This window comes from Leucopleurus acutus (genome assembly GCF_964270905.1).
Source record: "Leucopleurus acutus genome assembly, chromosome: 2".
NCBI classification, from domain to species: Eukaryota; Metazoa; Chordata; class Mammalia; order Artiodactyla; family Delphinidae; genus Leucopleurus; species Leucopleurus acutus.
This window is the reverse complement of record NC_139143.1, coordinates 134,715,851-134,858,841: the sequence shown is the minus strand read 5'-3', so window position 1 is coordinate 134,858,841 and position 142,991 is coordinate 134,715,851. Positions and strand designations below refer to the sequence as shown.

The 142,991-nt window shown below is 42.2% G+C and overlaps 1 protein-coding gene across 1 annotated transcript; it reads right to left on the bottom strand.

Annotated features, from left to right (window-relative positions):
* Positions 1-29,144: 29,144 nt before the first annotated feature.
* WLS (Wnt ligand secretion mediator) lies at positions 29,145-135,723 on the bottom strand. The gene is made up of 12 exons (XM_082864776.1): positions 135,422-135,723; positions 98,517-98,789; positions 70,109-70,233; positions 65,114-65,275; positions 63,018-63,154; positions 59,901-60,069; positions 57,678-57,775; positions 57,262-57,325; positions 55,404-55,547; positions 54,086-54,169; positions 47,358-47,511; positions 29,145-29,929 (listed from the first exon to the last, which is right to left on the bottom strand). Exons 1-12 carry the CDS (start codon positions 135,525-135,527, stop codon positions 29,820-29,822), a joined length of 1,626 nt encoding a protein of 541 aa, XP_082720902.1. The 5' UTR covers positions 135,528-135,723; the 3' UTR covers positions 29,145-29,819.
* Between the last annotated feature and the right edge of the window lie 7,268 nt (positions 135,724-142,991).

Genomic DNA, 142,991 nt, shown 5'->3' with positions numbered 1-142,991 from the left:
TCTTCATCCAAGAACGGGCTGCAGAAGGCGGCAGAATTATGAGGGCCTAAAGCCCACACTGCTGCCCACACGCCTGTGGACGTGGTCTTCTCGGCTTTCCCTCATCAGAGAGCTAACCTCGGAAATGCCTCACCTGGACCTTACCTTCAAGGGCAACTTGCCCACGAGTTGGCAGGTGGCAGATGGGTGCTGAAAGAGGAAAACAGTCCCGCTTCTAACACTCCATAGGTCTGGGGGACCCAGAAACATTTTCAGCTAGGAGGTGTGCACTATTCTGTTTGGGGTCCTAGAAAAGTTAAGCAGGAGTGATGACTGGAGACATCAAGTAACCTATTCAGGGTCATTTAGCTGCTTCTCCATTTCAATGGTTTGCCAGCATGATGCAGCAAATTAGAAGCAGGGTTTAGACTTTCCAAGAACTCATGAAATCTAAGAGGAGAGCAGAAACATATGTTATGGTGGCCGTACTGTGGACCATCTGATCCAACTCTCACTTACAGAGGCCCAAACAGAGAAGAAGAGGAAGAACCCACTCTCCCACAGGACCTACTGTGCGCCTGGAACCCTGCAGAAAGCTTCCCACATATTAACTCATTTCATCCTCACAACATCACTACAAGATAAGTACTATCATCTCCATTTTGCAGATTAAAAAAAACAGGCACAGAGTGGACAAGTGACTTCAGAGAGGGCGAGTAACTTACCTAAAGTCGTACATCTAATAAGTGACGGAGCCAGGATTCAAATCCATGCAGTCTGGCTCTAGAGTCTATGCTTGCAGCCGCTGTACTACGCCAACTCTGAAGCTAGTGAGGATCTACCGGATCTGTATTTCCAGGCAGCTCGCTGAAGCCTTCAAACTCACATGCGCTGTCTTCCTGCTGCTTGTTGGACAGGGCTCCAGTTTAGCATGCACTGATTTGACATGGACCAAACATGGTCAGGCCCAGCCTCATCTCTCCCAGCTTCTCTCCATAATGCTGCCTCAGCCTCCTACATCTTGCACCCCTGCCCTCTCCACATCTGTGAACAGCTCTGTAGCAGAGTGGGGAGCATATCCTGACGAGTCAGTTCTGGGTTTGAGTTTTGGCTCTGCGGTTTATTGTCTCTAGAATAACCTTGGGCAGATATATGATAATATCTACCAACCAGGAGTATCATGAGGATTCGATGAAATAATGTAGATGAAGTGTTTCATATAGTGCCTGGCACGGGATATATACTTTAACAGCAGGAAAAAATTTATTGATGTGAAATTCCATTATTCCCAGCTTCAAACATCTCATAGATGGCTGTTCATACCCATAAATGGTTGACAAGTCCCCTGCAGACTATGCATTCTGATTTAGGGTATGGAAAATAGAGTCAGTTAAATAGAGTGAGCAGGAAAGAGCACTCACAGGGGCTGGGAATGGTCAGTGAACCCTTCCGGTGGAAGCTGCATTGAATTCAGCCTTGAAGGCGGAATTGATTCATCTAAGTAGAAATGAGTGGGGAAAGTGTGGAACAATGCTTGAAAGCAAGAAGCACACAGTACTTTGCAGTAGTGACTTTTGTTCGGTTAACATAGGCACCACTCAGGGGATCAGTGGGAGATATGTTTGAAAAGGTAGCTTGGGGAACCATTATAAGGGTCTTGAAATCCAGGCAAGAGAATATGAGATTTCACCCTCCCTCCTTCCCTTTCTCTTATAGCAACAGTAATAACAAGGGCAACAGCAAAGACAAAACCTCACAGAGGAAAACAGTCCAGATACCAATCTGTGCTCTTGGATTAATATTTAAAACCCAAATCTCAGCATCCCACGTGTAGACGAGGGAGGTTGTGGCCATACAGAAGGGTTTTGGGAAGTGTGTTCCTCTTACAATAAAGCTCTCCAAGGGCTGCATGCACTCAGGATAAATCATAGCAATTTGTAGCTTTGTGTTATTGGAAACATTTCAGTTCTATGAACCAGTCAGTGCTCAAAGAGTTCTGTCCTCATCTGGTCCAAGATTAATACAAAAGACTCACTGGGACCAGAGGAGGTGTAAGTTGGGTACAAACCAGAAAGAGCCTCATAGGCCAGGACAGAGCATGCTTGAATGCCAGCAGGGCCCAAAGTCTTGAGTCAAGGAAGAAGCCTTTTTCTAAGGTGTTTGATCTTTGTTAAACTTCCTTCTTCAAAATCTTCAGGTTACATTCTGTGTGTAGCTTTCCTTCTATGAGTTCAACTTTATTTTTTATTGGCAGTTATTAACCATAGATAATTTCTCACTTTTGTTTCATCAATGTCACTTATAAATTTTCACATCAACTACTATGTTATTATAACTGATAGTGTAAACAAATAATTCCGTAAGATTAATCTTATTAGGGCATTGCTGAATTTTTTAAAAAAATTATTGAAATGTACCTCACTAAATAAGAATGTACAAATAATAAGCATACAACTTGATCTAATCAATCACCATAACAAATAGGACCTTTTTAGCACCTCCAAAAGCCAAGCTCAGGTCCCCTTTCCAAAACTGCTTTCTCCCTATTTAGTTACTACACAGACTTCCAAAGCTACAGTTAAGTTTTGCTTGTTTTTGACCTTATATAAGTGGAGTCATACAGTATATATTCTTTTGTGTTGGATTTCTGTTCTCAAAATAATGTTCGTGAGATTTGCTCATGTTTTATGTTTCCATGGTTTTTTTCATCATAATTGCTGAAGAGTATTTCACTCAATGAGTATACCACAATTTCTATTATGAATGGGCTTTTGGGTTGCTTCCAGTTTGGGACTGTTTCAAATAATGCCGCAATGAACATTCTCGTAAATGTCTTGGTACACATATGCTTGCACTTCTGTTGGGTATATGCCTAGTAGTGGAGTTGCTGGTCACAGGGTAGGTGTGTTTCAGTTTGTATTTCCTTGATTACTAATAAGGTTGAGCACCTTTTGTAGATATATCAGCTATTTGGATATCCTCTTTTGTAAAGAAGATATATTGAATTATCTGTATTACTGATTTATAAAAAGTTTTTCACGTATTTTGGACATAAGTCCTTTGTCAATTATGTGTCACAAGTATCTTCTCCTACTATGTGGCTTACTTTTTCACTCTTTTAGTGATGTCATCTGATAAACAAAAGTTCTTAATTTAATGTAGTCCAATTTATCAATATTTCCTTTATTGTTGGTGAGTATATGTGTCATTTAATAAATACTTTTCTCTATCTTCACATCATGAAGATATTTTCTTATTTTATCTTAAAGAAATGTCACATTTAGAGCTACCATCAATTGAGAATTGATTTTTATGTATGCTGTGACATAATAATCAAGTTTCTTTTCTTTTTCCCATTCAGTTACCCAATAGACAAAACATTGATTGAACTGTCCTTTCCCCAACTTGTATGATCAAATGTCCAAATATGTGTGGACCTGTTTGAGGACTTTTTTCTTAGTCTATTTGTCTACCTTTACACAAGTACTACACGGTCTTAATTACTATAGCATTATAATAAGTATTGATATCTAGTGTGTAAGTTCTTTGACCTTACTCTTTCATAGTATCCCTTTTTATTTCCATATATATTTTAGAAGCAGCTCATAAGTTTTTTTCTTTTTTTTAATTGGAGTATAATTGCTTTACAATGCTGTGTTAGTTTCTGCTGTACAGTGAAGTGAATCAGCTATATGTATACATATATTCCCTCCCTCCTGTACCTCCCTCCCCCCATCCCACCCATCTAGATCATCACAGAGTACCGAGCTGAGCACCCTGTGATTTTTATCAGGATTATAAACCATGAAGTTTATATCTTACAGGGTTTTTCAATCCATAAACATGAGATATTTCTCTACTTATATAGGTCTTCATTAATTTCTCTCAATATTGTGTTATTATTTTGCAGAAACCTTGCCCTATTTTGTAAGATTTATTCATAGGTATTTGGTGCTATAAATGGTATCTGCTTAAAAAAATTGTATTTTCTAATTTTTGCTGCTTTAATTGATTTTGTACCTTGACCTTGTATCCACAAACTTTGCTAAACTCACTTATTATTTCTGATAATTTACTTGTAAATGAATATTTTTTGCATACAACACTATTTGTAAACAATAATAGTTTTTTTAAACAATAATAGTTTTATTTCTTACTTTACATTCATTATATCTTTTGTTTATTTTTTGTTCTCGTTGTACTTACTAGGATTTTCTGTAAAATGCTACATGGAAGTGGTGATGCTGGGCATACTTGTCTTATCCCTAGTCGCAGAGAGAAAGCTTTCAACATTGCACCATTTAGTATGATGTTGTGGTTTTTTTAGCAACCCCTTATGAAATTAAGGAAATTCTTCTCTATTTATAATTTTTAAGAAGTTTTTTTCTCATAAATAGATGTTGGATTTAATTAAATATTTCTTCATCTATTGAAATGTCCAAAAGATTTATAGCTTTCTTAATGTTAATATGCTGAATTACACTGCCTATTTTTTTTCAATGTTAAACTAGTCTTGCATTCCTAGAAAACATCCAACATGATTTTGATGAATTGCTGGATTGAGTTTGCTAATATTTCTTTAGGGTATTCGCACCTAAGTTCATGAATAATATTGGCCTATGATTTTTGATAACAAGGTTATGGTATCAAGGTTATAGGACCTCATAAAACAAATTGGAAGCTTTTCCTCTCTATCCTCTGGGATAGTTTTTGTGGAATTAGAATTATTCTTTCTTAAATGTTTGGTACAATTCACCAGTGAAGCCCAACTTTTCTTTCTGGGAAAGAAACATGGAATTAAATTTAAAAAAATATTTATAGGACTAATTCATATATTCTATATCTTCTTGGGTCAGTTTCAGTAAGTAATGACTTTTAAGGAATTTATCCATGTCATGTAAAATTTCAAGTTGACTGGCAAAAATTATTTATATTATTCTCTTGTTAATTCTGTAGCATCTGTTGAGTTTAAGCCAACTGCCCTTCTAGCACGTAGCACAGTGTCTATCAGCTGGTAGCATTCAATAAATTACTTGAGGAATGAATGAATAAATTTGAGTGAAACAGAAACACATGAAGACACAGTGACCAAATACTACTTACTGTCACATTAAGCTGGGAAGCACACAGTTGAAGAAGACCCTTGTGCCTGCCGGGAGCCTGTATATTTGAGGCCTTAGCCAATGGTTCCCAAACCTATCAGACACAACACCATCATTGTAAATATACGTTTGTAACTCCCCCCTTTGATATCTTGAAAAGAAATTCACAAATAGTCTAAATTTTTAGAAAATAATCCAATATCCTCTCGAATAGAAAATCAATAAATGAAAAGTAATTTATAATAAAAAGAGTGTGTATTTCAACCTGGAGATGTTTAGGCATGATTACACTAGAGACACGTTGGAGTTGGCAGGTGCTTGCCCCTAGTTCTAATGAGCAAATTTGGATGTACGAGAAGTAAGGCAATACTCAAATAATGTTTATTGTTGACACTTTTTCTTTATATTGAACATTTTGAGATAAAAGCTAAATGAGCATATTTGTGTATGCATATATATAAGTAGTATCAATATGAATGTGACAGCTACAAGTGTAAACTGATATGGTATATTGCATTGTTGACTCAGACACCAGAAGTGCTGTTGTTGATGATGGAATATTTCCAAGTGGTGAACAATTCTTGGTAAAGTTCCGAAACAAAGTTCAATCTTCTCTTGATTTATATGGGAGTTGCATTCCTGGAAAATTCAGTATATGTCAAAACCATGTAAAATATCCTTTTAAACATATGTAAAATGGAGTTAGGTGTTAGGCTCTGGTAACCATAGAGATTTTTACCTACATATATTTCCAATGGGGCATTTGTAATCTGTGTGGGGCTGTCTCCCTCACTGTAGGACTTTAGTGGATTTGTCCCTCACCCAGTTTATCCCAATAGCACCCCCCCAATTATTGCAATAATCAATCCCCTCCCACAATAAATTTTCCAACAACCCCTGCCCCCCGCCAGGAAGCACTGTCATCCTTGCTGAGAACCTTGACCTTGTTCCCCTGAGGTAGAGCTGCCTCCTCACCCCAACTCTCTCTCCCAAACTCTGTGAAAGCACCACACAGACACTGGAGGATACAGCAAGCCCCTTAGAAGGATTCCAAACTTGCATCATTGAATCATCTTTATATTTATTTTTATTATTATTCTTAAAATTTCTTATCATCTTCCTAAAAGGATGTTTTGGTGAGTGGCAAAGAGGTATACTCATAAACAGGCAGAAAAAATCTGGTGGGGTGAAGAATGAGAGGAAAACAGGCAGGCAGAATGAAGCTGGGGATGAACCTAGTGCCTAAAGCACACACTCCCAGGGCTTGTACATTTGCTAAATGTAAGAGGTAGCCTGGGTTGTCAAGTTAAAGAGGGGCACTGGATCAGTTACACAATTCCACTGTCCAGGAGATAAAAACAAGGTAAGAACGCGGACTCTGGAGCTGGACTGCTTCGATTCAACTTGACTCCATGCTTACCAGTTTTGGAACCTTTGGAATCTCTGTGTGCTTCAGACCCCTTGCCTATCAACAGGATACTAATAATAATACCTGGAATACCTACCATGTGCACTATTGGGAGGATTAGATAAGTTGATATTCATAAAGTGCCTAAGACAGTACACAGTAGTTATTTGTACATGTTATATAAGCATTTGCCAAACAAACAAGCTAAAACAGTTGCTCAGAGAAAACACAGCTTTTCCTAGCAGTTTCTCTCACTGAGTGATGTGAGATTGAATTACTTAGCTCGGATGCTCAGGGGAAACTCAACATTCATCAATCCCAACCTGCTTGTGCTACAGTGCAGGAAACTGTAAGCAGAGAGTGGAAATCTAGTGGCCGAACTCATGTAGCTAAGGTAGTGGAAGAGCCAGGGCACCGGCTCCAGTCTGCTGCTCTTCCCAACACTCCATGGCTGGAGCTGGCCCAGGGAGAGGATGCAGAGAATGGGCCTGTGATCTTTGCACCCAGCGCGTTTGCAGGTTCCAAAATCCCACCTTCCCTCAACTGTCCTCTTACTCTCCAAACTCCCATTTGTCCCTAAGTACAGAGAGCAATGAATGAAACAAATCAAGTGTGAGTGACCCATAAACTCAAACACTCAAGGCACAGGCACGTTCAAAGTGGATTTCCTTTGAATAAATCTCCAACTTTGGGGAGGAGGAGGAATGGATAGGTAGAGGGTAAAGGTTTTGGCAAGAATTTAAAATGAAATTTTATAAGCTGGCAAAGTTCCACCACTTTCTAGCGAGACCGCACAGAAAGTTACCTAAGGGTCTCCAAGCCTCCTTTTCCTCGTTTGTAATGTGAGGATGATAATCACTGCTCATGGGATTGCTGTGAAGATGAAATGGAATAACATAAATTGCCCAGCACCATTCCTGGCCCAGGGTCAGGAGCTGATAAATAATATCAGGCATCAGCAACCTACCAGAAGAGAGAGATTTTTCCTTCACGCTCCGAAGAAAGGAGGCCACATGTTATTCCACCCCAGAAAGATTTTATTTCGGTGTTTTCCTCCTCCACGAACCCAGTTATCTAGTGGAGGGGAATGGGGGGCGGGGCGGTGTCTGGAAAGAAAGCACCTGAAAGCCCAGTCACTCTAGGCTCATGAGAAGCAATGCAAGACAGCATGGATGTGGGGTGGAACCCAACTCAATCACTCACTGTAGTGAGTTCCTGAGCATGTCCTCTTCCCCCTCTGACCCTTAGACAAACATTTGTTCATTGCCCAGAATATAACACATGTCAGCGTTTGCCACTACTAAAGTGCTTGTTCCTAAATGAGGAACTTTGAAAAATTGTACAAGAAATCTAGAGAGGCAGTGAATTGGGGATGAATCTCCCACTGGTGACAGTTCAGAAAGACTGGCAGCAAGGGACTTTGCAAAATGCATGCTTACACACTCTCCTTCTTTTACAAGGAACGTTATGAAACTCTATAGTTCAGTCATAGTGAGAAATACTGGAAAACTAAAAAAAAATTTTATACCCTTAAAAATTCAATAACTCAGTAGCTCCACTCTACTCAAACCTGTCATTGGACAGAAATGACATGTCTTATTGCAGATTTTAATTTTCAAAGGGACTTTGACTTGTCCGTGTATGGGTGGCAGCTGCTGAGAGCTGCAGGCTCTCCATGCACACACAGGGGTGCAGGTGGCCAGACGCCTTTTGTCTGGGAAGCAAGAAGAGGCAAAGTGAGTCCACCAGGAGCCAGCTACGTGCCTCTAGTATTTCACTCAACACCCCCGGCCCTGTGTTAGGGCATCCTTTTCTCCCCTCCGGCATTCTTGTCAGTCCACAAAACAGGAATCTCTGCCCTCTTTGGGGTACTGGAGAGCTAGCGCACACCCATCTTTCTCCCCCTCCTTCATTTCTTCCCAGGGGAGGGACAGACTTCTCTTTCTGGTGAGATTGGAGAAGCGCCCTGAAACGTGGACTCTCTTTGTTAGGCTGGCTGTGTGCTGGATGAAGAGTTTTTTTTAGTGTTTCTGCTTTCCTGTAAGAAGAACAGCTGGATCCCAGTCCACAGTCAAGGGGGACATGCCTTTCTCCACAATTCATGGGTTCGAGGCAAGCTGCACACTTCGGAGTGTCTGAGCTGTAGCCCCAATTCTGCCCACGTGCAGCCAGACTCGGTCAGGGTTGTATCATTTTGAAGGTCATTTGGTTGTAGGTCCAGTTGAAGTGCTCCAATATGACCACCAATAAAGCTGCTATTTTCATCTCTATCTGACTATAAGTATGACTATGTTTTTAAATGTTCCAGAACCAGATAAGTCCTACTGCCCAGAAGAGCTAGAAGGGGGCTTGAAAGGGATATGGCTCAAGTCTCTATCGTACAGGTAAAAAGCTGCGAACTGAATGCCCTCCTGCTGGCTCGCCCTCCCAGACCCCACCAAGGCTAGCAGCATAGTGAAGTATGTTGCCCAGGACTGCTCGGTTGCCTGGCCTGGCCCTGCTGCATTAATTAAGCACTGCCTGAGCCCTGTGGCACTGCATAAGCCTGCTTTGCACCGGACCCTACTACATCTCATCATCGTTCACATAGACTCCTTGCCTCAAATTGTTCTGTGCTTGTTTTCACTCACGTGGAAGCACCTGAGTCTTCGTTCTCCTGGCCCTGCTCAGACCCCTTTGCTTTGCTGGGGCACTGTCACCAGGGTCTCAGGATGTGTTCCTGTTCTGGATCTGACCCCCGTGGACTGGAACCTGCATATAGGTCTCCTGTCCCCTTGCCCAGTGTTCTTTCTGCCCACACCAGGTGGGTACTCGCTGTGAATTATAGTTGGACTTCTCTTAACAGTGGACTCTATTAAATAGAATAATAGTTTTATCTCACTGTGCGATTCAGAAGTGGTTGCCAGGGAAACCACCAGGAATATGTTTAATGTGTAAATCCTATAATTGCCCTAAATTAGAGTAATTCATGCGCTCGCTTCAAATGCTTTTGGACTGAGCTGGCTGGGAGGCAGGTGAGGAGGAGAGAATGATCACAGGTTGGCTCCCATGGCAATCCGTTCACACTCCTTATAAAGTGTTTTTTCCATCGCTTTGCCAAAAAGGCTATGGGAATTAGAGAGGAGGCCAGAGGGAACACCATGGTGTCCTTCTACTGGACCCGAAAATCCAGAAAACCCAAGAGGGCAGTCTCTCCCTTCTTATGAATTCAGGTGGTCATAGCAGAGGCACTGAGGGCCACACCAATAGTGATGGAGAGAGGTAAAGGAACATCTGCAAAGGCTTTTTATTTTAAAATGGATTCAGAATCCTAACACTGTAATTCACAGGGGGCTGCTAACTCCAAACGGGGAGGATCAAGCTAATTGGAAAATTTTAGCACCAGCAAAAAGCAGCGTGGTCTAAATGTAAGATCATGGTGTTAGATTTGGAGGAGGGCCCAGCATCATCTCTACCAAGCCTTTCCTTTTTTTTTTTTTTTTAAAGAAGATGTTGGGGGTAGGAGTTTATTAATTAATTTATTTATTTTTGGCTGTGTTGGGTCTTCGTTTCTGTGCGAGGGCTTTCTCTAGTTGTGGCGAGCGGGGGCCACTCTTCATCGCGGTGTGCAGGCCTCTCACTGTCGCGGCCTCTCTTGTTGCGGAACACAGGCTCCAGACGCGCAGGCTCAGTAGTTGTGGCTCACAGGCCTAGTTGCTCCACAGCATGTGGGATGCTCCCAGACCAGGGCTCGAACCCGTGTCCCCTGCATTAGCAGGCAGATTCTCAACCACTGCGCCACCAGGGAAGGCCCCAAGCCTTTTCTTGATCCACGTTCATTTCCAGAGGGTCACCCACACTCTGCTCTTGCACACTTCCAATGATGAGGAACTCACTCCTCCCCAAGACAGCCAATTTTACTTTTAAACAGCCCTGATTGTTAGGAAATCTGCCTTATAGTCAAAAAATGGGATGCAGGGTGGGTGGCACTTTCCCTCATTGATGCAGTCGACTGGCTAATTTCCCACAGCCTTTTTATAAGCTGAGACATATCCTTCCTCTGTCCTATATGCTCATCATCAACAAGCCACCCTGGCTCTGGGACCCAGGACTATCCATTCAGTTGGGGACTCCTACCTTCAGATGGAGGGGAGCAGCAGTGGGGAAAAAACCAGAATGTTCCTTGATACAACGCTTGATTAAGAACAAAGAGAAGAACCACTGTCTCTAGGGCCCCGTGATGTTTATTTCATTGCGGTAGAAAACCAAAATCAAAGCACAGACCCTGTTGCCCAGCGTAAATGTCATATGAAACTCTTCTTTATACAATATCAGGATCAACAGAGGATGACTCGGTGTTTCAGAGGTCGCTAAGTCTGGGGGCGGGCGTGGGGAGTCGCTGTGCTCTCTTTTGGAAACACCATAGTTCCGTGAATGCGGCTGAAGGTCACATTAGCTCGTGGCTGCTACATCCCAGTGGTGATTCATGCTGGAGTCTGCAATCAGTGAGAACCCCCAGGCTGCTTCTCGTTTGTTGGTGCAACATTACATGGCCCCCACCCCAGCTCTACTGGGACCGTGGATGTCCAGGGCTCCTAGCTCCTTGTCTGCTTCTGTTGTCAAGTTTATGAGCTCACCTTCAGCATTGGAAAATTCAGGATCGTAGAGGTGGCAGCCTGCTCTCTCTGGCTCTTTGGCACCTCTCCTGGTCTTTAAGGTCCCAGGAGGTCACTGCCTGTGGATAATTGATCTCACTGGCATGGTCCCGTTCTCCTCAGCTCTAACTTATCCAAACCAGTATGTTTAATGAAACTAAATGTCTAATCCACCCTTTATCAATGCCTAGTCTCTCTTTCCAATTCCTTGACAGAAAAGCTGGAGGAAAGGCAGGGGCTGAGGAGTCCTTCTCCTTCTCTGGTCTACTGAATCATCATAATTAGTTTATCTGATAATATATATATCTATTATCCATGTGAGAGGTAATAGTTTAGGATTTTGGAAAAAGACTTCCAACCTGAGTGTTTATATTTTGTGTAGCCCTTTCACATTGTTTAGTATTCCTTGTTTTTGTGCTACTTAATTGTTTTAACGAAGAGTTCCCGGGTCTATAAAAATGGACACATTCCGTTCAGTCACTTTTATGCAAAATCTAGTTTTATGTGCCACAAAGCCATAACCAAGGTCTGCCTCATTGGAAAGAAAGATTCCAGGAAGAAATAAATGGTCATGAGTGACAACTTTGCAAATTTCAAGCTATGAAACGATGGCAGACTTCACTGCCCTGGGCTCTCCAGAAAGTCCAAATCCCAGACAAGAAAGGATCCTAGTTTTCTCTCTGAATTCTACTCAAAAATTACTAAGAAACTAGCTACCATGTAAAACTGGAAAATTATACTTATTAGAATGTGGAGGGTGTGGGTAACCTCAGTCTTAGAGCAAGGAGTCTGACTTAGGAAGCCGGGGTGGGAAGACAGCACTGGATTCTGCGGCTGCATCTATGGGAGACTTTTCAGTACTATACACTGAAAGAGGAACGCACAGAGACCTTCAGTAGGAAAGTGCGAAAAGGATTATTCTATAAATCGTGTGTGTGTGTGTGTGTGTGTGTGTGTGTGTGTGTGTGTGTGTGTGGCTTTACACTTCATAGCTCTGCATCTTTGGTCAACTCACTTTACTTCTCAGAGTCTCAGTTTCTTCATCTTTTAAAAGGGGGCTTAAACAGGGGGCATAATGTACCAGGATTTTCTTGAGAACCAAATGAAGTCATGGAGGATATTAGAAATGCCCACCACTGTCTCCCTGCTCCCTCTAAGGCAGTACACTCCCCTCTCCCGCCCTGCTTTGTGTTCTGTGATCTACCCCCAGCCCCCAACTCCCTTCTCTACTGGGGTTGATTAGAATGAGGTAAGCAGCTACGCCAAAGAGTGGTGAGCTGGCCTCAAAGAAATCCATCAACATGCTGAATGCAGTCACTTGGAACACCTTTCTCTTTTGAGATTTTTCACTGAGAACTGAATTTTTAATTTCATTTAATTTTGATTAATTTAAATTTAAATAGCCACATGGAGCTACTGGCTATCACACTGAACAGTGCAGGCTTATAGATTTATTCTCCGGAGAGGGTAAAACAGAAACAGAAGAGCTGCAAAAAATTGAAGAGATTTTCTTATCATGGGAAAAATTCGCACACCAAAGATGCTGCAGATTCAGAGAAAGGCCAAAGAAATACAAAGGAAACAAATGGTGTTGCCTAAAGGTGTTTGGGAGGTAGAGATGACTGTGAAGCCCAGATGATTTCTATCCTGACCATCTACACCAAAATTCCCTGTTAACAGAATCCAATAGTGAAGTGTTAAAAAGCATTTCTGGCACTATGGAGAACTACGTGCTATGAAGTCTCCACTACTATGAAATGAATACAACCTGATAAAACATACCTTTTATCTCATTCCCAGGCTTGCAAGAAGGGATGTATGACTCTTGCACACCCACACTCACCCTCTCCCAGAGATCTGAACTCACCGTGATAAGTGATAAGTATGGGAGAAAGGTAGTGCTGCCCTGCTGGCAAATGCTAATATTAAAACCAAAACTCAAAGCTAAGTAACAAGGTGAAGAGATTAAGTCTGGGATTCTATAGGGGGGCTAAAGTATAAGCTGGGTAACACTGACTCTCAGCAAATGCCAATACAATTCTGCTCTGGAGCAAAGCTTCCTCATTTAGGGTTTCTAGGATTTCTACAGATTAAGATCAACAAAATATAAGCTCTTAATAAGATTTAAGAAACCAAAACATAAGAAGTCAAACCACTTTGGGCCAGAGGCAGCAGAAACAAAGTACACCAGATTGAGATCTTCAAGGACTTTAAATATTAAAATAATCATATATAAATATGAAATAACTATGTATGAAATCCACAATCATTTTGCAAAATGATTTGGTACTGCTTAGTGAAGTTGAAAATTTGCTAACTCTATGACCTATCAATTCCATTCCTAAATACATACCTGGAGAGACTCTTCCACATGTGCACTGGGAGACCTGTAATGAGAATGTGAAAATGAATGAACTACAGCTATTTGCACCAACTCAAAAGAATCTCACAAACATAGCTTTGAATTTTAAAAAAATGTAGCTCACCTAGGGTATGATCTTTTTCTAACATTCCCAAACGAGCAAGATGAAACAATACATCGTTTAAACATTCCTAAGAATGTGATAGGGAGTTCTTTGGTGGTGCAGTGGTTAAGAATCCACCTGCCAGTGCAGGGGACACAGGTTTGAGCCCTGGTCAAGGAAGATCCCACATGCCGCGGAGCAACTAACCCCGTGCGCCACAACTACTGAGGCTGCATACCCTAGAGCCCGTGCTCCGCAACAAGAGAAGCCACCACCACGAGAAGCCCACGCACCGCAAAGAAGAGTAGCTCCCGCTCGCCACAACTAGAGAAAGCCTGCACGCAGCAACGAAGACCCAACGCAGCCAAAAATAAATTAAAATTAAAATTAAAGAAAGAAAGAATGTGATAAAATATGAAAATAAGGCAAAGGAACAGTAAACAACCAAAGCCACACATGGCCTTCTCTATCTAAGTGGTGATTTGCCATTGGGTTCACCTCCCTGAAAATAACTGGGGACACCCCCTCCTTGCTGGGGGTTGTGTCCCAGTGAGTAAACTCACTCTTCTGAGGATGCTAGCCGAGGACCTGGTGGGAGGTAGTGGCGTTGCCCACTCAGCAGCCTTTGACGGAGGCTGGGACCCTTGCCTCTATCCACATGCTGCTAGCTCAGTTCTCATTTGGGGGTGATTCAACCCTCCTTAGAGAGCCTTTGAATCATGCAGGGGAAACTTCCTGGTTGTCACAGGGACTTGGGAGCCAAAAGGCCAGCAGTGGCCCTGGTGAGACACACCGGCTCTCCCATCCTCGGAGCCCTCTGCGTCTCTCTGTTTTGTCTGTATATGTGATGTTCACTCCTGCCCAGCTGGTAACTGCTGGCCTCTGGGAAGCAAGTCTCTGCCCAGACCCCTCAGGACAGAGGGCTGCTGGTCCTAACTTCAGAATCTTTAGGGCTGCAGATGCTCTGTCCTCACTCCTTTGCTGCTTGGGAGCAGTAAGTCGTCCTCGCAGTAAGATTTGGTTAAATTCGGTTGAAGTGGACAGTTACAGAACACTTGCTCTCTGGTCTGTCTGTCCAGGAGCAGAAAACTGGCTTGCTCCAGTTCTAGCTGCATTCTCAGAACCACTCTGTGTTCTGGGCTCTGTCGTCCCCTGCAAAGCTGAGCAGCGCCCTCCCTGGGACACCCTGGGAATGCACACGACTGGCTGCTCTGAGAAAATGCCTTGCCGTGAGGAGAAAACACCCATGGCTGTGGCTTTAGAGGATCAGACCACTGCCAGCTTATGAACACTGGATGGAGGGCCCCTCTAGAAGAAGGCAGCCCCATGCCGGGGTGCATAACTTGATGAGGAGTGAGAACCTGCTCCCTTGCCCAGGTTCTCTTGTGCAGTGCACATGCTGTACCACTGTACCTAGTAGTCAAACCGTCTTGCTCCCTATCAGTCTGGTGACCCAGCCTTGGCTTCATTCAGGAGGAGCCTGCCTTTCTGTGACTGCTTCGTGACTGCCTGAACTGGACTCCAGTTCTGAAGAGATGGGTCCAGGTGTCCAGCCCCCATGGCCTGACATTCACGGCCTTCTACACTCTGCTTCCAATTTGCTTTTCTGTCCACTACACATCAGACTTTCTTCTAGGCAGGCTACTCTAGTCACCGTCTTCCAAAAAATGCTTGTGAAATTTCATCTTCACACTCTCACACTTTTCCTTTATCCTGCCCTGTTATCCACCCACTTGAAGACTAAGCTCATTTTCGCTTCTCTGAGAAGTGGTCCCGTATTGCTCCAGCTCAGAAACAACCGCAAAGCACCCACTGTACTTCCCTTCCCATTGGTCACTGACCGCACAGCTCATGTACTGAGAGCCTAGCTCCCTAAAAAAGACCATAAGTTTCTCAAAGGTAGGAAGCTTTTGAGGAGACTTATGTTCCCCAACTTAAGAAACTTGCTGGAGGGTATTATGCTTAGTGAAATAAGTCAGACAGAGAGAGACAGTACTGTATATTTTCAATTCCATGTAGAATCAAAAAAAATAAAACAAATGAACAAATATAACAAAACAGAAACAGACTCACAGTGGTTACCAGTAGGAAAAGGGATGGAAGGAGGGGTGAGATGAGAGTAGGGGATTAAGAGGCACAAACTACTATGTATAAAATAACCTACAAGGATATATTGTACAGCACAGGGAATATAGCCAATATTTTATAATAACTAAAACTGGAGTATAATCTATAAAAATACTGAATGACTCTGTTGTACATCTGAAACTAATATAATAAGTCAACAATACTTCAATAAAAATAAATAAATAAGAATCTCACTGAGCAGTTACCATGGTAACAAATAGCTTCACCTATTCCCTCAGATCAAAACAAACAAACAAACAAACCATTGAAGAGCAAGGAGTCTGGCTCCCTGCCTGGACTGGTAATGAGAACATCAGGACAAGATTGAGGCCAAATCCGTGAACCTGGTTTAATAAGTTGCCCACGAACTCGGCCTGGGCTACTTTGGTCCCTTCTCACAGAAAGTGCTTCGTTCTGGAGATACTGGTCCGCCTGTAGCTCACACCCCTGAATGCCAGAGCGGGAAGCACTTCTCTTCATGAGTGCTTGGAGGCCACATGGGCTGAAGCTCCCATAACAAGGAAAGCAACTGTGCCTCACAGGTGGAGGACCCACCTAGATGTTGGCCGAGTCAGATTTATGAGCTTAAGAAAGAGATGCTTTGGGTGGTTTTCAAACTCTTTGGTGAGTTTGCAGCAATCTCAGACCACTTAAAAACTCAAATCCACCACAACTCAGCACAGCATGTTTCAGAAAATCCCTGGAAACGGGCATCTTTGCTGAGTTTCCCTAGTAACACCATCATTCCACAGGTATGACTGAGCCCCTCTGCGATCCAGGCACAGCTCTAGGTTCTGGACATACAGCTGGGAACAAAACAGATGGAACTCTGCTCTCACGAGCTTCCACTCCAGCTCAGTGCCTAGCTCACTTTTCCCAGGATCCGAGCACTTGAGCAGGTGTTAAGGCTGTGACAGGGAGGTCACAGGAGCCCCTGGGGTAGGGAACACAGCACACACCTTTCAGAAATATCTTCTCAGACCCCACTGTTTCAAGTGTGGTCTGTGTACCAGCAGCATCCCCGCGAGCTGGTAGAAATGCGGGATCTCAGGCTTCTCCCAAGATCTTCTGAGTCGGAAACTGCACCTGACTAAGCTCCCAGGTGAACCATGTGCAGGTGAAGGTTTGGAAAGCACTGCGATAGAACATGTCCCACACAAAAAAGAGTAGATGGTCAAATAAGTTTGAGGAAGAGCCTACCTGTCCCTCCCTCACAGACTCAGAAAGCTGGCATGAGAAAGGTGCAGATGTCTTCAGAAAAGGAACTTGTCTAAAATGCCAATGTTCCTCAAACTCACTGGACAGCCCAACAATGACTCAGCGCCTGTAAACATTCGATGGAACTAGTGTCCTGTGAAACCTACCTTGGGAAAAACCGTAATGGCTCTCTGACAGTCACAGTTTTAACTTACTTAGTTTAAACAATTCCAGATGGAATGAGCCCATAGCACGATAACTGGCAGCTTTGCTGAGGCACAGATTTGAGTCATGCCTACGGCTGGGGCTCTGGGCAAAAGTCTCAGCTCTGGGGAGCTTTTGGGAGGGTTGTGGAGGGGACCCAGGGACGACTCCTTCACGTGGCTGGGTTGGTCTCTGCTTCTGACTGAGTCCGTGGCAAAGCTCATGGGGTAATGAAAACACTGCATCTCAATGAATACCACCACTGCATGAGAGAGAAGCCTTCGAGATAATTTAAATGGCTGGTTAACGTGCATTGTGAGGATGTACCTAGGAAACACTGCATTCTAGATGGAACGTGTCATTTGGAGAAACCCAGGAGCCAATATAAGCATTCCTTATTTGTCATTTAGGGAACTGGAAAAGGGTCTGGGCTACACATACTCACAGGTGTCAAGAATCCGTGGCGATGATGATGATGATAACAGCTAACATTTATGGAGGGTTTCTGGCACGCCAAGCACTGTCCTAGCTCACGTTTCCTTACAACGCAATGAGATAAACAGTGTGAATCATTTTACACACTAGGAAACTGAGGCACAGAGATGGTTCCTCACTTCCACCCCTTTTACTCTGAATGCAACTTCTGAGATCTAGGTGACAGGACCAAACCAGCCAGAGGAGGAAGTGGTCCCTGGGTCCCCTCTATCCTCCTAGCCAGGCCCCAAGAGCTGAGAGCCTTGCCCAGAGCACCAGCCTGGCAGTGGCCATGACTCAAATTTGTGCCTCAGCAAAACTTCCAGTTACCACACTCTGGTCTCCTTCCTACTGAAATAGTGTCAACCAAGAAAGTCGAATCCCCTTTGGGAGAATGTCTCTCCTGTCTGCAATTTGGGGGTGTCACTTCAGGTGTGAGGTAGCCCTAAGTGGGCAGGTGCAGACTGGAGCAGCTTCAGTAGTGGGCCAGGGCTGGGATTCTGCGTTTCCATCATGCCCCAGGTGGTGACAGTGCTGCTGGGGCAGACCTGGAAGGCAGGACAGAAGGTGGGACTAAACTTGCTTCTGTAAGGCCTGGGCTCTACCAGCTCTGGCCCCCAGGTGCTGCGGGGCCTCTGGCAGGCCTCTCTTCCCCGGGCCCTTAGTCCCTTCTCTTTAGTGTTCAGAATAATGATACCCCTCTTCCCCGTCCCCACGTGAAGCTGCTGAAAGTTTCTCACCGAGTGTGTGTGACAGTCCCTGGCACCTCCTGTTTCAACTCACTGACTGCTTCTCACGAGGTCCTGTCCGGGGCTCCCTTGGGCTTGTGGTTGCTCCAGGCTGGCAGATCCGGATCACATGAGAGCTGGCCCAATCACCCCTCTCCCACGGACATGCAGATCTGCTGCTTCCAAATCACACGAGAGAACCCCAGAGATGAGGATAAAACCCCTATTGTGTGTTCAGACAAAACCCACGGATAAGTCATCTTTGGTTCTTGGGAGGACGCTTAGCAGTCCCTGGGACCTAGAAGTCAATCGCTCAGTTTATGGTGTTTTCCTCACTTTGGGACATAGTATAGGGTAGTGGTAATGGAGTCATCCAGGCACAGCCTTGAGAGTTGGCTGTGTGACCCAGAACAAATGACTTAACCTCTCTGAGTTTTAGCTTGCTCATCTGTAAGTGACGTGAATAAAGTACCTATGGTCATGGGGCTGCTGTGAGGCGCTGGCACATCATCAGTGCTTCCTAAAGAGTAGCTCTTATAATGTTAGTTAGACATTGGTTACAAGAGGGGATTCTGGGGTATACAATAACAGAATACTTCTTAAATTTGCCTTTTAAAAACATCAAATTTCTGAAGAGATTTTTTAAAAATAAAATTTAAAAATATGTTCTCTCCCAATAAGAGAGACATTTTATATGAGGTCGGGCACACATGACAAAAAATTTAACAAGTAGAAATCTAGGGCTTACAAAATTTGAGGACTTCCTCGTTCCTCCTGTACCCCACTGCTCTGGACCCTTTCCCTCCTGGCAGCAGCCACTGGCATTTTAGTGCAGCTCTCCCTGGAGACTGGGGGAGCTCCATCTCCCAGGTCAGTAGGCGCAGCTCTCCCCTGGAGCTGACCTGAAGCCCTCTTGCTGTATGCCATCCCTTTGCCCCAGAAATCTTGCCCCAGGCCAAGCAGGAAAGAACTCTGAGTTTCATCACTAACTTCCAGGTTGCCTCCTGCCCTTAGTGCTGAACTGGAGAAGGACTCACTAGGACCTCAAGACAGAAGCCTGGAGCAGCAGGTTAGAGATTCCACCCCTCCAGCGGCTTCCTTGAGCCTCCCATCTGAGGGTCAGCTTAGGGGATGGCGGAGGACAGGGACAACACTTGGCAGGACCCTGCTGTCAGCATGCCCTCGCCCTGGGTTAATCTTCCCACAGCTGCATGGGGTAAGGGACTGGCTCGAGGGCACACAGAGACTGAGATGGATGAGTGACTGAGCCAAAGGAGCAGGTGCGTGTTTGCCTTTCCACCTCATAATGCCAGCGCCTACACAGTATTTGGGACAGGAGGAGAAGCGTATCTGCTAGAAACGCCAGTAAAGGCAGTGAATGGAGTGGTTAAGAACAGGCTCTAGAAGCAAAATGAATTAAACCTGGCTCAGTTATTTCCCAGCTGTCTGACCTCAAGGAAATCGTTTAACCTCAATGTGCAACAGTTTCTTCAGCTTTAAAACGATGGAAATAATCATACCTACCTCTTGGGACTGATTTGAGGATGGAAATGAATTGATAAATATCAAGGAATTAAAATGCTACCTGGCACATGCATAGCATGGGATCTATAAATGTTAGATATTATCATTGTTGTTATTGAATTAAATCCCATGAAGGTAGGGATATTTGTCTGTTTTGGTTACTGGTCTGCTTTGGAACAGTGCCTGGCACTTAATAGGTGCTCCGTAAATATTTTGGGGGTAAATAAATATCATCATTACAATCAGTTAGAACTCTTTTGTAATGCAGACATTATTTATTTTGACCAGCAGAGGGCAGCAAGTAGCTATGACTTACAGTCATTCTGGACAAGGGGGTTTTAAATGTTAATTTTGAAGGCTAACAGGACTGTCCCCTCCTGATCCAGCTGGTGGGTTGAAAGGTTGCTGTTGCACCTGTATGAGTGGCCCCTACCCCTCCCACTTACCTTTATGCAGTTAGGATGATTGGCAGAAATTCCAACTCACGACAAACCTTGCTTCGATATTCTCACAGGGCCAACTTATTTTCAACTTCCTTCTTCCTGTCCTTCCTCCTTCCCTCTCTCCCTCCATTCTTTCCTTCCTCCCTTCTCTTTCTCTAATTATGTTTCTCTCTCTCCCTGTCTCTCTCTGTTACACACACACACACACACACACACACACACACACACACACACAGACACACACACTCACTCCAACGCATCAAACTAGTATACTGTACACATTCCCAAATTCTATCTGTACTACTGCACCTTGTACTCCAAACCATTAAGTCTAGAGTGGATATTCTTCCCAATAAATTAGTGCTGCTAAATATAGTATAATAGAAAGAACATCTGATAGATTAAAAACTAGACCCAGAGAGGTACTGTAACTTGGCCAAAGACACACAGCAATTAGTTGCAAAGTTACAGCATAAGCCAGGACATTCTGCTCTGTCCATCCCACCAGGTCATCACTCACCTCTCCTTCTACCCACAGAGAAGACTCAAGCGGTCCCCATTTATTGATCCAATCAATGTGATCATCAGCTTCTGACCCCAGATGCTATTCCCCTGAACTCTGCAATGGAAGAGCTGACTGCTTCCCAGGGCATCCCCCTGGGAGGTCCAGGCACGGGGGACAGTCAGCAACCACTGCCTACTTGTCCCTCAGCAAACTCGGCCCCTGCCCACACCTCTCAAGTTTCCTCCATGACCCAGTGCAAGTCCATCTTCCCCAATGACAGGGCCCACGCCGGCAAAGTCAAGGTGAGGACCTGGGTAGCACCTGGGTAGCGTAGCACAGAGAGCTCTACTTCTCACAGGCAGCTTCTAGCATGCCTGGTGGCTGGAACGGTTCCCACACTTCAGCCTCATGGCTGTCCCAGAGGCTCAGCTCACGGGTGGCCCACTGCTACAGCCTCCCTAGTTTTCTTAAGATAGTGTCTTTCCCAATCATTATCCAAAAAACTTTAGAAAAAAGTATTTGAGATTCCTACTGAAAAACAAATTCCATACGAATTAATGAATTAAAGAAAGAAAACTTAGAAAGAAAATTTAGAAAACTAGAAAAAAATACGGTTGACCTGTTCTCTTATCTCGGATTAGAGAGATTTCCTTCAGCATTACAGCAAAGGTAGAAAATATAAAGGAAATGATTTACAGAATTGATTATATAAAATTAAAAAGCTCCATGCCCCCAAGAAACCTCAAAAACAAAATCAAAAGCAAGTAACAATTGGGAAAAGTTTGGCTACATGTATGAGAGACAAAGGATGAATATCCTAAACCAGAATGTCAGAGGAAAACGGATGAAGACTCTGAACTGACAACCTAAAAATATAAACTCACAGGAATATAGAACATGTTCAATCTCACTGGTCATGAAATATAAGTAAAATGCAACTTTTTTTGCACCTTAAAGTGGCAAATTGCAAAATTGCATAGTGTCAGTGAAGATGTGAAGCCACAGGCCCCCATTCTGCTGGTGGCACATTTCTGGGGGCCATGGTAAGCTTACAGTTGTCCATCATGAATGCTTTTTTCCATAGCCTTTATCACCGTCACTGTGTTTATTTATTACTTATTCCCCCTCACCGCTTCCCCCTACCAGGTCAATATGCACCTTGGTGACAGGGACATTGCTTACTTGTCTGTCCCAAGTACTTAGAACAGCCCTAGCCCATAACTAGGGTGCTCAACATACACCTAATGAATGAAGGATTGAACTTTTGCCCCAGTAATTCTACTCTTAGGAACCGATCCTAAGGCAACCATCAGAGATCTACAACAAGATTTATATCCAAGGATGTTCATTTCAGCTTATAATAGTCAAATTTTGCAAATCATTTAAATGTCCAAAATAGGGGCTTAATAAACAAACATCCTTATTAGAGACTACAATAATAAAGTCATTAAAATCATGTAGATGACATAATGATATGGAGTTTCTAGATATAGTGTATTGTGAAGGAGGCAGGTCACATAATACTGTTTTCTAGAGAATTTCTGGAGACATTCTCCAGAAATCTTTTGTATATAATACCATTGTAATATATAAAAAATACATATGTTATATATATACACACATATATGATATATTCATGCATATATAAACATAGGAAATATGACCTATGCATATAATATACACACGTGCATACATGCATATAAAAACTTGGGTAAGAACACTGACATATTTTAAGTATTTATGTCTAATACTTGGTGTGATCAAGTATTGAAAAGTTTGCCTTTTTTTCCTGACTCATGCATCTTTCCAAGGTTTTTGCAACAAGCCTGTTTTGCTTTGGGGAATCAGGTAAGAACACAACGTAGCACCCATATTACTCAAGCTGACTCTGGTTCCAGGTAGCTAACAGCTCAGGGGTGACCCTGCACCAACAGAGGGCGGGTGCTGGCTAGGCCCTGCCTCCTTGCTCAGCGGGGCTGCCACTCACCCTTCTAGGGAGCCGGAAGCCCGAAGCTCGAAGAAGCCTGAGTGAGCAGCGCAGTGGTGGCGGTCCCGAGCTTTCCCTTTTCTCAGTGTAAGTTCCACACTCCCTCTCAGTGTCTCCTCGGACCTCCTTACGAACCTGCACAGGAATCCTTGTCTCAGCAGTTGCCTTTCGGGGGACCAGGCTAAGTCACACAAACGTGATTTAACACTCCTGCCCATTCCTAGGAACAGCTCCCTTTGTGAAGCATTTCACAAAAAAAGGAAGAGTCTCTTTAAAACGGATTCTCAGTTCGCAGTGAGTCTTGACCAGCTTCTGGCCTTTTTGTGCTGGCCTGGAGTTTCCATCCGGTCAGCATGTGAGGAACGTCCGCCAAGCACGTGCGATGGAAAGATCTCATGTGTTGGCCGCTCCTGTCTTTGGCCCACTTTCAGTCTCTCAGTGTCCCTGAACTGAGAAGAGTTCATCATGGGAGTGAAGACCATCCTGACCTTGACTCATCCCCCTGGAAAGAGTTGCTGGGTAGAGCAGCCACCTGAGGGAGCTCAGAGCTTCAGAGGAGCTCAGAACAGTGAGAAGGATCGGAGGGGCTTCCGAATCAATAAATGCAGGGGATCTATTTACACTAGCACCCCCTCAGGCTTCGATGCCAGCACATCTGCCCACAGCGGATCTGGATCAAGTGCCCTGCATTGCTGTAAGATGTCATTAACACACAGCCTCCTTTACCGTTCTTAGAATCAGGGCTGGTGAGGACTTCAGAGATCATCTAGTTCACGGGGGATGGGGTGTAGGCAACTGCCCTAAGGGTCCCAGAGCAAAGTCATATGCAAAGCTATGACAAGAACTCACTAAAAAGCAATAATTATCATGGAGCAACTGCAAATTCCCCCATTCCAAGGTCTGACTTTTGTTCTAAGAATTTGCTCAGTGGTAGCTGTCATCCTCCCTTTGGCCGGAAGAGGGCAGACACTTGCCATCGATGGAAGTGGAGAGGAAGCAGATATTTTTTAGGCTGGAATAATATCTCCCAATAAGGTCATTCTGCTCTAATGAGAGTTGCAGCCCAAAAGAAAATTCTTGACTCTTCTGCTGCAAATATGCCACTGAAGAGACAGGTTCAGAGACTGAAGATCTCTTCTTAGTACCAACTTTGTCATTTCACTTCTCTGAACCTCACTCCTTTATTATGTAGTCACTATGTGACTATGAAGAGGAGATATTAAAGGAAAAATATGTAAATTATAAAGTTCCATATTACAAAACACATGCACATGAAAAAAGGAGTTTAACAGTAATGGTGTGTGTGTGTGTGTGTGTGTGTGTGTGTGTGTGTGTGAGACAGAGAGAGAGTTGGACAAAGGAGAGATCCAGGCTGAGGGAGGAAATTCTCCAGCAGTTGAAACCAACTCATTCTGCACTTACGTCTTAACTACTTTTATTTACATTTCAAACTGTGCTTATTTAAAAGTTACAGATGTGCTTACCTATTGAATCTGTGTGTGGGAAAAAGTGAAATTCACAGATACACTTGTAAAGTCCTACAATTTAGTTGAAAAATAGTGCTGAATACAAAGGCGGGTATTGGCGATACAGGCATACCTTGGAGGTACTGCGGGTTTGGCTCCGGAACACTGTGATAAAGTGAATACCACAATGAAAGGACTCACATGGATTTTTGGGTTTCCCAATGCATATAAGAGTTATGTTTACACCATACTATAGTCTATTCAGTGTGCAGTAGCATCATGTCTAAAAAACAACGGGCATACCTCAATTAAAAAACACTTCATTGCTAAAAAACGCTAAACATCATCTGACAACAGAGGGTCGCCATAAACCTTCCATTTGTAAAAATTGCAGTATCTGCAAAGTGCAATAAAACAAGGTATGCCTGTATTAATTTTAAAAACTCTTAAGTGTTTTAGTGGTCACATGTTCATGAGAAGCAAAAAGGTAAGAAGTGGATAAGTTTTCAAATCCAGTGCCATTTGCTTAGGATGTCGAGCCCTAGTAGAAGTATTTTCACACTAATCTGTGCCAGCCGGAGCAATGCTGCAGTCTGAGTATCAAATTCTAGAACAATGAGAAACTAGAAGGCACTTAATAGGCGCGCAGTCATGAGGCAAGGGTCCAGAAACCACATCTGGAGGAGGAGCTGAGGAATCAAGACGCGAGCCGGGAGGAGAGCAGTCCTGGGTGGGACAGGACCTGTGGGAGGAACTGTAGTCAGAACAAAAAGGCCAAAGTCGCAAAGGGGGTCGGGTCTCAATACTGAAGGGTCTTCTCAACCACCGAAGCTAAGTGCATGATCATAGAGACAGGAAGCTCTGGGCACTGGGGTGGATCCAGGAGTGCCCGAAGAGCCCTCTGATGTCAGGAGGAAAGAAACGCACCACTGACACTGTCTCAGAAACCAAGTCATCCCTGTACAATGAAAGTCATCCCTGTAGCCAAATGTGACGGGCAAGAGCAAGCCGCCGAAGTCAGAATGGTTCCCGTAGCACAAAAGTACGAGAGGACCTTGAAATACAGGGAGTGAGGCATAGGCTCATGGAAGTCAGGCTACACCCACACATGAAGCCTAATCAACTGCACTAACGTATCCCAATGCTGAATGGCAGTGAAAGGAGCAGGGTCTGATTGAATCAAGGGAAAAAGGGCATCCCCAGCAGTCCGAGAGAATGGGATGAGCTGAGGTGCGTTCACTGGCTCACCCACCAATGCTCCCCAGCTGGACTCCCACACTGTGCTAAGCACTCTTCAGGGAGCTGTGTGTATTTCCTTTGGAGGTACGGCTTCGTCATGGTTGAGATGTTATTTCTTTCGAGGGCTCTCATGTCTCTGTGCTTTTATCCCCTGTGCACCGAAAACCTCCCATTTCCTCTTTTAGCCTCCGTGGTTACCCAACAATAGCAAGGAAGAACACGTCCTTGATGATGGAGACACAAGGCGTGTCGAACGCTTCACTGTTGAGACTGCATGGGAATTGCCATCCATTGAGACTCCCTGATGTGACCAGGCAGCCTCTCAAAGCTGGATCAGTTTGAAAAAGTTGACAAAATAGTTTCTAGAACTGCCAAGATGAGGATGAGACCCAAGACCAACTTCCCTTCTGACACTTCTGTAGAGCTTCTCAAGGTACCTGCCAGAACCCCGAGGGGTCTGACTTCCAAAGGCTTCACCAGCTCTTAGGTATCAGAATTGAGACATCATCTCAGTTCTGAGAAATGATTAGAACTACCAAGAGGTTGTGAGAGAAACCACTTACTTCATTTTTATGGACATTTTCTACTCCTAAGGGGAAAATGAAGGACTAACACCTCGTGAACCCAATGGCTTAACCAACATAAAACTGATTGTTTTCTATGGGAAATAGCAATTGTACCTTACTTGTTTGATGAATATAATCGTAAATTCTCTTATTTTTTAAAGGCAGATTGTTGGAGAATTTTATACTTCTCCATAATATTCTTCAAAACTACTTTAAAAATTTAAGATAATTTGTAAAATGCATACATGGCCAATAATTAACTTTTGCTCTAGGTTGATAGTCCTTAATAAAGGCTTTTTCTTGCCTCTTGAAGGGTTTCTTGAAGTCTCCAACTGATTGAAAACAATTGTATTCAACCTGCATTGTTGAAACTGAGAACTTCTTCAGCAGAACTCCAAGCTCATTTCATGTTCATGGAGAAAACAGAACACACAAAGGGACAGGCTGCAACTTCTCTCCTTTTGACCTAAAGTTTCTCCTCTAACATCCATCGGTTATTTCTCTCCTGTCTCTGGATAAAAGTGACCTTTCACTCCTTCAAAGCTAACTCATCAGCTTGTGTCCTTTATCCCAAGTCTCTGACCTTCCTTGGGGCTTATGTTACTTCATCATTGTCTTGACTTCATGGCTGACTCTCACCCCCTCAGAGTTTACAAACTCAGTCCCATTCTCTCCCCCAGACTCTGGTTCCTCCTGGACCACCGTCCTACCGCTTTCCTTCCCATCATGAGCACTCTAATGTCTGTCCTTGCCATGAGGTCCCACATGTCCAAACCACCAAATCCAACAGACCTTATTCAATCTTTAAATGCTGTTGAATCTCTCAGGGTATTGAACTTTTTTCCCTTGGGTCTGGTTCTTTCTTTGGCTTCTTTGACACCTTGCGTTCCTGGGAGTCATGTACCTCAGTTTCTTCCTCTCACCTCTTGAATGGGCTGTGCCCGGTTCATCACTCACAGCTATCTGACACTTTGCTGAACTTCATTCTCAGTGATGATGGCTGCAAAGCCTCCTGCCCTGACTGGTCCGCTTCTCTTGTTTCCAACTGCTAGCTTGTCAATTCCTCCAGAAGATGGCTTTTAAAACCCAAAACTCCAAACTCCTCATCTGGCCCACTGTAATTCATCTTTTCTGATTGTGTGCCCAGCTCAGAATGGATTCTCCATTCTTTAGAAACTGATGTCAATCCACAGGGTAAGCTGCTAGCAGCCATTTGACTTGGCTTCCTGATCACAGGTGATCTGCACAGGGGCAGCCACCTGCCTGAGACTGAGCCACTCACGCACCCTCCCCTAGTTTTGAAGCGAGAGAGACAAAGACTTGGACTAGTTAATGGTAGCGTTTTAGGGGAAAGGTCCATGAATTCCTGGTGCTGAGTGCTCTCGGAAAGTTCTACTGAAGTCCCTCTTTTAGTTAAGCTTGCTAGACTTGGCTTCTAGTACTTACAGACCCTTAGGTAATAGTTTCACTGATACTTCCTCTCCAAAAATCCCTAATTCTGTCAAGGGCCCTAACGTTCCCTCACCTAGGAGGGCTTGAAATTTGACTCTGCTCTTGCTTTTCATGAGGTCCACATTCAGAATGCTCAGACCTTGCCGGTTTTATCTCCAAAATTAACCCCCTCTTCTCCATGTCCTCTACTATTGCCCTGGTTCCAGGGTTTGTGATCTTTTTGCTGGGCTTGTCCAGCCTTTCTGTTGCTCCAGCAGTAACTCTGATCATATCACTTTTCTGCCTAAAACTCTAGGCTGAGTCTGATAGCTCTTCCCATAGCATTAAGGACCCTTCTCATTCTGGCTCACAGATGCATGGGGCCCGTCTTCTGCTATATCCATGCCTGTTATGTGCCAATCAGGCCTGATGACCAGCCTTGTCCACACATTCTCTGTTCTTCACTTCCTCCATGATTTTTTACTGTTGTTCCCTTTGTCCTTCAGCCCTCGTAAAATCTTACTTCTTCTTCTTTAAGGCCTATCTCAGGCCCTTTCCGCATCTCCTTAGGAGAAGCTCTCATCCATCCTCTGGGGCAGGAGATTACTTGTCGTGTTTTAAGTTCATCTTCCCTTCCAGACTGTGAAGCATGGGCTACATTTAATTCCTGGCACCACAGTGGTCGATCAGAAGTGGATGTTGAGTGCATTGGATTAGACACCATCAAATGTTTACCAGGACAGGAAAAGGCCTGAGAGAAAAGCCAAAGCCAAAGTAATTCCTCCCATCACTGTATACCATGGTTTTAGCCAAAATCAGGGAAAAGAAAGGATGGAGAAGGAGTGCCGAGTAGGTGAATTAAATGGATGGTGCCCCAAACCTCCAGGCATCAATGTCTGAAAAACAGGACACTCACGAAATTGTCTTTAAAATCCAGAAAGAACATAGTTACACAGCTTCAGAGTTTAAAATGCATTTCCATACACATTAACTGACTTAATTTGCACTGCCACCCCGTGAAGCAGTTAAAGTTTATGAACGCCAGTTCGTAGGTGAGGGAACAGCCAGGTCAGGTGGCTTCAACAAGGTCACGCTATGTAATAAATGTTGGGTCTCTGCTAGGAAACTCTGCCTTCTAATCTCAGATCCAGTATTCTCTCTCTCTGCTGTACCATGTTGTCTCCCCAATGGCAGAGTTAAAATACAATGAAACAGGCTCTTTGGGGAAGTGGGCATAGGTAGGAGGGTCATAATTTACTTCTAAATCATGTACATTTCCCCCCCCCCACACTTTCTGTCACCCATGCCAGCCTAGGTAGGTTAACCATTCAGTGCAGAAAACGTTACCCTATTTCCAGAAATATATACCACCCCCAAACACTTTGAGTTGATGGCAAAATATTTTAATTTTTCATAGAGCTGTTTCCCTCTACCTCATAGATGCAACACGGAAAAGAATCTGCAAGCACGTGTTCTGGCTGAGCATGAGGACGAGGTGTGCATATACATGTGTGCATATACATACAGGTTTATTTAAATGATCGGATCTACACTTTCGGAGGCTGTTTGAAGCATCTTATCAAAAGAAAACACATTTTAAGCAAGAGGTTAAAAAAGCTTTTCAGACCCAGAGGCCATTTAATACAATAAATCCTACTCGGGTAGTTTAGCAAACATTTTTTAAAACCCACATCCAACAGACTGGTTAGTATTGGATATACAGATTTGGTTTCAAAGCTGAAATGCCCCTGGTGTAACAGACCTTCTCATGAAATTCAGTTATTTTATATTATGCCGTAAAAAATAAGGGCACATATCTATTGACAACTTAAATATTAACTCGATAGGCTACTTGGTGATATAAATAGGGAAAAAAAAAGTGGTCAGGGACTAAGAAGACTATGACACCAGCCCATCTCGGACAGCAAAGAATGTTAAACTCTATCCTAGAATCTAAAACAGGAAAAAAAAAGAATCAAATATTCCACTCCATATAGACCCCATCTGGCCCAAACCATCCCCCAAGGAGTGCACCCCCAACACATGAGGTTGACTAACCACCTGCTACAGCTGTTACTATGTCACTAATTAACAATGATCACAGAACATGTGTCGTACCAGAGGGTTTGTTATCGTACACAATGCATTAGTGGCCGCAGGAATCTTCCTCCAAGAGTTACCATCAGAAGGCAAGCTGACAAACGTCCACGCTGCTGGTCCAAGTAAACCACAGCTAAGAGACAGAGCATTCATTTGCACGTGGAGCTCTCTGGCACGCTCCCCACTCTAGTTAGCGGGGCTGGGGCGTGGGGGACAGTCCCAGCCGGGTGCTGCAGCCTCCTACTCCTGGGCCTCCTTGCGGGTCAACTTGTAGATCTCGGTGGGTCCGTCCACGTGGGTGATAGTGGTGGTGAGCTGGAGTTCTTCCCCACTGTGGACACCCAGATCGCCTGAAACAGGGTTTTTGGTGTTAGATGTGATCAAGGAGGAAGGAGAAAGCTGGGATTCGTCTCAGTAACAACCGCCCAACACCAGAGCTCTTTCACATTCTGAGCTTAGAGAAAAAACCAGGGCACAGACACCTAAAAGTAGGGCTGACTCCCACCCTTTGCACTCGGACTCGCCAGTAATTTCTTAGCATTTCCGTCTCCCAGAGAAGACATTTTAAGGATAGATGAGTCAGCTTACTGCCTACGTTATTCGTAATATTATTAACATTTAATAGAGCTTACTTTGTGCCTGACGCTATTCTTGATGCTTTATACGTGATGGTTGAAATTTGTCAAATGCGTCTTCTGCGTCTATTGACACGACCATGCGGTTTTTGCCGTATTTAATCCTCACGAGAGCCCTCCGAGGCAGGAACTCTGGTCTTGCCAGCTTTACAGGTGAGGAAGCTGGGAGGGGGGTCAGGAAGAGGAGCAGACACACGATGGAGCCGGGAACTAGGCCAAGGAAGGTAGGTCTGACTCCAAAATCACGTACACATTCGCTGTGAATAATTTACAAAGCAGCTACGGCCATGTGAAGGTAAAGACGACCTGCCTATATTTACCAACAGATTGGACAGGGCACTGCGTGTAATGCCTTTAGGAATAATTAGGCGTTTTCTCCTCCAGGAAAAAAACGTAAGAAATGTGCTCTGAATTTTCTGTTGCCCCCAGGATTCTATACAACACCAGTGTTCTGGAGTCATCACCAGTGGACAAAGGTATTCCTCTGCTAAAATGGAATAATGTGGCCTGTTCTCAACTAGCAGGAGAAAAATAAGTTTCTGTGTTAAACCCTTAGAGTCTGCTACCTGCCGTAAGACCATCAAGTGAATATATAGTTGGCAAAGGGAAAACGAAAAACACCAAGACCCAGTGGTTCTCAGTTGGACTGTATGTGGGGAGCACATGTACAGACATATTTGCAGAGAGGGGTGCTAGAGAACAAAAGGTTAAGGTTATGTCTGGGATTATTTTTTTACTTACATTGTACACATATGATTTCATAGTTGCTGGAACTGAAATTTTTCCTACTTCAAAGCATGGAATTAAACACACAAGCGCTGTTTTCAAACGGGATTCCATACTATTACTTAGAAGAAAGCGCTGGCCCAACTAATATCTCGTCACTAGTTTAGGAATTGCTGGGCATCCATTAATCTGATGGCCTTAGGACCCTAGGGGTCACCGTGCAGGCTGGTGCCCTTCATGTGTGCCACGGGGTATTCGTTTTTCACTGTAGACCCTCAGCAGCTGTGCAACTAAATCACTCTTATGAAATGCTGGAATTGCAATTCTCTACCCAGAAGAATCTTTAGTCCCAGAAGCAGGGTCATTAGCTGTTGCAGAAACTGTTCATAGCAATTTGGGGCTGTTCTAGCAAGTGTCCAATCCAAGGACAGGGGGCAGAGCAGGTACCAAAGGGGTATCAGCCCAGACTCCAATGGTACGGCACTTGGCATGCACCAATAGGGTGGAAAGGCTGCTTAAAGGCTTTACACAGAGCTGCCTGGGGCCACGTGGAACCATTAATCATACAATGAGCAAGTTTTCCCAGGTCACTAACTTACATTCTCACTGCTGCAACTTCTAGTCCACTCCTCAGTCAAGAACTGCTTAAGCCTCAAATTTCTTGGTCAAAGCTAGTTCTGGATTTGCATATCTGGGTGAGCCAACCAAAACTTCAAAGCCAATTTCATGATCTGCATGTCTGAGAGTCATCAAAATTTCAAAGAGAGTCCTGAGCACCCCAGTAGACCCATTAGTACCTCCAAGTGTTTACCTAAGGAATCCCTTTCACTGAAGACTTCGTAGAAATAGATACTAGATTGTAATTCTACTCAGGTTTTGAACCGAAGGCACCAATTATTTAAGCTTAAAATGTGATTCCAAATTGCAGGTCCTGGAAAATGTGTATGACCGTTACAGATCACATCACGTGAAAAAACAGCCAAAATTACTTGGGCTTTTTAATTTTAACAGGTACCTATGTTATAGTGCTTGTCCTATGTCTGACTCCATTCTAAACACTTTACAAATATTTATGCATTTAATCCTCATTACCAGCCCTTTGAGAGAGGTACCATTTCATCATTTCCATTCTTTTGAAGAAGAAACTGAGGCACAGAGAGGTCAAGTAACTTTCCCAAGACCCAAGTTGATAAATAGTGACGTGGGGGGCTTCCCTGGTGGCGCAGTGGTTGAGAGTCCACCTACCGATGCAGGGGACACAGGTTCGTGCCCCGGTCCGGGAAGATCCCTCATGCCGCGGAGCGGCTGGGCCCGTGAGCCATGGCCGCTGGGCCTGCGCGTCCGGAGCCTGTGCTCCGCAACGGGAGAGGCCACAACAGTGAGAGGCCCGCGTACCGCAACAACAACAGCAACAACAAAAAATAGTGATGTGGGGTTGAAACCGGAGCAATGAGCCTCCTCAACCTTAGGTTATGCTGACTCTATGTAAATATGCAAGTTTCCAACACCCATTGAGACTGCCGGTGAAGTACAAATCCACATACAATACGTTACTCTCATAGATATATACATATATACATACAGTAATTTGGATGAATTGTTCAGCATATTAATTTTGCATTTGCATCTGATGAAAGGAAGTTTATAGCACACAACATCAGTGCACTGATAGTAAGGAGAGCTATTATTTATGAGTATTTACCATATGCACTTTTAGGGGCTTAGCACGCCCTGTATTTCCTAATAAGATGTGAAGACACCAAGGCTCAAATAGGCAATGAATTTCTCTAATGTGACCAGGCTTGCTCCCAGCAGAGCCAGAATGAGGACCTGGATCAATGGGACTCTCGCTAGGAAAATCCATGATTCATGTGTGGTTTCACTGTACCTTGAAGACCAACATTTCCCCCTTAGGGAACAGATGGGAAAATGACAGTGACATAGCAGGAGTAGGGATCCCGCCATTTGTCTCCAAACTCCACAAACTTCCTCTTCTGCCAAGGTCTCGCTCCACCTGCTACTCTCCCTCTCTCAGCTTCTGCTGCTCGGTGCACAAACATGTTCAAAGTCTCTTCCCTTCCAAGACAACAAAACAAACCCTTCTGAAAATGTGATATGTTTCTTATTAGGGGGTAGGAGCAGAATAAATGGAAAAGAATAAATTATGAAAGGAAAAGAATTCTTCAGTTTGTAGTAAGTCTCTCTTCCTAGTTATGATGTCAGTTCATCTCAGCTAATTAACAATAAGATGAAGCCTTGGGCTTCCCTGGTGACACAGTGGTTGGGAGTCCGCCTGCCGATGCAGGGGACGCGGGTTCGTGCCCCAGTCTGGGAAGATCCCACATGCCGCGGAGCAGCTGGGCCCATGAGCCATGGCCGCTGAGCCTGCACGTCCGGAGCCTGTGCTGCGCAACGGGAGAGGCCACAACAGTGAGAGGCCCGCGTACCGCAAAAGATGAAGTCTTGTTTCTAACCATTGTGAAATGAGACCAATCTCTGCCATGGGATTTAATCTCAAAGGACTATCAATAGATCCACATCTATGGCATGACATCCACAGATATGCAGCTGCTGCTTGATTTTAACTGCTGGAATGCATACCGGGGATGCAGAAAGCTACATAAACTGCACTCTAATGATATAACGATGAGCACAGCTTCCTAAGACTGGCAGCATTTTAATGACAATTATTTGTGTAAATGTGGCTACTTTAGTCAAAGAAGGGAAACTTCTAATTTAATTCCAAGGTGGTTTCACAGAATTTGGGAGAGATCCACATTCTTCTAATATTAATAAGGGCTACCTAATTCTGTCCTCACAACCACTAAGGCAAATTAATACCTCATTACCCAGATGTGGAAGCCAGAAAGCTCTCATACTATGAGTTTATATTTATTTCTTGAGGTCATACACAGTATATATTGGAGCCAGGATTCCAAACCATCTATGTCTACCTCCAAAGTTTATGTTCTTTCTATAACACTCCTTACTTTTCTGTGGAATTTCTTCCAGTCCCACAACAAACCTCTTCCCATTTTCACCTTCAACGCTAAGCTCAAATGATAACTCTCTGTAATGATGTCTCTGGTTCATGGAAAAATGAGAAAATCAAGGAGAGTGTATTGTTTGTAAAGCTAAATTATTTCCATGCCAAGGACTGTTGTTTACAATTATATCCTTTCTACATTTTGGGTGTTAACAAAATACTGGATGGTGGGTTTTCTAAATCTTTAAAAAAAAAAAAAATTTAAAGAATGTAAATCACCAGCACAGTATCTGCTATGTAGTAAGTGATCATTAAAAACACCCACCAATACTTCCTCACATGGGCCGGTCCAGCTCCTCCCTGCTCTGCTCTACACGGTTCTATCTAGCCCAGCACCCCAGCACTGGAATTTCCCACTGGGGTTAGGGACAAACACTCAGCTAGAAAACAGGTGTGCTGGGCTTCCCTGGTGGCACAGTGGTTGAGAGTCCGCCTGCCGATGCAGGGAACACCGGTTCGTGCCCCGGTCCGGGAGGATCCCACATGCCATGGAGCGGCTGGGCCCGTGAGCCATGGCCGCTGAGCCTGCGCATCCGGAGCCTGTGCTCCGCAACGGGAGGGGCCGCAGCAGTGAGAGACCCACGTACCGCAAAAAAAAACAAAACAAAAAAACAGGTGTGCTTTGGGATGACTCAGCCTTTGTGATCCCTTCTGGGGGATAAGGCAGAGTGGCCTTGGTAGGAAAGGTTCAGGGATCTCTCAATCCCTTTCAACGATCAAGTTGGTTTATACCAGACTTGAAGTGAGCTGTTTCCCATCTACCTCCAAGGTGCCTCCAGACACTCAGTGCCAGGCACCTCTAAGGAGGGGAACAATAAATCCTAGACATTTTGCATGAAATCTTAGCATCGTAGCTTGAATTGTACCTCCCCGCCAATCCATTTGTTGAAGTCCTAATTCCCAGTACCTCAGAATGTGACTATATTTGGACACAGGGTCTTTAAAGAGGTGATTAAGTTAAAATGGAGTCATTAGGGTGAACCCTAATCCAATATAACCATAATTTCTCTTTCTGAGAAAAAAAAAGATGAGGATACAGACATGCACAGAGGGAAGACCATGTGAAGAGACAGGCTATCAAGACCCACTTCAGAATCTGAGTCGAGCCCTGGAGGGAAGACCGATTCCATCGCTGCTCACAGACATCAAGGGGAAGCCAGCCTGGCCATGGGTAGGTGCGTGTCACTTAACACACAAGCAGGGGAAAGATCACAACAAAAGGCAGCCACTGTCAAAGCCTCATGACTCAAACCAAACATTTACCGAGGCAACAAAAGCCTAAGCCACCTTTCCTGTGAAACAAGCAGCAGGAGACCTCAGAAGCCTCCAGAAGCCAAACTGACACTGAACGGCAGCTACCAAGACACAGGGCCTGGGGTTGCTGCTGTGGCTTCCAGCAGAAAGAATGTGTCAGACAGAAGACATTTAGTGGGAATAGAAATAGAAAGGAACCTGTTGGCACTTAGAGTGTCTCCTGTTCCCTCTGTCATAGTCATCTAGTCAGGAATTCCATTTCTCACTTTTTTTCTAAAACCTTCTGATAAGAATTTTATAAACGAAATAACACAAAAATGAAAGCTAGTATCAAGAATTGACTTCATAAGCAACTCCAACTTTTTTTCCCTACATGAACTGGTGACTTGAGGGGATCTGGACAGTGTGTCCTGTGTGCAGGGCATCGATGGTGTACCCCTGAGAGATGAAGCCTTTGCTCCGGGCTGAGGGTTAACATCAGCCTGTGTTGCAGTTTGTTTCTGCCTGGGAAGACATCCAGAATGATTCGCAGATTGATTATGGAAACAGGTAAAAGGAAAAGCTTTAACGAAAAGGCAGCAGGAGCACGGCAGAAAATGTGAATGGTCCTTGAAAGAGAAGGTCTAAAGTATCTTTGCTAAATTAAAGAAAAATAAGTATATGTGTATCTATATATATGTATACACATATATACATATATACACATAAGATGATTATAGGTAAACAGATACATATGTATACATTGATAGTCTCATTATATATACATATATATATATATATATATATATTTTTTTTTTTTTTTTTTTTTTTTTTTGCGGTACGCGGGCCTCTCACTGTTGCGGCCTCTCCCGTTGCGGAACACAAGCTCCGGACGCACAGGCTCAGCGGCTATGGCTCACGGGCCTAGCCGCTCCGCGGCATGTGGGATCTTCCCGGACCAGGGCACGAACCCGCGTCCCCTGCATCAGCAGGCGGACTCTCAACCACTGCGCCACCAGGGAAGCCCTCATTATATATATTTTTAACACATTAAAAACTATTTCAGTTTTATTAATTAACGTATATTAAGTACACACATAGTCTAAATAAAGCCTTTCAAAATCCACTGTATGATCCAATCAAAATACAGATTACAAGCATTCACAAACATTCCTGTTCTTCTGATACAAGAATCTGAGAATTGGGATCTCTATGGTTTACAAAACTAAGGGTAATCGTTTAGTAAACATGGACGTAAATTAATTTTACAACCATATATATATAGACTGATTTGAACGTGTTTATACCAACACTGCAGCTGTGGTGGATCCACCGACAGTTAGGACCCTGGAGTACCACACCCCTGCGGCACCAATCAGCCGCCGACAACATGAAAACATTCTGGCTTGGACACCCTGGATGGAGCTGTCCTGCCACGTCCCATGTTTCAGGAGGCAGAGGAGGAAGTCTCATCTCCTAGATCAGACTGCTAGCTCTGTGAGAACAAGCATGTGTCTTTGTCACTCATCCTCTCAAACCCAGCACAGTGCGAGGCACTGAGGCACTCGCTGGTTCATTTTTAAGGCTCATTTTCCGAGCCACACAATAAACAGAATTACGTGAGAGAAAATGTTCTTTGGAAACTGACCCTCTCTCAAACCTGCTGCCCGCTTCCTCTCTGTCCATTCCTTGACCAAAAGGGAGAAGCAAAAGTCTGTGCTCTCTGCTTTCATTTCCTTCCTATCCACTCCCCCTCCACACACACACACACACACACACACACACACACACACACACACATTTCTCAGCATCTCCCTCCATCTCCCAAACAAAACAACACTTCTCAATGGCTTTTTCTCTTTCCTTAGCCCCTCTGGCCTCTGCTGCATCAGAAACTGCTTGCCAATTTTCTGGAAATGAGCTTTCTCCAGAGCTCCACTCAGGATCCATCTCACGAAGGCAAGAAGAGCCACATACCTAGGATTCATTCTCCATAGCAAGAGATCCAAATTCTTGGCTCTGGACCTTACAAGCTAGAGTGGGGAGGGAGTCCAAGCCAGTTAAAAATAAAAACTTTCCACAAGAAAGGAAAAGGAGCATGGGAAGGCTGAGGAAGGAGGAGGAATGCCATCCAGAGAGTCGGAGAATTTAAAAATACACTGTAGGGCAGTGTGGGAAGATGAGGAGTTTGCATCTCCCCACAACTTGGGCACCGGCAGGATGCTGGTGGGGTACCTCGAAGCCCAAGGTGACAGGAGGAACCCCCAAGCGAACTGGTAGGACGTGGGGGGACTGAGGAGGTAGGAGAAGTGGAGGCCAGACAGGACCGGTGCCCTTGAGGGGTGGCTGAGAGGGGGAAGGGGTTCACCCTTGGAGGCTTGGATCAGGGAGAGCACGCCCAGCGCATCACCTGCCCAACCATCCAGAGAAGTCTGCCTGATTCTCGGGCCAGGTCCTACGCCCTCAGAGGCCCACTCCAGGCTGCGTGGGTCCTGGGGGCATAGGAGGGAGACGGGGAGGAGATCAGGAGAGGCGGGCAGGAAGGGGCCTCCAGGACCGGAGGAGCGGGAGAGGAACAGAGGGCGTTGGCCCCACCCACTTGAGCCAGGGAAACCTACTGAGCTCCCAGGTGTGGTCCCCAGTGCTCTGAGACCAGAGGTGGGAGGCACACCTGGGCCCCTTCTGTTCCGTTGAGCCTAAGCCCCACCCCCAACACCCCCAGGGCCTTTTCCAGTCCTGTGTGTCCTAAGCATAGGGCCCGCCCACTGCCCAAACCCCACCCCTGCTTAGGCCCTGCCCCCCATAGCTAAGGCCTTTTCCACCTTTTCTTCTTTTCTCCTCCTCTTTTTTATTATTATGGTTCTGTTTTGCCTTCCAGTTGTTGTTTCATCTCTACTTTTATTTTTACATTCTTTCTAACATATCTGTTAATTTCTTAGTATAATTTTATTTTTTACTTTGTTATTGTTCTCCCCCCCTTCTTTTTTGGCTGCTCCGGGCAGCTTGTGGGATCTTGGTTCATGAGCCGGGGGTCTGGCCAAAGATCCTGCAGTGGGAGCTCCGAGTCCGAACCACTGGACTAACAGAGAACCTCAGACTCCAGGGAATATTCATCGGAGTGAGGTCTCCCAGAAATCCTCATCTCAGCACCAAGACCCAGCCCTACCCAACAGCCTACAAACTCCAGTGTTGGAAGCCTCAGGCCAAACAACCAGTAAGACAGGAACACAATTCCACCCATCAAAAAAAAAAAAAAGAGATGGCAAAAAAATATGTCACAGATGAAGGAGCAAGGTAAAAACCTATAAGACCAAATAAATGAAGAAGAAATAGGCAATCTCCCTGAAAAAGAATTCAGAGTAATGATAGTAAAGATGATCCAGAATCTCAGAAATAGAATGGAGGCACAGACTGGGAAAATACAAGAAATGTTTAAGAAAGCTGTAGAAGAAGTAAAGAACAAGCAAACACAGATGAACAACACAATAACTGAAATGAAAAATACACTAGAAGGAATTAGTAACAGAATATAACTGAGGCACAGGAACAAATAAGTGAGCTGGAAGACAAAAGGGTAGAAGTACCTGCCGAGGAGCAGAATAAAGAAAAAGAATGAAAAGAATTGAAGACAATCTCAGACACCGCTGGGACAACACTAAATGCACCAACATTCAAATTATAAGGGTCCCAGAAGAAGAGAAAAAGAATGGGTCTGAGGAAATATTTGAAGAGATTATAGTGGAAAACTTCCCTAACATGGGAAAGGAAATAGTCACACAAGTCCAAGAAGCACAGAGAGTCCCATCCAGGATAAACCCCAAAAGAAACACATCAAACCACATATTTATCAAACTAACAAAAATTAAATTCAAAGAAAAAATATTAAAAGAGAAAAAAAATAACATACAAAGGAAATCCCATAAGGTTATCAGCTGACTTTTCAGCAGAAACTCTGCAGGCCATAGGGAGTGGCAGCATATACTTTAAGTGCTGAAAGAGGAAAACCTACAACCAAGATTACTCTACCCAGCAAGGATCTCATTCAGATTCAATGGAGAAATCAAAAGCTTTTCAGACAAGCCAAAGCTAAGAGAATTCAGCACCACCAAACCAGCTTTACAACAAATGCTAAAGAAACTTTTCTAGGCAGGAAACACAAGAGAAGAAAAAGACCCACAAAAACAAATCCAAAACAATTAAGAAAATGGTAATAGGAACATACATATCGATAATAACATTGAACATAAATGGACTGAATGCCCCAACCAAAAGACACAGACTGGCTAAATGGATACAAAAACAAGACCCATATATATGCCTGTCTACAAGAGACCCACTTCAGACCTATGGACACATACAGATTGGAAGTGAAGGAATGGAAAAAGATATTCCATGCAAATGGAAATCACAAGAAAGCTGGAGTAGCAATACGCATATCAGATAAAATAGACGTTAAAATAAAGACTGTCACAAGAGATAAGGAAGGACACTATGTAATGATCAAGGGATCAATCCAAGAAGAAGATATAACAATTATAAATGTTTAGGCACCTAACATAGGGTGCATAAACCCACCTCAAGACATAAGGCCAATGCTAACAACCATGAAAGGAGAAATCGACAGTAACACAATAATAGTAGGGGACTTTAACACCCCACTTAAACCAATGGACAGATCATCCAAACAAAAAATAAATAAGGAAACACAAGCTTTAGATGACACAATAGACCAGATAGATTTAATTGATATTTATAGAACATTCCACCCTAAAGTTGCAGAATACACTTCTCAAGTAGACACAGAACATTCTCCAGGATAGATCACCTCTTGGGTCACAAATCAAGCCTTGGTAAATTTAAAAAAATTGAAATCATCAAGCATCTTTTCTGACAACAATGCTATGAGACTGGAAATCAATCACAGGAAAAATACTGTAAAAACCACAAATACATGGAGGCTAAACAGTGAGCTACTAAATAACCAAGAGATCACTGAGGAAACCAAAGAAGAAATAAAAAAATACACAGAAACAAATGACAACGAAAACATCATGACCCAAAACCTATGGAACACAAAAGCAGTTCTAAGAGGGAAGTTTATAGCAATTCAATCTCACCTCAAGAAACAAGAAAAATCTCAAGTAAACAATCTAACCCTAGACCTAAAGGAATTAGAGAAAGAAGAACAAAAATACCCCAAAGTTAGCAGAAGGAAAGAAATCATAAAGATCAGATCAGAAATAAATGAAAAAGAAATGAAGGAAACGATAGCAAACATCAATAAAAATAAAAGCTGGTTCTTTGAGAAGATAAACAAAATTGATGGACCATTAGCCAGACTCATCAAGAAAAAAGGGGAGAGTATGCAAATCAATAAAATTAGTAAAGAAAAAGAAGAAATCACAACTGACACCACAGAAATACAAAGGATTATAAGACACTACTACAAACTATATGCCAATAAAATGGACAACCACGAAGAAATGGACAAATTCTTGGAAAGGTACAATTTTACAAGACTGAACCAGGAAGAATTAGAAAATATAAACAGACTTATCACAAGTAATTAAATTGAAACTGTAATTAAAACTCTCCAACAAACAAAAGTCCAGGACCAGATGGCTTCACAGGCGAATTCTATCAAACATTTAGAGAAGAGCTAAAACTGATTCTTCTCAAACTCTTCCAAAAAATTGCAGGGGAAGGAACACTCCCAAATTCATGCTACAAAGCTACCATCACCCTGATACCAAAACCAGAAAAAGATATTACAAAAAAGAAAATTATAGACCAATATCACTGATGAACATAGACACAAAAATTCTGAACAAAATACTAGCAAACAGAAGCCAACAACACATTAAAAGGGTCATACACCATGATCAGGTGGGATTTATTCCAGGGATGAAGGATTCTTCAAAATATGCGAATCAATCAATGTGATACACCATATTAACAAATTGAAGAATAAAAACCGTATGATCATCTCAATAGATGCAGAAAAAGCTTTTGACAAAATTCAACACCTCTTTATGATAAAAATCCTCCAGAAAATGGGCACAGAGGGAACCTACCTCAACATAATAAAGGCCACATATTACAAACCCACAGCAAACATCATACTCAGTGGTGAAAAACTGAAAGCATTTCTATTAAGATCCGGAACAAGACAAGGATGTCTACTCTCACCACTCTTATTCAACATAGTTTTGGAAGACCTAGCCACAGCAATCAGAGAAGAAAAAGAAATAAAAGGAATACAAATGGGAAAAGAAGAAATAAAACTGTCACTGTCTGCAGATGACATGATACTATACATAGAAAATCCTAAAGATGCCACCAAAAAACTACTAGAACTAGAACTAGAACTAGAACATACTAGAATCAATGAATTTGGTAAGGTTGCAGGATACAAAATAAATGCACAGAAATCTCTGGTATTCCTATACACTAACAACAAAAAAATCAGAAAGAGAAATTAAGGAAACAATCCCATTTACCATCGCAACAAAAAGAATAAAATACCTAGGAATAAACCTACCTAAGGAGGTGAAAGACTTGTACTCAGAAAACTATAAAACACTGATGAAATAAATCAAAGATGACACAAACAGATGGAGAAATACACCATGTTCTTGGATTGGAAGAATCAATATTGTCAAAATGACTACACTACCCAAAGCAATTTACAGAGTCAATGCAATCCCTATCAAATTACCAATGGCATTCTTCAGAGAATTAGAAAAAATTTTACAGTTTGTATGGAAACACAAAAGACCCTGAATAGCCAAAGCAAACTTGAGAAAGAAAAACGGAGCCGGAGGAATCAGGCTCCTTGACTTCAAACTATACTACAAAGCTACAGTGATCAAGATAGTATGGTACTGGCATAAAAACAAAAAATATAGATCAATGGTACAGGATAGAAAGCCTAGAGATAAACCCACACACATACGGCCACCTAATTTACGACAAGGGAGGCAAGAACATACCATGGAGAAAAGGCAGCCTCTTCAATAAGTGGTGCTGGGAAAACTGGACAGCTACATGTAAAAGAATGAAATTAGGGCTTCCCTGGTGGCGCAGTGGTTGAGAGTCCGCCTGTCGATGCAGGGGACACGGGGTCGTGCCCCGGTCCAGGAAGGTCCCACATGCCGCGGTGCAACTGGGCCCGTGAGCCATGGCCGCTGAACCTGCGCTTCTGGAGCCTGTGTTTCACAACGGGAGAGGCCACAACAGTGAGAGGCCCGTGTATCGCAAAAAAAAAAAAGAATGAAATTAGAACACTCCCTAATACCATACACAAAAATAAACTCCAAATGGATTAAAGACCTAAATGTAAGACCAGACACTATAAAACTCTTAGAGGAAAACATAGGAAAAACATTCTTTGACATAAACCACAGCAAGATCTTTTTCCACCCACCTCCTAGAGTAATGAAAATAAAAACAAAAATAAACAAACAGGAACTAATTAAACGTAAAAGCTTTTGCACAGCAAAGGAAACCATAAACAAAATGAAAAGCCAACCCTCAGAATGGGAGAAAATATTTGCAAATGAAACAATGGAAGTAGGATCAATCTCCAAAATATACAAACAGTTCATGGAGCTCAATATCAGAAAAACAAACAATCCAATTTAAAAATGCATGGAAGACCTAAATAGACATTTCACCAAAGAAGACATACAGATGGCCAAGAGGCAAATGAAAAGACGCTCAACATCACTAATTATTAGAGAAATGCAAATCCAAACTACAATGAGTTATCACCTCACACCAGTCATAATGTCCATCATCAAAAAATCTAGAAACAGTAAATGCTGGAAAGGGTGTAGTGTAAAGGGAACCCTCCTGCACTGTTGGTGGGAATGTAAGTTGATACAGCCACTACAGAGAACAGCATGGAGGTTCCTTGAAAAACTAAAAATAGAACTACCATATGACCCAGCAATCCCACTACTGGGCGTATACACTGAGAAAACCATAATTCAAAGAGAGACATGTACCACAGTGTTCACTGCAGTACTATTTACAATAGCCAGGACATGGAAGCAACCTAAATGTCTCATCGACAGATGAATGGATAAAGAAGATGTGGCACATATATACAATGGACTATTACTCAGCCATAAAAAGGAACGAAACTGAGTTATTTGTAATAAGGTGGATGGACCTAGAGTCTGTCATACGAGTGAAGTAAGTCAGAAAGAGAAAAACAAATACCATATGCTAACGCATCTATATGGAATCTAAAAAAAACAACAACAAAATGGTACTGATGAACGTAGTAGCAGGGCAGTAACAAAGACGTAGACATAGAGAATGGACTTGAGGACGCGGAGGGGAGGGGGAAGCCTTGGTGAAGTGAGAGTAGCACGGACATATATACACTACCAAATGTAAAATAGATAGCTAGTGGGAAGCAGCCACACAGCACAGGGAGAGCAGCTCGGTGCTTTGTGATGACCTAGAGGGGTGGGATAGGGAGGGAGGCTCAAGACAGAGGGGATATGGGGATGTATGTATGCACGTGGCTGATTCACTTTGTTGTGCGACAGAGGCTAGTGCAGTATTGTGAAGCAGTTATACTCCAATAAAGATATATTTAATAAAATACAGTGTATCCCTCTGAGAGTTCATTTTCTAGGTTTCCATGTAATATTCCAAATTAGTTTTTTCCAAGGAGCTTCAAAATTTTGACAAACGCTCCATAATTCCTACGATACATTGTGTGATCTGGCGGCGGATGAAGAGATGAAAAGGGACGAGAGCAGAGAAGAAAAATGATCGGAGAACCCAACTTGGAAGAGCCCTTTCCAAATGCACAGGGCACGGCACCAGCCAGGTAAGCTAAGGGCACAACAAGCTGCTAGGGGCTTACGGGCTTCTGCAAAGTCACAGTGGGTCATGTCACCACTGCAGGGCTGCTAAATCGTGCGACTAAAAATTGTGTTTATGATCAGAACAGGGTCCCAAAAGAGTCTGCCTGCTAGATTGCTTGAATGTTTTTCAACAAGGGCCCTATTGGCATTTGGGGCAGGATAACTCTTTACTATAAGGGACTGTTTTGCTCCTTGTAGGACATTTAGCATCCCTAGAATCTGGCCACTAAATGCCAGTGACACGTCCCTGTCATAAATGACAATCCAGGACAGCCATGGACATTTCCAAACACTTCTTTGCAAGGGATTCAGTGCATACGACCTCCTGTTGAGAATAGCTTTTGAGCTTTCTGTGAAATTACCGATCTGTGTGTTGTGTAGACTTCAAAAACAGCAACAAATCTGTTGGGGAACAAATCAAGTTCTATTCTCAATGGCAAGGTTCGAAGCCTAGGAGGGTGACTGCTGTGCTGAGTAAGACGTCCTCATGGGAGCTGCCTAACACTTGGCTCGCGGCTCAAGCATCTGACGCCACAGGGTGGCAGGCAGTCATCCTGCCTCTGCAGGCCTGGCCACAGCTCTGGCCTCCCATGTGCCTGAAAGTGCTGGGCTTGGACAAATTCTCACCAGTGTTTAGAAATCCCTTACATGTGACGGAATCACCCTCTGGGCTACCACTTTATGAAAGGAGGTGCTCTTCTGCCCCTTCCTTGCTAACGGGAATGAAGAGAACCATAGAATTTTATGGTCCCAAAAGATTTTAAGAGATCACGTACAGGTGGGAGAAGTGGTGCACAGAGAGGGAAGCAGTTCGCCACTAGTCCCACAGCAAAAACAACCAGAATAGTTTATGTCCATAAAGTGCTGTAGCACGCGGTCAGTACTCAATAACTGTTACCCGCTAGGATTATTATTCCAACATCCCAGGAAGTCCAGCCATTGCTTTAGGTAGTATTTCCCTGGAAGGCAGGAACTCCACCTACTAGGTTCCTGCTTAATACTCTCAAGTCAAGGACAAGTCCATATGGTTTCTGTCAAAGTCCAAGAGGATGGCCATGAAATGAAATCAAGATTCTTGTTCACAAGCCCAGAATCCCTTCCTCTGACATTATGGAGGGCCACTAAGAGACTACATGCTCCCATTACCATGCATATAGTAAAACACACAGTGCTAGCACTGGAAAGGAAGCTGAAGGCTACCTGGCTCACAAGCTTTGTAGAAGGGAAGTCAATCAAACCAAGAGTTGGGCAGGTGGGTAGGTGAGCCAAAGGTCTTTATTCTTGCCCAGGACCCATGGCCAGAGATGGACTTGATAGTGTGACAGGAAGTCATGGAGTAGAAAGGAAGAGAGTCCTGGTGTCTAGGATGCTTTTGTACAGAAGAGGCAGGTGTAATACTGGGGACAGATGGTGGCTGAGACCATTCCACGACCCTTGACCCTCAGCACAGATGCCCTCCTGTCCCTGCTCCATCCCTCATGTTCATCTCAAGATGACCTATCTCAAGATCACTGGCCTATCTGTGAAATAAGAAAGCTAATCTAGAACTCTTATTTCTAAAGCATTAATGCACTCAACATTTTCAAAGCACCCTTAAGAACCGATCCTGGCCCTTAAGGAGTTAAGTGTTGCAGCAGGAGAGAGAAGGCACAGGCAAACTCATCTACTACACCTACACGGTGAGTGTCATGTGAAAAGCGTAGTCATGTTCCTCCAGGCCTGCTCTTCAGAACACTAGCTCCAAAAGATACCATGCCTGGGAAAAGGGTTCCAGGGCCAAATGATTTAATAGTTTGGAAGTGGGACTACACTGGTGGTCCAGTGGTTAAGACTCTGTGCTCCCAATGCAGGGGGCCCGGGTTTGATCCCTGGTCAGGGAACTAGACCCCGCATGCCACAACTAAAGATCCCGTATACCACAACTACAGATCCGTGCACCGCAATTAAGACCCAGCGCAGCCAAATAAATAAATAAATAATTTTTAAAAATAATAATTTGGAAGTGCTGTTACCCCCACCCATTTTAGAAGACATAGTACAAATTAATGTGCTAAAGGCATTAAGATATCTTGCAGTAAAATCATATTAATGCTGATTAAAAACCCAATGATTCTCAAACTCATTTGACTACTAAAGCCTACCAACATCCCATGGCAACAATATTCTACTGAACGTAACTTGCCAGACTCCAACTGGGGTGATCAGGAGTGGGTTTGAAGGAGGAGGAAACATTTTGAATGGACCCAAAAGACGAGGAGGGTTTTATCAGGCCCAGATGGAGGGGGGATATGAAACCATCAACTCAGCAGACACTTGCTGAGCACTTCCTATGAGCAAGGCCAACCCTTGGTGCCACGCAGACATGCAGACCTTAAAGCCCTGATCTCTGCTTCAGGGCAGAGTGAAGGGCACTGGCTCTGATTTGACAAAAAGCATCTTTTGTTTGGGGACTAGAAGGCACGTGGCCAGGGTGAAGCAGGCATGAAAACGGGAAGAAAGAATAAGGGTGGAGCCAGACAATGTAGGCCTAAGTATGCAAAGAAAAAGGAGCTCTCAGACGTGTTGTTTACCAGGTCACCTCTTCCATGTTAACAGCACTGGCCCAGGCAGTAATGTTCATTTCCCTCTGCCATGGCTGGTAGAGAAACCCCAGGCAAGCCTCTCCCTTCTCTGGGTCTCAGTTTCCTCATGTATAAAATGACTGGACTGACTAAGTTCTCCAAGGCTCCTTGCAGCAGCACCAAAGACAGCACATACTAGCACTTAAGGGGAGGGAGGCTATGGGGACAGGAGAATAGCTACCAGTTTGGATGTGTCAACAGGTTTGCAGGAAAATGAGCAGAAGAAAAACGAAGCTAGCTCCACTTCCACTCAGGGCTCAGTCCCCATCCACCCGATATCTCAGATTGTGGTTCTCAAACTAGAAGAATAAATGTAGCACACTTTCCAACAGTCAATTTTGTTCAAAAAATTGAGGAAAGTAAATTTAATTTTTGTACTAAGACTGGGAGATATTGTAGACTAGAATGCAATATTCCCAATGTATTTTAAAGATTTTTTTAAATGAGGACTTAATAGAAATATCTGCCCTATGCTGGCATTTTGTCTTATGGCCCCAGAGTCCCTGGAGGTGTTCATTCACACCTGGAGGGAACATTCGACTGGGGAACCCAGAGCCTTTGCTATCTAAGTCTTGTAGAGACAGAAGCCTACTTATCCTGATTAAAGCTATGCCAAAGAGGCTGGAACTCACCATTAGACTGGTCTTCCCCATAGTTCTTATGGGATGGTGCATACAAGAACATCAAAGCAAAGACATACAGGTTCCACATGCCATAGATGCCTGTAAAAAAGGCACTGTTCACTTGGACCGTGACGCCGCCCCACTTCCAATGGCCTTCAGTCACCTACAGGATAAAGGAGTGACATTCAATTGGAACCAAGAAGAAACAACTCCAACATAGGAACCAACTAACACAAACACCAAGTCTCTTCCATATATCTGAAAGTGAAGGGCCATGTAAGATTCCATCTTTTAATCTGAATCATACTAGTATGAATTTAAGGTTAACTGAGGGTTTACTATGTGTCAGGCACAAAGTCAGTGGTTCTCATCTTGGCTGCATCAGCATCACCTGGGTAGTGTCTCTTCCTAAAACAGCAGCACATAATTATCCCTAATTTAATGAAACGGCATTTGAGTCTTAACGCTCATCTACAATTATAGTTCCTCCTCTGCTACCTGTCTTCCCAGCTGGATGTAAACTCGCTGCAGGCAGAGACCAGTTCTGGTTTGTTTTCTGCTGTATCTTCAGCACCTGATATACCACAGGGTTGGTTAAATAAACAAATGGGTCCTCGGAGTGAGTAGTTTTCCTGAGTGGGGCAGTATGGAGAAGCAGAAGGACACAGGCTTGAAGTCAGAGACCTGGATTCAAGTCCAGGCTCTACCACTCACTTTCTGTCTAATGTAAGAGAAGTAGGATTAAGACTCTAAACTTCAGTTTTCTGAAGTGCAAAACAAAAACTTGCAGGGTTACTAAGGAGAATTAAGTAAAAATATTTCTAGAAATTTCCTGGCATACAGCAAACACTCAAACAATCTTATTTTATAATGTCACCCTATGTAAGTCACTCACGAAGGTAATTACGAAGCTTTCATATGCTTTACAATTTGGCAAGAATGTCTTGGGGCTGGTTTTCTCTATGTTAATGACTTGGTAATTGTTTTAAGGGCTGATGACATATGGATTGCACTAAGAACTGTCAAGAAAACTGCTGAGCAGAGGAACTAATAATTTGTGCCAGCTCTGAGATCAATGAAATGATTTTGACCACTTCTGCTTGCTCCAGGAAATCTTAAATGGGAGTAAAAGAAAGAATTGGACTGATGTTCTTGTGATGAGGCTGGGTTATATAAACCATATCTAGGAGCCCCTCCTTCTAGGAGCTAAAGTGTAAGATGGCAAGCTACCTCTAAATGTTCATGACTTAAACAAGCAGGTTGATTTCACCTCCTGTTTATGAGGCAGTGGGTCTATATTCATTTGGTACCCTCTGTATAACCCATGACCCACAGGGGCCCCAGGCAGAATAAAGCTATAAGGACAGGTATTTCCTTCTGAAAGACCTAGAGTGTCAGTTAACCAGGTTAATGGATTATAGACTTGCCAGTTTTAGTTTGGCCTTGTTAATACATAATTTTCATTTTTGTGATTCATAAACAAACCACCACCACTAACTCTTATTTACTTTGGGAAATAATTCACTTTATATGACATGCTCAGGAAAGTTTTTATGGCAAAGAAGGATTTCATAACCATCGATGATTTTAGAAAAATGTACCAGCATTCAAGCTATTTAGGACTGCTTCTTAGAAACATCTCCAAATGTCACTCTTCTTACTTTTAAGTACAGAATATCCTAACTTTATAAAAATTACAATACTTAGAGCATACTTAAGATGATTTTTAATGCATATAACGGAAGGGGAGAAGTAGCCTTAAGATAGTTTTTGGAAATCCATGTACCTGCTCTCATAACAAAGGGAACTCTTCTTCATGTGATCAAGGAGGGGAAATGAGGCTGGGAGAGCTAAAGGTAATGTGGAGTAAAGCAGTTCTTACTTTCTTCTACTCTGTTAAGGCAGTGGGCCCCTCAGCTAGGGGAAGGGCCTGCAGGAGAGCCTGCTTCCCATAATATAAGCTGGGAATACTCAGTATTGACAACTTTGCTGAAATTGATTCTCGCTGGGACTGGCATAACTGATCCATCTATGGAAACACCTCCCTGCATGCCTGGTACACAATGGCGCGCTACAGACAGATATTTGTTGAATCAATACGGGCAAAAGCACAGGGATGAGTGCAAGAATGCCAGCACAAATACAGGGAGGTAGAAAGGGTGTACAGAAAGAGTCACTTTTAGGAAATATCTAAGAAATAAAAAAATATTGCAGTCCATAGTAAACCATAATAATTACACTTAAAAGTAAAAGGAGTAGTCAATGACCTAATGAGTAGTCAATAGGTCAAATCATTTAAATAGTGCTCTCTACTATATTCCTTTATTATCACTTAAAACAAATCATCAACGTAGATATTAACAAAGCTAAGACTTGTAGAAATAATAACAAGGATAATGATAGTTAACGTTTATTCAGTGCTAATGATGTGTCAGGCACTATACTAAGAACTGTACGTGGAAGATATCATTCAGTCTTAATAACAATTCTATGAGCTAGGCAGGTAATATCTCCACTCAACTGGTGGTAAACTGTGACACAGAGTATCTTGCCCAGGATTGCTCAGTCAGAAAGTTGTGGCTCTAACCCACCAGAAAGGTGGGTGTTCTTAACCATTATACAACACAAGAGTAGGAATATTATCTGAAATAGGATGAGTCTCTTAGTTAGAGAGACGAAGAGGCAACTATTAGGTCAAATTTCCTTTGAAATTCACTTAATTGAGCACAATATTTATACAGTATGTGTGTGTATATATATACACACACATATACATACACAGGTTTTTATATTCAAATCTGTAATTATATGAACTATGTATCCCAGATGTAGTAATGTTTGGTATATAACAAACTAGATATATATATGCAAAATACAGTTTTACAGTAGAAGCACTGAAATGAGATGCTTATACCATGAGGGATGCATTGGAACCAGGACTGGCTGAGGAAACAGTAGATTCAAGCCCCCATCCCATGCTTGCTTTGGGACACCTGCACTTGTTTAAAATGCAGTTGCAGAATTACCCATACTATTTGATTTGTAATCTCTAAATGCATTACTTCCTGCTGAGGGCAAGGAGTTGAATTTGCATAAACGGACTGTATACATAATGTCACTCTACTGTTTGGAGACCCCATTGTGCTTTCCCCTCTTCTCTCTCAATTACTCATGCCTGAGACATCCTGAGCTCCGAGTACATTCCCACCAATATGTACCACAATAAGCAGCCTCAACAGAGCAGGCCTTGTAAATCCAAAATCTTATTAATGGCAAGGCAAAGAGGTGACAGTCACCCCCTTTAAACTTCCAGAGAGAAAAATCAGGTAGCCCCAACCAAAAAAACAGAAAAAAAGAAAAGAATCTCCCCTCTGCCTGAAGTCTTAATTCTAAAAGTCCCCGTTTTTCCTGATTTCACATTTGAACAATTTACTTTTGTGTGAAACCACCCAATTATACCCCTGTAGCCAAGTGAAGGTCAAATCCCTTTACACCCAGTAGTCTTGACAACCAACATTCCACTTTACAACGAGATTTCCAAATCCCAGACACAGGCTCTCTTACTGGAAACATTTCCTCTGTAAGTAACAGAATGAAGTGATCACATACAAAAAAAGAACTGGGGAAGGCTCTCTGGGAGTTTGCTGCACGTGGCTCGACCTAAATGTCAGGCACCTGGAATCCCCTTAGTGAAGGTCAGTGACCATCTTTCCTGCATTGCACTTCTGTTCCCTACTGCCTGCCATCCCTAAATGGAATGCTTCTTTCTTTTCCAGAGGGAAGGGGCTAAAATACCAGACTGTGACGTGCCATCACTTGGTTGCTATGACTGAGGCCATTTAAATGGCAGGCATTAAAAGACTGCACCTCAGTACCCAACTACAAAGCCGCAAGGTCACTGCATTCCACAGCTTCCGTCGGCCTTTCATTCCTGGCCTCAGAGCTTCAATATCCTGGAGAGATCCCTTCGCATTATATTTCATGAGGCTTAAATGCAAGCTCTCCCAGCAAGCCTGAGAGTATAATGGGAGTTTTAATACATTTCTTTTACCTAAGGCTGGGATCTATTTCAGAAAGTTACCCAATAGGTTTTCTTTCAGGTGAGCTCATTGCTGAGACATTCCAAAATGACATTAAAAAATAAATCCTCTGATGATTGTATTAATACAGTACCTGGGACACTGAGAGTTATGCCTGAAAACGTCTTAGATATCTATAAATAAACCTTAAAAAAAAAATAACCCAGCAGGAGGACTGTAAAGAGCTAATGGAATCCAAAAGACCTCATCGCTACCCCCTTAGAGTTGAAATCCACTCCAGGCCAACTGTCGCAGCAAATATAAAAATGCAGCCACAGGCTGCAGCCGTGTTAGAAAATACTGGGCAGCAGAATATGAATCTTTTTCTCCGAAGAAAAGCCACAAACTCTGCGACTTGGAAGGTTGGCCTCCTTTGCTTCAGAAAGGTGTACTAATGAAACATGTACCAGATTAAATTTGGGCAACATGTAGCCAGCTTAAAGATCAGCCCCAAATCCCTCTTGCCTTCAGATGGCAGAGACGCTCTGCAGAAACAAGAGAGTACGTGGGATGGGATGGGGCCATGGGGCAATGACTTCAGCTTTCTAAAGTAGCAGAAGCATGTGTTAGGAGCAAAGGGGTCCTTTCTTTCTGCCTCCCTGAGAACGTATCTTGGTATTACCTTTTATTCCTCAGCCCATCTTCCTCGAGGTTCTGTTTCTCCAAGGAGTGTGTCCTGCTCTCGCAGCCTTGCAGAACTGGTTGTGTTAAGTGTCACAGTGCATTACTGAGGGACTTGAGGACTGAAAAGCATTTTGGGCACATGAGGGAATCAGCCAAGGGATAAGTCTGGTCTCAGACACCCTTGTTTGAGCCTCAGCTGGTTGAATAAAAAACTCATTCAGAATCTGAAATATTTTTACTGCATTTGGAGTGGAGGGTGAAGTTTCCAAGGCTTTATAAACAGTCTGATACAAACACAGCACTGTTATAGGTCAAAGCAGAGGTGGTGCACAGAACCTCTGAAGATGTGTATGTATATTTGTTGTATTTTTTTCTATTCACATCAGCCTTCAGCAGCAGCACTAACACTGCTCAGTGGGTGTAGCCAACAGGGCTCTAGGGATTAGAGGTACCCTTGGGTATCCTTGGATAGAATTCAAGGGGTCCATGAACTAGAGCGGCAAAAAATTATGTCTTTATTTTCTTTACGTCTTTATTTTTATAAAATTAAAATGGTATAAAATTTTTTATAAAAAATATTTTTTATAAAAAATTTTATAAAATTTTTATAAAATTACATCTTTTCAGTCTCTAACTGAAAGTTACCATTTCTTTCAATTATGAATGTAAGAAACAAATCCCCATAATATTAGCAATACCTGTAATTCCGTCACCAATAGAAACCATATTTTCATATCGATTACACTTATATATCTGAAATCTCTGTAATATGTATAACTGCAAATATACATCGCCTATCTATCTATCTATGTATCTGTATGATTCCCTTTGAAATCCAAAGTATTTTGTTCATTTAAAAACATTCAAAGAAGAGGCCTTTGGATGTTTGGAAGGCCATGGCCTTCACCTAAGGTCACCTAAGGGGTCCAGGACACAAAAAAGCTTAGGAGCCCCTCTCCTAAAAGGAAGCTTGCTAGCAAAATGGGGCAAGTCTTGTCCTAAGGCTCTATTTGCACTACTAACATTCTCACTTTTAATCAAATATAGGGATGACAGAGCAGCTGGCAAAGAAAATCAAAAGACTGGATTCTGGTGCCTAACTCGCTGTATGTCCTCTGGTACAGCACTCACCCTGCTGCTATTCAGAAGAGCGCAGCTACCCACGCTCACAGCTTGCCAGGCCCTCTGCAAATCACTCTGCAAGCATTACTTCATATGATCCTTACAGCCGCCTTCTTCAGGTGGTTCTATTATTATATCCATTTTATGGATAAGAAGTGTTCAGTAATCCATCCATAGTCCCACCCAGTTGGAAAACAGCATAAATGAGAAATGTCTCTGAGGCCATTAGACTTCATATTCTAGCAAACTGGCATAGCAATTCCTATCCTACTTACCCATCAGATTTTTGTGAAGCTCAAAAGTATGATAGGTACGTAATATGTATGATTTAAACAGTACTTTCCACTTTCCAAAGCAAGTTACCAATATTTAAAAATCATTATCATTACCATTATTGAGATTTTCAAGTAGAGCAAAATGTTGAGCTTTAGAAATAACCAGAAGAAAGATAAAGCTCTATCAAGGGGAATTTTGAATTACATTTCATGTTTAAGTGGCAATATAATTGTTCCAAAGAATGGCTGATGGACTGTAAAAGGATCTATGTTAATGCTAGATAAGGATCAAATCAAATGAATACTTGCTTGTTGGTGATCTGCTACGGGGCTTGAAAAGTTATTCTCTTAAGTAAATGAAACAAGTGCCCTTCAGTCTAGCTGCAGGCTTTTAATTTAATTAGCAACTTTTTCCTCCTACGAGGGTGTACTGAAAGAAAAATTCAGTCTACCTCTGGCCAGGTGATAACAGTCCCAGATTAGAGCAGCCTGAAAGCAATGGTTTGATCAGCTGCCCCGCATAACAGTCTCTCTGCTCCTTTCACTGCTCCTAAATTCCAGCTCTATAGAATTTTCTGTGCAAAGCAGAGGCACCTTTTCAGGACATTCTCATCCTGACCTCTCAGGGTCAACTTACCTGACTAACGATGAAGAAGATGACAGTCATGGCAGCACAAGCCAAGGTGATAAGCATGAGGAACTTGAACCTGAAAATTAGCCCCTATTAGGAAAGAGAGAAACAGCAGTTTAACATTCTACCAGCTACCACCAATCCTTTTCTCAATATATAAATCTATCAAAAGCTAATTTTAAAGAAATCTGTAAAACCAAATCCCTAGGAGTAAGAGTAAAATAATTTCACAAAGTAACATTTCTCCTGCAGAGGTGAATATGGCTGGAAAATGTACTGGGCCCAATATTTCCAACGTTCTTATCTGTCATGAAACAGTGATACCAGAGCCTGGGAAATTATATTCACAGCACGTCATGAGGCTGCTAATTTCCCTGCTAAGCTAGTTTTGCTTCTCTGCAAGGGTTCAAAGTTACCAAATCCAAGTTTTCTGCGGTTGTAATAAAACTCTGCTCCAGTGAACAAAGAGAAATGTGCATATTAATCAGCATGAAGTGGATTTGGTTGAATTTTCTCATGTGTCACTCCAGCTCTAGACACAGGCAAAGCTTCTGAAAGTGCCCCTGCTTTCCTGAGAGGATTTGAGGGAACCTGTGTTTCAGGGAGAGACATCTCTTATTCAGGGGCTCTTATTTCCACTGCATATAAAAACCCTGTGGTTCTGCAGTTTCTGTTTCTCTTTGCACAGAGGAATTAGGCCCATGTCTCCAAGGACAGCCACTTAGGCATGAGCCTAAGGGATCCTTGAAAAATTAAGAATGTGTTGCCTGCATTAGAGATGTGAGGCTGTCGTGTGTTTCTCTTGAATAGGGACATGATCTATAAACAGAGCGAGCACCTGCTGGATATTTTAGGGGAAAGTTGGTTAACTGAAGTCTGGAAATCAGATCACCTGGGCTGAACCCCACTCTCAAGGCTGATTTTCAGCAAGAGAACTTTAAATAGAGCCTCACTCCAAGCCAACTTCCAATTCTACCACAGTCAGGTCTCCTATCCAGCACACACCCACATTCCATTCCAAAGCTCAAGAACCTGCTGAACAAGTTTACTCCTTATTGGGGATAGAAATACATTTATACCACAGAAAACTCCAAGATCTAGATAAGCCAGAAAGCTAGATGCCTCTCAGAGTAGGATTTAGCCTCTTATTTTGCCTAGAGGTTCTACATTACATGAGAATCTCTCACTGTGTATTTGAAATAAAAGCTTCCATCTCCCCTACATCTCCAGGTGTAGTGGGGTGTGTGTGTGTGTGTGTGTGTGTGTGTGTGTGTGTGTGTGTTCACAACAAGTAGTTCCTGAATGAGCCCAGAGATGTGCTCACCTCATAGTGCAGCCGCCGGACTTTGCTCATGGCCGACAGGCTGGACTGCTTCCCGCTGATGTTCCGAAACACCTGAAAGACCATGAAGCACAGAAACAGGAAGTAGAGGCAGAGGCAGATGCCAGCCACAATGATGAAGGCCATCTGATGGCGTCCGGTCAAGGAAATGGCCAGCTCATCGCCAAGGACTCAGTACTTCTCTCCCCATCTCTGTGGGCGACACTCTTTGTCTCCAAATATTTAGGCAATTCTCGGGAGGATAAAAATCTTTTTTTTTCTTTTTTTTTTTTTTTTGCTGTACGCGGGCCTCTCACTGCTGTGGCCTCTCCCGTTGCGGAGCACAGGCCCAGCGGCCATGGCTCACGGGCCCAGCCGCTCCGCGGCATGTGGGATCTTCCCGGACCGGGCCACGAAACCGTGTTCCCTGCATCGGCAGGTGGACTCTCAACCACCGTGCCACCAGGGAAGCCCGTCCCTGGATTTTTATAAGGAGATTGGGATACCCTGGAATCTGAAGGGGATGGAGTGGGGTTGGGTGCAATAGCAGCAGCTGCTGCTACAAGGGATACTGGGCCTGAGACTGCAGGTCTTCAAGTAAAACCAGGGATGAAGTTTTGTCGCGATCTTCTCTCACCACGAGAAAAGTCTTGTCAAATGGAACGGGGAGCAGAAGAACTCATGGCCAAAGTGGGAGCTGAGGGTGGGAGCAATATACTCTGAGGCCGATCTTCAAAGCTTAATCTGAGAACCAACCAGGTTTGGGGTAGAGTCAGCTGGCTTGGGAGGCAGGTGACCAGACGCTAACTTTTTTCCACTCCAGCTCCATGCCAAGTTGCATATTTTAAAAAATTTTAACAAGTGTGAACTCAGCATTTATGTTTCATTAAATAATATATTTAATGCAGTTTCTCTTTCTTTCCTAAAATCAGTGGTACCCTTAGATGAAAAGGGTTGTTTGCTGCAAGACTTGACAATTTATTTGCCTCCTTAGACCTCTATCACATCTATAGAATGAAGGGGTTGAGGCAGACTCAACATAAATATTCTTGGTGTTGTGCAGCTCACATTTGAGGGAGTGTGGAGCAGAAAGGGGGAGCTCAACTCTCTCGTCTTTAAAGCAATGATACTATTGATCATGACCAAACAAAGCATATTCACCAGCACATGACAAGATATTATCTATCAAGAAAGAATACAACTCAAGCCCCCTCTCCAGAGGACAGTCTTTTTCTCCTGAAGCACTTAACATATTGTTGAGGAAGATAAAATATTTAAATCCAGCATCCTAAAAGGGATAAGCTAAGACTGTCGCCTCTGCTTCATAAAGATGACTCAGACACTTTATGCCAACCAACCAGAAGCCTGGGCGACTCCTCTGGAACTAATCCCCTTAGCCTTATCTCCACTTGGTCTTGGAAATGAATGGCAGCAGCATGGGATGCCAGCACACCAAAGTCACTGTAAGAAGCCTTACACACAGACGACTTCAGAAACAGGCTCTCCCACAGGGGCCCAGAGATGAGCCTCCGTGGCTCCAGGGAAAAGCTAGTCATGCTTCAGTCTGCAGTAAACAAGTGTATAATAGATCATTTAGACAGGCAGCAGTAAGACCAGCTACTCTGATTCTTCTGCCGTGGGGATGTGCTGCTACCTCCTCATTTGGCCTGCTGTCACCCAGGCTTGAAAGCAAGCATTAATTCTCCTCATTATTTGCCTTAATTGTGCTGTTATCATTGGTCTGAAGATCAAAGCCCTGGCTGAGCACATATGGAGAGCATCAGCGGGACTTAGAAAATGATCTTGGGGACCAGGCGGCTATGGGACGAAATAATACCCTGAGCCCATCAAGAAAGGATACAGCCAGCTCTGTTCCAACATCTGTAGTCCAGATACTGTAGAAGGGATTCGTGAGTTGTACCCCTCTACAAAGAGAAACAAGATGGAAAGGCAAGAAACAATTAATACAGAGGCAAAGGGGAACTTTCCTCCTTACATACTCTCAGCTTTTCAGCCAGAGGGGCGGAGACCATATTTAGACTAAGTCACGGAGGACTTAAAAGAGAAACGGAGTTTGAAGAACACAATCAGCTCAAATATTTTGTATCTATAAAGAGCTCTGTCTCTGATTTAATCCCAGTGCTTATCTGAGGATGTGACCATGTCCAGTGCTTTCATCCTACAGGTTCCCGACCACCCCCTCTCCTTTTCAAAAGAGCTGGGAGTGGACCTGGTGACATGCATTTCAGCCCAGAGTGCCACGATCCCCCTGCTCACCTCTCACACATGTCAAATATGAAGAGGCAGAAAGAGCCCACAGCAATTGGTCCGACTTGCTTCCAATACCCTGCTATGTGATTCCGTTCATGCTGATCCTGAGGAAAACCAAGTTGAAAAATGAGATAAAGATGTGGGAGAGCAAAGCTATTCTATAGGTGACTCAGTCATCCAACAATCCTTGCTGGCCACCTGTTGTGTATCAAGCATCGTGCTAGACCAGCATACGAGCCCATCCATAAGGGCTCTCATCCTGTTCTCATAAGGACAGGATGCCACAGGAGGGAACACAAAGAAACGCCTTGTACCTGTCAGGGAGGAAGATATTTTCCTTTACCCTTCTAGGTTCTTCTGGCTGGTCTGACATGAGACAGATTAACAAGGTGAAAATCAAACAAAAGTTTAATAACATAGGATAGTCCCAGGAAAACTGAGTAACTTGCCCAAATGGCCAAAACCCTCACCTCCCTTTTTTTTTTGATAGCGACAAATGGGTGGAAAATTTACTTAGAGAAAAATGCACCCATTCCATAATTCCTTCATGATACAGATAAGAAACATAGTGTTCACAAATGGAAAATATTTCTCTAAGTTGTACATAGCTTTTTGTTTTTCTAAAAAAAATTACATCATAGAGCCTTATCAACTCTTTCTTGACATCTTCCATAAATTATCTAAAAAATAGATCCACCCTTTGCTTAGCTTTTATAAAGACCTTGACCTAATCACCAGACCGCTGACCCTCACCTCTTAAATACCATCTTCAGCTAAAGACAAAAGAGGCTGTTGGGGGTAGTGGTTTGGGACTTCAAAGGGAAGGAAGGCAATTCACATGGAGATGGAAAAGCAAATGTTTGGTAAATAAATGTTTGCTGGGCCCTGCAGACGCAATGAGATGGAGTAAACTGATTTTCGAGGCCCTGCCTAGAGTTTTCCCCACCACACCCAGCCCATATTCTTGCAGATGTCTCTGGTGATAGCTCTATTCAGGCAACAGGGCCTCTACTGAAATTCTTTTAGGCAGTTAGGGGGAAGGTCCAAGTTTCTTCCTGAGTCTTTTGAACCTTGATTGTTTCAGTTAGAAATAATTCACAGTCAAAGAGATATTTTGGTTTTGAGTGGCGAATTTTGCTCCCCTACATACCTTAGATAGTGGAAGTTCTGTGATCCACAAAATAACTCGTTCAGAATTAAATTCCTATGTGACTTATCACTTGTGTTTTTTCAGGTGGAGTAGTTCCCAGAGGACAAAATAAAGACTTAAATGCATTAAAATACGTCAAGTGTAAGAGGTCTCTTATGGTTAGGAAAATAGAAATAAAGTCTATCTTCATTAAAAAGAAGAATGATTCCTCTTGATAGACATACAAAGATGTTAAGAGACAGAAAATGAAGGAATGTAAAGTGAGAAAACAGGGAAAGGTAAAAGACATGTCGTAGCATCCAGGCTAGGCAATCCACCCAGACTGGCTGTCCTGCTGCTGCACCTGAGTCCCCTCAACTCCCATCCCTGCTGCCGAGGGCTGAAGGACCCCTCATGCCCACCCCAGCTGTAAGGAAAAGCCTCTCTCTCCGCTCACTGCTCTTGTGGAAGGGCTGCGAGGCTTCAGAAGCAATGATCCAACCATAAAGGAATTTAAAAACAGTCCGCTCTACTGTGAGGCCCATGTGCCTGACACAAGGACCAAGCTCCAGCTGGCCTATCCTCCTAGCCACAACGTGATGACTGCACCATTCTTATTTTTATCCACGGTATCTTCAATCCCTCTTGAAATATGATTTGGTGTCTGTGCAAACTGAGACCAGGGAGGTCAGTATTTCAGGGTAATAGGGGTTACTAGGCCACCTGGACAAAGTGCCGGCTGGAAAGAGCACGGCCCACATTCTCTGGCGGTTACCTCGGTCCTAGGGACAAGCAGAGCTGAAGCCAAAGGACAAGAAAGAGTGATAATCATGAATGTCTGTGCGTTTACTTTCTGCTAAATACTTATCTATGTTATCTCATTTAAACCTCACGGAAAACCTATACATTAGCCTTTAAAACCCATTTTATAGTTGAGGAACCTGAGATTCAGAGTGGTCAAGTCACTTGCCCGCTAGTTTATAAGTGGTAACGCAGGAACCTGAACCACGAGTCTGACTCCAGGGCTCTTGAGCTCACTACTCCTGTAACCACTAGTTTATTCTGCCTCACCCACTGCCTCTTCCCCAGGGCGCTCTTACCATCATGTGCTCACCACAGAAGATGATCCAGAAGGAGAGAAGCATTGCATAGAAGATGCCCTGTCGGATATCGCCAAACAACAGCATCCAGGTCCAGTCAAACCCAATGGAAAACCATTCCACTGGGATATTGATAAAAGTCATGGAAATCCCAAGGGCAAAGATGACTCTGATGGTGAGACAATATCAGGAAAACTACTTTATTCATCTGGGAGGCAAAACATTTTTGATTTAAAAATCAAAACCCAGTTTTGGGAACTGAGATGTTACATATTGGGACTGAAGCCATAGGATCAGTTTCTTTGCTCTCATAATGAGTCTTTACACGGAGATGCTGAATGTCTTCTTTCACTGGCACCACTGCAGAATGAAGGAGTGTTACATTAATCTTTCTACACAGTAACTGAACCTAACCTTCTGAATGCTCTGAACTTTATCTCGGTGCCACCTCAGATCAAGAGCTTCCTACAGTGTTTTCACCCTCCCTTGCCTTCTTAAACAGACCTCACTGAATATAATTATCTGCTCTTACCTATTCAGGTTATCATGAACCTGATCGTTAAGAACACTCATTATTATGATATCCTCAGCAACTATAAAGTATACAAGCATATTTGTTTCAATAATACATGACTCCAAACCATATGAAAGACAAATTATTTTAGCTGCTTGTTTCATTTTTATTTTGCCTTTCTCCTATTATTTCCACTTCTCTATCAAAATATCATTCATTTTGTTACTGACTTATTCCCACTTTCATTCATACCCATGATATGTTTATTAAGCACAAATCATGTACCAGGCATTTTGTTAGGGACATACATACCTAAATGAATAGCACCAGTTCTCTCCTTCAAGGAGGTATATTCAGTGGCTGAGCCAGACAAAGTGTGATAAGTAATGTGACAGAAGTGTGCACAGGCTGCTACCAGGACTTCTCACTTTGATAGAGACAGAAATTGAACTGAGTTGTGAGTCAAGATTAGGGAGGTGGAAGGGCATTCCAAGCAGAGGGAAGAGCCCGGAGGGAGGCACGGGAGTCTGGAACAGCCTGAAGCATTTGGGGTTCTGTATGTGGCACATATCAGGAAATGACAGGACATGATACCAGAGAAATAAAAAAGGCTGAGCTGGTAAAGAAACTTGCATACCTCATTAGAGAATTTGAAAATTATCTTGAAAGGACTGAGGATCCAATAAGAAGGTTAAGCAATGGAGTGACATCATTCCATTCATTCATTCAACAAATTTATATTTATTGAGCTCCTACTATGTTCCAGTCACTATTCTAAATGCTGGGGATATAGTAGTAAACAAAGTAGGCAAGAATTCTGCTCTAGTGATGCTTGTATTCAGATGGGGTGAGTGGAGGGGTATGGGAGGAATGATAATAAATAAATAGAGAATGAGTATTATGAAGAAGTATAATAAAGCAAGGTAGGAGAATGGCGAGAGATCGGGTGCAATTTAAATAAGGTAGATGGGAAAAAGCCTTTAAGACAGAAATTATATCAGGTCCTGAAGGAAATGAGGCATTGAGCCACAATGATACCTGGGAAAGAGCACTTCAGATGAAGAGAATAGCAAGCACAAAGGCTCTAAGGTGAGCGCATGCTGGGCACGTCTGAGAACCATCAAGGTGGATGGTAGGTGGTGCAGAGAATAGGAGATAAAATTTAGAGGTGGTGAAGAGCTGGGATCATCGAGGGTTTATAGGCCAGAGCAAAGGAAATGAAAAGCCAATAGAGAGCTTTGAGCAGAGCACTGACGTCATCCAATTTCTACTTAAAAGGGAACAGTCTGGCTGCTGTATGAATAGGTTTCAGGAAGGAAAATGATGGAAACAAGAGGAGCATCTTATAGCAAATAAGAGGCTATTTCCTATAATCTAGGTGAGAAATGAGAAATCATGGTGAGTTAGATTAGGGTGGCAGGAATGGAAATGGTGAGATTTCCTGGTGTGTTGGAAGAGGCGTGTGAAGAAAGAGAAGTAAAGGATGCCTCCTACACGTCTGCTCAGCTGCTTCTGAGCAGCTGAAAGGATAGAGTTGCCAATTCCTAAGACCAGGAGGCCCCGAAGAGGAGCAAGTTTGAAGTGAGAGGAAAACAAGTGTTCTTCGTATGTGTAACATTTCTGTGTAGTGAAGATGTTAAGTAAACAGGTAGAATATTTGGGTCTAGATTTGGGAGAAGCTGAGGTTGACCATGTAAATGTAGAGTCATCAGAGTGCAGATGATTTTTTAAGACCACAAAACTAAATGAGATCACCCAGGGAAAGCAGTGTAGCTAAGAAAAAGAAGACGTCCAAAGACCGAGTCCAAAGTTGAAGAGGTCGGAAAAATCGATGGAAACAGCCATGGAGACTGAGTGGTCAGCAAAGGAGAATAACAATGAGAATGTGGAGGAGGCTCTATGAAGAAAAAGGGAGTGATCAGTTATGCCAAATGCTAATGACAGGTCAAGAAAAGCGAGGACTGAGAAATGAGCATTGGATTTGGAATGTGGAGGTCACTGGTGATTCTGTTGAGCAATTTTAATAAGGGGTTGAAGGAGCTCAAGAAAAAGCAGGAGGAGAAGATATATAGACAAGATTTTTGAGGAGTTTTGCTGCAAAAAAGGAGCAGAAAATTGGTGTGGTGGCTTCAGGGGGAAGTACAAAGAGTTTTGACTAAGAATGGGAGAAGGCAGAGTATGTCTGTGTATTAATGGGAATAATCCAGCAGAAAGGAAAATGTCAATAATGTGGGAGAGAAAGGGGCTATGTCTACAGAAACATCATCCGTCTGGCAGTGAGAGGGGTTGGGATCAGTTAGCAGCAAGGCAGTTCGTCCACTGTAATAGAGAGAAGTATCTGATGCAGAACATGGGAATGAAGAGCAAAGATACAACAGAGAGCTGGGAATATGAGAGCAGCAGAACCCCTAGGATTTAATAATAATTTGCACATGAAAGCTGAAGGAGAAAAAGAAGTCCAGGCTGATTTGCGGTCAAATCACCAGCCCAAGTATTGATAACACACTGACCACTTGAACTAAGCCCCCAGCAAAACCAGGTCCATGGCAGGCAAATCACAGGATGCCAGCGTTCCTTAAGGGTGCTCCAAAATCAGCTCTTACTTTTCCAGAAGCACGGGGGGTCGAGACATCATGGTGATCCTTCTCCAATACCACACCATAATGATGAAGATGCTGGGTGTAAGGAAGGTCTTCATGGCAAACCACACCTTGGTGAAGCCTCCATTTTGGTGAATTCCCTAGATAGAGACCAATCATAATTTTGAAGGTCAATATATCTTAGTGTTATTTTCTACCAGCAGATGCATTCTGGGGAGAGGTAAATGGAGATCGTTTTTGCTGAACTTTCAAGATCAATGAGCGCTAACAGTCACAGCATGTACTGTCCTCATCCTACCCGCCTGGGCCCCTCCTCAGGCACTGTAGAAATATAAATCAAAAGGCATAAAGATAGACTCACTCTATCCTAAGGGAACGATTAAGAACATGATCAAAGATTTGTCTATAAGGTTTTCATTGAAAAATTGGAGCTATCTTAGATGCCCAAAATGTTGGCATTGGTAAAACGTGTTAAGGTAAATCCGTACTGTGGAATGCTAAGCAGTACTACAAAGTATATTTATACTGTATTCACAATATACCATTAATTTTTTTTTTGGTCACAAACTCTTTATGAACTCAGAGAAATGTATTATATTATCAACATCTTGAATACATACGTAACTTTACACATACCCTTGTCATTCATTGGTGAATCAATCCCAGATCTCAACACAAATATTTTCCATCACGTTTTTAATAATATGTGGGCATTCAGTAATATGTGGGTGTCTGGTTAATACACTCATTAGACAAATATTGAGTGCCTACATTGTGCCAACAGTTGGAATACGGTTGTAATGTGATTTGTTTCTATTAATACAGTATTGTTAATGATAACAACTTTTTTTAAATTTGTTAGAATGGCTTTCAGGTTATTCCCATAAAATTTCATTATACCTTACTTGTGTTACAATATCCTTCCTTTAGTGGAGAGAAAGGGGTGGAATGGATGTCATTGCCACAGGAGTTGCATATAAACACATTCTCTCTTCAAGAAATGAAAAAGATTTTGTGGGTGCCTACTGACACAGTATGCCCATGAAAGTTGGTATATACATAGGCACCAGCCACCATATTTCACAGTGAAGAAACTCTTGAAAACCACTGTATCAAAGTGCTTTTAGTATTTGCTAATGAAGATACAGAAACACTGAAATTCTGGGTTTCATGTAGAATAATCCCAAATTAAGACATTTTAAATATTCTCAAAATTTCTTCCATGGAAAGATACATACAATTAATTTTAAAAAGCAAGGAATGAAAGAGTCAGTTGAGTATGATGGCCTTTTTTTTGTAAGGGAAGGATTATATACACAGAGAAAAAAATTGAGGAGATACAGCATAACCTCAAAGTAGTTATTTCTCTAGATGGCAGGATGTTACAGGTAACGTTTATGTTCTACTCTGTGCTTATTTGTGCTTCTAATTTTTTTGTTTTGTTTTGTTTTTTTTGTTTTGCTTTTTGCGGTACGCAGGCCTTTCACTGCTGTGGCCTGTCCCGTTGCGGAGCACAGGCTCCGGACGCGCAGGCTCAGCGGCCATGGCTCACGGGCCCAGCCGCTCCGTGGCACGTGGGATCTTCCCAGACCGGGGCACGAACCCATGTCCCCTGCATCGGCAGGCGGACCCTCAACCACTGCGCCACCAGGGAAGCCCCTGTGCTTCTAATTTTCTAGAGTAAATATGTGTTTGTTTTTTAGATGTATAAAAACCTAAATTAGATATAAAAAGCCATGCTGCACATTCTTTATTTTCCCCTACTAAAGAGATAAAATGGAAAGGACCTAAATCACGACTGCTCCCTTTAACATTTGTGCTTGTAAGGTGAAACATGTAAAAAAAAAAAAATTACTTTTATCTTGGTGTTATTCACTATATAATCATGACCATCATAATAAAATCTTAAATGGACACAATAATTGCATTACTTTCCATTTCCATGGGTTTGTTATTCTTCTTACTTCTTAATGAAACAGTTGAGACATGGAAAATTCAAGATTGAGATGGAGCGTCTTTCCAATACACATGCTCACAACCAGTGTTCTTAGCCAGTGCTCTGATGTGACAGGCTGCCTGGATCAATCAGATTCACTTACCACCAGCCGGATATCCTTAATCTCTCCAATCCCAACATTGATTTTCTTCTTCTCATTCACAGGCAGCCGGATGTTTAGAAGGTAATACTTATGAGCCACAGACCCAATTTCCATGAAAGGAAGGACGTCACATTCATAGTAACGGCCCTCATGTTCTGCGGTCTGGAAGAAGAGTGGAAGGTTTGAGGCATGGTCACTATTTCCAATAGACTATGTCTGAATTGTCTTGCCTTTGCCTCATATCACCAATTCTAAAAAGCTAATGCTTAAAGGTATACCTCAGAGGTACAGATAATGGGGTACACTGGAGGCATGGCATCTACAAGCTGCTCACAATGAAGAGTAGCCCCCACTCGCTGCAACTGGAGAAAGCCCGCACACAGCCACGAAGACCCAACACAACCAAAAAGAAATAAATAAATTTATAAAAAGATAAAAATAAAACCCAGCCACATTCGAGATAGAACCAGAAATTTAGGTAACAAGCAGAAATTTCTTCTATTTCGACACCTTTCTCAGCTCTTCAGTCCTCATTAGAGCCTCACGTCAGACTAACCTGGTCTACCAGGGCTACAATTTTATTTGCAGCATACCATCGGAGACCTCTAAGGCTCTGTGGAACAGTCAACTCAAATGTCCAGGAGGAAGCCCTTGCTAATGTTCATCACTTTCTTGGATGATGACTACTTATTTACATGGTTTTGGCCTGCAGGAGAAGCTACAAGAAGCTGAAAATATCTACTTTTTATTGATTTGACCAAAAAAAAAAAAAAAAAAAAAAAAAAAGAAGCTACCCAAGGAGCCTTTGGAATTTGGGGAAGACATAGGGGGATGAAAGGAAACAATGCGATTAGCTTGCTAGAGATGACCACCGGCAATTCTCTGCCTCTAAAGCTTTCTAACTGCCCAAGAGACAAGATGGCAGAGGGAGCAGAAATTAAATAAACAAAAATTTAACTCAGTTTCTAGAAAAGCCTATTGGACTTCCTGCCAAGCAATTTAAGAGATGCCAGCCAGCACATGGAAGTGGGAGGTTGGCAAGTAGTACAACTTGCTTTTGAAAACTAAATTCTGCTCTACCTTCACAGGACACACGGCTATGTGTCCCAGCTGAGGGGTGGGGGAAGCGGGTAAGTATGGACATGTATAGGCAGGAGCTTCAGCAACCGAGGACTCTTCCCTGATAAAGCAAATGAGTGTCTTGTCTTCACTGCTGGGTTTGTATGCCAGCTTCAATGTTTGCTTGTTACCTCCTGATGAAGTGATGGGGGACTGATTTGGTGTTCCTAAGCCTGAATTCTCAGGGCCTCCAAAATTTTTTGTAAATCTTCAGAGTAAAAAGTCCAGTGGAGAAATCAAAAGGAAGATACCAAGGAATCTGTTTCTTCTGTGATCTTGGGGCAGGGGATGGGGCGGGAGGGCTCTTTACTGGACAGTCAGAGCTTAGAGTGCAATAAACAGACCTTTGTACAGGAATGGAAGACACACATGACATAAGTAGAGGTAGAGTAGGCAAATATCTTGCTTATGCACTTCCATTTTTCCCTTTCCCATTCATGGCAGGCATCACTAATCAATCATGATAATTTTTCATCCTCTAAGGTCTAAGGGGCTCTTATCAGAACTACCAGTTGATTAGACACGGCATATAAGATTTTAAAAATTCTTCTGTAGAAAGGATCCTTCTTTTCCAAACCCCAGCTTCGGGTTGGATGAGTTTTCCTGTATAGATCTGTCTTCCTCTCCCCTCTGCTCCTTTCTCTTATACTTACAAATCAAGGCTATTATTAGGACTCTGCAGAACTACTGAAAATATAGTACAGGCTCTAATTCAGGCTCAGATGAAGCTGCACTCAGGAGGCTGATTACCTGCTATGGTAACAGCAAGAGGTGGGTTTTCTGATGTGTTTCCAGTCAGGGTCTTATTTATAGAAACTGAGAGTTTGAAGGAAACAAAACTTATTTCGTCTAATGCCACTGACTTGATTATGGGGCTCACCCAAGGTCCAAAAGTCATGGCAGAATTGGGTTGAGGACGTGGGTCTCCCAAGTCCAGCCTCCAGCTCTGATGCAGAGGAGGACTCGTGAGTGCAGCAGGAAGAAAGGAATGCTGTTTTGCCTCAGACATACCTGAAGGGAAGCATTGATAAGGAGGGCACTGAACTTCAAGCCAGGAGGCTGAAATTCTTGTCCTGACCTCACCCCTTGCTGGGTACCTGGGGAAGGTCATCCACCTCATTTGGCCTCACTTTCTTCCTAAGTAAAGCAAGAAGGTTTAATTATATGATCTCTGGGGTTCCTTCTAATGCCCCGTCATGGGTCTTTATGTGTCCTCCACTTCCCTGTCTCTACAGAGAGGGTAACACCATCACATGAGATAAATTTACCTAAGTCCAACAAATGAGAGAGACACACAGGGTTCTGGGATCCTGGCCTGGCCTACCTGTCTCAGAGACAAAGTCACTGTATCCTGCTGGGGACTTTTCCTTATTCACTGTGGTTCTGCCTCTGCCAGTATTTAGCACATTTACGAAGAAAGATTTCCTTCTCTCTCTTCCCCCCTCCTTTTCCTTTCCCCCACGTCCCTCCACCCTCCCCCAAATCCAGCATAAGCCTGGCTAATTAGGACAAATTACAGCAGGTGGCAACTTGACTTTTTTTTTAACTTCACAATCCACCAGGGACTAAAAAGCTTTAAAGCAATTTCTCATTTAATCTTCAAACTCAAGTCTAAATTTCACTGCAATCAAAAAGCATAGATTTGATGATTCATTTCCTTCACACTTTTCAAGGTTTAATATCTTTCTTGAAAGGGATCAACACATCCTAAAGATAATTAAGCAACTGTCATTAAGAAGCAGTTGCAGTCTTCTTAATGGCCTCCCCCAACTCTGCTTCTCAGTGCCCTCTAAGTGTATACGTAAGGTGAGAAATGACTTTTCCCTTTTCTGAGGTTGATATTCCATATCCAAAAGCTTTATATCCTTTAGCTTAGACAGCCAACCAGTCTTACCTCTGAATGATGAGGTCAACTTTTAATTAATTTCCTCTATTGCATACAAAGGTCTAGAAATATTACATATCTCTCTCCTGCTACCTCCAATTTCTCTTGACCATTCATTTTTACCTATAGATTGCCCCCAAAGGCCTACCCAAAACAATTCCAGATGGCTTTTGGGTGGGGGGAACCCTATATTTGACCATTCAGCAAAGGGTCTACTGAAGTGACTTTCAAACTTTATCAAGCTTAAGAGAAGGAATTGAAATCCTGTTAAAACACAGATTCCTTGGTCCTACATGCTGAGATTTTGATTCATGGGTTTGGGGTGTGCCCTGGGAACCTGCATTTCCTACAAGCTACCAGGTGATGCTGACGCTGTTAGTCCTTAGACCACACTTTCCATAGCTCTTGTATAGGGAACCTGGGGAGGGAGAATTAACAAACACCAGGTGCCCCAAAAGATGCTTACGTATAGGGTGCATGGTTTGCCCATGAAAGCTTTAATTTATACCTTTTGTCCTGTTGGCCCAACTGGTGAAACATGTCCCAGCCTTGATTTTAAGTGATAAGGTTCATTATCTCATCTCGTCCTTATAAAACTTCCCAGGGCAAATATTATTATCCCATTTTGCAAAGGAGAAACTGAAGCTTGGACAGTTGAAGCAAGCTTGCCTGAGGTCATGCAGTCAGTAAGTGAAACAGCCTGGAAGTGAAGCCAAGTATGTTTTGCTCCAAATCCAGGCCTTTAACTAATGTTCATGAACCTGCCCGGCCCCATCTTACTCCTCTTCGGGGCAGGACGGACAGGGCAGGGGCATGGTCCTCAGAGGCTTCAACCTGCCATTCTTACCATTCCACAGGGAACTGCAATTTTCCAGTTATAGGCAAAAGTGAAGTTAGGAAAGGCCAATGTTAGGAGAAGAGAGGAACTAAATCAGTCAACAGAGCGAGTACTACAAAGTAGCCCAAATCCTTCAGATAGATATCAGAAGATATCAAGTGACAAATGACATAATCAGGAATGTGCTTCAGTGCAGTTTGGCCTCTCGTGCATTTCATGCAAAGAAAACAAGACTATTTATGTCTGTGAAGGGACATCAGAGATCACCTAGCAGGTGGTACTCCTTGTCAACATTCTTGAGGAATGTGAGTAGCCATGAGTAACGGTAACTAAGCTCCATTTCAACTTCACAGAGACTTTCAAGGGGGGGAAGGGGGTGGTGAGTGGGGAGGGGGACAGAATCTTGGGGAGGCATGTGTGAGGGCAGCATGTGGCACTGGAAAAGGGCCCCTCACTAATTCTGATTTGGTCCTTATACAGACAAATCCCACTATCCTCTGAGGGTCACTGAGTCCATGCCTGTATTTTACTTCCTGGAGAATCTAAGGCCTTTGTCCAAGAGAAAGTGTCTCCCTACTCTCAGTGAAGGATAGTGGCTTTCCTCCCCTTGGTGGTTAAATGAGTCTTCCTGGAAGAACCAAAGAAGGGAGAGTCCTAAAAGTATGTAAGAGAACTGAGAGGTCTCAAAGGAAACTAGATTTCTCCCTCAGGTCCTCTTTTTGTCTGTGGTGTTTGTTCTCTGGGATTGTTAGTCTTCACACCTGCACACTGACTTGGCAACGGAGATGCCGATGAAACAGAGAAGCAGACACATGCATTGAACCAATATGAACAGATCTGTACATCTAAAATTAACTTAGCAATGATCTTCAAACACTTTTTGTTAATATCCAAAGAACCAAGAATTTATTTTTATGGAGGTATTTCAGAGAAACAACTAAATCACTTCAAACAGACATTCCTTCTTCTGTTCTTTCCTCCTTTGCAGGGACATGAAATATCTACATTGCCCTCTTCTAGGACAAAGGATGGTGACTACTAACCTTTAGGGGTCATGCATGCTTAGGAACAAGAAATGTGTCTGAGCAAACGTTCCCACATACCTGGAAACCAAATAAAAAATCCCATCAACTGAGACTTCAAGGTACCCTACCTTGGGGGAGGTGAAGGTACATTTGAGTTTCCGGGGCACTCTCTCATGGGCCATTTCAGTCCACTCAGCAAACATATCATCTCGGTAAGCCAGGGAAACGTCCATGGAAACTTCTGCATTTTCTCCTGCAAGAGAAAGGATGCACAATTCAGAAACAGCTTCTGGGAAGATACTTTGGAAACAGTTTAAAAATTCTTATAGGCTCTACCATGGAAACCAATAAGACAAAAGAGACGTATCACTTCCTATCAAATGCCAAACCTGACTCTCCAAACCTGAGGACTGAAAAGTCATAGGACGACTGTCTAAGCTGGACGTTGGGTCCCCTCCCATAACCAACTGCTCTGCCAAGGAGTCAAAGAGCATCCACTTAAAGTCCTCCAGAGGCGGGGGTCTCACTCTCTCTGAGGCAGTTCAAATGGTCAGATTCCAACTCACGGTCAGCATTCATCCTCCTTAACTTGCACCACTGGTCCTAGGTCTGCCTGTAGGAGTCCCACAGCAGATGAGATCCTTTTTCCACAAAAGTTCCTTAGGCACTTGAAACCTGCAACTCATCTGCCTGTGTTTCCTCTCCTCTCTGATAAAAATGACCAACTTTTTCAGCCACCCCTCAGAGACATGATTTAAGTACCTTGGGTGCTTTCTTCAGGACACAATCTAGTCTGAAAGCATCCTTTTTAAAATTACTCCCAAGAAACTCTCAAATATAGGCTCTGCTGCTTCTCAAAACCCCTTCTTCAGAGTATGGACAAAGTTAATATAAGAGGTAAAGGGTTTTTCCAAATTAAAGACTTATGCACAGACAGGAATATAATATTCCAAATTAAAGACTTATGCACAGACAGGAATATAATAATAAGTTCATAATTGTGCAAAGGAACATTCACATACACTTCCATATCAATAAGGACCATGAATGGGTTTAACTCACCATAGATCTCATTAAGGAGATTAGAGTAATAAAAACTGCCTCTACCCATTTTGTCTGTTTTATACTCTGTTGAGCAAGTTCAAGAACAGAGGAGTCTTAATGGAGGAAAAAAAGCACAGACTACATTTCCAAAATGACCTTGGTTAGGGTTATGAGACTGGGCTCAGTTCTAGGCTCTGGAACCTGAATATCAGGGCACAAGGGAAAGATAAGAATAATTGCTGTCTGGAAAATTAGGGCTGTTCTTTCCACTGACCCAGTGTGGGCTGTAGACAATTTGACAGTGTGATGAATCCCTGGTTCTCTGAGGAAATCTAGGAAGAGAAGGAAATAATGCAGGAAAGAAGGAATTTGAGGCCATTCTGATATAGACCAAACCTTCATGAACATCAGCACCCGCTCCTTTATTAGTATCATTTAAACCCTCAGTCATTAATAATGAACTATCAGAAAAAGAAAGTAAAAAAGAAAAATCCCATTTAGAATCACATCAAAAAGAATAAAATACCTAGGAATAAACTTAACCAAGAAGATAAAAGACCTATACTCTGCAAACTATAAAATACTGATGTAGGAAACTGAAGATGATACAAAGAAGTGGAAAGATCTCCCATGCTATTGTATTGGAATAATTAATATTGTTAAAATGGCCATGCTACCCAGAGCTATCTACAGATTTAATGCAGTCCCTATGAAAATACCCATGACCTTTTTCACAGAACTAAAACAAATAACCCTAAAATTTATATGGAACCACAAAAGACCCAGAATTGCCAAAGCAATATTGAGATAAAAAGAATAAAGCTGGAGGTGTCACCTTCCCAGATTTCAGACTATACTACAAAGCTACAGTAATCAAAACAGCATGGTACTGGCACAAAAACAGATACATAGATCAATGGAACAGAATAGTGAGCCCAGAAATAAACCCAAACACCTGTGGTCAATTAATCTATGAGAAAGGAAGCAAGAATATACAATGGAGAAAAGATAGTCACTTTAATAAGTAGTGCTGGGGAAACTGGACAGCTACATGTAAAAGAATGAGATTACAACATTTCCTCACACCACATACAAAAATAAACTCAAAATTGATTAAAGACCTAAATGTAGAACATGATACCATAAAGAAGATAACATAGGCAGAACACTCTTTGACATAAATCACAGCAATATTTTTTTGGATTTGTCCCCTAAGGCAAAAGAAATAAAAGCAAAAATAAACAAATGGGACCTAATTAAACTTAAAAGTTTTTGCATGCAAAGGAAAGCAATGATAAAACAAAAAGACAGCCTACAGAATGGGAGAAAATATATGCAAATGATGCAACTGACAAGGGATTAATATCCAAAATATACAAACAGCTCATACAACTCAATATCAAAAAAACAAACAATCCAGTTAAAAAATGGGCAGAAGACTTGAATAGACATTTTTCCAAAGAAGATATACAGATGGCCAACAGGCACATGAAAAGATGCTCAACATTTCTAATATTAGAGAAATGCAAGTCAAAGCACAGTGAGATATTACCTCACACCCATCAGAATGGCTACCACCAAAAAGTCTACAAAAAACAAGTGTTGGTGAGGATGTAGAGAAAAAAGAACCCTGTACACTGTTGGTGGGAATGTAAATTGGTGCAGCCACTACAGAAAACAGTATGGAGGTTCCTCAAAAAACTAAAAATAGAACTACCATACAATCCAGCAATTCCACTCCTGGGTATATATCCAGAAAAAGTGAAAACACTAATTCGAAAAGATACATGCACCCTAATGTTCATAGCAACACTATTTTCAGTAGCCAAGATATGGAAGCAATCCAAGTGTCCACCGACAGACAAATGGATAAAGAAGATGTGGTATAAATATATATATATATATATATATACACATATATAAATACACACATACACACAAAAGCACACACAATGGAATATTACTCAGCCATAAAAAAGAATGAAGTTCTGCCATTTGCAGCTATGTAAATGGACCTAGAGAATATTATGCTTTGCTTATGTCAGAGAAAGACAAATACTATATGATATCACTTATATGTGGAATCTAAAAAATAATACAAACGACTGTATATAGCAAAATAGCAACAGATATAGAAAACAAACTAGTGGTTACCTGCAGGGAGAGGGAAGGGGTGAGTGGCATGTAAGGGGTATGAGATTAAGAGATACAAACTGCTATGTATAAAATAAAAAAACAACAAGGGTATATTGTATAGCATAGGGGATTATAGCCATTATTTTATAATAACTGTTAATAGAGCATAATCTGTAAAAAAAAAAAAACCTGAATCTCTATGCTGTATATCTGAAACCAATATAATACTGTAAATTAACTACACTTCAATGAAAAATTAACAAAAGATAATAAATCTGTCAAACATGGTGAACTGGCTACTTATGTTTTCCTCCTCTCAGTCCTGAAACTCCAAAAAAAAACCAAACAACAAACAAAAAAACAGTAAAAGAACACAAAGGATATTAAATCACAAGGGGAAAAAAAAATGGTAGTGACATGAGCAAACCAGAGACTGCAACAATTTTTTCGAAGATGAAAAACAGATGGAGTAGGATTTCCTGACAGCCACAGAGATGGGCACAGCCGAAACTCCATGGAAGGGATATTTTGGAAAAGTGAGCCAACATGTCCAACAGACCCCCAAGCCACTCAGAACTGGAAAGCACTAGGTGTGACATAAGACAGAAGAGGCAAGATGCTGACAACGGGGTAGTGGGGTCAAAGTCTGGACACAGAATCGCTGGAACCCCAGTTCTCATCCATCTTCCCATCTCCACATAGTCCAGGAGACTCTGGACTTGAGGACACCAGGCTGTGCAGAGACCCAGGGCTGAGAATGGATAATAAGAGTCTGTATAAGAAACTGTGGAACGCCTGGCTTGGCAGAAGCAACGCTCAGAGTTTGTATATCCTCTTGGTTAGGAACCAGAATGGCTACAACCGTTTGTCACTTGGCAGCCTCAGTGGTCCAAAGAAAGAACTGAGCAGAGTTCCCATCTGTGAGTTGAATATTAGGCACCAGGGTACCTCCTTTTCATTTCTAACATTGTGATTAGGAATTGGGACTTTCAACTCTGTCGAAAGGGCACTTCCAGTACCACAGAACTCAACAGTATAAATCTGAAAGGTATAAAGGAAGTTATCAATTCTCATATTGTGCTCCTTGGAGGACCAGGGTTCAGAGCAGCACCGGCCTTAGACACAGCACAGCAGGAGGGGCCCTGAATCTGGGCGCCACACTTTTCAAGGGTCCCGCTCGGCCTGGCCCTTTTCCAGCTGTTCTCTTCCTCTCCAGATGAGAAGACCCTGAAGTGAAGAGGACATGTTCATCAAGAGCCTAACCCCTTCCGCAATTTTTAGAACATGGTCCAGGAGCTCAGGACCCCAGAATACGTACCCAGACAGCTCTGAGCCTACTTCCACATCGTGGGACTGGGGGGGACCCCTTCCCCAGATCTGGCCTCCCAGAGGGAACTACACGACTGCTTGTGCACCCTTGGGCTCAGGAGTGCTCAAACGGCTGCTGTTGGGAGGAGGATACAGACAGAGACTGAGCTTGGAGGGTGGGGTGTCCACACAGAAACACGCTCTTTGTATGGGATGGAGCCAGGGGCGGGAAGAAAAGACATCTAGAAGCCCACACTCCCTGGTCCATCACATTTTTGGCACAGAATTCCAAGGCATCCAAGAATCTTAAATTCGCATCCAGACTTCCAGTGCATTACAAAAGTAAATGTGTTACAATTGGATGATAAGACTTATTTGGCTTAATAATTTGGTAAGCCAAGTTTATCACTTTAAAAATATTTAGACATGTGGCAGCCATGCCTTCATAGGTACTCTTACCTTGTACCCCACAAATGTTAGGAGTGGGCCTGGTACAGAGCAGGTGCCTCAGGGAGAGAAAGGGCCAGACAGACTGGCCTCCTGGCCTGCTCCAGCTTTAAAAGTTATTGCCACCTGTTGGGAATCCCCAGACTGTTTTAAAATATGCTGTTAAAAACAAACAAAAGGGGTTTCCCTGGTGGCGCAGTGGTTGAGAGTCCACCTGCCGATGCAGGGGACACGGGTTCGTGCCCCGCTCTGTGAAGATCCCACATGCCGTGGAGCGGCTGGGCCTATGAGCCATGGCCGCTAAGCCTGCACGTCCGGAGCCTGTGCTCCGCAATGGGAGGGACCACAACAGTGAGAGGCCCGCGTACCGCAAAAAAATAAAAAAATTTTAAACACTGTTTTCGTGTACAGTTACTCTGTGTTAGGCCCTCGTGACGTCCGTGCTTTCATTTAAATGACCTCATGAAACAACTTATAAAGTGGGCATGGATATTTCCTTTTGATTAGTGAGTAAACCGATGTCCTCAGATATGAAGTGACTTGCCTGAAGTTGTATTATTGTTGGTAACATGAGAAAGAGAAGTATTTTGAAACTGTCTTAAAAGACAACCATCTTATTTGTATGGCTTAAAGAAAACTGGGTAACTTGTGATGAAAGAAGCCCCTCAAACTAGTCACAAAATATGAATAGGTAGGTCTTTAATAAAAGCAAGTCTCCGCGTGTACACTGACACCTTCGGTCATCACACCCATCCTATAAAGAGGTTAGTTATATAAATTGTCCAAGAGTACATGGCTAGTAATTGCAGAGCTGGGCCTTAAACCTCAGTCCGGATCACCCCAGACCCCACCACCCTCTGTTACCTTTGTTGGTAGAAACAGAATTCAAAAGAAACTTAACAGGTGAATCAAACACACTGCGTGCAGAGACCACTCAACTCTGACCAAACACAACTTTCTACAGGAGAGAAACACACGACTACTTCAGAAAACTGACTGGAGGAGTGTGATGCGACCCGCCCCCCCGCCGCCCCAGCGTGGAGTCGGAAGCCTGGCGACCCTTGTGTTCATGTTGTGGATCTGGCCCTAACCAGGTGTGTAGTCAGGGACAGAAGTGAGCCCCGTGGACTGGGAGCAGCTGCTCCAGCCATCATCGTAAGGCAGCACAGGTCTTCCGACCAGACCTGCTGCTTCTTTCAAGAGAAGCCAGAAATGCAGATGGTTATACAACATCTCTCAATCTTTAAATGTCAATAACCAATTCGCTAAAAATGAAAGGAAACAAAATCTCTGCGCAGGTCAGCTAATAAGACATCAGGCAAGCTGTGTCATTCTTTGGGCTTTTCCTACTCCCCCCACACCGCCGTTCTTCTCTTTCCATTTCAGCATTAGGCGAAGTTCTTTCTAAAGCTTTCTATTTTGGTTCATGAACTTTACCACATACCCTGCCTAATCCTCACACATCACCTCCTTACTTCCTTTGCCATCTGGGGGCAGGTGTTATCATTCCTGTTTGTGAGGCAGAGAAGCCAAGACTCGGAAAGCTTCACCCCTAGAAACATCAGACACTCAAGCTTCTAGAGTTTCATGGCGTATAGTTCTTACAGAAACCACAGGGAGAATGGCCGGTTCAAGTGGCCCTCGAGCCTTCCCTGGCTGGACTCTGTGATCTCCCCTACCCACCCTGCCATGAACATTCAGGTTCCTTACCCTGTTGGAAAAGGACTTGCCTCCTAGGATTCTGTGATCATTAAATCAGTTACTACATGAAAAATCCTTAGAATAGTGCAGAAAGCATGAAGGGTTAGCTATTGTTTTTATCATTTTATTAGGGAAGTGAAAGTCAGTCTTATACTTACTTTAATTCAAAATAATTACCGGGTTTCAGGGACATGGAACCTCCCACTATGAACCCGTATCCAAACCTGGAACACAAAACTCAGAAAAAGGAAAACACTGGGCAGAGAAATACAGCAAAGCTCTGAAGTCAGCCACCAGAATCACTTCCTCTTCTGTCTCCAATGGACTTGGAAACAAAGTTCAGCTTTAATGACTATGTTGCATGTAATAAAACACTGGTCTCATGACACCCCTCCGCTCCCCACAGAGATAATGAAAGTAAAGCATCCAATTTGAACTCCCAGGGAGAATGGCAGGAAGGCCAAGGCTACCTCTGGCACCTGGAGAATCTTCCCTATAAAACAAGGATGCTGGTTATACCAGTTCCATGGGGTAAAGTTGTGAAGTATATCAGCATAGGGCATTTATAGATTTGAAATGCATGGTTTTCCACACCTAAACGAGACCAGCAGCTTTGCTATCCTGTGGGTTGTCGGAGCCCCGCGTTTCTCAAATGGCTTTGGAGACACATTTTGGTTGCAGGGAAAATCCATTCTCAATACTGGGAAGGGAGGTGTGGGAAGGCACACTCGGTATTTCCATCCTGTTATGGGAGCAGTGCTCTGATGTGAGGAACCTGCACTCCAGGCTTCTGGAGAAGCAGACCCAGACTGCAGAGTATCATTACAAGCAGAAAGATCTGTGCCTTTCCATATGGGGAAGTATAGACCAATCATATCCTTAAGAAGCATTTATCTCTGTATGAGTTAAAACGCCCTGCCCTGGGCTTCCCTGGTGGCGCAGTGGTTGGGAGTCCGCCTGCCGAAGCAGGGGACGCGGGTTCGTGCCCCGGGAAGATCCCACATGCCGCGGAGCGGCTGGGCCCGTGAGCCATGGCCGCTGAGCCTGCGCGTCCGGAGCCTGTGATCCGCACGGGAGAGGCCACAACAGTGAGAGGCCCGCATACCGGGGGCGGGGGCGGGGGCGGGGGCGGGGGTAACAAAAAAAAAAAACGCCCTGCCCTTCATGAGAAGTGTTTGCCATCAGTTTTCTGAAGACAAGTGGAAGGCCAGAGAGGTGAGCCAGTCCTTAGCATAAGCCAAAAACGGTGGGGGGACAAATAGCTAGGAAAACAGTGTGAGCACCTCAAGAAACCTAGGGCAGCTGCTTAAGGTAAGAATGGTCCCTGGGAGGAGGGGCTAAAGTGATGAAAGATGAGCCTTCCTTGAGGAAAAAGAAAGAAAGTAATCAAAATGCTTCTTACTTACACTTTTAGAAACAGGTATTTGCCAGCCAGGATAGTACAAAGAGCTTGGCGGCCAAACAGATCTGCTTTTCAATTTAATCTTTATGTCTTCCTAGCTAAGAGACCTGAAATGTCTTAGTTTCCACCTCTGCAATATAGAAATAGTGGGACCTACTTCTCAAGGCTGTTGACAGGACCACTTGGCATATAGGTACTTAAAAATACTCACTCCCTTTCCATCCAGCCCTAGGATGGTTATGTTATATTATTGATCAATTAACTGGAAATAAAGGGGAAAAGGGGGAGGACGAGTTACATTAAGAGTTATTAAAGAATTATTTTATGGTTGTCAAAAGCTTTTCAGTTCCCTAAGAAACCTTGATTTCCCTGGGCCCTTGTTCTGGGAAAGAATTAAAGAGATTTCAAAATGCTCACATGCATTCCCACGTTACATAGGGGAGCTACCAGTCACCAGGTTTGTTTGGGTAACCTCAGAAGGAGGCCGTGCAGACCAGCCTCCTCCCAGCCTCCTGCAGACATATAATCTGGGGTTATTTATGCCAGCATTCCTACCCTGATCAAAAACTCCCTGACCTGGCTTGTATTTTCTTGACGTTTTCAATTAAGGAAATAACAAAACCAACCCTGTCCAATATCCACGGTTAGGTCTGGCAAAAATGGACTCAGCTAATTATAAATTTGGTCTCCGCTGTTTTCTTAAGATGCCCTAGAGGCCTGCGTGTAAGCAGTTATAAAATGAATGAGTACAATTATTTCGCAAACCAGCCTAACAGTTTAGTTCACACCACCTCTCTCATTTTTCCCCCATCACGTCAAGCATTCGCGTTGTGGAGAAATATTTTCCACATGTAGGAAGACATTTTTCTAAGCATCATCAGAATGATCCCTTGCTATATTCTGAAGCAGTATCTCCTAATTGAAGTAAGCTGTCTATGAAACATGACTAGGGCATAGGGGAATGTTCCACACATCAGGCCCTTTGCAGTTAGAAAACATCCACTCACGCATATTGCACCCTACTGGACTGCTTAAAAGCTATACATTTGGAAAAGTAGCTGGGGCATCAGTAAACAAATGAATCTGCAGGACCACAGAATATAGAACAAATACATCCTGGTGTTCACTGGGTTGTAGAATAGCCCCTTCCCCTTCCAACTCAGCTCACTTGCCCTGAGGGGTCTCATCTGCTCTTGGGACACCAGCCACCTCTCAAGTTCAGATTCCTCTCCTAAGTTTCAAATCTGCACGCTCACTACCCACTGGATGGCTTTATTTCTGTGGTTCAGAAAAGAAAGCCAAACCACCAGATCTGGTCAATTCTCTCAGCTCATCAAGTCTTGCAGATTTATCCCCGTCTCTCTCCTCACCACCACTCCCTGTGTTCAAGGTCACCATCATTTCAGGTCTAGATGACACAAACACATGCCCCATGCCTGTGTTTCACACTGTAGCCAGATAGATGATTTCTGAGATACTTTCAATGTCTTTACATTACCCTCAGTCTAATGTTGAAACTCCTTAAATGGCATAAGAGACTAAGATCTGACTCTCGGTTAGCACCCCAGGGTCTCATCTCGCAAACTCTTCCTTATTCCTGCCTCCCCAGACTAGTCACCTTAGCCCGCCATCCTGCCTCCAGCCTGGAAGATGGGTAAGAGTTCAGGCTCTGGAGAGAGGCAGCCTGGAATCATGGCCCACGCTGGCCACTTGGTGGCCAAGTAGGCAAGGTGTACAACAGTAGGCAAGCCACTGAACTTCTCTCTCTATAAAAGGGGGAGAACAGCATGCCCATCTCCTATGGTTGTGAGGACTAAATGTGCTAATCACTCAGCACAGCCCTGGCATACAGTAAGCACTCAGTAAACGCTGACTGCTTTTTTATGTCTGCTACTCAAGGTTACCTACACTTACTGCACTTGGGGTCCCTGCTTGCATACCAGGTTTTTAATAGGTGTCCCCTTTGAGAGGATGAATTACAAAAGAGCTTCTTTGCCTCTGGGCTGCAGACAGTACTCTGCAGATAGTGCTTGGCATTCCCACTCATGCCAGAACAACTCCTGCTCATCCTCTAGAATTCTACAGATTCATTCCCGCCTTCCCTCGCCCACTAAAACGGATGAAGTGCCCCTCGTCTTGCTCGCACAATACCCTGTGTGTCCAGCACTGTAACACGTATCCTACTGCAGTTCAGCTACCTATTTACCTGTATCTCTTTCCCTACCCACCTCCCACTTAGACTGAGAGGTTCATGAAAGCCAGGGACAACCTCAGTTTTGCTCACAGCTATATCACCCCATGTCTTTACAAAACAGATAGTCATTAAATATTTGCCAAATTAATGAATATCATTCTTCTTCCTCCAAATATTCCTACAATCCAAAATTCCCTCCGTCACTCCATCACCTCTATAACAAACGTGTGTAGTCTATAGTTTGCTGTGTTCTGGTGGCATTCACTTTCTTTTCCCCACTGCCTGCTTCCTTTCTCCCCCTACCTGCCCCCACCAACACACACACACACACACACACACACACACACACACACTCAGAAAAAAGGATGTTCCTCAAATTTGGCCAAGGGTCCCATCAAGGAGCAATATGCCTGTTCCCGGGACTGGGTGGAAGGGGAGTGAGCCTGAGGGAGGCACCGTCTCCTTCCTCCCTCTCCATCTGAATTATAATATGGGGTTGCAGTAGTGTTCCGCTTGAGAGGGCTAGTAGGGGTAAAGGAGGAGAAAGGATGTAACCACAGGGACTAGAAACCAAATAGTCCTCTGACCTGTTCTAGAGTTTAAGGTTTAAGTAAAACAATAAAAAGATGGGTCTTTGAGGTGTGTATCATGCCTGCCCAAGTCTATAGGGATAAGAGAATAGGTGGAACTACTGGCAAGAGACTTCAGAGAAGAAAAACTGTACAGCACCCATTTGGGTATAACACGTCAGGTCTCTGGTAATCTACTCAAGCCTATTTTTCCAGGACAGAAAAGAAGCCCGTCAGGAACTCATAACAGGATGTCATAACAGCTGGTGTGGCCACCAAGATGGAATAATGTACCTCTGAAACCTCTAATTCTAAATGGACCATCCAATCCAATTCATTTTTTAATCCACCAAATATGTTTAAGCACCTACTAGTTTCTATGCACAATAGTGGGGATGAAAAAGACATACAAGGCAAAGTCATTGCCCTTGATTGTTCACAGTAAGGTGGGGAAGGCAGGCATATACATAAATAAGTATTATCTCATGTGGGTAGTACATCTAAAGTAGGTATATACAGTCAGTCCTCTATATACAGACGCAGAACCTGCAGATATACAAGGCTGACTGTACGGCACCATTTTATATAAAGGACTTGGGCGTCCATGAATTTTGATATTCAGGTGGATCCTGTAACCAATCCCCCAGGGATATCGAGGGATGACTGTAGTCAGCACAAAGATGTCAAGAGTGCTAGGTAGGGGGACAAGAAATGCAGCATAGAATGCACGATCTTCTAGATTATCTCATCTAGAAGAGATGATGTTTAACTGTGAATCACAGGATGAGTAAGAGTTCACTAGGTAAGGAAGCAGGAGAAGAAATTATAGGCAGAGGGAGCCGCATGCCTAAAGAGTCACAGAAGCAAACAATAGGACAGTGTAGTCAGAGAAATCAACTAATTCAATACGGCAGGGAATGGGAAAAGGAGTGGAGAAAACAGACAAGGTTGAGAGGAGGAAGGATTTTCTGACAAAGAGAAGAAACGTGCTCTGAACACTGCAGTTTATTTCTTTCTTTATTATAATATTTTACTTATTTATTTTTTTTGGCTGGGTTGAGTCTTCGTTGCTGCGCGCAGACTTTCTCTAGTTGTGGCAAGCGGGGGCTACTCTTCATTGCCGTGCATGGGCTTCTCATTGCGGTGGCTTCTCTAGTTGCAGAGCACGGGCTCTAGGCACGTGGGCTCAGTAGTTGTGGCTCGTGGGCTCTAGAGAACAGGCTCAGTAGTTGTGGCGCACGGGCTTAGTTGCTCTGTGGCATGTGGGATCCTCCCGGACCAGGGATCAAACCTGTGTCCCCTGCATTGGCAGGCGGATTCTTAACCACTGCGCCACCAGAGAAGTCCCAGCATTTTCTTTAGAAGGATGTTTAAGCAAAGAGATCTGGCAGCTGTGTGAAAGGCAGACTGGGATAAGGTGGGGGAAGGGGTAGAGAGATCTAGAAGAAACTGTGACCCGCTGCATTTACACAGTTTTCAGCATGTTTAAGATTATTTCATCTCATAGTAAAGGTCACCAGAAGGACCTTCCCCATTTTCCAAGGAATTTGAACTCAACAATGAGCCAATCTTTTCCTAAAAAAGCTAGAGAAATCAGAACCATCCAAGCTGGCAAGTGTTAAAACACTGGAAAGCAAATGTGGCCACACTGCTCTTTCCTATTCGACCATAATCAACATAAATGTGGAGTGAAAACAAACTTGACAGCCAAGGGAGGGAAACACACAGTGGGTTTCTTTGCTTTCTCCCCAGGACACCATCAGCGCACAGAGCATCTAGAATAATAGCCAGTGTGATGGTTAGGAAAATCTACCTGCCTCTCCCTCTCCCTCTCCCTCTCTCCCTCCCTCCCTCCCTCTCTCCCTCTCTCCCTCTCTCCCTCTCTCTCCCTCTCTCTCCCCACCCCCCCCAATGCAATTAGAGAAGAGAACTTCATTCACACTGAATCTAAAAATAGATGACAGCGGAGTTCACAGACTGACAGCTGCATTCTCATACAGTAACCAGGAGAGGAAAGGGATGGCTAATTTAACTTAACAACTCCCAAAACAAACAGTGCAGAAGAAGTCCAGGATAAAGAGAAAACACAAAGGTCACTTCTTCAAAGGGCTGGAAGAGGAATGGGGTCACTCTGTGGCAGTGTATTAGTCCTCCTCAAATCCTGATGAAACCAGAGAAGTAGTGTGCCCAGATCTGCCCAGAGTCCTTCAGACAGGAGCTCTGGCAGATGAAACGGCTGAAGAAATGCAATCAAGATCAGGCAGGAGGGCCAGGACTTGTCTTCCTAACTTTTTCCTACATCACCTGGATACCTTAAAAGCTAAGAAAGTCACTCCATTTTCTAGATAAATTAGCTCTTCCCCCCTGCCTCACCCTACCTTCAGGAAATCTAAATCACACTCTGCCTAGCCTGAGGCAGGAAAAAAAAAAAAAAAAGTTATCCAGTAAATTAACATGGATCATTAAGGGAAAGAAACCAGGTGTCTCAAAGGAATTCACCCTTTCTTTTTTCCTCTCCTTGGTCCCAAAACGTTTTGTTCCCCAGTCTGTCCTGCCCAGGGAGGGGATTATGGTTGGGCTTCAAAAGAAACAAGGGAATGCTTGTGGACAGGAAGCAGACTCTCTCTGCAGCTCTCCCACAGATCTGTGCTGGCTCTCAGGGCGGCTGCCAGCCAGCTAAATGTCAGATCGCTGCACCCCGCATTCCCGAGCCACACCATCTCCATCGCCCCGGTGACTAAGCTGTTTCAACAGCTGTGTCACTGCTGGAGTCAGGCCAGTGTTCTTTGCACAGAGTATGTGCTTCGCGCGGCTTAGGTGGGGAATTATTGCACACGGGACTGGGGTGCTATTTGCAGAGCAGGTCCCCCCCTTGATCATCAGCAAGGGCATTCCCTGACCTCCGGGCAGCAACGAGACAATGTTGGGCTGCTGCTCAGGCTTCCGGGAGATGGTTGGACTCATAACACCACAAAGAGGGTGGAGAAGGCATGTGTGTCTGTGCGGAGAAGACATGTGTGTCTGTGAGACAGAGAGAAGAAAACCAGGACCCTGGGTTGGGCCCCGAAGACCTCAACGGCCCCTCCCTCAATAAAAGCCACCAGTACTGAAAGGAGGTTCCTTCTTCTGCTCTTCCTCTCCAGCTGTCTCCCTCAGTCTCTCCTGGGAAAGCCTCTTTCCTATCATGTAATGTTGACACCCCCTTCATCTCTGTCGGTCTGTCTGTGCACCTCTCCGCAAACTTGCCTCTGAACAACACTAGGCCTGGGCAGCGTCCTCTTGCGTGCCTTGTGCCAGTGCCTCTTGTGTTCCCTCAGCCCCTGGCCTTCCCCTCTCCCACTGCACCGCCTACCGTCGTTTATGTTTATCTCACTCCTGACGCAAGCTGGGCCCGTGGACTCTCCTTCGTGCCCTCCCACCCCCTACAGTTGAGCCTCTTGCTCAGCAAGGCAGGCACAGCAGGCATCCCTTACTAACTGCTGAACATAGCAACCCAGCTCCCTTCCAGCGAGGGCTGATGGGACCCAGGCAAAGGCATTGCACTTGTGGCCTTTCTTATCTGTGGGCAGGACCAGTTTCCACTTGTAGGCAATTCTACGCTGCATCCAACCAGGAGCCCTATTAACCTGCTCTCCCTCCTAAGTTGTTCGCACAACAGCAATCGGGCTACGTTTTCTGACATTAAAGAGATCCCAGAAATGTGTTTTCTTAACCATAATTCAAAAAGAGTCATGTACCACAATGTTCATTGCAGCACTTTTTACAATAGCCAGGACATGGAAACAACCTAAGTGTCCATCAACAGATGAATGGATAAAGAAGATGTGGCACATATATACAGTGGAATATTACTCAGCCATAAAGAGAAACGAAACTGAGTTATTTGTAGTGAGGTGGATGGCCCTAGAGTCTGTCATACAGAGTGAAGTAAGTCAGAAAGAGAAAAACAAATACCGTATGCTAACACATATATGTGGAATCTAAAAAAACAAAAATGGTTCTGAAGAACCTAGGGGTAAGACGGGAATAAAGACACAGACGTAGAGAGAACGGATTGAGGACACAGGGAGGGGGGAGGTAAGCTGGGACGAAGTGAGAGAGTGGCATGGACATATATACACTACCAAACATAAAATAGCTAGCTAGTGGGAAGCAGCCGCATAGCACAGGGAGATCAGCTCCGTGCTTTGTGACCACCTAGAGGGGTGGGATAGGGAGGGTGGGAGGGAGACGGAAGAGGTAGGAGATATGGGAACATATGTATATGTATAACTGATTCACTTTGTTATAAAGCAGAAACTAACACACCATTGTAAAGCAATTATACTCCAATAAAGATGTTAAAAAAAATAATAAAGGATATTCTAAAGACATAAAAAATAAATAAAATAAAAATTTAAAAAAGAAATGTGTTTTCTTATAAAGGAGGTCTTGTATTTTAAAAAGAAATAAAACAATGGTTCTCTAAAGCTCACATATTTTTTTTTTTTTTTTGCGGTACACGGGCCTCTCACTGTTGTGGCCTCTCCCGATGCAGAGCACAGGCTCCGGACGTGCAGGCTCAGCGGCCATGGCTCACGGGCCCAGCCGCTCCACGGCACGTGGGATCTTCCCGGACCGGGGCACGAACCCGCGTCCCCTGCATCGGCAGGCGGACTCTCAACCACTGCACCACCAGGGAAGCCCTAAAGCTCACATTTTTGAGTGCCTATTATGTGCAGACATTTTCAGCTGCACATAGATGCCAGCCAGATGTATATGATCACCTGCAATCTCAAAATGAGGAAACTGGGAAGGAGGCAAACTATGAACCAGGCTTGCCCGCCTCCACCAGTCCAGGCCTTTCCTATCATGTCATGAGTTCGGGGATGAGGCCTGTTTCTTGCTCTAGAAAAGCCACTAATTAGCTGTACAATTGGAGTAAGTCACTGTACACATTGTATTCTTTCATTAAATACTGAAGTTGAACGTTTGATGACTAAGGTCCTTCTAGTTCTAACATCTCATGAAGGCAGAAAACTAAACCACTAGCTGCTTGACTGCCTTCTACCTTTGAGGCACTGCAGTAAAAACAAAGAACAGAACAATTGCTGCCCTCAGGGCACTTATAATGGAGTGGGAGCAACCAGGGATAAAAACTTGATTTTGACTAACAGCAGTTAAACAGAAACAAATACAAAAATACCAGAGTCCACGGCAGTCCTTGAGAAAAAACAAAGTCATAACTACAAAAGGACGAAAGTGCATTTCAACAATGGTTTCTCTCCCCCCGCAAAAATATCTTTGTGCTGCTGGCAGGAAAAGCCAGCTACCAGAAGGGATCCCGTCTATTTCACGGGAAAGCTTTGTTTCCCACAAGTTTCGTAAAGGAAAAAGTAGGCTAGAACAAGCTTTTTATTTCCAACCCACCTTTTCTTCGTTCCCATGAATGAGGAGGGGATAAGAATGACAGCAGGCAGCCAGGGAGAAAAATAATATGGCTGGTGGGTCCCGACCTCTTGGATTCCTGCCGACAGAGAAGCCCGAGAGGCAACATTTAATTGTGAAAAAACCAGCCTTGCTTGCCTCTTATCTTTCTCCTCTGTGACTTAAAACCCACAATTACTGGCAACCCCTAGATTCCGAGTCACTCAGCTGGTGGTGGCAGCAATGGCTGTGTCTGTAACTGAAAAGAAAAAGGGGAGTTCGATTTTACCTGCCTCGGAAGCCAGCCTTGTGCGAACACAGCCCTAACACAGCTTTACGACTTCTCCCATTAAAAAGTTCACAGATGCCCTCCCGTCGGGAAGACCACCATGCGAGAAGTCCAGATGGAAAATAAAGGAATTCGATTTCCAGCTGCTGTATAATTCAAAGGACAAGCTATGAGTCTCAAATCCTGAATTCCACATTTCATTTCAGCCCTAAATATGTGATTTTCAATTCCTTTTCTCAAGGATCAAACTCCAAATTTCTTAGCCCAGTCATCAAGGCAACTCACCGACTGGCCCTCTATCTTTCAGGAGCTTATCTTTTCTCTCCAATCTAGAATTCTTCTAACAAGTAAATTTACTGTCCTTTGCATACAACACGTCATTTCACAGTATTTCACGGTGGAAAAATATGGGTCTTGGTTCTGCCTTTCTCAGCTGCAAACCAGATGACCTTGGAGAAGTCACATACCTTCTATAATCTCAGTTTGCAGACCTCTAAAAGCTTGTCACCCACATACCTCCGCTCCCATCTTGACTTATTACTCTATTCCCAAACATTTTAATTTACATATTCATATGTTTACAGTCAAATAAAATTAAATCATCCCTTGTGGACATATTCTCCTAAGGATGCTGAGAATTTCCCATAACTTCTATTTTAGGGTGTTCTCCAATTGCTTAGGTGGTGATCAACATGAAATTTGGCACTCATGGGGTCTACCTATACCATGAAGTTGGAACTCTTACCTTGAGATTCATAAACCTCTAAATTCCACAGACGACCTTCAGGTCTTCTGTTGAAGTATGAATACAAAATATTTGAATGGGGCTTATGCACATTTTTCTCCCAAGGTCAAGGTCCTTGATCCAAAGTTAAGAACCACTGTCCTGAAGTAATGAAAGGCCTAAGGCCATCATCCACCCAGGTCCTTGTTTTGCACATTTGACCCTGCTGCCTCCCTTTCTGGGCTACTGTATTCTCTCCAGAACTCACATTTCTTCTCTCTGCTCAAGTCCAAGAATAATAACTCACCTTTACTGAGCATTTACTCCGTACACTTACTATGTAGAGGCCTCACGTGTATTTTATTCTAGTTTCATCCTTAAAACAATCCTAATAAGGGTGGTACTACTATTATATCTATTCTATTGATTAAAGAAAATGAAGTATAAGGAAGTTCACAAACTTACCAAAAGTGTCATATAATTTATAAGTGATAGGTCGGGGATTTGGCCCCAAAACTCTGGCTTCCCAGAACAAAATAAGACTGCCCTTGGATTGTTTCTTTGCCATCAGACAGTAGACAGTCACAAATTCCAACATCTCCTTTAAGACTCCACCCTTCAAGACTCAGTTAAAAAACTATCTTCGCAGTTAGTTCATCATTTCCCCTTCTGTGTTCACGGAATATTCTGGGCACTTAGCACTGAACACATTAGTGTGATTTTTTTTGTTTCTTTCTCTCTGAACTAGACAGTGAGCACCTAATTCTTTTGACTACATCTCAAGTATTTACTGTGCCAGGGGCTGTGCTAGGGACCCAAAGATGAACAAGATACAGTCCTTGCCCTCAAAATTCAGCCTTTCAGGATAGAGAGAAGTAAACAAAGAAGGGTCATGATGTTTTTTGAAACTGTATTATGAAAGATAAGGACTTATCTTTATACCTTAATTCCTGAGTAAAAAATGCCAGCACATAGTAAAAGCCCAATAAATAAGCAATAAATGAATGCAGGACATTGGGAGGGGGGCCTCAGAAACTGGACTGTTAAATTTAAAAGATCTACCATCCCTTTATGAAAACTCTTTGAGGTTATTTGTATACTGACTCACCTAAAAACTGTTTCCTGTGTTGGTGTCTATGATACATTTTTTAATGTCAGACTAAAAATACACTTCCAGTACACCAACCCTGTCTGCCTACCCAAGGACTAGAAATGAACACAAGGTAACACGTAACAAAATAAAAGACAAGAAAACTCACTCATTTCAACACTAAGTTCACCCACGAACAAAGAGGCATCCATCCCCACTGAGCAGCATCTTCTAAAATGGTTACACTTAAGGGTCTTTGAAGTAACTGATTCACAAAGCTGAAGGGATACTCATGAGATTTTTATAGAGCCAACAAATCTTAAGTGAGTCACGGACTCTTCTGCAAAAGAGATGTAGAGTGGATGGAACCTTAGGAGTCATCTCGTATGATTTCCCACTCACATCAGGAAGGCTCTCCAGAGCACTATGGATGGACTCACGCCATAGACTCAGTGGGATCAAGGCACTAGAGTTCCAAGATTGCTTTCACTTATAACCCCTCTATTTCTCAGCTGGGGGACTTTGGACAAATCGTTTAGTTTCTCTCATCCTCAGTTTCCTCTGATTTTATAAGGGAGAAGAACTATTAAGATGATCAGATGAAATAAAATAAAGTTGTCTTAATCAGAGATGGGTTGCTTGCAAGTAACAGGATTTTATGCACGCTAGCTTAAGCAGAAATTAGCTGGAAGGATACAAAGGTATCTCAAGAAACTCAGGACACAAAGTGCTGACAAGCTTGAGGAACCAGAACCAGGAAGAGAAAACTGTCAGAGAGAGATTCATCATTTGCAGTTGATCATAATTATACCCCATAATTATGGTCCTTTGTCTCCATTTTTCTCTTTGCATCTGATTTTCCCAATCTGCCAAACAACTTTTCTCTCCAACATCTCCAACACCTCCTGCCCAGGTAGCCCCCAGGACTTTTCAGTTTAAATGCCAATGAAGGTGGGCCTAGAAATAGTGAATCCCGATTTGTTATAAGAGAGAATCTGATTGTTCCCCCTTGGGGCAAGGGCCCATCCTAATCCAATCAGCTGTGGCTGGGGGACTGATCATGTGGCCAGGTGCCCACTCAGCAGGCACGGTGGAAGCCCACACTCAGAGAGGAGAGATAGACAAGTTCTGCAGGAAAATGACATGAGGCCAAAGCAAATGGCTGGCAAAACAGACAACCACCAGTACCCCTAGTACAAAAGTACTTTGTAAAGAAATCACCACCAAATGCAAGTTATCACTGGGGGTCATCATTATGATTCCCCCCTCAACCAGCTTCTGGTTGATTACTACCAATGACAGGCTGCTCACTACTTGAAGAGACAGCCTTTTCATTGCTGAATAACTTCAACTATTAAAACTCTTTTCTACATTGACCGTAACTTTTTAGAAGATACTAAATTTAAATGTTTACAATCTTCCCCCAACCCTTACCTTTAAAGAACACATAATCTCGCTTGTTAGGTCAGGCCTGGGCTTTCCTTTGTGGTCATAATATGAATAACCAGTGGGGCAGGAAAGATAGATTCATCGGACAATTACTTTAGGAAACAACCTAAACCAGAACAATTAAAAAACCAGAATCTCTTCTTCCTTTAAAGAATTACTACTACCTCTCCTACTAATACCATTAGCACTAACTTACTAAAGCAAAAGAGGAACTGGAACCATTTCTAGCATCAGCGTGTAGACAGTAGGTAGATGTTGAAGAAAGTGGTTTTTTCCATTGTAGAATCCCTGGCACCTTTGCAAGTAGAATTCTGCTTTGCTTAACAAAGGATTTTCTTTCCCCATCTAACTTTCTTTTGCTTTGAAAAGCATCATCCAGAAAATAATTTTACTTCATATTTTCTTAGGTTACCCAAAATAAAGGTATGATTCCCCATAAAATAACCTCATATTAGCTATGTGGTGATTGGCTGGCATTTAAATATTAAAAAAATACCCCAAATTAGAAGAGGAGGTAACAGCACAAAGACACCTTCTATATAGTGGAGCGCCAACAAGGAATCTGCTGCCTCTGGTGGCTCTGCTGCTCCCATTTTTCATTGATGTCACCAGGCTTTTATTTTAGTAACCAGGATATACTTGTTATGGATGCAAAGAGAATCTCCTCATTTATATTCTAAACTCAGAGCAGGAAATGAGACACATGGGTGATCTGCAGCTGTGGCACTATAAACAGGACCAGCCTACCTCCTAGTCTAGATTCTAGACTGCACTACATTTCCTGAACTTGGGAGATTAAAAAAAAAAAAAAAACAAAAACAGAGAGAATACACCATTTTAGAAAGACCAGCACAACTTCTGTCCAAGAATCTTAGAGGCCGCTGTTTGGCAGAAGGCTCACTGCCCTGTATACGGTAGCTACTTGTTGCTAGGTACCATCCACCTGCCTACATGGCTGATATACACCAGGAGATCCTGCTCTGTCTCCAGCCAGCTGTGCTACAGTGGGCAAGTATTGTAAGGTTTCCTCATCTAGTAAACTAAAGGACTAGTTCTTTAACATTTTGGGGCCAAACACCCATTTGAAAACCTGACAAAAGCCACAGACCCTTTTACTCCCCAAATGCACATAAGTCAATATGACTAAAATTTCACACAGTATCAGGGGCTCATGTGGCCCTTGAACCCTACCCATAGACTCCTGGTTGAAGATAATTAGACCAGCAGCACTCTAACCTATCTTCCAGCGCTCAGAGTCTGCAATCACACAGTTGATGTTTAGTAACAATTACTGCAAATTATTCAACACCATAGATGAGTGTTTTGCTAAGACTAAAGACCAATCCAAAACGATCTAGGTTCCAATGTTAAATTGACTGGTAAATCAATGAATGACTGGAAGGAAGTGGGAGGGACTGGATAAGCAAACTATAAACATTAATAAAACATCTTGGGAAGGTTTTGAGAGGCCAACTCTGTTTCTCAACCGGATTTTTTCATTTGGAAATATATAACACGAAACCATTGAGCCAGATATAGAGATCCAGACAGCTTTATAGTGATGCTGTCCAAGTCACGTGCTTACACCCATCACACCCAAATAAAACAAAGCCAAAGGTTCCCACGCTCCTGCCAATATAAACACGTTCACAATGGTTAATTCCAAAGCTGTGTCTGATGATTCCCGCAAAGGGAAAGATACTCCATCAGTGAGAGTAAACAAACATGATGTCCTTAATAGTCACTATCCTGGGTTAATCAACAAAATATGGTCTTCTCCCATGATTTCAGTTTCGTTCTATTTCAAGTCAGTAGGTAAGACTGAGTCATGCTTGTAAGTTCTAGGTTCTAGTCTTTGTTTGAAGGGGAAACACAACTCCATGAGAAAAAGGACTGGCCGTGTAAGTCCATCTCAAATAGTGACAACCTCTTAACCTTTACCCACCACCTCAAACCCCACTCCCTTTAAGTCTGCCCCATCTTTCTGGTGTGTTTTGAGCTTTTTCAGCTTATCTTTTTTTAAGGGGGAGGGGAGAGAGGAGAGGAAAAATCTGAAGTTTTTATTTCTGCTCACATTGACTCTGGGGCAGGTAAAGAAATTTAAAAGGTAACTTAAAAAATCTTGGTGTCACCAGCCTGTAATAAAAACTGTCCAATCAGAAACGTTTCTTATAGAGACTGTGACATGGTCATGAATCAAAGAAGGTCTCTATTAGGGGAGGTGGGGCAATGGGAGTGGGAGGGTAGAATTCGATTTCTTCTCAGTGACTTGCTTCGGTATAGTTTGTTAAAGAGGATTATCTGATGAAGCATGGAATTCCAGTTATGTGAATCCCATATTACCAATGGTCTGTTCCATCGCAGTAGCTGTAGTTTTATGGTGTACAGAATCCTCTGCCCCATTAAGCTCTCTTTGTGGACTCTTCCCAAGAGGCATCTCAAAATATAATAGAATTAAGAAGCATGACTCTTGTTGATGGTCAACAATAAGATCACAATAGGATTCCGTCTTTCTTCCTTCTATAAATTCGCCCCTAATCATTTTAGATAACATGACAGTTTATTTTTTACAGTCAGCAGATTGTTGCTTTATTCTAACTGTCTTCATGTGGTGTCTAACTAACATTCTATAATCGATACACAAATGGAAGCACACAATCATTTCATAAAAAGTTAGGCAATTTCCTCCCAGGACACTCAGCCATCTAACTTGAAAAATGACTGGGTAATAATATCATTCTACTTTTTTTTTTTTTTACTAGAAATGTTGTACAGAAATGTTTTCAGTTTGAGAAAAGAAAAATCACTTGTTATAGAAATAATTCTATCGTTACATGTAGTCATTTGCAAGAATGAAACAAGCAAATAAGACAATACTCAATTATAGCGTACAGCATGGGGTTCAAAGCAAAACATAATGACTTCATTACCTAAGAACAGAATAAACGCTCTGGCTTTCCCCATCCCACACCATTTATCAGTATTTCTTCAGCCTAAGGGATTTTTAGACCCCTGAAATCCTAGATTTACTACTCAAGACAGATCAATCCACCTTGAGGCTTTCTGCCAAAGAATTTCAGTGCTTCTATTTCAACAGTAGATTTGAAAACTGGGTAGAGACGTGCCAAAAAAACCCTCCTTCTTTGATCTCTCCACCCAAGTTCCTCAAAAGAAGCCCCATGTAGAGTCTGAGGTTATGCTAAGTATGTGACTTGCAGTTGTAATCAGTAGAGCGACATTCCATTACAAGTGGGTACCATTTTAGCCAACTCAAACCTGTATTTCACAAATACATACATAAATTAAGTGACTGATAAAACACGTTAAAAAAAAATGACATACACCCACTCTAGAGGATATTTTCAAATAACAGAATTTGCTGTTACAGAACAATCTAAGCCCATCACATAGATAAGCATTCATTTTTCTCAATGCTCAACCATCCAGACACCAGATGTTTAGGTTGACCTTTTTTTGACACTTTTTAGTCCACTCACACTCCCTCCATTTTCTAACTCTCCAGAGCAAAAACTGAAGTTCTCTGTCTCTTTCAGCTCTATAGAAGCACCACGTTTGTGCCCTGACAAACACGTTAATTCCATGCCTCTGAAATGTTTAGGTAAAAGTCAGCAGTGACCCAAACATAGATTTCAACAGAAAGGTCTGCTCAGAATTTGTACAGTCATCCCTCGTTATCCATTGTTTCCAGGACCACCCTCCACCCCCAACCCTCAGCAAATACCAAAACCTACGGATGCTCAAGTCACCTATACAAAGTACCATAGTACAATAGGCCCTCAGTATCCAAGGATGAGATATGGAGGGCCACCTGTAATTGGCATTTACTGAAAGGTCCACTTTCTAAGCATCTAGAACTAGATTCTATTCAACTGGCTTTCCCTTCCCAGATCCTGCAGATTATAGTTTTAAAACTATCACCATTTACAAGTTGAACTGGCTACTACTTTTCATACTTATTACTGAATGACAACTGTAGGTTTTTTAAATGTTTATGTTTTAACAATGAGAGTAGGGATTCTGTTTAAAATTGCTTTTTCAAGTATGGATTACTTTTATTGAATAATAAGCATGGAATATCGTATTTCTCAACAATCAAATAAAATATACACATTCTCTAAACACTTTTATTACTATACATTACCCTATAATATCATCATTTCCCTCCGAAAAACATCAGTCTGATGAAATCTTGAAGTTGATGAAACAATGACCAGTTTTTAAAGTGAATGTCAATGCTTATTCAGTTTCTGATGGGTTGTCAAGATTTCAAATCCTAGCCAAAACCTGTATCATCTTAAATTGAAAGTTTAAAAGGAATAAACAGGGCTTCCCTGGTGGCGCAGTTGTTAAGAATGCACCTGCCAGTGCAGGGGACACGGGTTCAAGCCCTGGTCCGGGAAGATCCCACATGCCATGGAGCAACAAAGCCCGTGCACCACAACTACTGAGCCTGCGCTCTAGAGCCCAAGAGCCACCACTACTGAGCCCACGTGCCACCACTACTGAGCCCGATGCCTAGAGCTGGTGCTCTACAAGAGAAGCCACTGCAATGAGAAGCCCGCACACCGCAACGAAGAGTAGCCCCTGTTTGCCGCAACTAGAGAAAGCCCGCGCAAAGCAACGAAGACCCAACTCACCCAAAAATAAATAAATAAATAAATTTAAAAATAGATAAATAAATTTGAAAATAAAATGAATAAAATTTAGCACCAAATGACTGTCCTTTAAAATATACAGTCCTTAGATTATTTTATCTGCTCAAAGACCATTCAAAGGTACATGAAAACTCTGAATACATATATATATATATACACATATACATATAATCCTAACTTTAATTTCATAGTCCAAATGTGAAATCTCTTATTACTTGAAATCTGAAACTTATTTCACAGACTGTCTAGGAAAGTTTAAAGAAAAAACAGGATTGGCCTGACTTTTCCTTCCATTTGAGGTAATATTGCTAGAGCTGAATCTCTGATAAACAGAAAGCCATCCACATATAATAGGATCTTGTTCACCACACTTATCTTTTTTCTTCTGCCCCATCTCTTGCTGTCAGAAAGGCATCCAAACAATGATAAAATATAAAAAGTGAACCGGCAGCTGTACATACTCTTTAATATAAGGATCAGGGTAAAACCCAGACCTACCACGTCTTATAAATGAGAAGCCCGCACACCACAACGAAGAGTAGCCCCCGCTTGGAAGATAATTTTTTAGGGTGCCCCTATTAAGTGCAGACCCTCACGTTATAAGAAATTAAAGTATGTTTCTAAGATAAAGAATCTTTAGTCCACTCTTTTTCTAGATGAAGATAAAATATATTTTGGAACCTAAAGATGTACTTGGGGAAAAAAAAACTATAAGATGCATTCACATTTCATTTACATATAGCAATGTTTTAGTTAAAGCCTTACCAGCATAGGCTTTTTTTTTTTTTTTTTTTTTTTTTTTGCAGTATGTGGGCCTCTCACTGTTGTGGCCTCTCCCGTTGTGGAGCACAGGCTCCGGACGCACAGGCTCAGCGGCTATGGCTCACGGGCCCAGCCGCTCCGCGGCATGTGGGATCTTCCCGGACCGGGGCATGAACCCGTGTCCCCTGCATCGGCAGGCGGACTCTCAACCACTGCGCCACCAGGGGAGCCCCAACATAGGCATTTTTGATGTTTAGAATTAATATTTGATGGGAAACAATTCATCTGTGAAGTTATTAAGATATGTGATAGGTTCTGACCACCAGTAAGGATGGGGTGTGAAATTTCCCACACATCCAACAATTCTGATGCCAGCAGGGTGTCCTACAATTCAACTCAATTCTGACACTATCAACCCAGAGATATCATCAGATCCCACAGGTTAAGGGCTCAGTCGCACAAAACTGCCCCTCTCTTCAGACACTAATCACAAGCCCAGGTTGTTACCTGCGCTTCTGACCTACTGGCTACAGATTGGAGGATCCCATGATCCCCTCCTTAGACTTCAGACGCCAGCTGCCAAGTCCAGGTTGTTACCTGTACTTCTAACCTAGTAGCTACGAGCTAGAGGTTCCCACAACCCCCTTCTCAGGTTTGATTAATTTGCTAGAGCTGCTCACAGAACTCAGAAACCCATTTATTCATTAGATTATAGGTTTATTACAAAAGATATTAAAGTAGATACAAATCAACGTCCAAATACATAGGGCAAGATCCCTAACAAAGGAGCTTCTGTCCTCATGGAGTTTGGGGTCCAGTATGGTGCCACGTGGAAGCATTCTGATTCCCCAACCTGGAAGCTCTCCTTCTGGGTTTTTATGGAGGCTTCATCATATAGGCTTGATTGATCAACTCATTGGTCCTCAATGATGTCCATTTCCCGATATTCATGCCCTATGTAATCTCCCTCAAGTGTGGGCTGGACTTACTTGTTCACTTCTAACCAGTAGAATACAGTAGAAGAGATGAGATGTCACTTCTAAGACTGAGTGGCTTCTGTCTTAGGCACCTGCGTTTTCTCTCTCTCTCTCTCTCTCTCTGCCTCTCTCTCATCACTAGTCCTTATTGGGGGGTGGGGGGGGACCTACTGTAAGACAGCCCCATGGCAAGGCCTATGTGGTGATGGAACAAGGCCTACCAACGACCACATGAGTGACCACATGAAGCAGATCTCCCCCAGTCGAGCCTTCAAGCCTTCTCATGAGACTGCAGAATAACAGCTTGACTGCAACCTCAGAAGAGAAGCTCAGCCAGAGACTCCCAAGTTAAGCTGTACCCAGATCCCTGACCCAGAGAAAGAGGGGGATAATACATGCTTATTGATGTATGCTGCTAAATTTCAGGATAATTTGTTATATCCAGCACTAATACAGTCAATACAGAGCAATTATTTAATTTCTATTACAGAGTAAATCATTTCCTTTATACTTGGAGTTAGGAGTCTGTCTGGGAACATTATTCTTGAAGTACACAACAGGCAACCAGATAACAGAGAACTCTGTCCTGGACCTTCACACCAAAACATAAATAAGCCAGTTAACCTACCGACGTCAGCCTACCATGGCTCCTCCAACTGTTGTAATTCTCCTTTTCTTGAATACATTCTTAGAATTAGGAATATGAAAACCCAAACCTCAAGATATATACATTAGCTTTAGTCTCAGTTTTTAACCTCATAGCAAAGTTTCCTGCCCGAATCTCACACATTATATGGCACATTCCTCTCGTTATAGCACTTATCTTTCCTTATGGTATGTTTAAGTATCTTTCTCCCAACTACTTCTTCCCTAGTGCTTTGTTCAATCTTGCATCTTCAGTACCTACTGCTTAACACATCATTGAGACTTAATAAAGCTTGAATGAACAAATGTGTTATGCAAGCAATGAATGAGTAAGCAAGTCAATAGGCAAGAGAATAGGGATGTGGGAAGTACCACTTGAATGCTGTTATGAAGGTCCAGATGTGCCCATCAGCCATTACTTCTACCTAAAGTGCTCTTCCACTTGCACCCACCCTCACCCCAACTCTGTCAGGGTTTTCACTATTTAACACTCACCTCAAAGATGTGTCTGCTCACCTCTACACACACACACACACACACACACACGTGTGTGTATGCGCACCAAGGCAGCCTTCCCTTTCTCTGCTCTGAAGCCTTTTCTTTATGCTCCCACAGCTCCTGGGTATACCTTGGTCACAGCACCTAGCACACTGTACAGTAATGACTTGTTATTTGCCTGTCATTTCCACTTAACTATAAGCCCTTGAAGGACAGTGTCTTCACATGTAACCACATGTCCAGCCATCAATTTGGTATGTGGCCGTAGTGGGTACTCAAAAACAGTTTGAAATAATGGGTAAGAGACTGAATGAATTAGGGGTAGGGTGGAAACTCTACATTCTGAAAAATTATCTTAGCATAATCTGTTCCAGATAAAATGTCAACCAGTCACATATACTGCTCCAACTCCTAAACAGAGTAAAATCAATGTGATTGTGTATCAAGATAATTGTTGATACAGGAAAATTAGAATTGAAAAAGTGCTTTAATCCATGACAGGCCCTAGGCAGAGCTGTCTTCAACACACCTTTTTCTCTTTCACTCTCACCCCTGATCCTGCTTCAGTAAAAAATGTTCTCTTCCTTCTCAATTTCAGATTCCCTATACTGTCCTCAGATGCCACAAGTGGATCTTCCTCTCCAAAATCACCCAATAATCTCCTCACAAAATGTTTATATGCCCCATGCCCTCAGAGTCTTGAATCACAACTGAGTAAGCTAGAAAAATAACCCGGTTTGTGGGAAAATGGGTGCTTGTGGGTTGGTGTTCCCATTTTGACAGGTATATTTTTCTAAGGCAATGGCTTCACTCAAAGCCCAGCCAGAAAAGACATTTGCAAAGATGCAACCTTTCAGAAACCCTCAAATCACTCCACGAGGATGAGTCCCCTCTCGGCACTAGAGAGGTTATGAACCTTGGTTAGGGCAGGGCTCTGGCCACCTGACTTTGAATTCCAGTTCTTCCATTCTCTAGCCTTCTGACTTTGGGCAGTCTCACCGATGCCTGAGTTTTCTATGTGTAAAATGAAATAAGACCTACCTCTAGGAATTAAATGGGTTAATTCAGGTAGAATACTCAGAAAAGTGTCTAGTAAGTAGAAAGCAGTTGATAATTGTCACTAGTAATACTCTTATTTTACTGTTATTATAACTGGCTCTGAAAAGCCTGAAGAGAGAAATTCTCCAGGATAGGAGAGGGATGGGGAGAATGCACTTACTGATTTGGTTGTTCAGCTTGAATGCAATGTCCAGCTGCAGGATAAACAGCATGAACTGGAACCAAGAACTCATCTCCATGGAGGGGAGGGGAATGTGAACAGAAAACACAATGTCATTGGCTTCGATTTCCCTTGGAATCGCTTCCTCAATGTCTCGGATCTTGTCACACTGGTTGGGTCCCCAAGGCATTAACCATTTTGTCTTGTGATGGTTTTTACGGACATCCACGCATTTCACTGACATGTAGGACACTGCCGTTGTGGGTCCTGGAGCTGAAAAGAGAATATTTTCCTGTTTTAGAAGAATCATCCATGGAAGTGCCTATTTCTTTCTAATACTCTTTCCACTACTGTCCTCTCTCCATTTTTCACACCACCTTCTATAACTTGAGGTCATTAATACCAAGAGATCTCCAAAATCCGGGTGAGGATCCTTCAGTGACCTCCAGAGGCATCATAAAGCATCCCCAAGAGCCTTCCCATTGTTTTCAGTGACGGTTATTTATTGAAAGAATACATTTGTTTTCTTCAGTTCCCTCATCATTCCAAACAAATGTCACAAAAATCAACTGTGCTTCACTTTCCACCTGCCTGAGGGCTTGGAGACCTCTGAGGCTTCACAGAACACAGTGTCTGAAGTCAGAAGACCTGGGTCTGAAGCCTGGTTGAATGACTTACTCTCAGGTCATTTTGGGTAAATTGGTTAAATCTATAGTAGCTTCAGGATCCTCATCTGAGAAATAAGATGGTTGGCTTCTAAAATTCAACCAAGATGGCTGGTTTCTAAGATTCTTCTTAACTCTGAAATTCTACAACTCTGCTTTTGATTGAGAGAAAGAAGTTTTCTGACTTTGGGCCCCCATTTAATGTACCTATCAGAGGATGGAACCCAAACACTGACTGACACTTCAAGGGTATACTAAAATACGATACATGCACTTCAAGAGGGATCATCAAATTTGAAATATATAACATGAACAACACAATTTTGTGATTATAAAATGGTCACATAATTATAACAGAAAATTTGCAAAATACAGAAATGTTGAAGTTCAAAACAACAGTTACCCAAAATCTCACTAAAGAGAAGTAGCCACTGTTGGAAAAATATCAAAGTATTATCTGTCTTTTCTATGAGTGTGTAACTAGATACAAATTTATAGAGGAATTAATTTGTATAACTTTAAAATACATACTAATATTAACACATATCGTTACAAAATAGGGTCATACCTATTTGTAGCTTCTTCTTTTTAATCACTTAGCAAAGTAGAGTAGAACAGTGGTAAATAACACAAGCTGTGAAGCCAACTTGCCTGGCTCTCTCATTTCTGGTTGTGTCACCATGAATCCAAGCTAGCAAAGTTTGGGGTGAATTTCTAAACCTGTCTGTGTATTAGTCTTGTTATCTCTTAAATGGCAACAATAATAGCTTGAATGTAGTGTCCAGCTGCAGGATAAACAGCATGAACTGGAACCAAGGACTCATCTCCATGGAGGGGAGGGGACTGTGGACAGAAGACACAATGTCATTGGCTTCGATTTCCCTTGGAATCACTTCCTCGATGTCTCAGATCTTGTCACACTCTCTGAGTCGTTGTATACATTAAACAAATTAACATACGAAAAGTATTCAGAACAGTGCTTGAAAGTACATGAAAAAATATAAAATTAATTTTAGCTATTATATATTTTCTATGTAATTAAAATTTTTCAACTAGTGGTTGCAAAATAATCACACGATACACTCTTCTAATTTACCTATACCCCTCCACCCTTTGTTTTGTAAAGGTTGTCTATAAATAAGAATAATTCTTTGCCTAATATGTTTTGTTAGTGATTTACCTCAACTTTTCCCTCTGCTGTCTCAATTTGTTTATGGCATATTTTAATACAGAGAAATCCCAGATTTCATGTACAATCACACTTTTATGTTTTTCCCATTCTTCTGTGTATAGAGAGACTTTCTAATCTCCAAATTCAATAAACTTTTACCTTCTAGTCATTTTTAACAATTTCATTTTTTAAATATTTAAATAGTTGATCCATGTGGAATTTATTTTGATATAAGGGATGAGGTGAGAATCTAGTTTCATTTTTCTAAATATTTAAATTATTCTTTACTGAACAAACTCTCCTTTGTTGTTGCTTTATGACAGCACCTTTATCTTATGTATACAAATAGATATTTCTGGACAATCTAGTCTATTTCCATGTATTGGACTGTAAATTCATGGCCCAACACAACATGGTTTTAAGTCACGTAAACTGATGGTTTATATCAATATCTGATAGAGTAAAACCCCTCCCCCATGCCATTTCGTGTTTATATTTTTTGCTGGGATCTGACTGAAATTACATTACATCTATAAATTAATGTGGACAGAGTTGGCATCCTTTCCTGACATTTAGTTTTCCCACCCAAGAACAGTGATCACTTCTCTATTAACTGCAGTCCATTTTAATATCTCTTTGAAAATTTTCATAGTTTTCTTCATGTGGATCCTTCTACTACAATATATTTTAAAATCTATTTATAAAACTTTTCTCTGAAAGTAGTGGAAGGAAAACATAAATCTGGTTTATGTGCATGGTTTAAATATGTTTAATTTTGCACATACGATACTTGACACACAGTGCTTTCAGACCCTTTATGAACAGAAATCATCTCTTACTTGACAGAGATCAAATAGCAACTAGAGGAATACGTAAAACAAGAGGAAAAGTCATTTATGACGCAAGAGTGTGTATTATTAATACTTTGCTCTACTTCTAGTGCTCAAATACACATTTTTCTACCCCTAAATATCAATCCTAACAGTAAATTTTGAGTAGTAAAATGTTACGTTCCCAGAAAGTTGGGATGATGCCTACTAAAACTTACCAGAAAACACAGCACTGCTAAACTCTGGCTGAAAGTTCTTCAATGTAGTATCCTGAATACCACAACACAGAGCCACCACTAATCCAGGCCAGGGAAGTTTTTCTTTAAAACTCAAAACTGTATCATGAATACATTCTACACCTAATCCATCTAAAATCAGACATCTCACTTATTATTAGAAATATGAACCAATCAAACTTTGGTTATCCTGACTCCGCTAAATAGCCCACCAACGTTACAAAGACCAAATGGCACATTTAACTAAACTTCTTTTAATGTGGTTGGAGAATAAACAGGGAGACAAAAGTCATGAATTCTATTTTTGGCTAACATACTCAAACTGACTATTTGCTGCAGAAAATAGTTACTACATTTTAAAACTTCTATTCTTCCAAAATGAACCTAACCTTTTTTCATTTCTTTATTTTTTTTTTCCTTTTGAAAAACAAGTCTTTCCCTCCTTAGACCAAAATGAAAAATAACTATCTGAGTTCCTAGTTAACCTCCAAAACCACATTCCAAACTTAATAACAGAGAAGCTGAACACTTTACAGGCACAAAGGCTGCATTTTTAATGGACATGGTGAACGCCTGCCTTTGTAGCAGTCTGAATTATTTTCATTCTTTCATTAGTCTAGTGTTTCTTGCATAAAGAAAAAAATCCCAGGAATACTAATATTTTCATAAATATCATGGCAATGAACTTGGGAAGCCGCAAGTGCATCTCAAGCTGTACTATAAGAATCACAAGTATTTTTCTTCACTTGAATAAATCTAGTCTAAAAAACCTTTTGTATAACTTTAAAAGCCTGAAGATAATTCAACATTTTCCATTTCTAATAGTGCTCAAAAGGTGAAACGTTTGTATCATTTGAGAAAGTAAACAGACATTCTGTTATTCAAACATGGACAGTTAATGTTCCCTGAATAATATGTTTACAGTTCAAGACAACTTCCTACTCCAGCTAAAAGTGAATTTCCAGGTGTTTCTTATGCAGAAAGCATATCAAAGTAAGCCCAAAACAAAGTCTATAGCTCTTAGCTGGTTGCCTACTCTAGAAGGTGTTTTCATCAGCTATAGCCAACAATGTGACTATGTAGATCACAAAGCAGTGTCTAAAATCAAAAGAACTTTGATTTCTGTCTTTAAATTTTTAAAAAGTGTGAGGGATTTTACTGTAAGAGAAAAAAATGAAATGGGAGAAGATGAAATTATCGGTGACCTTTGAACAAGCCACAGTCAACTAACCAACAGTTATACGTAAGGAAGGCCTCAGTCGCCAGCGTGGTTCTAGGGATTAATAGTTTGTGTACTTAAGAAGGAACTAGATGGATTCAGGTCAACAAACTGAGTCATGTTTGCTCAGGTGAAAGCTAAAAATAACCACTCCTCAGTACTCCTAGGATAGTAATGTAATATCATCCAGCTGCTTCAGCACATATTATAAATGTCCCCTCTACCCATTCGTAGCACTTAGTTGAAAACAAGTGGCCCAAAGCTACTTCTACATCAGTACAATTTCATAGACAGAGCAGTTTGGCCCAAAATGAATATGCCCAGGCACTACGGACTGGTTAGTTTATGGTAGGTTAACACAACTTTTGGAGTACGCACAGAAGTTATAAAACACAAGCCACTCTTTGAAAACACCACCCCATTTTGAGGCCAGTTCTCTTTACCGTGTCAAACATAGGCCATTTTTTTTCCTTTTTTTATCTGTATTTCAACACAGTATTTTTGGCCTCCGTCTCTCCACAAGAGCAGAGAACTGTGAAATCTGACACTACACAACATTTAATTTTAAAGTGATGTGAAATCAATAAGACTTCTAATTCGAGGCTGTGAAAAACTGTACAAACACAACGTGAAGCCTCTAAAAATTCAGTGACCCTTCAGTGACATACATCACTAAGGCTCATACTGCATTCACCAAATATGTCTTGAATACCTACTATGCACGAAGCACTGTTAGGTGCTTGAGGGAACCTAAGAGACACCAGCCATGTGGAATGTAAAAATAATGGGGAAAACAGACAATACATAAATAATTACAGGAAAAAGTAATTATAGTTGTGGTGATACTATATTTACCCTGACATTACCTGAGAAAGGGCCATAGTCAGATATTTGGAAGGCAGGAGAAATGAATTCACTAGAATGAGGCAAAAATTCCAGTCATCATTACAATGCAACCTTGAATAAAAATGTAAGTGAACAATGACTAAACCTGTACTTCTTTTGGAAGAATATTCATTGACTCCAGTCAGCTTCCTGTTATGGCATCTCAAATGGCTGTCCCGTTTACAAATTACTATCTGGCCAACCACTACCGCTATCATGCTCAAAGTTGAGTCAACATCAAATCATTAGCCCCTACTCCCGCCAGAACCTTTAATTAGAGAGTTGGACAGAGACACAAGACTTGGTTGCCTCCTAGAAAAGTTAAAATAAAATTAAAACAACATGCTGACATGACACATGGTCTCCGTTTAAGCCAACACAGACTATTTATTTCTTTGCTTTATTACAAGTAAAGAAGTTTCCTTTAGCAGTTATCTAGGAGTATTACTATTATGTGGGCACTGTGCAACCTAAAGATAGAGACAAATGACAGTCCCAGACCCTGAGTTGCTCACAGTCGAGTGTGGGAGGGTGAGAAGTTGGCAGAGAAGCCCATCCTGATTGAAACGTGCCCTTACAGATGTTGCACAGGAGGCATCAATTGTGAAGGGGGCTGGGAGGGCTGCCTGCCCGAGGCCTGGACTTAGACTTCACAGAGAGCAGGTGTTAGTTAGCCAGGTGGAAAAGGGGACAGGAGTAGGGAAGGCGCTGAAGAAGAGCATGTGCTGGGTCAGAGGCTATCTCGAAAACCACAATACAGTCGTCCCTCTGTATCCGTGGAGGACTGCTTCCACGGACTTGAGGATGCTCAAGTCCCTTCTATAAAATGGCACAATATAGTCGGTCCTCCTGATCAGCAGATCAATCCCTGGCTGGTTGATCTGAGGATACCGAAGGCCAATCGTACGGTCTGTGTTTGAGCATTAAATTTAAGAAGAGCTCATTTACTAGGTGAAAATGCTGCACAGCCCTAACCTTGTTACAGCCCTTTGCTTTCTCTGACCAGGGGTCTAGTTCTCTAGGGGGCCTTGGCTTCTGTTCCCAACAGTCTCAGCTTCACTTTGTACAGTGACATGAAGAGACCCACAAATAACAAAGAACTTTTATTTGGGGGAATCTTTCCTTCTAAGACACTGTTGGTATCTTATAGGTAGCCACAAGGCCAGACATGAGCAACACGGTGCCTCGGAAGGAAGGGAAAAGGCAATGGGGTCTCCGAAGAGCCTGTGCAGTCTCCATTATCAGAACAGCCTTCACCTAAATTAGAGGAAGACTGTCTTCCTTGCAACAGAAATGATATTTCAGGATTAATGTGCTTTGGGCTCCAAGGGGAAGGAATGTGGAAAACAGACCAATTAAAAGGGTAATTCATGTTTACAAGCATTAATAACCAGAACCTCTCTAATTGAAAAAGTAACGATTTTAATTAAAAATGGTCAAACATTTCAGAAATATTTTAGAGAATTTTATTTTTATAATAGCATCTTAGCTAACAAAAATGAAAACACAAAACTATACACACTGATTTAAAAACACAATCGGGCTTCCCTAGTGGCACATTAGTTGGGAGTCCGCCTGCCGATGCAGGGGACGCGGGTTTGTGCCGTGGTCTGGGAGGATCCCACATGCTGCGGAGTGGTTGGGCCTGTGAGCCATGGCCGCTGGGCCTGCGTGTCCAGAGCCTGTGCTCCGCAACAGAGAGGCCACAACAGTGAGAGGCCCGCATACCGCAAAAAAAAAAAACAAAAACAAAAACAAAACAAAACAAACAAAAAAACACAATCATTTCATGATGTATGTAAGTCAAATCATTATCCTGTACCCCTTAAACTTATACAGTGCTGTATGTCAACTATATCTCAATAAAACTGGAAGAAAAACATTTTAAAAAAATAAAAACACACCCTTACAATTAATGAAATGAAACAAAGCTGAGTAGACTCCCATTAATTATATGATCTAATAATGAATATATAATAACTGACAGAATAACCCAACCAGTATAAGATTGTCCCTAGAAAAAAATGCTGTAACAGTACTTATTCAAAATTTGTTTTAATGTCAAACATAAATGAATAGTTAGATCTGTAAATTAACATCTTGAAAGTTAAATCACTTGCTTCCTGTCTTCATAGATTTTATGGTCTGGGAAATCTTTGCTGTCTGATTTGATCCCATTTAACTATAAGATTTCTACACATTTTGTACCCTACTGTATTCCAGGAAAATTGTTTTAATTGTCTGAATGAAAGAAATTGTATTAATACTTCATATAAAAGTTTACAAAATATCCAAGCTGTAAGCAACTATCCCTGAGACCAGGTCATTTTCTCTTCTGGAATGAAATGTGATATATAATGTTATAAATTTGGGGACTTAACATTTAAATCTGGATAAATTTTTAAACTGTTATGAAATATATGCAATAAGTCTGATCCAGGTAAACTATAGAACTGTTTAAACAAAGTACATTATTTATATTCTTACAATTATTTACTTTCTTGAAAGTGTTATCTTCCTTTGTTGTAGAAAATGGTGCACTTGTATAAGAGTTCATTACTCTTATTTTTGATTATTTTGCTTTTGCTAGTTAATAAAAATTTAAGGTGTTATTTCCTTTAATTTCACTCCCATTTCTTAAAATAACTTATTAAGCTGTTTATATAGGTGTAAAAATATGTGACAGAATTATATTTAGAAGAGAGACGTATTAAAATATTAAAGTGAAAATTAATTAATTAATTAATTAAAACACAGACAATTGCTAGCAGATACTTTCTACTGACCCAAGAGGGAGGTTGATTTAACTCTTTAAATCTGGTCTTACTTCAAAATCTGTTGTCATGATCTCTGACCTGTATAAACATGAATAATTGGTTTATTTATTTTTTACAATTTAATTTGTTTATTTGTTCTCTACTTTGTTCCCTAAAAGATTTTGGATATTAGGAAGTGAATATTAGACTTTATCTTTTAAAACGAGTTGAGGCTGATTTAAAAGCATGGAATTAATGTTTGGGGCACTAAGAATTACTTGGCCTATGTCTGTATCTACGAAAGTAATAGCTGGATAATGTAAGCCCCACAGCTTTCAGCTGAACTACAAAGCTAAATGGCTCAATATCCATTTCACTTTGTAATATAAAGAAAACTTCCATTTCCTGGCTATGAACGGTATGTATAAGATGTTCATCATGGATGGTATGTATAAGATGTTCATAAAAGATTATATACTCAAATTGGTTCTAAGCTTTGCCTATCTGAATATCTATGCTTGCCTAAATGAGAATTTATATGAAATGCATTGGGCCTTTAAGGCCCTTGGACAATTCCAGGGTTTGCTTAGAATTTTTTGATTCCCTCCCAAGGAAGGGGATGGGGAAAAGAGGGGCAGAGGAACATAGGTGGCCACAGAAACCAAGGAGACCAGATGAATACCTGTTATTTATACAACTACAAGTTTTATTCAAACCACCCCCCCAAACACTCATTTAACATAAAGGAATCTTCAGCTAAATTTAAAAATTAGCTTTTAAATGTATTAAACTGAATTCCCTCAGAGATTGCACCTGCCTTTCTTAAGCTCAGAAACCTTCTACCTTAATTCTAGTTAAAAGGATACATGTGGGATATACTATACACCTGAAGTAGCCAGATCATATTATCTGGTTGAGTTGAGAGATTTGAGACAACTAGCAATTCCTTGACCAATTCTGCTTACTGTTCCCTCCAGGTCAGTTCCTAAAAAGATTTCTTAGTATCTACCACAGCATGTACCTAAGTTTTAGAATGTCTCATAATAATGACCACTTCAAAACTTTTCGTCTAAAGAAAGTGTAAATAGTTGTGTTAAACTGAGTGCTTCAGAATTAACTGACTCGGTCTGTTAATTCCTTCACATAAATTGCTCTGAAGTTGTAATGGTCAGACACTCACTCTACCTATGCCATTGACTTTGAAGATAAAATTCTCCTATATTTCAACCACACCAATTAAATCTTACTAGATTACTAACTAAAATATTATTTCATGATTCAATCTCAGTCACTAGAGAACCAAAAGTGGGTGTGCAGGGCCAAGATCTGGAGAAGTAATTTTCAGAATTATCCTAGCTATGCCCCAGTGGGCATAACGGGGTACACTAAGTGACGTGTAATTCATCCTTGCCAGCCGTTTTCAGTAAGTAGTAGTTAATTATGCTAACATCTGTTCTAAGAAAGCTAAATTTTTAAACACAGCAGAACATTCCTCTACACTAACCTACCACCACCAAAACACACAAACACACACACACCCCACATAGCAGAGATGAATGCAGAGTAATTTGTACTGTACACACACAAGTCAAACACGTATTTTAAAACAGTTCCCTACAACATAAACTTATGAATAAATGACAGACATTTTGACAGGAAAGTTTCAGAAATTGTAGCAAACACTTGTGTAATTCATTCCTTCCTTAAAAAATATTGAAAAATAGTGTATGTTTACATCTTAGGCTGATGAGGATTTTCAATGCTTAGCCTGCAACCTCAATTGTTCTGGAGCCAAAGATGCGACAGCTTTGAGGAATAGAAGAATTACTCTACATTTGTCAGAATCTACACAGCAAACATGAAGCGCCACTTGGCTTCCATTACTTGTCTGGCTTGGATCCCGTGGAATTGAGGAGCGCTGGAACCAAAAGGAAAAAAATTACTGTGCTTTGGGACATAGAGCCAAATTCTTACATAGTATTTGAAATGCTGTGGTAAACATGAAGTTACTTTAGGCTCAAGATTAGTGCCAGTTTTTTTTCCCTCTTTTTGAAAAAATAATAAAATGCACATAAAGAGCCCTGCCAGAGTTTTAGCACATAAAATCTGCCAACCATTAGACGTGCTAATTGGGGGAGCAATCCTGAATTCAGATGAAAAAAATGACCCTCAACTCTGGTGTCTGGCAACAAACAGAGATTAAATTAAGAAGCTTGACAGGTACATCAAATATTTCTGACCTCTAGCTCTGAAAAATACCTACAATTACTGTTTCTCCATCGCTTCAAAAATACTCAAAACGCTAGAAAGTACACACGAAGTGAACACAAAAGTCCTCCACAGAAAAAGCAAACGGCTCATCTGTTGACACTATTGCTCATCGCTCAGCAAACCAGTCATCTGGGCTGAATTTCTGACTTTGTGCCAGTGCGTCAAAATCAGCCACCATTCAGCCAAAAGGCTGTGGAATGCAGCCAAGACCACCTATGGAAAGTGAATTATAGCATCTTATAATTTACTACCTTGGCTATGATCTCATAAACCCAGCATGGAGGGTGAACAAGCTTTTGTGTGGAAAATCTCTCCAAGCCCCTGTAGAGGCCCCCAAAGCTGCTCTTGGCAGCTACGTGGGTAGGGAAGACACAAAGGTGGCCACCTGGCTCTATGAACCAGCAAGCTCACCACTGGCACACCTTTGGAGTGAAACTTTAGGGTTAGAAAACCCCTAAATTAAATCTTCTAGGAGAAATGGCTGCTTTGTTCTGAAGTACCTATTACATTCTACAATAATTTCACATGTTTATGACCTATAATTTATTATTATCAGACATGTATTATTTATAAATTACAGATATTCTACTTTTATCAATATTACCAATGTTAATAATAAACACGAATACTAACTAATATGTGAACTGCACGTTGCATTTTACAAAGCACTTTCAGACACGTGGATCATCTAATCCTCATAGGAAACAGGTGAAGCTGTTATTATAATGGTCCACACTGCCTATGCAGAAGATTGGTAGCTTTGTCCCACCAGTAAGTGGCAGAGCTGGGACTAGAACCCCGGTCTCACTTCACATCTGCTGCGCCTTCCAATACATCACATTGCCTCAATTGCCAGTTTACTTATTAGCCTTTATCTTTTTACTATGAGGGTGTGCAGCCCATATTAAAATTGTGGGAGCATGTTTAGATACCACTCTTTATCATTATTTCCTGGAAACTGAGGTTCACAAAGATAGAACTTAACAGTTATTTACCCTATACCAGTGCTGCCTTGAAGGGATCAAGGCCTGCATGGTGGAAAGAAAAATAGGAGACAAAATGAGATAAAATATTCACATCTTAGACTTAAGTGTATATAACTAGTGGCTGCAAATTTGAAGATTTTATAACAAAATCTATATTCCTAAGAACATATATAGGGAAATTGTTGGCCATTTCATTAACATCCCCTACACAAGTCACTTGCTTTTAAAGGCATCAAGTCCTACTTTTGAGATCAAATCTACAAAACAGCTCAGACAGAAACCTGGGCAAAAGAATCTTCTGCGGCATTATGATCTATTTACCTAGCAGCTCTAAATGAGATTTTCTCTGTGGTCCAATGAATTACATATGAAAGTTCACAAAAGAGTAGCAAAGAAAAGCAGTGGAAGATTTCTGGTGTTGAAGGAACTGTGGAGCACAGGATGGTATCAGAAGTCTTGAGATGACACACGGAGCTTCTGAATGGTGACAGGCAAATGCAATTGTGACTGGAGGGAAGAGCTAGTTAGGAGGAAGAATTTGTGGGCCCTGTTGGTTAACGCGGGACGTGAGTGAGAGAGAGAAGTCAAGGATGTCCAAGCTCTTTGCATGGGCAGCAGATGGATGGCAATGTCATTAGCTAAGAGAGGAATCAAAGGAAAATGAGTGATATGTCATATGACAGGCAGAATATAAAGAAGCTGGGGGTGTAGAGCTTGTTAAAGAGCTCAGTCTGTACGATGCAGGGGTTGTTACAGATAAAAGGTCAAATACATGAATGACTAAGGTTTGGAAGAGGAGTTAGATTTATTCTAGGTGGTTCCAATGTTGCAAGTTCTAAGGAAGGAAATCTGAGAGCAATAGAAATCAGATGGTCCGAAGTTAACCTGACCAGTTGAACACAATGAGTTACTCATACCTGTGTGAGTACAAATGCTCCTGCTAGAAACACTTGGTAAGTGCAAAGAGCACAGAGGACATTTGAGCACTGGATGAGGATGGAAAGACAGCCTTTAGGGCCTTCTCCATCATTATATTCTATGAGCACTCTTCAGACATTTAGAGCTCCAACTCTGGGCCACAAATCGGTCTGCTATCCTGAATTACTACAAGTTTGAGGATAAGAACCTTGGCAGAATGAATTATCAATTATCATGAATTATCGATGAATCAGGGTTGCGGAGTTCTAGTACTGGATATGCCACTAAGCAGGCAAAGTATTCAACCAATCTTGGGCCCCAGTTCTCTCAACTGTAAAGGGCAGTATTTTAACTGCTAGACATTCCTAACTTAGAAATTCTTCGACTGTAAAGGGAATTTATATGTTCTATGTTATGGTGAAAGTCATTCTTTTAAGGTTGAAAAATACCCTTTTAAATTAGGATCAACGTATATGCCAATGCTACAGGCTGCCATGCCTTGCCCATCTAGCCCCTTCTCCCCTCATCTTCCTTGTATTTTCACATCTGTTAGAGGAAAAGACTGTACTCTCCTACTCTTCTCTGGTGCTTATTGAGGCCGAAATGGGCTCTGGGTGTTTTCTATCTTCCAACAACTGCTGACATCAACAAATTATTCCAGAAAGCAAAGGCAAGCTAGAGCCAACTGTATATGTAAAATTTCATACTGATATATTCAGCACGATGAAATATACCCCTGTAATACATACTATGGGAAGGTGGTCCAACCTAATCATAATGAAAACGTTTAGGGAAAAAAACCCAAAACTCCATTCCAGCTTCCAGCCAATGGCCCATACACTTGCAGTATAACAACACAAAGACATTCCAACACAATGAAATAATCTGGAGTATGTCCAACCTCTGTTTTTCAGGTTGATAGAAATAGGCTCAACAGAGCTGAGTCTATTATTCAGAAGAAATGGAAGTCATGGCAAACACTGCCCTAAGCCAAAAGATCATGGACAAAATTTGCTAACGAGACATCAATTCATAACATTCATTCAGATTTTCATTTAAACTGCTGGGTTCTTAATATATTTCAAAATTTACCCTCTATGAAAAAATGTTCCATAAGAGAAAATGACAATTACAGGGCAGCAAGGGAAATGCTTTCACTGAAAGGGTTCTTTAGGTTGCTGTAGGCATCTACAAAAACAGAACAAGAGAAATTAAAAGCAAGGGCTCTAGACTCAGAAAAACTTGGGATCAAATCTAACTCTGTTTCTTACTAGCAATTTAGTTGGGCAATTTTCATGGCCTTACAAAATGCCGGTTTCCTCCTTTGGAAAAGCTTACTATGAGTACCCACCTCGTAAGTTTTTTGTAAAGATAAAATAGTTAGTAAAAAGAGCCTATCACAGTACCTTGTACATAGTGAGGCCTTAATGAATGTTAACTACTGATAATAAGAAAGCTGCCAGCAGATGGAGAAGAATAATCTGGTGGGAGATGGTGACATGGTCCTTGCTCTCTATCCTATCTCCCCCTCCTTCCCACCAGGGATGTGTTTATCTAAACATTCAAGGAACTAGAAGGTCTGAATTTTGGGTCATTAAAAACAGAGGCTCTCAGCAACCGGAGATGATTCTATCAGAATTTTAACTTGAACATCTAAGTTGTCTTTCCCTAAGAAACATCCCAGGGATATCCTAAGCAGCCTGCTGTTTGAACACAGGATTAGCTCTTAATTTTCTCTTCAGTGAAATGGGCTTAATAACATCTTTTTTCACAGTTATTTCCATAACTTATTAGAAAATGACTATAGCCAAAAGTATTAATGTGGGTCTTCCCTACTCCATTGCCTCCTCCCTGCAGATAGAGAGAATGCTGGTTTTGCTTTCTCTGTTGCAGGCCCTCACCAGCCCCCAGCAGGGGTTCAACTTATTGCTAAATGGATTCTTTGAGTTTTCATGATACACAATCAAGAGAAAAGGGACAAGTGGAAGAGATGGGCTTGGGCTGGGGGGGAATTTTACCAGAGGAGGTTTTAGGGGTATTTTGGAAGAGAGAAGTTAAAAGCATCGAAGAAAAGGGGGGTTTCTAGAAGTAGTGCTACAGATTATATGTCTTCTTTACCATGTTTCACAGTATGGATAGAGAACTGAACTTATTATATTACTTTAAATTCATTTTGGGGGGATTGCCTATTTCTTTGACAGAATCACTACTTCAAGATGGCTCTATTAGGCTAGTCATGTCTTTACATGGGGGCAACACAAACAAAACAGATTAACAGGTGCAAAAAAGTCATCCAAACCTTTGGCAGGACTTATTTAATCAGCACATGACACTGGGAAGATGGACAGGATTGACATTTTAGAAAGGCAAGCTAGGATTATGGGGCTGACCATACGAGGCTAGAGCTACACCTACACTATCTCATCATCATTTTATTTCAATATTTTGTTCAAAGCCTGGGCTCTTTACAATCAGAGAGCTGCACATGCCTATTCCCTCTTAATACTCCTGGCTACACTGCCGCCATCCCTCTACCCCAGGGCTTCTCATCCCCGGCACTGTTGACATTTGGGGCTGGATAAATGTGGAGGCTCTTCTGGGCACAACAGGGTATCTGGCAGCAGCCCTGGCTTCTGTTCACTAGTTGCCAGGAGCATCTTCTCTCCTCCTCCCGAATGTAGTGCAAATCAAAAATGTCTCTAGACATTGCCAAATATCCCCTGGGGCGCAAAATCACTCCTGGTTGAGAACCCCGGCTTTATCCCAATCACTCGGGCTTCGGAGAAAAATTCATACCCCACTAAGCCAATTTGCGACACTCCCTTTTCAGAATTTGCAACTACGGGGATTCCAGGCTCTGAATAATCCATAACCATCACAGTTGCCTGCATGCTGGACTGGCTGCAAAGGGCATCAGGTTGTCATCTACAAATTGTAAATGATTATAACAGCTACCAATCGCTGGGTATTTCATATGTGCCAGGAAGTAGGCTAGGGGATTTAACTGGATTGATTTTCATTCTTATACAGCAGTAAGTGGTAGATATCATTATCTCCATTTAGAGATGAGTAAAATGAGGCTCTGAAAATGTAAATAACTCAACCAAGGTCACAGCCAATAAAGGGTTGAGCTGGGGTTTGAACCTAAATCCATCTGAGTCCAGAGTCTCTCTCTGTCTCAGGGCACACTATTTCTCCTAATGAGAAAAACCAGTGCAGACATGTATGCGAAGTACATTTGGCGTGAGTTACATGAGTTAAAATGGGGAGGCCAGCACATAGACTGTTGTAGAACTCGGTGCTCTCTGAACTAAGCTGATCACCAGTAATAGAGGCGTATTTGTTCTAAGGACACTAACAAGTTGATTTTTGAATTATGGATTTTCTACTGAAGACAGGAAAATGGTGGTTTCCTCTAAGCAGAAACAACAAGCAGTAGCTGGTTGCCATGGTAGCAGAGGTAAACTTAATCTTGACTGGGAATACAATCACCAGACAGGGACAGCAAGATTCTGGTAAGGAATCTTACCAGACAACGGTGTTTTCACCTGGAAAAGGGAAAGTCAGAGAGAAATGATAGTCATCTTCAATTATTTGAAAGGCCACCATCTAACAAAAGGGAAGCAGCACATATTCTAGATTATTCCAAAAGGAAAGTCCAGGATTCATGAGTAGAAAATACAATGTGGTAATGGAAACCAGTTTTCCATTGAATTATAAGAAAGAACATTTAACCATCATAGTGTTTCAACTAGATTGAAAAATTAAACAATTTTAATTGTCTACTGAGCAACCGTCACTGGAATGGAAAAAATGCTGCCAGGGAGGTCGTCTGTGTTGGGGAGGCCCCAGTGTGGGTGAGGTTAGACTAGACAAATTCCCAGGCCCCTTACAAAACAAGAATCTCTGTTTCTCTAAAGAATTGGGAAATTGTGGATTCCTGCTGAAAACAGACAAATGGAGGGTGGGAAAGGTGGGGATCTCCATTGGGCAAAAAGCACCAGCATTAGTTCATCGCCATAATAGGAGAGGTAGACTCCCATCTTGCCTGGGAAGAAAATATCATTTAGGTCGTACCAGATGAGAGGGGAAGACCTTGTGGGGGATGTTCTTCTCTTCTGAATAGATGAAGGGGTAGGGCAGTAGGGTTTTTAAAAAAGGACCAAGAATCAAGCAGCTCTTTCTTTTGTCTTCCAACCCTAATAACACTGTGATGCCTCTTTCTTGGAATTTACAGCCAGCTCTCACTATCTGATTTTAAAAATCCATTCAGTTTTTTAAAGAAAATAGACAAACATCCAGGTAAGGAATAGCTAGAATAACAGTTGACAGTTTTCTTCTAAACACTGATATTGCCTTTGGTTTCACTATCCTCGACTTGCCCTCAACCAACAATTCATTATAAAACAACTCACCACCAGATTCAGGGAATGGATAGGACAGGGCTAACCTCAACCTTTCCTCTTGGAAAACCCACCACGTTGTAAATTTGCTGGACCTGTCTTGGCAAATAAAATTATGACAAAGTCAACTTCTGCTAAGGCACACAACCTCCCTTGTAAAAGGGAGGAGGTGCTAAAATAATAACAGGTTTTCAAAAAAAAAAACCACACTGATTCATCTTACCATATTATATATGAATAATACATTAAGAGAATTTTCCCTATCTCTTCATCTCCAGGGCACTCAAAGCATTTACATTCTCATTATTTTACACCCATTAAGTGGGTACCAAAGATTATTATCCTTCTTTGATTTCTAAGACAGCAACTACAGAAAGATTAAACAAGTAAGCTGTCCAAGTTGCTCAGTAAATTGAGATGTTTGGAGTTGTCCACTCAGTGCTTGTTTTAGGGACTTAGTACTACAAAGTGACTGAATCCTAACTCACCAAAACCCCCAAGTCTTACCTATCTCTTCCCCATTTCTCACACATGCATGAAATTTTCAACAACTAAGCACAAAGCTGCCACCATGTAGATCTTGGACAAGGGTATCCCATCAGACCAGCACCATGTCTGCAAGAAGCCTGTCACCACACCTGACTTGGTGTTCCAACCAGAATCAACCCACTACTTTATCAAGTGAAGTTGATTCTGCCTGGCCATGTCTGGGAAATTTTTAACCCCTCGATTAGCTATTAACAATTGGTTTCACTCAGACGAGACAAAGGACAAAATAATAGTGGTTTAAAAAAAATGCCTCCACCATTCTGATTACAAAGGAGGCATGATTAACGAAGTTCCCTTTGTGTCCAAGCTCCATTCTGAGAGCCAGAGAAAGAGATTTCCACCCCCCTTTTTTGATTGCTGAGTCTTTTCCTACTTGTCTCATCACCCACACAATCTGTTCATAGCCCAAAGAGACAATCCAGCCAGTCTGTGGAGAGTTCCTAAAACATTTATGTCGTGAAAGCAGACAGGATGAACAGGACCTCACCTCACAAAGGATGACGGGACATTCAGCAAAAGAGTTCACAAAGGGAAATACAGACGGAAGGCCCTAGGCTGAATGGATTTGCCCACAATGTCTAACACAATGCCCGTCCTTATGGGTATTTGTAAACCTTCTGGTCAATTTACAACCACCCCCAGGTTTTGTCCCCAAAACTCCACTGCTTTTCGAACTTACAGTTTTTAAAGAAAATACAATTATCGAGTTAGAGAAGTCCAAATCAGTGCTTTAAGGATCATTCAGTCTCTCTAGACCTTTAAACATGAAAACAGCAAGTGAAACAAAGATTCTAGTTCCAGCTCAACCATGTTAGTGGGCCAACATAATGCATAAAAAACACTTAGCACATTGCCTAGCACATAGTAAGTGCTCAATTAATACTACCTAATATTTTTACCACACCATGCTCTGTTTTATTAATGATATTTTTATATATGTCCTGCCTGTCTACTCAGCTAAAACGGTGCCACCTCGTTTGTCTTTGGTACATTACAAAAGATAAGTGCCTTGCCTTCATACACATCCTCTTATTTACCGATTTACAGATCTATGGTAGGGTACAGACAAGATACTAAAAGCAAACCTAGTCTCATAGCTGGTGAGAAATAGGTTCCCTGAGATCTCAACTCATTAACTTCACGCTTTCTTTCCATGACATGACAGATGAGCAGATTATCATGATTTCTGCCTCTGTATGTTCCCCAGAATTTAGCAAAGTTCTAAGATATACCTTAATCACCATCTAAACAAACTTTTAATCTGCCAGTAACCTAAAGACTCTGAGGACTTACTTTAATGCCTTTAAAAAAAGAAAAGAAATGGTTGGAAAAAGCCAACGTACTTGGCTTTGAGAAAGACATGCCTCTGTCTTTATTTGCCAAGGGAAAGCATTACCAGGTCTACTCAGCAAATAATCAAAGGCAAGAAGAAGCATGAGAGATTAAATGATATGTCTAAGGAGGCAAATGGGGCTAGAGCCAGATCTCTTGATATTCTACTCATAGCTTTTTCTATTAAGCTTGCTCTTAATTCAGTGCCCTGAATGACGTGAATCTTGTCTTGAATTATGTACATCAAATTGTGCTTCCAATGACCACCCACACTGCAAAGACCCAGGTCAAACTCCCTAATTCTTCAAAAAAATCTTTATATCTGATCTAAAAACTACTTAGAGCACTTAGTCCATTTCACCCACTTTGACCTTGACAACAGACTGTCTTATTTTATCGCTCTTATCTCTCTAATCAAAGTTAAGTTGCCCAAAGGCATGATCCATGTGTGCATTCCTTCTGTAGCCCATGACTAACCCAACTCAGGGATTGTAGTAACATGTGCCAGCTCATTCTTTGTTCTGCCTCACAGATTTCTGGATGCCCCAAAGAAACCTCGAGTCACCATAATACCTACTCAAGTTTCCCAACCATCCCCCCAAATACTAGCCTGCTTGGGCGGTCATTAAGCTTCTCCTGTGATGCCATCAAGAACCTCATTTTAGCTGCTGGGACATCCTCTTGCCATCCATTTCACACACACATCTAGCTCAGCAGGAGTACATGTTGCAATGAGCTTTGCTTCAAAGCCAACAGCCTGGCCAAGTTCCAAGAATTGTCACTAATGATCTTCACCAGCCAGTTGGTGCTCCAACCGTGACACAACACACACACACACACACACAAACACACACACACACACCACTTCAACTATTGCTATAGTTGGAAGAGCTGTGCCTAACAGAAGTTGGTTCCATACCTAATTTTATTTTTTAATTGTTACCAAAGACCTAACATGAGCAAACTCTCCAAATACACCTTCTACGATACAGCAGCAGTCTCCATTGACCTATCTTTAAACCAAAGGCATAGTAAGTAAATCAGTCTGGGGTCTTTTGGTTGCAAAAGAAAGGAAACTCTGCACAAAGCTGCTTGAGCAAAAATTAAATTAATCAATTAGCAAGGTGAAGATGAAAAATGTCCAGAGACAGCATGGTCTTTAGATAGTGGTTGTTTTGAGAAATCAAATTATATCAACAGATCTCATCTCTCTACGGTCACTGAATTCTATCATATTTTACTAGTTTCATTTTCAGACTTCATTGGAAGGGCTCCAGCAGTTCCAGGCTCATATTATCTGGGTTCAGTTCAGTAATAAACAGAGAGGACATCTCTTCCTGGTAGCTTCCACAACAAATCTCAGACTTCATTCTGATTAAACTAAATTGAGCCACGTGTCCCCTGTGGCTTGGTCACATGTCCATAACTGGAGTCAGAGATGAAGATTCTCCTAAAGCTCATGGTCTGAGAGTGGGAAAGGGGAGGTACCACAAAGGAAATGCAGGATCCTGCTATCAACAGAATTAGGCTGAACCATCCTCCTCCGTAAGTCTTCCCTTTTTCCCTAATCTCTAACAAGTTGTATTACAAGGATGATCAACTTTGAAAATAGTATATAAAGGAAGGAAACAACCAGGCAAGTCACAAAAGAGTATAAGTAGCCAATAAGCATATGAAAATAGGTTCACCCTCACTAGTAATCAAAGAAATGTAAATTAAAAGAAAAAAATATTCTTGGCACATTAGCAAAATTTTTAAAAATAAAATTAATGCCCAGGGCCCAGGCCAAGATGCAGGGATATGGACACTCCCAGGATTGACTTATGAGGTATATGTGAGGTTATCATTGATCTCGAAGGGCGAGATGGAGATTATCAAAATCTTTAAAAATGGGCATGATTTTTGACCTCAGATAAATTCACAGAAGTGAAATTGCTAAGAAAATAATTAAGGGCATGAATAAAAATTTAACTACAAGGGAGGTTTTCCCAGTAGTGCTATTATATAGCCCCCAAACTGGAAATAACATCAATGTCCAACAGTAGGAGATTAGGTAAACTAATTATGGTAATCTATTCTATGGGCTATCATACCAACACCAAAAATGGCTTTTCAATGCGTATTTGTTGGCATGACTTTAAGGGAGAAAGGCATACCATGGAAGAGTTACTAAGTGGGTGACCATACCACAGCGCCATTTACTAACTAAAATTATGAAATTAATTTCACTCTCATCTCTAGGTGCTCCCTGGTTCCTTCTTTAAGATTTTCCATAGGGTTCTAAAGACCCAGATCTGCCCAGGGAAAGGTCAAAATATCTGGACACCTTCAACAGGCTAAAATTTGTTGTTCCTTCAAAGAGATATTTTTGACATGTTTGCTTAACAATTGTTTAAGGGAGCAGCTGTGTGTTACATGGGCAAATTAAACATGATGGACCACAGGTGACATGTACTTGTCCTAGAAGATAGCTCAGAAAGTAATGTTTGGTTAATATACAGCAACTTCTGTAAGAAGTAATTCTCTGTATTAAAAAACTAAGCTTTTTACAACACTTCATCCTATATCATCAAGTAGCAATTAATCTTCAAATCCTCAGAGTAACTCCACCACAAATAAATCTTACCAAATCAACCCTTCTCAAACAAAACTAACCACAAACACAGCTATTCTCCATTTCTGTTTCCATAACTTTAAAATGTGAATATTCCTGGTGGACTGACCTGTCTCAGAGTGCTGTTATTAAGATCAAATGAGATCATTTCTATGAACGTGCTTTGAAGAAGGATAAAAGCACTATACAAATATGAGGTATTAGGAGTATGAAGTCATCACCTAGGTTTAACATGCACTTAACAAAGCATCTCTGAGTCTATGTCTAGCCTTTGGCTCTGCCTAGCCTTCACGTTCTTTTCCTGTAGTCATTTCTGAAAACCAGACGTTGGTCTGCAGAGTTTCCCTGCAACAAAAGGATAGGGCCCTCTCTACTTTCAGATTGGAATAGTGATTATAAAAGCATGGTGTTTCTAGCTGTTGAAAGTTAGGTAATTAAATAATGGGGAGAAATGTCAAAGATAATCCAAAAAGCAGACAGACATGCCTGGTTTAGACTGGAGCCTGAAATGGAAAGAGGCAGCAGCATAAATGAGTAGACGGGTTAAGCGTTTTCATATTATCTCATTCAAGCCACGGCAATTAAAAATCCTAAAAGATGTAAACTTTTGAGAGTGGGAATTCTTTGAGAATTAGCAGCTAATACTAAGAGTAATATTAGTACTACTAAGTACTCTTAGTGCAATATTTTATAGCACTCCAAATATCTTCCCAAAGGAAAGCATTGCTTTAAAAAAACCCAAAAAGTTGTTTCTTGGTAGGGCTGTGCCTCTGCACTATGGACTTTTATAGGGTTTTTTCCTACAGTCTTTTTCCCCATTGTGAAGAATGGTAAAAGTTTAAATGAAACATGGATGGGTCAATAATAAGCACACTGAAGTTCTTAAATTCCCTTCTTTTTAAGCCTCCACCCCAATTACATCCCTCCCTTGAGGATATTTACAATCCTCTATGACACATGCTCTGTACCTTCTTGGTTCAAGGAAAACACACCTACAGCATTTCAAATTAACTACTGACCCTTACTCTCACACTATAAACAAACCCTTTTCAAAATCTCAATTGCATTGTGTCCACATTGATTAAAGCTTGAAGCCTGGTGACCTCATGTGGTGTTAACTTCTCCCATGCACCAACAGCATTCTGCCTTTCTACTCAATTACCCCCTTTGGTGCCAGAGGATCGCTACCCAATGAACATACACAATGGACTTCTGCTTCATTACACTAACCAACAGCAGGATAGAAATAAGCAGAAGAGGAATAAACAAGCTAATTTATCATGAGGACAGAGCAAGCTTTCACCAGTCTCGCCATGGAAAACTTCAGTGGTTAACAGGAATATCAATAGTCTGGGGGTGATGTTTATGATCTTACAGATTGCAGACACAGCCAAATAGACGCTGGTGATTAAAGAATTTTGCAGATTAGCAGGTGTGAACACATGCACACAAAAACCATGCCTTAAAACTCTGGGCTCCTACATAAAACCAACTGAATAATTATTTGGGAAAGCACAACCCAGGGCTTTGGATAATGTGGACTGACACCCTGGTAATTTGCCCCAAGTGTTCGACCTAACTGTGGGGTCCCTCTTATTCATCTTTGACGAGGTGGTCAGGAGGGACCCAGCCTCTTTGTGAGAGGGGTCTGGATACCCCCCTCCCTTCATTAGGCATGGCAAGGGCACAGTGGCTGATTGAATTAACAACTTTGGAGGGCTTCGGTCCCAGTTCCCAGACATTAGCACCATCATCCAGAACAAATTAAAAGTCTCACAGCAATTAAGCAGATTTTGAAAATGAATTTCCCATGGTTCAATGGTTCAACAAGCAATCTTGAGTTAAGTATGAGAGAAGAGTTTTAGAAGGAGAGGAGGAACTGACTGCTGAATTTCCAAAGAAAACACATAATTGGTAGAGGCATAAACAATAAACGTCTGAGCCTCTGCTAACTAGGCTTTTACATTTCTTTTATATAAAATTGGAAATAGTCACAGAAGTGTGAAAAAATAAAAAATTAACACAGAATTGTATTAAAATGGTGCATTTTAGGAGGATTTTTTTTCTTTGCTTTTAATTCCTTTAATATCATTGTGTTCTTGCTTAAAAACAAATAAGATTAGGAGGGGACAAAAATGCATGTTTATAGTCACTAGATTATAATTTCACACAAGCAATCTAAACCCAACTCTAGAGCCACCTACATCTCCCTGAACCATTGTGTCCAGGGTCGGAGCAGGCAGAAAACCTTTTATGTCAGCTCCCAAAGGACTCTGGGTGATTTAACACTGGGAAATCATTCTTGGGTTAAAAGAATAAGACTAATAATAAAATAACATGTAGCATATTCTATGTGGTTACAATTTGCAAGTTACTGTACACATACTTTTCATTTCACAGATTATTTCATTTAATCCTCACAGCAATGTCACAAGCGCTGCCACTCCCATTTTACCCAAGAGGTAGATGAGGAAACTCTGGCTCTGAGTTTAAATCATTTGTTCAAGGCCACCTAGCCACCAAGGGGTAGAGCCAGGATTTCTATCCAGTCCTTCTGAATGCAACACTCTTGCTTATATTTAGAATAGCAAACTTCCATTTCCGCTGTGGTTTTTACCTAGCCTTTAGAGCAGTGGATAGGTTCATAGCGTACACACACACACATACACACACACGTCATTATTTTAGAGGGAAGGCCTGCATGATGATGTGATGACCCAGCCAAGGAGGAATTCCTGTCGCCTCTTTCAAGCCCATTTTCTCTCCATCACCACCGCCTCCTCTCCCCTGACTCTTGTGTCAGCTCTGTGTCCCCTCCCCAATGCTTCCACCTCTAGCTGGAAAGTCTGGCTAAGAGGAGTCCAAGTCCAGCTTTTGCGTAGCTTTCTCCTTGGTTTTTGCTTCCTTCCCTTTCAGTGTACCTCTGCTTCTTAAATCTCTGTTCCCACCTTTCCACCTGGCTCCACTGGAAAGTCAGCAAGCCCAGGCTCCTCTTTGCCTGCAGGCACCTATTCCACACAGCATGTTTCAGTACAGTTCAGGAACCTGGAAGAATGTGTGGATGAATTCATTCCCACCCACCAGATCAACAAGCTGAACACAATGGGATGCAGAGGTGGTTATTTGAATGTCTTATGCTTTCTTGTCAAGGGCAGTTATAAAAGCCGACATCACAAATACATTACTGATCTCTAACAAGAACCATAAATACATCTGCAAAACTCTTAGAAGGGAAACTCTGAAAGATGAATTTTCCATCTTTAAAAGTTTATAGAAAATTAAGCAAATTATGTGAGCTTCTTAAAGAAGCCCCTAAAAAACAGCTCTCAGGGAGCAGAAGAAACACACTTACTTCTTAAAGATAACAAATCACAAAATTCCATTATGGTTCCACATTCCCATTTGAATATTCAAGATTCATGTACTAGGGTGTGTTCCTTTTTCCCAGCAACCTTTATCAGCTAGTATGGATAACCACAGTCAACTTGCTGCCTTTATGGCCAAATAAAGACGGAATACATAAATCAGACCTAGTAGTAATCACTGTAACGCTAGGCATAGGTAATGAAACACTCCCCTAGCGTCAGGAAACTTGGTTCAAATCTTCTTTCATTGCAATTTCTCTGTGCTTTAGTTTCTATTATACAACATAACAAGAAAAGGTCCCTTCCCAAAACTCCTCAAACTTACAATTTTATAAATCTAATCATATAAACCATGAAGGTGACATAATCTTTTAAGTTCAAGTAAGTAATAAGAAACCTGTCCTCATTTAAATTATAAAATAGCCCAGAATAGAGTGTTAGAAATTTTAGGGCTGACCTTAAAGTTGAAGCATTTTAGCTACCCCTGCAACAGGTCCAAAATGCAAGGCATTTATCTATTTCTTCAAAAAGTATTACTGAACACCTACACTGCACTACCCTGTGGTAACCACTGGAGATAAAGATGAGCACATTAGACCATTTTTGCTCTCATGTAGCTTATAGTCTTACAGGGATTATATTTTAACTTTATTTTTCTTTATAATTCCTTATAATACAGTGTGATAACTCTAGCTAAGGTTTCAGAAGTAGTTAATATTTTATAAAAGATCATTTCTTTCCTTGAAGCTTGACTTTCAAAGGTCTTTGTCATTTATATTATATCTAGAAGCAAAAACATTTCCCAGTGGATGATGACTTCAATTTTCTAATGTAAAACAGAACAACTGGGATTTGCTATGCAGCAAGCATGGATGGAATCTCTCTTCCACATATAGAGTGGTATTCATTTAAAAGCCAAGCTACCTGGGCTATATATGCTATAAAGAGCGGTGAATACTGGCAAGCATTTTAAAAGGCAAAATTTAAGATTCAAATTAAACCCTGGTGAAAACTATCACTAACTGGATCAAAAAGTAAGTTAACTGCTCTAATTCACCAAATGTGTGGATGACATGCTTCTTGAACTGCTGGCTTGCATGGATTACGCTTAATGGGAAGGCTATGAAGCAGGGTTGCTGGGTTTCTAATTTTATGCAATTCACTAAGAGGCAGAAATAAGCTGCCATGAGCCTAACTAGACATGGGATGACTCAAAAAAATCCTTACAAAGTTAATTAGTGACGACTTCTAATTCAGGGAAATGTCTCACATACATTGATGGATCTAGCACATACGCACAGGTAACTTAGGTTCAGACGAGGAAACTGAGGCTGGCTTATGGAATGTAAATGGTTTGTCCAAGTCTGATAACAAACCGGACCACACCCATTGATCAACCCCAAAACCGCATGCCAGCAATTAGAAATCTGATCACTTTAAATCAGTAAGTTATCATTTGAACAGAAACATCATATGGAAAACCCTGAGCCAACACCATGTTGTTTTGCAGTGTGACAATTTCCTAGGAATCTTATAAGAAGCGCGAGTCATTAAAGGCAACTTCCAAACTCCTGTAACGTAACTGCTTAGCTGGGAGAGTTACTCTAACGTGAGATGCACAGAGTTGGTGGCTTCCCTAGACAGAGCTGGTATCAGTACCTAACCACATCCTGACCTGGAAATGTTTTCTTCTCAAATATATACTAGTGCTGATTTTGTTCAAATCCCAAGCCTACTGCTCATCCCTCCTCCAAACTATATTTTCTCTCTTTGTCTTTTTTTTTTTTTTTTTTTTTTTTTTTTGCGGTACGCAGGCCTCTCACTGCTGTGGCCTCTCCCGTTGCGGAGCACAGGCTCCGGACGCGCAGGCTCAGCGGCCATGGCTCACGGGCCCAGGCGCTCCGCGGCATGTGGGATCTTCCCGGACCGGGGCACGAACCCATTTCCCCTGCATCGGCAGGCGGACTCTCAACCACTGCGCCACCAGGGAAGCCCTCTTTGTCTTTTTTAACAGGTAGGTGAGGTAGAGAAGCGACATGAGAGAATTCTCCCAATCTCTAGAAAAAACTAAGATGCTAACTGAAAGGGGACCTTAGCATACTTTAAGTTTAAAAGTCTTAGGCATCTACAAATTATTCTGTTTCTTTCTCTTTCATCAACTATTATCCAGAAACACCACATTCTCATAGAGCATAACTCTGTTCCATTTGGGCATGTTCAAAGAACGATGCCGGTCGAGGATTTAACACAGGCTGGCTCGTGAACATGCAAACGCTGTACAGTTAGGAGACTGGGTGACTGAACGTATGTCCAAGGCCCTGGAGTTGCCTGTCACAAGCCCCTCCCCACCTCACCCACTGCCACCTCACAATTCAGAAGAAGCTGATCCCTTCTAAGTACAGATGTGTTCTTTAAGTGACAGCAAGGCCCCCGGTGCAGTCTCTTTCCAAAGCCTCAGTAAAAATCTTATTTACAACTTCCTTTTGCCCAGGCACGCAGGGGCTGAACTCAGAGCCCATTTCACACAAGCCAGAACTAGCTCAACAGAGCAGAGCAAAGAAAGGAATGTGGGGATGTGTCTTTTCTACAGTTGAGGCATTTCGTTCTCAGGTGAGTTCTAACCTAAATGACAGCAGATAAAATATATAAGAACCCGGAGTAAAGGGAACAGAAAAAAGGCTTGATCTGCCTTGAGAGAGGGCTGGGTTTCACAAATATGGATGCCAACTTTTTGGTTGGGATCACCTGAAGGCAAGCATGTTAAAGAGAGAATTCAAAGAAAAAAAAAATCATCACAGCTAAATCAGAGGACGCAGAAAAACAGTGCTTTGTGACTCTGCTTAGTTTCAGTAAAAATAAAAGAAGTAGAAGAATCTACCCTGTAATACTGGCAGCTCTGAAATCACAAAAATATGCTTGTCAGACACAACTGCATAAGGCCTTCAACATTCTAAGCCCTGTTTCGGCAATTTGAATTTTCTACTTGCCATTACCTTCAGAGTGAAGAAATGGCAGACACAAAGGATGAGCAACTTTGTTGTTTCTTCTGTATGTAAAACAGACCCAGAAAATACAGGGCATGTCACTTCCCCTAAACTCACTACAACTTCAGAATTATGCCTGCCACAAACATCTCCTGAAAGCACAAAAGTTAGTCACAGACGTTTAGACAAGGAAGCTTTAGACTGACGAAGTCTTTAAACATGTAGATGTATGTCACTTTTGGTTGGATTGGTAAGGACCATAGTGCACAGTTTTAAGTTTTAAATTTACATTTTCTCAAGCAGGAGAAAGGGGATGTACCGCCCGCTCAGCAAACAAGGAAGAAATTTAGCTTTATTTTTGTTTTTTATTATTATGTGGTATTTAGAATCCACATAGAACAGCTTAACACTCCATATAATCCTATTGCTTCATCAGAAATTAGCTAAGAACATTAAGTACACAAAGGCAAGCAGAAGACAGTAAAGTTTATTGCTACTTTATTTTCAAGTAACAGGAAAATCAATAGAGCTTTAAGAACCACAAGTTGGGAATTTTCTGCACATTAACTATACGACGGAAATCAGATGATCTTCACGCTGAAACGCAGAAAGAGATATATGCTTGGAGTGCTGACTGGCATTAGAACCTGAGTCTAAACCAAGGTTCTGCCTCTAATTGTGTAAACTGAGCCCCTTCCCTTTCTTGGGACTCGGAGGTAGGACAAGACGGTCTCCAAGGCCCTTTCATCTTTACAATTTAATAGCAACAAGCTTCACAGCTTCCATTCAGGCCAGATACCACCAAAGGGGACAGACACAGTGGATCCAAAAAGCTGCACTCATGGCAAGTGATAAGCTCACAAAGCTTTAGAGTGGAATCAATTAACATACCCCAGCCTATAATGTAATGATGCCACTGGAGGGGGAAGGGGTGCTACTGCTAGGTGTGAAATGACTTGCCTATATCCAGAGACCCCAGAACCCGGGGCATGCTCCCTTTCTCTTCCTGTGTCCTCATGGTACCTACCACACATCTACATCTCTCTGCTGCCAGTGAGTTTCTGTGGCAAATTTTCCCAACTGCTGTAGACTTAGAAAATGGCATAACCAAGCTCTATTAAAATTGCCTATAAAGCAAAAGTAATTAACCTGGAATAAAATGTGCATGCTTTAGGACAATGATTTAGACTCACGTTCTTTTTAGCTAGTTATCTGCAACAATATTAATATCTACCATTTGGGGAAGGCTCATTCTGAGACATACAGTTATAATGGGAATTCGTGTTAGAAAGCAGGATGACCTCTCTGGGCACCTTCAAACCCAAAATGAGTAATGCTTTGGGTCAATCCACTTCCCTCTGCCTAAATAGATCCATGAATCTGGAGGTGTTTGACAAAGTGGTGGTGACTCAAGAAAGAAAAAGAATAGAAAATAAATGACATCAAGGCTAAATTCTTCCAGATCTAAGAGCAGAGAGGTACAGAGAAAGAAAAGTAGGAGAAACAGATACAAGTTAAGCAGATGGTTTCAGCAAAATGTCCTCTGGGAATCAGATCTCTGGTGGGCCTGGCTCAGTGAGAAACCCAAAGGGTGCCTTATCCTCATGATAGTGGATTCCTCACTACAGTCATCCATGAAATAGGAGGCGTCTGCCCCACAGCACGGTTGAGGGGGAGAACCAAGGAGCTTTTGTGACTTATTTGCGATCACGGAGACCACAGATCGTCTGCAGAGTTACAGCCAAGTTCCTCTCCACTACATGATGCTGCTCTGAGACCAAGCACTCTCTCCCTGGGAGGGGCTCAGTCCCAAACTAAAAGCAGCAGATAACTGGCCCCCAACCAGCTCTCATGAGCTTAACCTCCTTAATCTGGGGCTTGGAAAAAAAAAAAACAAAAAACTGAACCAATCATTTACAGACCGGTTACCTTCTACATAAAGAAAAATCATAATGCCTTGCCAAAACAAATGTAATAACTTGGCATCTTCTTTCAATTTCTTCTGCTTTCTTAGAAATGTGCCTCTTAGTTAACCCAGGGAATTAACTAGAAGATTAAGAAGGCCCTATAATTCCTGTGGGCCAGTGAAGAAAGAACACCCTTTACCAGGGAATATTAAAAGAATAGAGTAGAAAAGAAAAAGAGGGAGCAGAAATTGCACTTGAAGGCCCAGGATTTAAACAGGCAGGTAGAGAGAAACACTAGCTCAGCTTGGGAGGAGTGACATAGGAAGTAGACTTTGGAAATCCAGGCATAAGTTATGTCCCAAAGAGACGTTCTCATATGTTTATAGGGGCCTTAATTTTCCTTTCCTGAATCCACATTCTACTCCTATCTCCCTTCTCCCCACCCACATTCCCCTCTCTTGTATTTAACAGCTATATTCAGGACCTATTGTGTATAATAAGTCTAGCTGGCATTCAGGTCGAAGCAACTCTTTGACAAAGTTTTAAACTACAACTCTCAGTTACCCTTTGCTGTGTGTAATAATTTCTTTTGGTGGTGGGGGGGAGCTGGGGTGTAATTTCCTCAGGTTTAGCCCTCTTCAGCATGGCCTGCAAGCACTGGCCAACACTTACAATAGTTGGTGAAGGAGGTTAATATATTTTAGGAATTGGGATCATTTGTATAGGAAGTAACTAGGTCAGTGAATAGTACCCAGGCAGTGATGGGAGTATGTGGTCTGGGAAAGGCGTAGAAGCAGAAAAAGCTAGTCTGAGCTTTCATCTTCTATTGAATCTGTGTAGAATGTTTCATCACACTTGACTCTTTGTTTCCCATAGAAATTGAAGGAACAATAGGAGGAGAGTGGCATTAGACTTGAGAGCATGGCTTGATTCAGTTCAGGATCATGGGCTTGAATGCCAGCCCTCTTATTTACCATCTCTGTTAACTCTGAAAAGTTCCTTAAGTGAGCCTCACGTTCATCTGAAAACTGGAGAAAGTACCTGCTCCTCTAGGTTGTTATGTTCATTGAATCAATACATGTAAAATGTTTTCCATAGTCACCCAATAAATCTTCAAAACAGCAACAAATCATAATTAGCCAAATCCCTCACTACTGGTCAGATGACACTCTGATTATTGCTTTCACTCCTCAACAAAATTTAATTATGGGTGGAACATTGTAGGGTGGGAGGGATGGAGGGGAGGGAGAGGTAGTGCTAAAGGGCTAAAGAACCTTAGGATTTCTGTATTCTAAAGCATATGAGTTGCTCTTTTCTGTTATTTATCAGTTCTTTTTGATTAGCCCTATTATGAAAAGGGAAAAACGCAAAACATTTCATCATCAAGTTTGAGAACTTCAGTGCCTCAAGCTCCTCCTCTCCACTCCCATCCCCATCCAGGCACTTTTTCTGGGAACCATACACATCTGGCACACTTGTCTATTCTATTGTGCCACCGCTACAACACCTCAGAGAAAACAGAAGACAAATGAAATAGACATGATCTTTTCACGTCTTGATGCTCTCTGTCTCCCTTCATCTCTTAGAGTCTCTATCAAAACTGAGGGTAGTGATTCTCTCAATAGAGAAAATCCATCAACATTTTTTCCAATGGGACATGTACCTATTCACAGCGTCAGCATGGAATCCTCCGGTTTGAAATGCCCTCATTATTATGCATGGGTGTGTATATAAACAAAAATTATCCTTTGGGGAAACTGAATTTTCAACTTTCAGTAAGAGGCTCTTCTTTCAACTGCTCTCACTGCCAATCCACACTCTCTAAAAAACCTCTCCAACCTCAGTTGATTTCTTCTCTCCTCTTCCTTTGAAAAAGTCCAGACTTATATAACTGTATAACTATGTTAAAACCACTAACTAGAGAAAATAAAATTGAGTAATCTTCCTTAAGGTAGCAGAACTCAAACACTTTGTGGCTAATGAACTTGGCTGCTCAGCCAGTTGGATTATTCATAGAATTATGGGTACTGGTTAGAACCTGTAAGAAATTGGTTGGACTGGCATATATAGACTTCTCAGAAGTTGTCCTCCCTTAGCTGGGTCAAGGCTCTGCTTTATTAAGTACAGCTGGACTCCATTTCACTTATCATCAGATTTGATACTTTTTCTTTTAACATGTTACCTGTTGGTTAGAAATGAGAAATTAGTTGCATTTACAGTGTTACTTATCATGTCTGTCTACATTCAAACCATTTCTATTCAGCCCTAGAAGGCAAGGCTTTGGGAAGTGGGGTCAGGAGCACCTAATGGTTGATAATTCTGGATTGACTGGAATCCAATCCGAGTTTTGACCCTGACTAGCTAGGTAATCTTGAGCAATTTTTCTAGACCTTTCTGTACCTCAGTTTACTTATATGTAAAATGGGTACAACAGTACCAATGTGGCAAGGCTTTGCGTGAATCAAATTAAACAAAGTCTGGCACACAGTACATATTTAACACATGTTTAGTATTATTTATATTGTTATATTAATATGTTAAGATGAAATACTAATATAACTATTTGATGACATAATTAACAGGGCTTCTCATTTCACATGTTGTCAAATTCCCAGTAAATGAGTGAGAATTATCATGATATTAAAAACCTCATCATAAGAAATCTTTAGCTTGGATTAAGAGGGACTCTTTTCTACCTCCGGCTCCCCAAGGTTACTCAGGCTTCAAGTCCCCTCTTTCCTAAGCCCTAGTCAGCATTGTAGCACTATGCTGGGTACACATTAGGCTCTAATCAATATTTTGCACAGTAGGTAGGTAACATACATGAGCTCTAAGCTAAGGACTTTCACACAATTCCAAATTCTAAATCTCCATAGAAACACCTTTATGAGGAAGATAAGGTAAGAATCTTTCCTCAGTCTACATGGATTAAAAAAAAAATTTTTTTTTTAAGGCTGCATTATTGCAAAATGTCAACTAGCTAGGAAAGGCTTTGAGTCTAGATCTGGGTTCCAGGCAGGGGACTTGAAAACCTTACAAAGCCACACTATTATCTCAAGGAAATGTTTCTCACTTTGAACAGGGAAAAGGGAAAGTTCCAACAGAAGCCTAGACAGGCTGTACTGAATGATTAGATGAAAGCATGATTAGAGACTGTTAGCACTAGCATGACTTTGTTGCAATAACCAAGTAGATAGCTTAGATAGTTTTTTAAAAGTCAAATAATGCAATTTCAATTACAAAAAATTTCCCGCTCTTTACAAAAGAAGTTTTGAGGTTGCACAGTACTTCTACAAACCGTATTAGATACTCTGACAGTTAACAAAGAAAAAAATGACATGGTTTAGTCAGATATGAAATTTTACAAAATAAGAATCAAATACAGAAAACTGTGGAGTAACATCAACCAAAAGCAAGTTCATTAGTTCTTTTCTCAACAGATACCCAAACACTGCAGGACTGCCAAGTACTGCATTATTCATATACGTTAAAATGTAATAAATACCACAGCAAGTTTAAAACCTAATATATTGAGAAGCAAACACTTATATACTCTGCATAACTGTAATTTTATTAAATTTCTTAAAATCCTGCCCCTTTCAAATAAGTGATAGTAGCAGAAACAAAAACTCTTCATATGAATGGACCACAATCAAAACCATCCATAGTTTCCATTCAAACAATAATAGCCCAATAATACGGCTGTATCATTGAAAAGCAGTAGATAAGTCCATGCTAAAATTGAGAAAACTGATTATACGTGTGTATATGTATGTGTATTATACATGTATACACACATATAATACTCTCAGCAATAAAAAACAAGAAAAGGCTGCTAACATACTAAGCCTCTGAAAGAAAGCAATCCTTCCTAAAATAATAATAATGGGCAATTTGTTGATACTTATTTGGGTTTAAGTTTGGAATATTCTAATTTATTGGTATGCCTAAAACAATGCAATAATTTTCTATTCATCCAACCCTGATCTTTATACTCTTTACCAGTTTTAGAACAGGTGGGAACGGTGACCTGCTTTTCCAACCATTATATCTCCCAGACATGACTAATTTGAAGCTAAGCAAATTGCACATAATAGGCCAGGGAATCAAGTTCATGATTTTTAGTCGGCTGCACTGTTGTTTCAGCACACATGGTCTCCTTCCCCTCCCCCCTTCCACCACCCCTGCAGCTGCTTCTCCATGAACTAAACTCACCAAACGTGAAATCAAAGGAAAATTATTTTTTTAATTTTCTGCAGGCTTATTTTTAAGGAGGCTAAAGATTAAGCTATATCTCTAAAAATATTTTCTTTTCCTTCAGGGGTTCTTAAATTTTTAAATGAATTCTAAATACAAAATAAGTTAGCCACTTAAGAAACCTTCTCAATACATAAGAAAACAATCAGATGCATGATTTTATAATGACTCAAAGTTTTTACAAAAGCATGGCATAATTCATTGAATTCTTAAGTACCCCAAATTCTACCACATAAGATACTGCTTTCCAGAGACTTCTTGAAAAATCCCATTAAAGGCTTAGCAGTATACAGACCCTGGCACAAAACAAACAAACAAAACAAGCACAAAAACAAACAAAAAAAACCTTGGTTCTAAGAAGGCTGTTGGAGCAGGGGAGGATTTAAGCTGACTAAACCAAAACCCAATCCCTCTTATTTCCTTTTTACCTAGTGTTTAAATTTTTCCCCATCAATTCTAGAAGGCTACAACCAAACACCAGCCTGAATGCCACATAAAACTTAAGCACTGAAAAATTCATACAATTTCACAACTGAAAGGAATCTCAAACTCATCAACCTACCAATGAGGAGACTGAAGCCTGTTGGTTAACTGAAAAACTGCCTGTCACTTTGGGTGCGGGGTTTGTCATTATTGTTCGGGGGTGGTGGTTGATTGTTTTTGTTTTGCCTCTGCGTGTGTGGAGTACTTACACCCTTACCATCAGGAGCTTTGCCATTCGGATCCTCCCCTTTCTAGGCTGTCATGTTTCCTTTCATCTAGGACAACAGTGATCAAAAAGGAACATTATATACCAAGGCCAATTCAAAGTGAAGATTTCACTTTCTCACTTGGCCTCTGCTGATGAATTAGAAAGACACTGCACACCCAAGACACCGGACTTCCTACGCATCAATAGGGTTGAGCAGTGAAGAAGTTCTCTTCTCACTGCGGAGCGTGGAAGAGGAGGTTTCTGGACTTAGACTTTCCAGCCTACACACTTCTTTTTCAGCTACTGATTACACTCACTCACTTTCTTGAAGTTCCATCCTTTGCTTAGTTTCACCTGCTTTCCAGTTTAGGGAAGTTTGGAGGGAAAACATATCACTTACCTTTTGTTGATATTTATTTCCCATGTTTGGGTCCTATAGCATACGTAAATTCTTAGATTTGTTTAACGGAAAAAAAAATTACTCTATAACTGGTTGAGGTAAAGGCTAAGCCACTATTCAAGTGTTGCGGTGAAATGGATCTGATCTTTTCAGCCTTCAGGCCAGAACTAGGGACACAGCCTTGGCAACTGAGGAAGGAGGAGAGGTAAGAGGTCAACGTACACAACAATTTCCCCCAAGAAGTGTTATACAGAGATAGTTTTCTTTTTCAAGTAAAGATGGAATTAAATCAGTTGATTTACTGAGGGGAATCTAGACCTATCACTAACTTTTTGAGATTGTTATCAGATACGGTCACTAATCAAGTTCTCAGGGAAAAACAACCCTTGGCACCACTTACTCCAAACAAACCCCTCTTTGAACATACAACTGTTCTGACCCTATGGAAACTCCAATGTCCGGCAGCCACTCACCAGTGCCCTTGGACCTTCTCCACAGTACTAAGATTCCAGAAATTATGCTAGTTCCAGAAGTGCCCTAAGAAACCTACAACAGTGGATAATGGGCTAGATCAACTTTAGAAAAAGAAACACACACCAACAAATACCAGGGAACTATGTGTAATGGTTCACTGCTTGTGCAAAAACCTCAAAGAGGATGAAGGTCAGACAGGGATAATAGGCCAATTTAATTCTGAAAGCACAAGGTGCAAGAAATTTTAATTATGGTCTGCCACTGAAATCACACAAGATCCAATGGCATCTAACTGCAACTGCTCATCAAGGGAGACAAGAGGTGTAATTGTAACCGCTGCATAATCACCGTGAGGGCACAGAGAAGGCTGCCTTCAGCTCCCAGTAGAGAATGTATTAAGAGCCTCGAAAAATCCAATACAGGGAAACATGGAGATTGCACGTAGCTAAACAGGAGCTCCTAACGGGAGGGGTGGGAGGGAGGGTTCCAGGAATAAAAAGATTAAGCTGTTTGACCCAAATTGAGGATATGAGCTTGGAAAACTCCGAACCTCCTTCTGCTTTGTGGATACACACACAGCGAAAGGCACGATCTCCTCCAGAAATTTCTCTCCTTGGTGAAGGTTCACCCACTCTCCTTTGTTTAAACAATTAGCTTGGATGTTACGGTGATTTACAAAACCAGACTCCCTTTCATTTGTTCCCATCAAACCCAAGTCTGGAGACAAAACGCTAGGCACAGGACTCGAGGTGCCCAAGCCTGTGCAGCTCTCACGACCACGACGACACCCGCGCCGCGCGGGCTCCAGAACAGGGACGCGCGCAGAAAGCCCCTCCGTAGACTCTCCACTCCGCAAAGTTTTACAGATCTGCGAAATACGGAAGCCAAGCCTCTCATCCGCACCCGTGGCGAAGTTGGCGCTGAAGTTTGCGCCGGGACGTCCTAAATCTCGAGGGTAAGGGGAAAGCGAGTGTGCGGAGAGGCGGGAGGATGGATGGAGATGGAGACACGGCGAGAAGAAGGGAGTATTTTTGAGTGGAAGGTCCGTGAAACCATCTTCTTCACCCGGAAGCGTGTTTGGCTCGAGAGGTCCGGGCGATGCACGCCAGGGGAGGTCTCCCAGGGGGGGAGCTGTCACCTGCGGGGGGCTGCGGCGGGGGCGCAGGCCGCCCTCCTAGGCGCCAAGGCAGGACCCGGGGCTCCAGACTCACCGGCTCTCGGAGCTCTAAGAAGTGGGGGAGGGGAGATTCGCGAGAGGGCGGGAGGCCAAAAGCAACACCTTTCCGATACGCCTTTCCCCTCCGACCTCTCCAACTTCCCGCAGCGCCATCCAAGGACTCTCTCCCACCGTACCTCACCCCATCCAGGCTCCGGGCCAAGGCTCGGACCTTGCGGACGGCCACGGCGGGGCGTGGGATGGGAGTGCGACGAGGAAGCTGAGGGCACGAAGGTCAGGACCCGAAATGCAAACTCTCAGCCCCCAGCTGAGACAACCCAAAGCGTTTACACATGCAGAGATCACAGCCCTGTAACAGGGCTCTCTGGGTTTGCGCCGGGCGCAGTTCTCTGACTCTTCAGTTGTTCCTAATAAAGTCGATTACGTTGCCCTCCGGGAGCTGATTGGGAGGGAAGCGAGAGGAAAAGGGGGGGAACGCGGGAAAAAGCAGGGGGAGCGGCAATCAACTTTGTAACCCAGCGCTTCCTCGCGCGATCCGTCGCCATGCTTAAGATTCCCACCCCCGCTACCCCCCTCCTTCCTTTCAAGTGGATACTGAAACTAGGCCAAAACTTTTCCCCCTCCTTTTCTCTTAGCCACTAGACTGGATTGTGCCCCACGGAGCCCCATGGAGCTCTGCTTTCTTAAGCACAATAGCCGGACTAATTAGATCATAGAAGCAAGGCAGTGATACTGTAACAAGTAGCCGAAGAGGCAAAGAGGGAAGGGGCCCGAAAAGAGAGAAAGGGGGAAAAGTTTGCAGCTCTCGCACTTACCAATCAAGCCTCCCACCAGAAAGGCGATGATTTGGAACAGGAGCAGAATCCCACCAACAATGCACAGCTTCTTGGTGCTCATGTTTTCTATAATTGCCCCAGCCATTTTTGCGCCCCCCTTTTTCTTTTCTCCTTGAAATAAATGTTTTAGGGTGTGCTTTTTGCTCCCTTTCCTCTCACGCTCCCTTCTCCCTCGCCTCCTTTCTGGGCGCTGCAAAACTTAAGGGGTGCGGGAGCGCGGCGAGGATGGGACCGGGACGGAAGACGCCCGCACGGATTCCCCCGGCACAGCCGGCTCGGGCTCCCCCAATGCCAGGAGCTGTGATTGTGGCCGCTCCGCCGCCTGTGGACGCTTAAAGGAGCAGGGAAGCGGATCACATGACGCCGCCTCCCTCCCTTTCTTCCTCCCTCCCTCTCGCGCTTCCTCCCTCCCTCCCTACCTCCCGCTCTTCCACTCCCTCTTGCCCGCCAGTGCGGGGCTCCGAGCTCTGGCGGGTGCTGGTGTCCCGCTCCCGGGTCTGGAAGGCAACCTGTCCCGCCAGGGGCTCGTGTCGTTTGGGGGTTGATGTTGTTCTTTAGTGGGTTCCCCCTACTCCGCTTCCCACACGTTTCCTCTTCTGGTGCGAGATTTAAATCCCCCGTGGGCAGCTCGGCAGACCTTTAACTTACGCCTTGACTTTAGGAAATGGTCCCCACCCCCAACTGCTAGAACTCTCTTTAGGAAAGAGGAGGAGAATCTTTTAAAGGGACCCAATAGATGCTTAGGTCAAAGCACGGAGATGCGGAATAAAGTCTCAGCTGGGCTTCCTTCTGCCTGATCCCAGCCTCGTTATTGGGCAAATAGCCAGCTAAATCCCCCCACTGCACCCCTTGGGGAACCCTGCGCTCCAGCCAGATCAGGCCACTGTTCATTACCACATTATCCCCCCACTCCATAGGTTTCCAGAGCCTTAACCCTGGCTCTTGCCTTGAAAGAAAATATATTCTACCCCATCGGAGTTTTAAACCTCATTTAAAAACCAGCTCGCCTGAAAAATCTTTCTTACTTTCTAAACCACCTCCTTTTAATATCTCCGACATTAAGCCCCTACAATTCCTGTGTTTACGTTCTTACCTCCTATTGCAAGGACTTGTGTGTACACGTTTGTCTCCACCATTCAGCTGTAAACTCCTGGGGGATAGGGACCGAGTGCTCTTCATCTTTGTACCCCCCGTGGTGCTTAACAAAATTCTAGCTCTAGTAGGTCCTCTGTAAAGTTTTGTGGAATGAATAAATAAGTGAATGTGAAAGCAAGCCCACGGTGTGCATTTCAAAAGCCTGAGACCTTATTTGCCTTAGAGGGAACACATATTAAGTTACAATGTTTGTCCTCTCTTTGTAAGGATATATTTATATTTATGCTTAACTTCCAGGGGGAAAGGTAAGTGGGACTCTAGAGATTTCCGCTCCATCAAGTCTAGATTCCTGGGCCTGGCTGTTCCACGTTACATAAACTAGCCACTTGGCCAGTATAGCTCACATTGCCCAACAGACCCTTAGTTTGGTAACACCCTATTCTCACACATACACAGTTTCCACCACCCACCACCCCTTACTTGCCTGGTTTCTTGTCCCTCGCCTCCACCTACACCCTCTTCATGCCAAGGGAATATCCCAAGTCCTGTCTCCTCCTCTACTCTGTTCCTGATTTCTCAGTGCCCTTATAGAAGATGCCATGCAGGTTACACTTAATAGAAGTATTCGATTCTAATCTCCAGCTAGACCAGGAACTCCTTAAGGACAGGTGCCAAACCATACATATATAAAATTCCATCTCCTTGGAGTCTAACAGTTTTTAGCAGTTCTGAGGATACAGTTGCTATTTATTTATTCTTTCCTTTAACCCTTTAACCAATAGGCATATATTGCCTTGGGACATAACTTGTCCCAAGTTTTCTTTTCTAAGTACTTGAGGATACCAAGATGTGAAGACACTTGCCCTTGACCTGGAGGAGCCCCAGACTAGCTGTTATTCACTGAATAGTGATTAACCATCTTTACTTTAAAGAACAGCAGATCAAATGGCAAATGGTCAGAAACAGACAGAATTGTTGTGGACAACGGCGGTCAACACTTTGGTACCCAAACATAGATAGACCAGCGTGGGTTATTTTTGCATTCCTTCTTTACCTTTTCAGAATCTTACATCATTTTATTTTCCCTGTCAGAATTGGTTCCAGAACATCATAAAAAGAAGTAAGAATGTCCTTCTCACCTTACTGCTAGTTAACTCCACATTCTGTGTTCTCATCTCAACAACCTGGCAACTTCCACACATTTTAATAATAATGCCTTAGGGTTAGAATTCCTTTTTTTAATATCAGGGGATATTTCTAAAGTAAGGTTGACAGGATTCAATATCAAGATTTACTCTCCATTTGATATTACATTTCACTATTTAAGAAGAAAGAAATGGGTGTCCCACGCACTTCAAGTTTGAATTGGATCCATAAGATATTCTTGGCTAGCTGCATTGGTTTACTCATTTAAGATTAATGAGTCCTCAACTCATTTTTCTATCAACTGCTACAACACACCCCATCCCTGTATCTCCCAAATGCATCTCTTCAGAGTAACTGGCTTAACTCCTTATGTTCCAGTGTCCACATCTGGAAACCAGAGGCTTGGGATAAAATACTGGTTCCCCACAACTATGATCCCCTATTTTGAACAGGCACTTATATAACCATTTTTATTAAAAAGAGATATTTCTAATTGCTAATGAATGCTTCTAGCTTGCCTGAGATTACCAATACTGCCAAACTGAGTGCAGGGCAGACAACATGCAATATTCATCACCATGAACTGCTTTAAAAAATTCACAATGTCTATTATGTCTTTATGAATATTAAAAGTGACTATCGGATCCTTATTTCCCAAGGGAATAACACAGATGAGTAGAAGAGAGCGTGAGTGTTTGAGTCCGCTGGATCTGGGGTGTAGCCTAGATCCCAGCTCTGCCTCTTGCTATATGTGATCACCATAAACCATTACACAGTCATTTACCCACTCTGAGGTTCAGGTTTCTCATCTGTAAAATGCAGATCATAATAGTACCTACCTCATGGTATTCTCGCAAGATATGATGATGATGATGATTATATTTAGGAACACTTAGAAGAAACTGTTCACTGATTGGTTTGTTCTCAGCTCTAAAATTTTATCATGTTATAATTATTTTTGGAAGCATGTTTTAGGATCAGTCTGGGTGATTAACTATTTGACAAAAGTGCTAATAAGGCCAACATCTAGTACTGAACTCTGAACAACACTCAGTGAACCTTAAATATAGATATTCTATTCTAAAAACTGCACCCAATCACCAGTAAAACACTTTTTTGGAGTCATTAGGTACATTGTCCAAAAGACAGATAATCCAAGGATGCAATCCAACTCTGCCAACTGAAACTGATCATTCCAACTCCAAGTCACTAGACTTTAAGATGGGGATCCTGACTTATCCATTGATTTATTTGAAGGCTTTGTCATATGGAAGGTCATAAAGATTGCAGTGCATATTTATTGAATGGATGAATGAATGAGTGAACGAACGTATGAATAAATGAATATCTAACTGAAGGTGGATTCACTGCAATTCCTCCCCCTCTCCCAACCCCCAATTCCTGTATAGCGTTCACTGACTAAATGCCTATCTGACACATTTTCCTGCGCTGAAGTTTGCACACTATCTCTATATATGTGCTGTATTGTCACCCGTGGCTGGCAAGCTCCTTAAAAACAAGGGGATATGACCTGAGCCTTTGTGTCTCTCACAGCCCCAGCACAGCAACTTGCACAGAGCGAGGCTCAGTTCCTCAATTTGAGAAAGCCCCCTTTGGAAGACAAGGGTGGCGTATCATTATTGTCATCGCAGTAAATGTAACATAGAAATACAAAAGAGTTGCACCTACCTACTCCAACATGTAATTTACTTCTCAGAGGGACCTAACAAGAGTAATAGTCCCACTCTAAGGCTTCTCTTTCTCATAAATAGCTTTTATCCATAAATGGCATCCCTGCAGCTCCTCCGTTGTTGGTATTTTCTCACAGTTAGTGCCTGTGAATGCGAGCAGGCATTTGGGGTTCACACTCTATTATTCAGCGTCACTTTTCTCCTTCGCTCTGTCTCTCTCCCTGAATGTGTGTGTATATATATATATATATATATATATATATATACATACTCCCTGAATATATATATGTTCAGTTTCTTTTAAAATGCTTATTTTTTTTTCCACACAGAACCACCCTTCCCTTCTTTCTCTGAGTCCCATTGTCTTGTTTCGTGTATACACACAAGACCCTTCCCAGCTCCCCCCACATTCACAGGCTAACCTTGGATAGGAACTATGTAGAACCCAGAGCTTGGAAGACCAGTATTTCAACCTGATCTTCAGATGAATTTGTTTAATTAATAAATACCCCGCCACCCCTCCATTTTTACACATCAGCACCTGCCCTGAAGTTCTCCCATTTCACTATTTCTTTCACATTCCTCATACATTTCAGACATTAGGCTTATTCATGCACAACTTTAAGTCTTACTAATTGTGTAAATAAACTTGAGAAAATTACTTACCTTTTTGATATTTATTTTTCTTATTTCTTAAAAAATTTTAAAAGAGTGATAATATAACCTCATAGTTTGTGGTGAGCATTAAGCAAAATAATGTTACAAAGTGCCTAGCACAGAGCCTGGCACAAAGTGGGCACTCAACAAACATCTTGTATGTTATAAAGGAGGAGATTTCTGTTCCCAGATAGAAAAAAACAAACAAACAAACAAAAAACCCAAAGAACTATGAAACACCTAATTATTGTCTCTTATGAAATTGTCTCTTTGAAATTGCAACCCGGAATGGCAGGTAAGAAACTTTATAGGTTTCCAGAGACCTCTGGTGGGAGGCAGCTGACAACTTGAAGTAGCCAGCCAGCACCCTGCTGTTTCCCAGGCTTGAAAGAAGCTTCGGCAGAGAGCAGACATGCCTCCAGTGTTTAAACCTCAGAGGTCACACATGCTGGGTTCCTGGAGCAGAGGTGGAGGAAAGGGCTTTTTCTCTTAGCGTGTTTTCATAGCCTGTATAAGCCTAATGGGGTCTGAGCTGACTGCTTCCCCCACGCCCCGTCCTCTCATGACTGTTCTCCCCATCTCACCTTGTGCTCTGTCATGCTCACAAGCTCCTTTCCATCTGCTCCTCCCCAGAGACAGTGGCAGTGGGAGGAGAGGCTGGACAGAGATCCTATGATGTGTGGACAGCACTCAACACCGTGGCACAGAGTCAGCACACAAATTTTGCTGAATGAATGAATGACCAATGAACATGTCCCAGTCCCTGGCTGTCCAGGGGTTCAAGAAGGCCCCCCACAGGTGGCCAATGGCAAGAAGAGGAGCTCAGACTTAACGTCAGCCCTAGACCATCTGGGGTGAGAATAGGCCCTGACTTGGACCAAAGCCCGGTCCTTACCCCATGTTAATTGTAAATTAGCTCAGAATCATCACTAAGCAGCTCAGCATGAAGGACAATCTCCGATAAAAACAGCTTCAGGCATCTATGTGTAATGTGGGAAAGTAAAGGTTGTATGAGAATAAAATATGTGAAAGTCAAGGAACTTCATATTTCTACTTCCCACTAGCCAACGGAAACTGGGATGACTGGGAGTGAGGGAGGGCAGGTAATTCCCCAAATGTCAGATACATGGCAGCAAATAGCCCCTAATAATAACACCAATAATTATAACAGCAACAACAACAAGAACTTATATTGCTTCCTACGTACCAAGCACTCCATGAAATGCTTTACATATGTTGTCACTGTTAATGCACGTGACAACTTTTGAGGTAGGTACTATTTTTATCATTTTTAAAAGGGGAAAGCCAGTTCAGAGAAGGTAACGAATATTCCCTTGGCCACAGAGCTAGTAACGTGGGGAATTAAGATTCTAAAGTAGATGCAACACTCCATTCATTCAATCACCAAATATGTACTGAACTCCTCTAAGTGCCAGGGGCTGATCTAGGCCCTGGGGAAGAGCAGTGAGCCCAACACAGGCCTTGCCCTCATGCAGCCTACTTTAGAAAGCTCACTTCAGAGCCTAGGTTCTTACCTCCTTTATGTCAGCCATGCCCTTTGAACTTATCAAAGAAAGAACCCCATAAGGCTGTGGAAGTGAGTAGAAATCATGTTGTCATTGGGCTGAGGGGCCTAACTCCTGCTTTCCCATGTTTCCCTCAGGAGACAATCATTCAGAAACCCCTTTTCCTGCCAATTCTGAGACAGGCCCTGTTTTAGTGTTTTTCAGCTACTACTTAGTTCATACACTCAACTCTGTTTTTTTCTTCAGCACCTTACTCTCACTCAGGTCAAACTCCCTCCAATAAAGCCTTCAATCTTTGCAATTCTTTCCTTGCTTGGATCTGCCACTAAGGCTTTTCCAAGTTGAAGATCAATTTTCAAGTCAAGAATGAGGAGCTAGAGAAGAGCTGGAGGAAGAAGAGGAGAATAATCTTAGAGGTGGCTGACATTTTTTAGTTGGAAAACAGGTTCAGCGCTCTCAACCCTTGCCTTCCCATCCTTCCCTGTTCAGGGACTCTTCCTTCCCCCGTGCTTTGTTCCCATCAACTCCAATTCCCTGAAATCCTTGTTGAAAACTCTCATGGAACAACCCTGCTCTTACGGAGCTGTGGAGCTGTCTGTTGGAAAGAATGGGATACTAAGCCTCTAGGAATGCTTGCTGAAACTCTATTTTTCCAATATCACAAAAATACTTGGAGATACTTTTTGATTCTCCTGCCTCATAAGCAGATACAGTATCTCCTTTGGGTGAACCCTCATATAGTTATGTCTATTATGTCCCTTCACACATGCTACCTGATATTGTAGTTATTTGGGCACTTGTCATATCTACTCTATTAAGTCACACATTTTTTTAAGGTAAAAGGACTGTGTTTTACTCAGAAGACTTTTTATTTAATTCTATTAGAAACCCAGGTTCTGTAGTGATTCTTACAGATCTTTCTTCCTCATCTTTGTCTCTTCACCTCCCTCTCAAAACAGTTGCTCTATTTTACTGGGGAAGTTGGGGGAAGGAGCCATCAGGTTTAAACATTCTTAGCCTCCAAACTCATCAATATTTTCCGATGCCTGATCTCCAAAGAAGCAATGAGCCCCCTCTTGGGCAAAGCATACAACTTTACTGGTGCATATCAACCTTTACTTATGCTCTTCGGCCTATTTTAGAGAGCTGGCCAGCACAGCCTAAGGGTTAAGAGTATGTGCTCTGTTTAGCCCCTGCCTCCAGGGTGAGAATAAGGATTAAATGAATTAGCCTGTGGAAAGCACTTCCTAGATAGAGTACTTAGCACATGGTATACAATCAATAATTGTTAGCTATTATTATTAATTACCTTCCATCACCTTCTACAACTTGCTTCTTTAATGATCTTATTTTCCTACCTTGCTTCAATCTTATTCTCAAATCTCCATCCTAAAATATATCCTTCACATTCTCCTTAATCCATCATCTTCACTG

Excerpts from the sequence above, each read along its gene's own strand:
- WLS (XM_082864776.1), bottom strand. The coding sequence starts at position 135,527 with ATGGCTGGGGCAATTATAGAAAACATGAGCACCAAGAAGCTGTGCATT. Across the intron at positions 60,070-63,017 it reads CCCCCCGTGCTTCTGGAAAA|AGTCATCTTTGCCCTTGGGA; the intron begins GTAAGAGCTGAT and ends TCTCACCATCAG. Across the intron at positions 47,512-54,085 it reads TCTTCTTCATCGTTAGTCAG|GTGACTGAAGGCCATTGGAA; the intron begins GTAAGTTGACCC and ends TTTATCCTGTAG.